At 52.4% G+C, this 138,850-nt stretch overlaps 7 protein-coding genes and 1 non-coding gene across 20 annotated transcripts in view; 2 read left to right on the top strand and 6 right to left on the bottom strand.

Annotated features, from left to right (window-relative positions):
- KRT15 (keratin 15) overlaps positions 1–4,343 on the bottom strand; it is a 4,511-nt gene extending 168 nt beyond the window's left edge. Inside the window, exons 1-9 of one of the 2 annotated variants that reach the window (XM_032498130.1) lie at positions 3,723–3,843; positions 2,959–3,231; positions 2,785–2,867; positions 2,548–2,704; positions 1,911–2,072; positions 1,700–1,825; positions 1,295–1,515; positions 717–742; positions 1–194 (exon numbers count right to left, since the gene is read on the bottom strand). The exon at positions 1–194 is cut by the window's left edge and continues 168 nt beyond it. In XM_032498130.1, coding sequence (XP_032354021.1) covers positions 100–194; positions 717–742; positions 1,295–1,515; positions 1,700–1,825; positions 1,911–2,072; positions 2,548–2,704; positions 2,785–2,867; positions 2,959–3,204 — 1,116 coding nt within the window. In that variant the 5' untranslated portion in view covers positions 3,205–3,231; positions 3,723–3,843 and the 3' untranslated portion in view covers positions 1–99. Of the gene's footprint in view, positions 195–716; positions 743–1,294; positions 1,516–1,699; positions 1,826–1,910; positions 2,073–2,547; positions 2,705–2,784; positions 2,868–2,958; positions 3,232–3,722 lie in introns of both variants that reach the window. The other variant, XM_006178694.3, reaches the window with a different exon arrangement.
- Positions 4,344–9,721: 5,378 nt separating this feature from the next.
- On the bottom strand, positions 9,722–13,424 carry KRT19 (keratin 19). Its single transcript, XM_032498149.1, has 6 exons — positions 12,913–13,424; positions 11,323–11,405; positions 10,932–11,088; positions 10,466–10,627; positions 10,239–10,364; positions 9,722–10,107 (listed from the first exon to the last, which is right to left on the bottom strand). Exons 1-6 carry the CDS (start codon positions 13,330–13,332, stop codon positions 9,853–9,855), a joined length of 1,203 nt encoding a protein of 400 aa, XP_032354040.1. The 5' UTR covers positions 13,333–13,424; the 3' UTR covers positions 9,722–9,852.
- A 26,897-nt stretch (positions 13,425–40,321) lies between these two features.
- On the bottom strand, positions 40,322–46,242 carry KRT9 (keratin 9). Its single transcript, XM_032498112.1, has 8 exons — positions 45,733–46,242; positions 44,199–44,281; positions 43,922–44,078; positions 43,494–43,655; positions 42,638–42,763; positions 42,289–42,512; positions 41,661–41,935; positions 40,322–40,569 (listed from the first exon to the last, which is right to left on the bottom strand). Exons 1-8 carry the CDS (start codon positions 46,240–46,242, stop codon positions 40,550–40,552), a joined length of 1,557 nt encoding a protein of 518 aa, XP_032354003.1. The 3' UTR covers positions 40,322–40,549.
- A 7,827-nt stretch (positions 46,243–54,069) lies between these two features.
- On the bottom strand, positions 54,070–58,627 carry LOC102516515 (keratin, type I cytoskeletal 14). Its single transcript, XM_006178700.2, has 8 exons — positions 57,932–58,627; positions 56,598–56,680; positions 55,866–56,022; positions 55,542–55,703; positions 55,333–55,458; positions 55,019–55,239; positions 54,879–54,925; positions 54,070–54,336 (listed from the first exon to the last, which is right to left on the bottom strand). The coding sequence occupies exons 1-8, from the start codon at positions 58,451–58,453 to the stop codon at positions 54,239–54,241; spliced, it is 1,416 nt and encodes a 471-aa protein (XP_006178762.1). The 5' UTR covers positions 58,454–58,627; the 3' UTR covers positions 54,070–54,238.
- Positions 58,628–74,034: 15,407 nt separating this feature from the next.
- On the top strand, positions 74,035–74,106 carry TRNAA-AGC. Its single transcript has one exon. It is a non-coding gene; the product is annotated as a tRNA-Ala (tRNA).
- Positions 74,107–76,075: 1,969 nt separating this feature from the next.
- Positions 76,076–89,920, bottom strand: KRT17 (keratin 17). 3 transcript variants are annotated; one of them, XM_032498115.1, is made up of 8 exons: positions 89,390–89,920; positions 88,198–88,280; positions 87,649–87,805; positions 86,875–87,036; positions 86,135–86,260; positions 85,821–86,041; positions 76,441–76,473; positions 76,076–76,334 (listed from the first exon to the last, which is right to left on the bottom strand). In XM_032498115.1, exons 1-8 carry the CDS (start codon positions 89,828–89,830, stop codon positions 76,085–76,087), a joined length of 1,473 nt encoding a protein of 490 aa, XP_032354006.1. In that variant the 5' UTR covers positions 89,831–89,920; the 3' UTR covers positions 76,076–76,084. The 3 variants fall into 3 exon arrangements, with proteins under 3 accessions (XP_032354006.1, XP_032354007.1, XP_014409631.1); XM_014554145.2 differs by lacking the exons at positions 76,076–76,334; positions 76,441–76,473 and adding exons at positions 84,649–84,879; positions 85,707–85,729 and having other exon boundaries at positions 89,390–89,919; XM_032498116.1 differs by lacking the exons at positions 76,076–76,334; positions 76,441–76,473 and adding an exon at positions 84,643–84,879.
- Positions 89,921–91,772: 1,852 nt separating this feature from the next.
- LOC102518732 (keratin, type I cytoskeletal 42) lies at positions 91,773–109,034 on the bottom strand. Of its 10 annotated transcripts, XM_032498133.1 has the most exons (11): positions 108,628–109,034; positions 107,955–108,043; positions 99,492–99,612; positions 98,446–98,723; positions 95,965–96,047; positions 95,683–95,839; positions 94,372–94,533; positions 93,678–93,803; positions 93,248–93,468; positions 92,200–92,249; positions 91,773–92,076 (listed from the first exon to the last, which is right to left on the bottom strand). In XM_032498133.1, exons 3-11 carry the CDS (start codon positions 99,532–99,534, stop codon positions 91,979–91,981), a joined length of 1,218 nt encoding a protein of 405 aa, XP_032354024.1. In that variant the 5' UTR covers positions 99,535–99,612; positions 107,955–108,043; positions 108,628–109,034; the 3' UTR covers positions 91,773–91,978. The 10 variants fall into 10 exon arrangements, 9 of the variants coding, with proteins under 9 accessions (XP_032354024.1, XP_032354028.1, XP_032354025.1 ...); XM_032498137.1 differs by lacking the exon at positions 108,628–109,034 and having other exon boundaries at positions 107,959–108,021; XM_032498134.1 differs by lacking the exons at positions 107,955–108,043; positions 108,628–109,034 and adding an exon at positions 100,928–101,100.
- Positions 109,035–136,732: 27,698 nt separating this feature from the next.
- The window catches only part of EIF1 (eukaryotic translation initiation factor 1), a 2,648-nt gene continuing 530 nt past the window's right edge, over positions 136,733–138,850 (top strand). The window contains exons 1-4 of the mRNA XM_006178698.3: positions 136,733–136,922; positions 137,640–137,803; positions 137,949–138,050; positions 138,506–138,850. The exon at positions 138,506–138,850 is cut by the window's right edge and continues 530 nt beyond it. Of these exons, the coding sequence (XP_006178760.1) occupies positions 136,892–136,922; positions 137,640–137,803; positions 137,949–138,050; positions 138,506–138,550 (342 nt within the window). The 5' untranslated portion in view covers positions 136,733–136,891 and the 3' untranslated portion in view covers positions 138,551–138,850. The remainder of the gene's footprint in view (positions 136,923–137,639; positions 137,804–137,948; positions 138,051–138,505) is intronic.

A 138,850-nucleotide genomic window follows, 5' to 3' on the forward strand; every position in this document is an offset into this window, starting at 1 on the left:
CTCTGGGTCTAGAGTTTGCTCTTCTGGCCCCTCTGGCCAGCTGTCCACTGAGCATGGGGAGGGTTGGGGTGGCGGGGGCGTCTCTCTTGCACTGGGTATTTAGATTTCTCTCTTTCGAGAAGAAACCACCTTTCCGTCCACTGACTCTTCAACATTGATGCGGACTTTGCCGCCGCTGCCACCACCCAGGGAGGCTGTAGAAAGAGGGGTGAGCTTTAGAGTGGGAGACCCTCCCTGTCCTCCCTCCCACAGGACCAGGACCTTGGCTGAGCTCTGAAAGAATTGGATAGCACCCCTGAGAATGGCCATTGGCCAATCCTAGAGCTGCCAGGAGGACTGGAATTACTCAGAAAGAGGTGGGTGGTGGCAGTGGCAGGTATGCCCTGCAGTGAGCGAGAATGTCAGGGTTTTTAAGCTGCACATAAACAGGAAGTAATCATGGGCATCTTACCATAAATACATGAAAGTGAGGGCTGGGGGGAGCTATGCCCTGGACCTAGCCTTCTCAGCCTGGAAGGTTCTCAATAAATCTTCAGTCTCAACCCTACCTGGGGCTGGTAGAGGGTCCCACTGGGTAAGAAGTATCAACTGGAATGGGCATGTCCCCACCCTACTAGGATACTTGGCCTTGTTCTCCTTCCTTTCCATTCCATGGGGAATCATGGCTTAAACAGCTTCCCTCCCCTCGCAACTCAGGAAGAGTTAAGCTTTCTTACCTTCTCTGGTGCCAATACCAGCCATCCTGAAAGAGGGGAGCAGATGTAAGCAAAGGACAGAAGCTCAGGTCTCCCTAAGGGAGACCTCGGTAGACAGCTAAGCAGTCCCCCCGAGCCCCCACCCCACCCTCCTCCCCACATCTGACTTCTCTAAAGGCTGGGACGTCCTGAGAGCCCTCCAGACCTGCCACCTCTAAGCAGAGAGATTCTGACCTATGATAAAACCCCATCTATTTAATGCTGAAAGTGGAACCAGCATTAAATCCGAGACCACTAGCCCAAATGTGTCATTTACAGAAGGCACACAGGTCCAAAGAGGTGACACAACCTGCCCAAGGTAACCACCCAAAACCACAGCACAGCGTACAGAACCCATTACTCCTTGCTCTCTTCTCTTTTCACTGTACACATCGTTGTGCCCTTAGGATGATGCTCCACCCCGACCACAACCATCCCCTACCTCATCCCCCCTCTACACCCCTGCCCCTTCTTGGGTGCAGACATCGAGGCCTGACTCCCTAAGGCTCTGCCCCCTCCGACAGCCCAGGGTCCTGCAGGTACCTTCCCACGGGACCTACTTGGCATCCTGGCCCTCCAGGAGGCTGCGGTAGGTGGCGATCTCCTGCTCCAGCCGCGTCTTGACGTCCAGCAGCATCTTGTACTCCTGGTTCTGGCACTCCATCTCACTGCGGAGCTCGCTCAGCTGGGCCTCCAGGCCACTGATGAGGCCCTGGATCTGCTGCAGCTGCGTGGCGTAGCGGCACTCTGTCTCTGCCAGCGAGCTCTCCAGCCCGGCTTTCTGATGGATCAACAGACCAACAGACACCACAACAGGCTAGGCGGGAAGCCACTGAGGGCCTCTGGAGAGAGGGGCTGAATGAAGTGCAGGGAACCCCCACCCCAGAGGGAGCTGGGAAACTCCAAGGCTTAAGCAGCCATGGAGGGTGGGAGAGGCTGGAGGGGTGGGGCAGGGCGAGTCACACCATGCTGAGCTGGGACTGCAGCTCAATCTCCAGTCCCTGCATCGTGCGTCTCAGGTCTGTGATCTCTGTCTTGCTGGTCTGGATCATCTCTGTGTTGGAGGCCACCTCCTTATTCAGCTCCTCTGTCTGTAAGTAGCACACAAGAGCAGTGAGCTCCATGGATCCCCCAGGAGTTCAGGGAGCTGGGATGGGGCAGGCAGGTCAGGCCCACCTTGCTGAAGAACCAGGCTTCTGCATCCCGGCGGTTCTTCTCCGCCATGGCCTCGTACTGCTCCCTCATCTCCGCCAGCATCCGGGTCAGGTCCACACCCGGTGCGGCGTCCATCTCCACGTTGACCTGGCCGGCCAGCTGGCTGCTGTACTCCTTCATCTCCTGCAGGGTGGGTGGGCTCCATTCAGAGACAGAGGGCAGAAGAGAGAGCCGAGTCTGGGGTCTCCCATGTCAATCCCGGCTCCATCCCTAACTCATCCCCAGAACTTGGCTCTGCCCTGCACCCATCCTCCGCCTCTGTTTCCCACTGCACATGAAGAAGTTTGATCACATGGGCCCCTCAGCTCTGAGGGTCTCCCCTGCCCTCTAAATCCTACCAAGGGAGGACCTCAAGGCAGTAGGGTCCTTGTGTGAACTCATGAAGCAAATTAGGACAGTAGTTCCCACTGTCCACCCGGCCTGGCTACAGATCAGAGAAGAAAAGGGGTCTGGGTCACCAGAGGATGGTGCCCCTTCCTCTCCATTCTGACCACTGTTTTGCTGGGAGAGGGGCATATCTGAACCACTAAGCCCTTCAGCCAATAATGAGAAGGCCCCATTCTGCTTCCCAGCCCCCGACCCCCAGCCCCGCTCTCACCTCCTCATGGTTCTTCTTCAGGTAGACCAACTCCTCATTCAGGCCCTCGATCTGCATCTCCAGGTCGGTCTTGGCCAGGGTCAGCTCGTCCAGCACCCTGCGCAGGCCGTTGATGTCAGCCTCCACGCCCTGGCGCAGGGCCAGCTCGTTCTCAAACCTGGGAAGAAAGAGGGAACCCAAGTGAGGAAGGGTGAGGGGTCTGGGTCACTTGAACTGGGGGAGGGACGGGGGACGTACTTGAGTCTGAAGTCGTCGGCCGCCAGCCTGGCGTTGTCAATCTCCAGGATGACCCGGGAGTTGTCGATGGTGGCTGCCAGGATCTGCAGAAGATGGGGAGCTGGTGTCTAGAGGACCCCTCCTCTTCCCTGCTGCTCTCCCCACCCTGCACCCCAGGTCGGACCCCTCACTGACCATCTCCCCTCTGATACCAGCAATGGAAGCCTGTAGGGTCCAGGGCCAAAGTCCACCTTCACCTTGAGTGCTCACTACTCCATCTGCCCCCACACCTCTTCCTTGTCTCCAGAGCATGAAAGACCAAGGATCCCAGGTTGCCACTGTGGGGTGGGCTGGGTGCCCATCTCCAGGGCACTCCGCTAGCCTGCCCTGTGGACAGCTCATGGTCACTGGCCTCCGGCACACCTTGACACAGCCATACATCTACAGAACATCCCAGTCAACAGGAACCTGAGGAAGGCATTTTGTAGCTGAGGAAACCCGTCCAGGTGAGTGAAAGGTGAGTGAGTGGGTGGCAGAGCCCACAACCAGATCCAGGTCTCCTAAGTCCCGGCAGTGCTTTTGCCACCAAAGTCACCCAAAAGGTGAGGCAGGCGGTCCTGGCTTTCAGGACTCCCAGAGCTCCACTCCCAGTCTTGCAAAAGAAGCAAAGGAATGCTCCAGTCAAAGTCCTGCAGGGCATGCACTCTGCCCCCACCTCAGCCCACGCTGGTCCCCACCAGATTCCCAGGATACCCAGCACTGCCAGATTGAGCGGATGTGTGCTGCCAGCGTCCGCACCTGGAATGCAATCCCCGAACTCCAAGTTTGCAGAGGTCACACACCGACAGTCACTGCCTGGGCAGGAAAGGATTTCTTCCAGACAGCCGGAACACTGCTGGTAGAGATGTGTGCAGGGCACCAGCCACCTGCTCCCCTCTCCCTGACCCCCAAGGACTCACCTTGTCCCGGAGCTCTTCTATGGTCTTGAAGTAAGGGCTGTAGTCACGCTCCGGGCTGGTGGGGCTCTGCTTCTGGTACCAGTCGCGGATCTTCACCTCCAGGTCAGCGTTGGCCTCCTCCAGGGCACGCACCTTGTCCAGGTAGGAGGCCAGGCGGTCATTGAGGTTCTGCATGGTGATCTTCTCATTGCCGGAGAGGAGGCCACCATCGCCACCACCGAAGTCACCAAAGCCACCACCAAAACCCCCACCAAAGCCACCTCCAAAGCCACCTCCAAGGCCACCTCCAAAGCCTCCACCCAAACCACTACCAGCCCCTCCACCCAAGCTGCCCCCGTAGCCCCCTCCTGACCCCGAGGAGACAAACCTAGCAGAAGAAGCTGTGATGCTACGGCTTCCACCTCCCCCATAGTGGCTCCCGCCGCCAAAGCCACCTCCCCCAGCCAGGAGGGAACCCCCTCGGGTAGAGCCACCCCCAAGGCTGGAGAAAGAAGTCTGCAGAAATGTGGTGCTCATGGCCAGGCAGCAGCCCCAAGCTCTCAGCAGTGCAAGAGAAGCTGGTGGGAGGCACGGGCAGGGCTGAGACCCAGGCACTGTGCCTGTCACCCCCCAGCAACCAGCTCCTTATATACCCCTCTGCGGGTGTTGTGGGACCGCGTCTCCTCCCCCAAAAGGGAAGCCAACTCCTTCTGCGTTCCCGGCAAACACAGCTGCCTGCACACCTCGATGTGGCCAGTGTGGGGGTTTTCTTTTCTTTCTTTCTTTCTTTTTTTTTTTTTTTCCCCCTTGATGCAACAAAGGAGATGATTCAGAATGTATGGTGTTTTGCCCCCGGGGCCATGGTTTTAACACCTGAATTACAGGTTCATCTCTGCACTCCAGGAGAGCACGGAGCGGAGTGAACTCCCATCACATCTCCCAGGCCTGTGAGAGGCTCCAGCCAACTCCGCCCATTGCCAGGCTTCTCTGCTGCCCCCTCTGAGCCGGGAACCCTCACCCCAGAACGGCTGACGCCTTGCTCTCAGTTTGAGAATCCACTTTTCACCAGTGCCCTGTGCTGTCCCTCAGAGCCTGGGCATGAGCCCGCGGGGCTCTGGGGATTGGTGGGCAGAGGCATGTGGAGGAATGCAAGCCCACGGGGACAGGCTGAGGACAGGAGAGGGATCTTGAGTCAAGTTGCAGCTGAGGTGACCAGAGGTGCCAGCATCTGTCACTTCCTTGATGCTGCAAATGGACATTTTTCCTCCACCCCCTCCCCCTCTCCCCCACCTGCAGCCCCCCTCCTGCTTCTCCAGTGCCCCCCAGCCCCCAGCCCCACTGCACTGGAAGTCTCACAAAAGCCAGCAGGCTCAGGGCTGACATGGGGCTGATAGATCATCCTACCACCTGCCAACTACATGTCACCGAACCTTCGCCTTGCTGCAGGGACGAGTTGGGGCAAACCTCTGCAGATAAGACGGGAACAAGTTCCAGAAAGCCCCTGCCTTCTCCAGGGAGAGGCATGTTGCTGCACAGCGGGACCAGATTAACCCCATTTGTCCTGCCAAGAGCCGCCGCAGGGCTGAGGAGGGACCCGACCCAGAGGGCTGCACGTGCTTGAGCACTTTGAGGAGGGAGGGGAGAAGGAGGCCCGGCAGGCAGACTGGAAGTCACCTCGGAGATTTTTGAAGGCCAAGGCACCACTTCACAGAGCAGGATGCTGAGGCCGGAGAGGGGAGTCCAACACTCAGGAGAGCGTGTTCCTCTGCCACCAGCTCAGGGGCCCGCTTTCCTGGGATACCTGATACCTGTGGGAGTACCCCTGGAGCCAGGCCTGGCCCTAAGTCTGCAGCTCCAGGGTTGAGAGAGAGCCAGGGGTGGGGAAGTGAGCAAGACTAGACTGGAGAGTCAGGAGGGGGGGTTCCTGGCCCAGGCCTTACAGCACCATGAAGTGGACAGAGCCCTGGAGCCCCTTGGGTCTGGGTTCAAGGCTGGTTCTATCAGTTGCCACTTGTAAAAACCTTCGGCATGGTACCTTTCAAGTCTCAGTTTCCTTGGAGCAACTGGAAACTTTCAACTCCCACTTCCAGGGAAGGACCGAGGCCCAAAAGTGCCCATCCTGCCTCCTCTTGGCTCCCCGTCTTATGAAGGGCCAGAGAGCGTGGTGCACATCTAGTACCTGGGACTTCCAAGGACCCTCAGCAGGAGGAACTTTTGTTCTTGAGCATCAGATATACCCCATGAGTGAGCATCGTACCCTTCCATATCCTACCACACCCAGCACCTCTTGGGCAATGCAGATCTTTGTTATTATTGCTCTAATAGGAGTAATTTCTTACTTCCACTGCATACTTCACGGTTTACAAGATATTTTTGCTTCCACGCCTCCAATCCTCACATCTCAGAAGATGATCCCTGCCCCTATTTCAGAAGGAATTGGGGCTCAGAGAGGGAAAGCGATTTGTATAAGGTGGCACAGCTAGTAAGAAGGCTTCGCCAGGACTCAGTGGATCCCCTGACCCCCACTCAAACAAGGAATAAGAAAGAAGGCTCACCCCCACAGACCCCAGACTCCTGCACCTGAGTTAAGATGTCAGAAGCGGGGTGCAGTCCTGGGGCGTAGGGGCAGACTTCTCACCCAGCATCACCGTCAGCCGGGCCTCTCAGTGCTGAACCCAGACAGTGCGGTATTGTCTCATGGGTGGGAGGATATTGTCTTTTCCTCTGAAAGAAAAATAATCAAACTCAGATCAGCCATAGCTCATTAAAGCCTCTGCAGACATTACGGCCCCAAGCAATTACCATGAACAATTACGTACCGTCAGCCCTGGGTGAGGGAGGGCTGGAGCCCCGCCAACCTCTCTCTGCACCCTGACTCCCCTCCAGCAGCCCCTCAAGATAGCTTTCCCTACACTCTCAGGACCAGGCCAGGCGGCAGCTGGCCCAGTCTTGAATCCCTGGTTTCGGTCCAAACAGCTCCTATGAGCTCAAGGTCTGTGTGCCTGGGGCCTACGCATTAGGGCCAGGAGGGGACAGCTGGATGAGGGCAAAGATCAAGCTCCATTTGGCCCTAGTCCAGACTGTGGCCCCAGGCCCTGCCCTAGGCAGCCCACCCAGGATGCCAATTTCTGTCCTTCGCCCACTGCAGACAGAGGCTATCCACAGAGCCGGCCTCCTGTCCTGGGGATGGGACGATGCAGCCCAGCAGAAGGAGCCTGGGCTGGACTCCACCTCTGGGTGTGACTCAACGTCTCCGACCCAGGTTCCCAACTTAATATTGGGCCATTTTCCCATTTATATGAAGTACTGAGCAGAGTCAAAGTCATAAAGATGGAAAGTGTAATGGCAGTTGCCAGAGTTGGGGAGGGAGAGTGGGGAGTTATCGTTTACTAGGGATAAAGGTTCATCTTTACAAGATGGAAAGAGTTATGAGGATGGAGGGTGGTGATGGTTGCACAACAGTGTGGGTATATTTAATGCCACATAACTGTACACTTAGAAATGGTTAAGATGGTAAATTTTATGTTGTGTATTTTACCACAATAAAAAAAAAGAAAGAAAGAAAAACCCCACTGACCCCAGTAACAACGACCCCAGCTACAGGGCCACAGTGAGCATTTGATGGCCCATGGGGAGTGGAGGTCTCCATAAATGTTAGAGTCCACCCTCACCTCCTCTGCTCCCCAGGGAGATGCAGGGGGCAGAGAGAATATACACCCTGGGGCCTGGAGAATTCCTCGTTTCTCATTTATTAGTTATGTGGCTTTGGATAATCAAGCCTCCTCTCTCTGAGCCTCAGTCTACCAATCAGGAAAACGGGAATAACTCCAGCCCAGGCTGACTCACATGGATGGAGCAAGAAGATGGGCCGGAAATGCTTGCAAACTGAAGTGGTCATGAGAACCAGCCTGGAAAACCTCACTCCTCAAATCCCCTCCCCCTTCGTCTCTCTCCCTCTCCTCTATCCCAGCTGCTGTGTCAACACACTATCCCTAGTTTCAGCTCCCAGACTGAGACAGAAGTGTCCCCACCCTCCACACACACACATACACACGCACAAAGGCAGGCTTTATTCCTGACACCCAAACCTGCGACCCAGCCACCAGCCCCACCTGTGTGGGCCCAGACCCCACCCCACAGCCACATTCCAGGGGCCTCTGGAGCATAGGGGAGGGTTTCAGCTGTGACAACAACAGAGGCTTTCATGAACAGGGAACAAATACCTCTGGGCAGTCCCAGCCTGGAGGTGCAGCATGGCCTCTGGCCCCTAGCTCCAAGGCCTCCTAAGTTAAGAGGGAAAGAGGGAACGTGGGTGTTGATGGATAGCTGGGGGAGTGGCGGAAGGGCTCCCGGCCCAGGGCTGCAGCAGGGGTAGAGGAAGAGCTGGGCTCTTTGGTCACCAGCCTGTGATTTGGAGCAAGTGAATGACCCTCGCCAAGGCCCATGGGAAAATGGCAGAAAGGGCACCTGCTTCAGGATGAAGGGTCTCAGGCCTCCTTGGCCCAGTGCTGCACAGCCTGTGCCCCTAGAGAAGACCTTCTAGGAGGGTGGGGTAGCGCTTCTCCACTGACCCCTCCCTCACAGGGCCGGCCTCCTGTCACAGATAGATGCTCGGGCCCTGCGCAGTCCACTCAGCCTGAACCTCTCAGCTGGAGTAAGTGGGACTTCTTATTTACCTTTACTTGGCCTCCGTTTTTGGCAGCTGAGCCATAAACCACAGGGGCAGGACCGTACCCACCCAAGGGCAGAGCTGAACCAGGATACTGGGACTTGGTGTTCCTTTGTGGACCCAGGACCAGCCCCAGGCAAGCCAGGTTGGGGGTCATTGTGGGAGGTCTGGGTCACGGCTGGGTCCTATTCCAGGCTCTGGGCCCAGGTATGGGCTGGTGGGCGTAAGGGGCTGACACGGGGCTGCCCAGGGATGGATGGAGGTGTCCATGCACGCACACGCACACACGCCAACGGGCACACCACACCCTCCCCAGCCAACCTCTGAGCAGATGCCTGCCCCCGTTACCCAGGCTCTGACCCCAAAGCCCCAGTTTCTCCTTCAGTTAGGTGGAGAAATGTGTCAGGAGGAATTGCCTCAGGGGTTCCTCTGAACTTGCTTTGTCCCAGAACAAGACTAGACTGTACTGAGGAACTGGTACGAGTCGTGTCATCCTAGGAGACAGGGGGGCAGGGTTGGCATTGTAGGTTAAGAATTAAGAAATGGGTGGAGGGATAAATTGGGAGTTCGAGATTTGCAGATACTAACTACTATATATAAAATAGATGAACAATAAGGTCCTACTGTAGAGCACAGGGAACTATATTCAGTATCTTGTAATAGCCTATAATGAAAAAGAACATGAAAAGGAAAATATATCTATATATGTATAACTCAATCGTTATGCTGTACACCAGAAATTAACACAACATTGTAAACCAACTATCCTTCAATTTAAAAATAATAATAAATAAATAAATAAATAAGAAAGTGCCAACAAGCAGAAAAAAAAAAATCAGTAAATGTAGATTCTGGTCTTAGCTCTGCCAGGTAGTCACTGTGAGGCGTTGGGCAAGCTACTTAACCTCTCTGAGCCTGTTTTCCTGCTCTGTAAGATGTCACTCATACTATATTACATGGTACATAGTAGGTGCTCAGCAAACATTAATTACACCTACACAAACACACACCAACCCTTGTAGGGAAGTACCATAGTCAGAAAACTAAATCTGGAAGCAAAAACCAGTTTCAAATCCTACCTTTGCTAGGTGTTAGAACAGTTACCTGTACCACCAACCACCTTGCCCCTCTGGGCCTGAGTTTACCCCTCTGTAAAGTGGGAGCAATGCTTAGTTCACAAGTTTGTTTTAAGGAACAGGTAAGATGAATGAAGACGGAATAACCGTAAGAGTTGGAGTTTGTGTGCGACCCCCTCTTCCCTTTCCTGGGACAGGGTGGATGGACTCTGTTTCAAACAAAGCCAAACAGTGCCAAGGCCCGGCCCATGGGCTGAAATAACAAACCCAGCAACCTTCTTCCCTTAGGCCATAAAGTTTTATTGGCAGCTCAGGGGGAGAGCCAGGGAAGGGTCCCTCCCCTCTTACGCCCCTACCCAGGGGAATCCCTCTGCAGGAGGGCAGGAAGCCGAGGGGGCCACTGGACTCAGAGGACCTTGGGCAGGGACAGGTCATTGTAGTAGGCGTCCTGGCCCTCCAGCAGGTTTCGGTAGGTGGCGATCTCCTGCTCCAGGTGGGACTTGATGTCCATGAGCTGCTGGTACTCCTGGTTCTGCCGCTCGGTGTCGGCTCGCACGTCGCTCAGCTGGGCTTCGAGGCCGCTGATCAGTGCCTGGATCTGTGCCAGCTGGGCTCCAAAGCGAGCCTCCGTTTCTGCCAGGGTGCCTTCCAGGGCGGCTTTCTGAGGGCAGGGAGAGGGAAGGAGTCTCAGCCGTGCCTGGTGCTGAGAGAGGGCATGGGCACAGCCACCACCCAGACTGCCCAAGGCTGCGAGGACACGAGGGTGCTTCCCACAGGGCAGAGGGCACAGACCATGCTGAGCTGAGACTGCAGCTCGATCTCCAGACCCTGGAGGGTGCGTCGCAGGTCGGTGACCTCCGTCTTGCTGATCTGCAGCTGCTCTGTGTGGCCAGCGACCTCCTTGTTCAGCTCCTCAGTCTGCAGTGAGGGGAGGCAGAGGGAATAAGCCAGGGAATATTAAGCCCTCTCTCCTTGCCTGCCACCTCCCCACAGGGCACCTGCCTCCTTCCCCTCCGTACCTGGCTGGTGAACCAGGCCTCAGCATCCTTCCGGTTCTTCTCAGCCATGACCTCATATTGGCTTCTCATGTCACTCAGGATCTTGGCTAGGTCGACGGCCGGAGCGGAATCCACCTCCACGCTGACCTGGCCACCCACCTGGCCCCTCAGGACACTGATTTCCTGGAAAGAGACAGCAGAGGTGGGCATGTCAGGGCCCAGAGCCTGCTGGGCCTGGGCCAGGTCACTCCCCCATCCCCCAGGCCATTGGGGGCTGGTTTCCAGATGCAGACCTAGGAGTGCTGACTGGGGGAGAGACAAGGTCACCACCATCCCCTGCTAGAACCCTTGAGAGCCATGCTACACACCTAGGGCCATGTTGAGGATGCAGCAAAAGTGGCCAGAGTCAGAGGATACAGAATAAAAAATTGTCTTCAGTCCTGAGAAGCTGGACTGGGATGGACAGGAGGTCCAGCTTGAAACCCACCTCCTCATGGTTCTTCTTCAGGTAGGCCAGCTCTTCCTTCAGGCCTTCAATCTGCATCTCCAGGTCGGTCCTGGCCAGGGTCAGCTCGTCCAGTACCCTGCGCAGGCCGTTGATGTCGGCCTCCACGCTCATGCGCAGGGCCTGCTCTGTCTCGAATCTTTCAGAGGGAATATTTGCAGTCAGGTCAGCATTTCCTCTGTACCTCTGAAGACATCCACACCTCTCCAGGGTTCAGGAGTCCGTGGAGGGCTGTGCTTCAGACTAGCTGGGGTGAGTGAGGGCAGAGTCCATCCCCCCCCACTGCCCTGAGCCCCAAAAAGGCTTGAGATTGCCCCCCTCCATTGCTCTGGCTTCTGCAGCCGCCACCCCACCCCAAGTCAGAGATGCTCACTTGGTTCGGAAGTCGTCTGCAGCCAAACGAGCATTGTCGATCTGCAGGACTATCTTGGAGTTCTCAATGGTGGCACCAAGAATCTGGAAGGCAGAAAGCAGGAGGTTGGCACCAGTTCAGCCTCCTGGCCCTACCCACCTACTTTCCCCTAAGAGAGAGAGGAGTATTACACATGACCCCACTCCCTAGAGACCAAAGCCCCAGCCAATCCAGGCTGCCCATCAGCCTGCTCTCTGGAAGGCCTTGGAATCAGTCCAGGCCCAGGAGCTGGAGAAGGAGAAACCACTGCCAGGGAGGCTGAGCCAGGAGGTAGGAGGTAGGCGGAAGGGCAGGGAGGTAAGCCTGGGGGTAAAGTTGGGAAACCTGCACCCAGGGAAACTCTAAATGGTCTTAGGGAGGCAGCCTCTAGTGATCTGCAGACCAGATGCAGGGAAGCACGGGGGTTACCCCGTTGTCTTTTGTTCGTACCCCCTACTCAAGTCACATTTTGCCTTTAGGGAAAGGAATTCCTTTTGTTGAGCATCTATTACATGCCGGCACTCTGCACCTCATCTTTCAGGTAAAATATATTTTCTAGTGCAGGTCGAAATCTTCAAAGTGTGAAAGCATTATCCTAGTTTACATCTCTAGCTCTCCCTCATCGATGGATCTGGTCTAAGCCCCAGCACCCAGCACCATGCCAGGCACAGGCAGGGCGTGGGGCTATGTTGGGGGGCGGCTGTGCGTTTGGAGACTCAATATGTGAGGCTGTTAAATGGCCCACTGGCTTCTGAAACATTTCTTCTGGACTGAGTTCAAAGCTCTGAGTTCTTCCCTGTGGGTGGAGACCAAGCCCCGACCCTCCGGGCCCCTGAGTGCCCCCCAGCAAGAGCCTGCAGCTTGGATGTGGGGTCCCCACTTACACAGAACTACTAATGCCCGTGGTCCTCTCCCTAGAGGTCTTTCTCAAGCTCGGCATGTCCCTCCCTTACTCCGTCCAGGGACCACAGCATATGTCCCTCCATAACCAGGGGCCATAACTGCCTCTCCCTTTCTTCCTACAGCTCCTCTAAGTCCCATATGGCCCCCTGCGCAGGGGAGGGGCTTCAGCCTGAGCGTGATGGAAACCAGATCTGTCCTGCCAGAGAAAAGGAAAGCAGAGGGCCCCACACCGGGGCAGCAGAGGGCAGGTCTGGGCCGGGATGGACCAGATTCCTCCCTGGCCAAACTCTTGCATTTCCCTGTTGCGACAGCAGCTCAGGTCTAGACCTCAGGGGAGCCCATCTCCTCCCACTCCTTCTGACCCCTCTTCCCCGACCCGCGCGCGCGCCTTCTTCTTCCTGCCCTCTAGCTCCCCACACTAACCCGTCCCCGTTCCCCGCCCCCATCCCGCCCCCGGGCTTCCCCTTCCTGTCCCCATTGTCCAGCGCCTCCTCACCTGCCCGAATCCCTGTGCCCCACCCTGTGGGCCCTCCCACGTCCTACCGGGCTCGCTCCCGCCCCAGCCGGGAGGTGGCTCGGGCGCCCGCCGCCCCCACCTTGGGCCTCGCCCGGCCCGCGGGGCTGGATATTCGCGGCAGGTGCACTTTCCGCGGCCAGGCCACCGCCCACCTTGTCACGAAGGTCCTCGATGGTCTTGAAGTAGTGGCTGTAGTCGCGGGCGGGCCCGGGCCCCTGCTTCTGGTACCAGTCGCGGATCTTCACCTCCAGGTCGCCGTTGGCCATCTCCAGGGCGCGCACCTTGTCCAGGTAGGAGGCCAGGCGGTCGTTAAGGTTCTGCATGGTCACCTTCTCGTTGCCGGCCAGCAGCCCGTCGGAGCCGGCCAGGGCGCCCGCATAGCCCGCGCCGTAGCCCCCGGAGGAGGACGAGGACACGAAGCGGGCGGAGGACACCGACACGCCGCGGCCGCCCGAGCCCCCATGGATGCTGGGAGCTCGGAAAGCGCCTCCCGCCCCGAAGCGCACGGAGCCACCGCCCAGACCCCCGAAGGACGAGGTGGCCGACGACTGGCGATAGCTGTAGGAAGTCATGGCGAAGCAGGACGTGGACGACACTGGCCGGAGTTGCTGCGGTCGGCAGGAGGAGTGGCGAGGCCCTCACCTGGTGCCTTTTATGCCCTGGGCGGGCGGGAGAGGGGGAGGGGGATGGTGTCAGGCGGATATCAGAGCGCCAGGAATTTGCAGACTCCTGAGTGCAAATACAGGCACTCTCCCCATTGGTCAGGTCCTGGTTCTGCTTCCAACTCTCCCCTCCCAGAGGCCAGAGGCTCCTACCCTCCAGAGAGCTGCCCCACCCAAGCCCACTCCGAGCCCCAACCACACTCCGCGGCACACTCATTCCGATCTTGATCCTCACCCCCACTACACGTATGTTTAGACAATGCTCCCTGAAATTCACAAGCTGGTCTGTCTCCATTAAGATCACCCAGAGTTTGAGACACCCCCCCAGTACAGTCTCTCTGAGAGTATACTCCTACCTGTTCGTCCTCCCCCAGTGATCACTCACTCAGAGTCCCTCCCCATCATATTCTGAGCCCTTTCTTTGTGATCAAAATTAACCCCCCAAGATACATTCCCCTGATTCCTACACCCCACTCAGAATTACAGTCTCTCAGAACCTGTCCCTTGGAGATCACCCATACCCTGACTTCCCCAAAGTCCCCCAGATGACGAGCTCTGAGCTGCGACCTCCCAGGCCTCCTGAGACAAAGCTGCCCCACCCTGCTGTGGCCAAAGGTGACAGTAGGCCCCTGGGAACAGCTGTTGGGAGGGGTCCTGCAGTTGGGCTGTAAAAGGCACCTTCAGGCCCCAAGCTCAAGCCTGACCTCCACCTGGGGGCTGACCCCTACACAAGGATTCTCATCACCCATTCCCTGCACCAGGGCAACCCTAAACGCTGCAACCCCCAAAACATGCATTCAACCCAGACTAAGTGACATGCTTTAACTGAGTCATTATGAGGATCTGAGTAACTCACTCGCCCTGGGGACTTTTACCACCTGCACTCAGAGACCAAATGGAATCCCTCCCTCCTTGTGGCATCTCGAAGGAGGGTGTCAGAGGCTGAATCCTCCTGTGCCTAATAGTCCAGTCCCAGCATGGGGATGAATGAATGGATTTCTGGGGTGGGCGTCCACGTGCAACGTTTTGATAATAGAGGAAGGAGCCCCTCCTCTCCACACACAGCACCCCCAGCCCACTCTTCATCCAGCTCAACAATTCCACCCACGTTTTTGGTTGCCTTGGAGACTCCTGCCCCCGCCAGACACTGCAGGGCCCCGGCAGCATCCTTACCCCAGTTCCTGTCCCCAAAGACCTCACTCCTCAGAATTGCCCCCATGGTTCCTTCCTTACATCAGAGCATGGTGTCCTTACATCAGAGCAGCCACCCAGTCTCAGGACAGAAGCCCTATGCCTTTTGACAGCATGTTAGGGAGATAAGCCGGTTACTCTCAGTTTTCCCCATGAAATCTCAGCCCTCCCCTCTGCATATGACCCCCTGGGTCACCGGTGGCTAAATGAAGGCTTGTCCTCAGCCTTTGAAACCAGTCCCCAATAAACTGTCTTCTAGCTACCTATTTAACCAGGAACAGGGGCAGGAAACCCCACCTACACAGCCCTAAGCCACCAGGAACAGCCTGAGCCACTAGGAAGGCCAGTGTGAGGCTGTTTAAACCAGTGAAATCAGACCTGCAAGTGGGTTCTGGGACTCTCAGGGGGAGGAAGACTCCAGGCCCAGAAAGCAGGGTGTGGCTGGCCCTTCTCAAAGGTTGTAGCCACCAGGGCTGGTCTGACATGAGTCACTATTTGGCCCTGAGGAGGAGGCCTGCTCCTGGTGGGGGAAGGGGGAGATTGGCCAGATAGTTGCTACACACCCCAAGCCCCAGCTGGAAATCTCTGATTTCCTGGCCTGATAGGAGGGTTTTGGGAAGGGACTTTGTATTAGGAAATAAAGAATAGGACCAACAGTTCTCCCCCTAAAGATTAAGGGATTGTGAGCTCCCTGAACTTCAGAGGAGCCTAGCGTCCCAGCCTCTACCCTAGAGCCTAATCATAAAAACAGTTGACTGCAGAGGAGTACAGTTTACAAAGCCTTTTCAGACCTCACTGGATCCTCATAGCAGCCCAGTGGAAATGGTATTCTTATCCCCATTTTACAGATGAGGAAACTGAGGCTTTGAGAGAGACAGTGACTTGCTGGAGGTTCACAGCCAAAAGGGTCAGATTCTGGCTCCCAGCCTCTTAACTCTCAGCCACGAGGGCCTGGGTTCCTGAGTGCGACAGAGGCCATGATCTCTTTTCCAAGAACGTCCCAGCTCCGAAACAACTCCTTCGGGTCTCTTTCCCACAAATCCTAGGCTAACTCCAAAGGCAGTCAGCCCCAGGCTGAAGTGCTGGCTGGGGTCTAGAGGATCTCCTGCTCCCACTCGCTGGCCAAGACAGCGTCTAGCGCCTTCCACCATGAGCTGTGTGGCTTTTAAACATTCTCTGGCACATCAAGAACTCAAGAGAACAGTTTGTAAAAGGCTGCCCTCCCCAGAGATGGAGCTGAGACACAAGCCACTGTTCCCATTCACTAAACAGACTGTCTGCAAGCAACATCCTTGATCGGCTTCTAATTGGTAAGGGCAGAACCTGAAGGAAGGAGCTGCCTTCCTAAGCCCTGGTCTCCAGGATGGGGGCCTGCGGTCTGCAGGGGAGGGGCACACAGGCTCAGGAGTGATGAGAAGGGAATGTTTGAGCACGAAGGGATTCCAGAGAGGAAACGGCTTGTTTCTGCAGAGCCCAGGACCGGGAAAGGGGGTCCATTGTCAGCTAGGATCAGAAACACTGCTGTCCCCACTTCCTTTTGGAGATGCACAATGCGCCGTACCAAAGGCTCCAAAAACCTCAGTCCTTCATTTATAAAACAGGGATGATGATGATGACGATAGTAATAATAACAACCTAGTTCATGGAATTGTTTCAATGGTTAGATAAATGCTAATTAGACAGATAGTAATATACTATTTAATGATAATATTACAGGGGAAGGATATAGCTCAGTGGTAGAGTGTGTACTTAGCATGCATGGGGTCCTGGACTCAATTCCCAGTACTTCCATTAAATCAATCAATCAATCAATCAATCAATCTAATTACTTCTCCCTCCAAAAAATTTTTTTAAAACAATAATATTACATAATAATACTTATTATTATATCATTATATAATGTACTGTATTATCATTATATATCTATTATATCATTAGGTATTATTACTTAACTTTGCTTAATCAGCATTTCCCAAATATACTGGACCATGGAATCTTTTGTCAGGTAAGGCCTATTAACAATCCATATATCACAGGAAAATCCGATCCAGTCCAAGGAAGCTCAAGGAGTTAAGTGACTCATCTGAAATCACATGGCTAACTTGTGCCCAGGTTCTGAGGCCAACCATTCTCTCTGTACCTCCCCCTGGACGTACCCTAGAAGCTTCTTACACTAGAGCAAGTGCAGATTGCAGTTCCCAGAGAGGAGAGATTAAAGGTGGGAGAGTTCTCATCATCCCTGCAGAAATGAAATAGTGGTTGGGGACTACTGGAAACAAGTGAGAGACCTAGTACTTGGGAAGAACAAAATGATATAATGATGATGACAATCATGGTGACAATAATAGTGATGGATGACGAAGATGATAATGGTGACAGCCAGCATCTACTATATCAGCCACTATGTTAAACACCTTGTATACATTATCAACTAATCCTGTGACTTAAAGTATTATCATCCCCATATTACAGATGAAAAAAACTGAGGCTCAAAAAGGTTATTAACTTGACCAATGTCACACAAGGAAGTAGTGGACCCAGGATTCAAGCCCAGATTTTTAACTCTCTAAAGCTACAGTCCCAACTACTAACTCTGTTCCTCTAATGGGTTGAGAGTCAAGGTGACTTCTTCCACTGGCCTGGAAAAAAGATCGAGTTGGGAAAGTCATAGTATCACCTGCCAAGGTCCTAATTTGTTCTCTGTGCTTGGATGCACAGTTATTTATCTGGTCAGTTAGTGGGTCATACAGGCAAGACTCAGAGTTCAGCCTCAAAAATGGACTCATGTACACAAACAGAGCAGAAGTCACAAGCTGGAGGAGAGACAGGTAAAAGGGTGCAAGACTTCATGATCTTGCTTTTTGCATAAATTGGTAACCCTGTATGACCCAAGAATCCCGCTCCTGGGCATAAATCCAGAAGGAACCCTACTTCAGGATGACACCTGCACCCCAATGTTCATAAGCAGCACTATTTACAATAGCCAAGACATGGAGACAGTCTAAATGTCCATCAATGGATGACTGGATAAAGAAGATGTGGTACATTTATACAATGGGATACTACTCAGCCATAAAAACCTGACAACATAACACCATTTGCAGCAACATGGATGCTCTAAGTGAAGTAAGCCAGAAAGAGAAAGAAAAATACCACATGAGATCGCTCATATGTGGAATCTAAAAAAAAAAACACAAAACAAAGCATAAATACAGAACAGAAATAGATTCATAGACATAGAATACAAACTTGTGGTTACCAAGGGGGCAGAGGGTGGGAAGGGATAGACTGGGATTTCAAAATTGTAGAATAGATAAACAAGATTATAACTGTATAGCACAGGGAAATATATACAAGATCCTATGGTAGCTCATGGAGAAAAAAATTTGACAATGAATATATATATGTTCATGTATAACTGAAAAATTGTGCTCAACACTGGAATTTGATACAACATTGTAAAGTAATTATAAATCAATAAAAAAAGTTAAAAAAATAAAAAATTTAAAAATAAAAAAATAATAAATTGATAACCCTTACCTAAACACCATCTCCTTCCTAGGGCCATCAGGGTCATCAGCACGGGATGTTCGGGTACTTTGTCAGCCACTCCTCCATTCAGCAAACATGTATCAAGTCCTACCCTCTATTTGCCAGACAAGATGCAAGAAGTAAACACAAGCTTCTCCTGCCTCTGAAAGGCTAACAGTCTGACCAGGGATTATACAGACATTTATTTTGATGAAATGTCATAGATTGAATACCCACATTAATCTTTGCTCCTTCCTAAAACCCTATTAAGCAGAAAGTTAAGGAATATTTTAAAAGAATAAAAGAAAAGACAGCAGAAGATCAGAAATGTCCACAAAAATTTCAAAACTCAAAATGGTGACTAAAAGCAGACAAGAAGCTGAGACCTAGGGCTTGGGAGCAGAAGGAGGAGGCAGAGGAGGTGAGGGCCGGAAGTCCACAGAAGCAAACAGATTCTCAGCACAACACCCAGAAGTTCGGGGATTAGGGCACCAGGGACCCTGAAAGGAGAAGTAGAAGATGGAACTATGAGCAGGGCAGGCTGGAAGTTTCTATAAACATCACCAGGTTCTCCTCCCAGATCTCCAGCCCAACCGAGGGCACCAGGAGAAGATGGGAGATTCACTCTTCCCCGTTAGACTGGCAAAATTACAAAGTTTGATAATGTCAAGTGTTAGGGAAGCTGAGAAAAAAAACTCCCTCAAACACATGAGTGGAGGGCAGTTTATAGCAACCACTTTGCAGGGCGATTTGGCAGAGTCTTCCATTAAAAAAATCCACACCCCCTGCAAGCCCCAGTTCCACTCTTCCGTATTGACCCAAAGAACCCTTTGTTCATCTATTCAGGGAGGCATAAAAGATACTCTCTGAGGCATTGTTTGCAATAAAGGAAAGATAGAAACAACCACAAGTAGCTAGCGGGACAGTTGAGTCAACTATGTAACATTCACATTATGCGAGAAGCAATTAACAGAATGAGTAATGTCAATTGTTTAGTGACTTGAAAAACACTAAGAACCAGTTGTTGGGTAAAATAAAAGTGGTGGGAGAACAATACATATGACGTGATAAATTAATGCCAGCCATATGCTTAAAAATGACTTATTCCCACAGGGACATATGAATATACATGTAAACACATAAATAAGGAAGGAAACACACCAGACTGACAACAAGGAATTCCTTGGAGAAAAGCTGTTGGAAGGATAGTAGTCAGGGGAACCCAAGCTCCGTCTCTGCTATTCTCATTCTTATGAGAATGTATTTATGCAAACTATGGTTACCAAAGGGGAAAGGGGTGGGAGATGAGGGATAAATTAGGAGTTTTAGATTAACATATATTAACACTACTGTATATAAAATAGATAAACAACAAGGTCCTACTGTAGAGCACAATATCTTGATATTCAATATTCAATATCTTGTAATAACCTATAATGGAAAATAATCTGAAAAAGAATATATGTATATATGTATAGTTTTAACTGAATCACTTTGCTGTACACCTGAAACTAACACAGCATTGTAAATCAACTATACTTCACTTTTAAAAACTCTAAAAATTTTTAAAAGAATGTATTTATGTGTTACTAGTTAATTAAGAATTATTCATTGCTAATTAAAAATAATGTTTTAGAAAACACTAGATGATGGACATTTAGAATTGGCCATATTTAATGTAGTAAATCCCTCTTCCCCTCCCTCAGCACACGCCCCAGACCTCTTTGCCCCCACTCATACTCACTGACACTCTAGTCTCGAATTAGAAAAGGAGTGGCAGATGTGCGGAGAAGAGAGGCCCCCACTAAAGGTTTCTAGGCTCCTGTCCCCACTCCTGGGTCCTTTACTCTGATTTTCCCTCTTTATGAAGCAAGAGGGTGAGAAGGGAAGAGAAGGTGGCCAAACTTTCAAGAGGGACTTTCAAAGGGAAGAATCTGGGTTCAAGAGGGCTCCTTCAGTTTGGATGACTTGGACCTGGAGGGGGAGGCCTTGCCAGCTTGGGCTCCCCAAGGATCAGAAACTTTAGGAACATCCGGTGTCACCCTCTGGCAGGGACCTGGGCATTCGCACGACAGGCAGCCAGGGCCTCCCCAGGTAGTGCACGTGGACCAGAGTGGCTAGAGCTGGAGTGACCCCGCCTGAGCCTGCAACCAGCAGCCACCTTGAGAGCACGTGGGAGGCATTTAGGGGGAGGCTTTCTGAGACAGCTGGGGGTGTTCTAGGGGTGCTGGAGCAAGTAGCCACTATGTGTGCAACCATTCTAGAACTATTGAGCCAGTAGGCATATGAGGCTCAAATAAATCAGTGTAATTCTATAATCAGGTGTGTAGGAGCAGGTGGGGGCAGAGGAAAGGAGCATCATTTCTGCCTGGGGGCATGTTTCACATCTCTCCATCCTTGAGCAAGAGGCTGAAAGACCTATTGGTGTTTATCAGGCAGGAGGTCCTGGAAGAGTGGGATCTCTGGGGCCAACCCGGGGACCATTGGTCTTTCAGTTTGGTTGGAGGCATGGAGGGGAGGGGTCAGGGAGGAGGTCAACAGGGGGCTGTAAGCTCAGAGAAGGAGTTGAAGACAGTGGAAAGTCATGTGATGTGGGCAAATTCATATTTTAGAAATTGCCGTGGGTTCCATGTGTTGATTGCGTTGGCAGGATGAGCGAGGCACAGCCAGCGGGAGGGCGACCAGGTTAGGGTTGTTGAAATAATTCCTGTTAGCGATTAAAAGGGCCTGAACTTCATCCTAGTAGCGATGATGGAGAATGAAGGATGGAGACAAGAAACGACTGGCCACACCATGAGCAGCTCAAGACCTTGCTCAGGTCAGGTGGGTGATGACGTCACAGGGACTGGAGGCCAGCAGCAGGAGCTCCCCCCAGCCCATATCCGGCCCCCTCTGTCATTCATCCCTTTCACTTCCCACAAATGGGAACCCAGGGAAAGTGGGACAGGGCAGGTGGGGTCATGATGGCCCCTGGCGTTCCTCTAGGAGTCCCCAAGGGAGGAAAAACCAGCCTGACCGGAACTAGAGCCAAGGGTGGGGGAGGGGAGGGAGTGCTGGGTCCTAGGGAACTGCCCCTGGTCTGGGCCAGTGGGGGAGGGAGAGGGTCAGCTTCCCCCCAGGTGCCACATTCCACACCCTGGGAGAGGGGAGTGACCTCTCCCTGCCCCGCCCCTCCCACGGAGCTGAGTTTACATGACCAGGCTCAGGCTCCTCTCCAAACAGGGAGGGGGCCGTCACTTAGCCAGGGGTTCCTCTCTTTGCCTCTCTGCCTTGACCTTGGGCTACTTCAGCCCCATTTGGAGTCCAGCGCCAAACCACAGCCAGTACCACCTGGGCTGGAGCATGGGAAGGACCAGACTGAGAACAGAGAGAAAGAACATTGTCCTATGCCCACCCTGATTTCCTTGAGACCAGCGCGGTCCCCTGGGTGATATTCTGCTCCCTTCCCTGCTAACTTCCCTCCCACCAGGGATGGTAGAAAGACGCTAGGATTTGGGATTCTTTCCAGTTTCAAAACTCATCTGATCCTGTGAGTCCTTGGGCAAACTCTGCAGAGCCCTTGCAGACCTCCCCACAGCAAGTTTCCCGTCTGGGAACTGAAATTGTCTTCCTGAAAATCAGGTGTGACTCCTGAACACCAGCTATCTCGGCATTTTCACTGCTGAAGACCTACTGCGCACCAGAGGCTGATAGGTGGCCAGGAGGGCCACGTCCCTGCCCTCCCGGAGGGGAGCAGACCCTTCCTCATGCTTGGAACATCCTCCCTCCTCACCTGCCTTCTCCCTTTATCTGGATGCCAGTAACTCTGGTTCCTTTCAGTGCTCAGCTTTGGGCATCACCCCCTCCAGGAGGTCTGCCTGATCCACTCAGGCTGGGCCAGTTTTTCCTCCCGCCATCCCCACCCCCCCGGACTCGCCCCATTATATTCCCCAGCTCTATCTCCCCAGCTGGGCTTGGAGCTGCACTAAGCACCTAGCTCCAGGTTGATGTCAGCACTAGTAAATGCTTAATGATTATTTGCTGGAAAAGACAAAGAAAAGAAGGAAGTCTCTCTTTTTCTAATTCAACCAACAATTGTGGACCACCTGTGCCAGTCACCTTCTGGACTTTGGGCTTCTAGAACAAAACGGGTAAACACTCCCTGCCCTCCTGAGCTTTCGTTCTGGGTGGGGCAGATCCAGTGATTCTAGGAGCTGAGGGGCCCATGGGGAGGAGCACAGCAGGAGAAGGGGAAGAGTGATGGGGGAAAGGCCAAGGAAAGAGGTGGTGTGTGGACAGAGAGCTGAGTGAGGCCAAGGAGCTTCCAGATCCCAGGGGGAGGGCTCAGCAGAGGCAGACTCCCCAAGGAAGAATGGGGTCAGGGTGTCCTAGGAACCCCAGCAGCCCCAGGAGCTGAGAAGAGTGTGCCAGGGGCAGGCGTGCAGGAGGGGAGGCCCAGAGGAGGCCAGAGCACACGGGTCTGCAGTCTTACTAGAGAGCTGGGCTTTATTCTGACAGTAAGAGGGCTTTGATCAGAGAAGCCTTGGGATCCCTCTGGCTGCTCTCCAGATCACAGACCAGGAGCAAAGGAAGAAGCAGAGGCTCTTACAAAGTCCAGGCAAGAGAAGCTGGGGGCTGGGGCTCAGGAGATATGACAGGGGGGTGAGAAGTGGCCTGATGTGGGGCGTATCCTGCAGGCAGAGCCAAACAGGTCGAGCTGATGGGTTCCTGGGAGCACGAGGGAAAGAGAGGAATCTAGGATGATTCCAAGCTTGGGGCCTGAGCCTGGGATCTGCCCTGCAGCCAGAGGACTGGTCTGGAGCCAAGGCTGATCCAATCTCCCTCCAGAAGGACAGTGGTCACCCCAGATCTGCTCGGGAAGAAGTCCTGGCTGAATTAGCTTCTAATTAGGCTCTACTCACCAAGCGCTCACAGTGCCCGTGTCTGCCAGCACTGATGCCCATTGAGGGCTTGGGGGGAAACCAAGACTGTGTCCACGCAGGCCCCGCCCCACGTTGCCCACCGTCAGGGCCAAGAGTAGGGAGGTGACTTTCCACCAGAACCTGTATTTTCCAAAATTTCAACAGAGCAGCAAGGAAGGTGTGTCACTTCTATAATCCGGGACAAAGGATGTTTATACATTTTCAATTCTGACTTCCCTCAGGCTCCACTGGCCTCAAGCTGGCAAGTTGGGCCCAGGAGACTGGGGGAGGGGTGGTCAAGTTAGCTGAGTTCCTGGAAAAATTTCTTCCCCAGGGAGGAAGGTAGGTGGAGGGGTTTGTGGCCGGCAGGGGGGTACATTCTTGAGAGCAGCTGGAATTCAGAGCAGCTCTGAAGACTGAATGCTGAACCCTGACCCCTCCTGGCCCCTCCTGGCTCCTCCTGGCTCTTCCAGTACCCTCCTGGCTCCAGCCAGCTGCAGGATAAACACTTATTAAGCAGAAACTGCAAAGAATCCTGTGGCAAGGTGGGCTGCAAGAAGCTGGGAACGCCAGGGGTGCCCCTGTGTCTGGGGTCTGATGAGGGAGATGCCCTTTGCCCAGAGAAAGAACAGGCCCCACCCTCTGCCAGGGGCCTGGTATCCAAGGGGCATTTTGATCAATGAACAGTCAATTGGGAGGGAAAACACACCCCACTCCAGACACACACACACACACACACACACACACACCATTAACAGAGGGCAAAATCTCATTGGCTCCCTTGGGCACCTCACTGCCATTCTGGGCAGGACCTAGGGGACGCCAGCCCCAACCCTCACCAGGGTGCCCCAAGCACCAGCCTGAGGCCTCCCAGCCATGCCAGCACCTAGGAAGGGTGGGAAATCAGCCCTGGAGCCACAGAGCCAGGAAGCCCTCTGGCCCCACCTCCCTCCCCCAACCCCCCCCGGCCCCTCCAGTGGAATGTGCTAGGGATTGGAAGGGGGAGGGCACTCCGTGGTCTTCGGACCTTATCTGGGATTAGGGCCGGGGCCTGTGGAGACCAGAACACACACCAAAGACATCAGTCCTAGCTCAGTAAACACAGAGATAGCCTCCCAGCACACAGAAACCAAACAAACACCTTCAGGCAGAGAGATCTGTATCTGGGGTTTAAGGAGGAAGGGTTTGAGCTCAGGGAGGCGGGGGAGGGGAAGGGAACCCGGAACTTGGCATTCCTACCAGGCCCATTTTACCTTGTCCTTATCCTCATCTTGATCACTAAGAAATAGATGAAACCTCTGCTACAAGCCTAGCGAGATGAATCAGGTTCTGAAACTCCGGCACCACTGGGATGGGGGTGCAGAAAGCTCCTCCCCCCAGGGTGTCCCAAGTCTGACTTAAGGAGCCCTCAGCAGAGGTGTCAGCGGAGCAAACCAGCTGCTGACCACACACCCTCACACACACACTTACACACTCACATACTCACACATTCACACACACTCCTTCACCTCTGTTCTTCCTGGTTTCACATCCCCAGCTTCCTGTAAGATTTTTGCTTGAGCAGAGGGTTTCCCTCTTCTAAAGCTGAATATCTGGCGCTTTTGCCCAACCCCGTCAGTCTGTGGATGGGGAGACTGAGACCAGAGTGGACTTAGCCTGCCTGAGGTCACACAGGTGGTTGGTTTCCTGCTAAACTGAGACCAGCAGGCAGGTGCCCTGGATCCAGGCTGTCTGCCCCTGGGGGGAAGAGCTGAGCTCCCGGAAGACAAAGGGGTAAACAGTGCAGGCTCCTGACAAGAACAGGTGGCCGGCCAGGGGCAGAGGAGGGATGCAGATGCGGTCCGGACTGAAGGCTGCTGGAGGTCAGGGAAAGAGAGCAGCCTGGGATTAGCAGGGAGGGCCTCCTGGAGGAGGAGGTTTGAGCAGAGCCCAGGGTGAGCTGCAGTAAGTGGTGAGCCGAGTGAGGACACCCGGGTGGCAGATGGCTAAAAAGTTCCAGAAAGGATCCTCTAAGGGTTAAGCCCAAATGTATGAGTCCTTACTACATGCCTGACTCCGTTCAAGGGTGTGTGTGACTGGTTTAAATCATCAAAGCTCCCCTATGCTGAAGCTAGGTTGCAAAGAGCTATGGCCCCATTTTTCCAACAAAGAAACTGAGGGTGACTTGCTTAAGTTTAGAGTTTGGGGAAGTGACAGAGCCAAGATTTGAACCCAGGAGGCCTGGCCCTGTGCCTCGTGGTCTCACCTCTGTGCCAAAGGAGAATCGAGAGGCTGCAGTGCTGGCTAGACTCAGACAAGGAAGGCCACTGCAGGCCAGGCTGTGGATGTGACTTTTCATTTTTCCTGAAGAAAACAACAACAATGGTTTTTGAGCCAGGAGATGACACAAGAAAATGTCAGATGAATCAGACAGCCAGGAGCAGGGTGCCCTGAAGCCGGGAACACAGGGCTGTCATCCCAGGTGGGTGTCCCAGCGCGTCCTTCATTCCTTCCCTCTGCCGCCCCCATAATCCTAGCCTTATCCTTCAAGTCCAAACAATGGCAGTACCACCCTCAGAGCTGATCTCCAGTCCCTCTCCCCAGCACCAGGCTCATCCATCTCAAGCCAGCTTTGATCAAGTCACTCTGCTCACAAACCTTCCGCTGCAGCCTGTTCCCAAATCAAAGCGGCGTGTGGTCCTTGGACCCCCTGGGAAGCATCACCTGGGATATACCACATCTTCTTTATCCAGTCATCTGTTGATGGACACTTAGGTTGCTTCCATGACTTGGCTATTGTTATAGTGCTGCTATGAACACTGGGGTACGTGTATTTTTTCAATATACGCCCGGGAGTGGGACTGCTGGATCCCATGGTAACTCTATTTTTAGTTTTTTAAGGAACCTCCATACGGTTTTCCATAGTGGCTGCACCAATTTACATTCCTACCAACAGTGTAAGAGGGTTCCCTTTTCTCCACATCCTCTCCAGTGCTTATTATTTGTAGACTTTTTGATAATGGCCATTCTGACCAGAGTGAGGTGATACCTCACTGTAGTTTTGATTTGTACTTCTCTAATAATTAGTGATGTGATCTTTTCACGTACCTGTTGGCCATTGTATGTTTTCTTTGGAGAAATGTCTATTTAGGTCTTCTGCCCATTTTTTGATTGGTTTGTTTTGGGTTTTTGTATTTTGTTTTTGATATGGAGTTGTATGAACTGTTTGTATATTTTGGAAATTAAGCTCTTGTCAGTCACATCGTTTGCAAATATTTTCTCTCAGTCCGTGGGTTGTCTTTTCATTTTGTTTACAGTTTCCTTTGTTGTGCAAAAGCTTATGTGTTTGATTAGGTCCGAGTTGTTTATTTTTGCTTTTATCTCTGTTGCCTTGGGAGATTGATCTAAGAAAACATTGCCACGATTTGTTTCAGAGAATGTTTTGCCTATGTTCTCTTCTGGAAGTTTTATGGTACCATGTCTTACATTTAGGTCTTTAAACCATTTTGAATTTATTTTTGCATATGATGTGAGGGAGTGTTCTAACTTCATTATTTATACTGAGGCTGTCCAGCTTTCCCGACACTGCTTGATAAAGAGACTGTCTTTTCTCCATTGTATGTTCTTGCCTCCTTTGTCAAAGATTAATTGACCATAAGTGGGTAGGTGAAAGTTCACTACTAAAGCATCCTTGAAAAGACAGACCAGAACAAAAGCTGTCAGTGCCTCTGGTTGCAAGATGAACAGAAAGACAAGAGAGCCATGGAAAACTTTCTCCCAACACTCATGGAAATATCAACATTCCTCTGGCCATGGAGGTTATAATCAGATCTTGCGAGTGAAAGTTCCCGGGAATCTGAGGGATAATTACAGAGGAGATAAAACAAGTAGGCAAATAACTAGAGCCGAAGGTGGAAAGTGATAAGCAGGAAGCCTTTCACTACAGAACTTGTGCGAACAACGAACAACGAAGGGGAAATTTTTGCAACCCATATTGTGGAGCTACGGCCAATAGCCTTAAGACATTTAACAAGTTCCTCCGAATGACCAAATAAGAGACCAACAACCCAGGAGGGGAAAAAAAAAGCAAAGAATATGAACAAATAGTTTCCTGAAAGGATATACGCATTGCGGCTAGACATATGAAAATGTTCAACTTCGCTCGTAATAAGAGAAATGCGAATTTAGACTACGATGATTTCTCATTGTGTACGTGTCAGGTCGGTGAAGGTGAAAAGGGTTGGTAACTATCAGTTGGGAATAAGGAGAACAAGACATTGCTGGTAGTGGTAAAAATCAGTATAAACCCTATGAACAGTGATTTCCAACTTCCGTCAAAATTTTAATTTGGAAACTGTACAAATAACTCCAGAATAGAGGTGAGGCCGTGTAGTGCGGCACTGAGGGTTAATGAGTGGCTGTGTAGCAGGACAGTGACAAGCCTAGCCTTTGAGATGAGTCACGCCCCGGTGTAATAACTACTCATTAGCCTGGCCCAGATATTTAGTCTCCCCGAGCTTCAATTTCCTCCACTATAAAATGTGACCTTGGGTTTGATTCACAGATCCACTATTTATTTCAAAGCCATGTCACCCAAGGCGAGGTATTTAACCTCCCAGAACCTCAGTTTCCTCATCTCAGAAATGGGGCTAATAGCCCCCACCTCAGAGGGTTTGTGCGAGATAAATAAAAATCATATGTAAGAAACACTGCCCGGCACACGGAGAGCCTTCAACAGGCAGCCAGGATCGGCGCCTCAATAAAGCAGCGGAATGAATGCTAAACAGCTATGCTAACCTGCACCCACAGGGCTTGCCCCACCCCCACCATCCCTGTGGGGCAACGTTTGCCAACTCAACTCAGAGGCCAACTGCCTTTATTTGGAACTGGAGCAGGTGCTGGCCCTTCAGCTTTTCCAGGCCTGTTTCGCAGAACCACACCTTCCTGCAACCACACACCAGGTGCTGGCAAGCACGGCTTCTATCTCACGCCCCTGCCTCTGCTCGGCTGTCCCCTCCCCCTGCAGTATCCTCAGCCTCAGCCATCACAGGTCTAACCCTGCCCCTTCTCCAGTGCTCACTGTGACAGGCAGATAATGACCCTCCAAAGATGTGCGAGGCCTAATGCCCAGGACCTGTGAATATGCATCTCACATGGCAAAAAGGGACTTTGTGGATGTGATTAAGTGAAGGATCCTGAGATGAAGAAATTATCCTGGATTATCTAAATGGGCTCCAAGTAATCATAAGGGTCCTTATAAGAGGGAAGCAAAATGATTCAAGTCCAAGAGACAAGATGTAACCATGGAAACAGAGGTTGGAGCAATGCACTTTAAAGGCAGAAGGGGCCACAAGCCAAGGAACATAGGTGTCTTCTAAAAGCTGGAAAAGGCAGGGAGACAGATTCTCCCCTAAAACCTCCAGAAGGAACACAATTCTGCTGACACTTTGATTTTAGCCCATAAGACCCACTTCAGACTTCTGACCTCTAGAACTGTAAGATACTAAGTCTGTGTTGTTTTAAGCCGCTAAGTTCAAGGTAATTTTTTCACCAGCAATAGGAAACCAGCACATCACTTCTTTTTTTTTGGGCGGGGGGTTCAGGAGATAATTAGGTTCATTTATTTATTTAATGGAGGCACTGGAGGTTGAACCTAGGACCTCACGCATGCTAAGCACGTGTTCTAGCACTGAGCTATACTTTCTCCCCACCACTTCTTCCTTCAGTCTCTGTGACCCCTGGCACCCTCCCCACCCCAAATCCTTCCTTCCTCTGAGCCCATCTGGTGCTTTATCTGACCCTCTTCTGGGGCTATCCTCTGTCCCCCTGGTGAGAGTTAGTTGACTCTTATCTCCTCTTCTAGTTGGTGAGCTCCTTGAGGGCAGGAGTTGGTTATTTATTTTTGTGTCTCCATCACCCTGATAACTCTTCTGCTTCCTTCCAGATCTATTCTCCACCCTTCCCTGCCCTGCTTATGCCCAGAAGGCTGATCTCTGGCTGCCCAGTTGGAGCAGCCAGTGGGAGGCAGCTGCAGGAGATGGGCGGAGGGAAGAAGGAAGTGAGCGTGTACTCCCCCAACAGGACAGCTGTGGTCACTCTCCTCTCAGAATTGAGCACAGTCAGAGATGCAGAAAGAAGGTGGCCGGGCGGCAAGTCCCCATACGACCTCCAGGAGGGCGCTGTGGAGGGCAGTCCTCTGGGACCTCAGCCCCCCCCCCCCCAGCTCCCATCACACTGCGCCCTCCTCCGTTGTCCCTTCAGCTTCCGTGCTTCCTCCTGGGTGCTACCCCAACCCTGCTCCTATTCAGACTTTCAAAAATAGTTCTTTCTCTAGAGTCCATTCAGCTGACCCCGAGAGTCACGTATCCTGCGGGCACCCTGACCCATGCAGATGTGGCTCAGGTCCGAATGGAAAGTCAGCTGCAGAGGGCCTGGTACACGTGGGGACATTGCCTCGGTCTGTCTGTCTTAGATGGTGACCCCACCAGGGCTGGGAGAGGCCCACGGAGCATTCTCCTCCACCCACTCCCAGCCATGCGGGCAGGAAGAAAGGCCTTATTAGCAAGTGGAGAGAGCAGGAGGGAGTGGGCAGCAGGGGAGGAAACCCTCACTCCCATCGGGTTCTCCGGACCCCACTCTCCACACAGGCCCACACACTGAGCGGTCCCAATCCACACGTCTCCTTTGGCTCCGCCCCTTTCCTGGGGCGCCGGGGCTGGACAGTAGCCAGGAGCTGGCGGTGTGGGGCTGGCGCGGTGACACGCCCTCGCTGCCTTTTTCCGCAGAGCTGCCTCCATGCCGGGTATCTGGTGCCTGGTGCCGCCAGGCCTGGCCGGCCCCCGCACTCCTTCCCCTTCACTCTGCCGTGTCTGGGCTGCTAAGTAACTCACCCTCACATCCCTCACACCCTGCCCTGCCTCTGACCCCACCAGCCCTGGCCCCCTCTCAGCTCATCTGTGCACTCGCTCCAACGGCCTGAGCAGTGCCGCCCCACGCTCTGCACCCCACAGTCCAGGGAAGCTCTCCCCTCCCTCAGGGAAGCACAGCAGGGCTCTGATGGCGCAGCCAGGACCCAGCAGTCCTTGTATTTCCTAGATCAGGCGCCCAGACATAATCCATTAGGTCCGTTTCTTACAACAACCTTCCAAAGGAGATCATTACCACCCATTTCACAGATGATACTGAGGTACAGAGAGGTATGTGACTTGCTGACGGCCACAGGGGCAGGCGGCAGTGGAGCTGACTCCAAAGCGCCTCCCTCCTCCCACCAAAGCACCCTTCCTATTTACCCTGAGCCAAGCGCGGGGGAAGTCACAAGTTATGCAGGAAAGGGCGCTGGATATAGAGTCCAAAGTGCCGGATCCAGTCCAGGCTCTGACTTTCAGCATCTGGCTGGTCTGGGCAATCTGTTAGCCCCTCTGTTTCCCAGTCTATGTGCCAGGGACAATGATCCTGCCTGCCCACCTCCCGCGGCTATTTAGAGGTTCAGAGAGAAGAGGGGATTGCAAGGCGGATCAGAGCCTGGCATCCGAGCTACCGAAGAAAGCGGTGTTGTCCACTCTGGAGCCAGCTACTGCTTCGGACAGGCTGCCGGCCCCGGGGACTGACTTTACAAGCTCACCCCACCGCCCGCAGCTCCCTCTGCCCTCAGCAGGCTGAGCTGGCTCCGCGGGTGCAGCCGGCGCCCAGGACTAGGCCAACTCGGCGCCACAGCGCCCCCTGGAGGCCGTACGGGGACTCGCCGCCCTGCTACCTGAATGGCCCCTCTTTCTGCATTTCTGACGGTGCTCAACTCTGAGATGAAAGATCTGAAAGGTCAGGAGGGCATTATCTGGGCACGGGTTGGCTCTAGACTCCAGGCTACTCTCCAGCCTCCCTAGGGAGAGCAAACTGGCGTTGAGCTGAGACTGGTACAAGAGAAAGAGGCCCGGAAGTGCTGAAAATCCAAAGACCCAGACTGTAGCTGTGTGACCCTGGGCATGTGTCTTTCTCTCTCTGAAACTGGCAGTGGAGCAACAAAGGAGTGGAGGAAGCCGCCTAAGGAAAGGTATCTCTCCTCCGCACTCTAAAATTGTCTGACCCTCGGCTGCCTCAGGTGCAAAACAGCCACAAGGGGCCGCTGCAACCACGGCTGTGAAGGAAGCCGGAGCTGACGGAAACGGCCCGCCCCCTACCTGCCCCCACCACACCTCGCCCCCGCGGGCGGTCAGCCCAGCCTCCTCCTCCCAGTACACCCCTGCTGGAATCATAATGGTACCCAAATGTTCAAACCTTCCGGGAATAAGCCAGTCCCCTGAATTCACAGTTCTCTTAGGGTAGAGTTTAGTGGGACCCTTAGGAGATCAAGCTAAAGAAAGCTGGGCAAACTAGGAGCATACATCCAATGAGACCTAGAATCATCCCTTGCAAGGGGCTGAGACAAGTTGCCGCAAGGAAATCCCACCAGCCATGGAATCCCATGCACGTGGGCTCAAATCTGGGAGGGTAGGGAGTCCCCAGCCAGCTATTGGTCCCTAAACAAGTCACTGAACTTCTCTGAACTTTGGTTTTCTCCCAGAACCATCTCATAGGAGGAGACACACTGGGGAGAGGAGTCAATGTTTTCACTGGGGGGCCCTCCACCAAGCTCCCCCTGCCCCCCTGCTGCCCTGCACAGTGGGCACAGGCAGGGGGCTCAGAGCAGCCTTAGAGCAGCCCCCGAGATTGCTCTAGAAATTGACATTAGAAGGTTCCACCGCCTGAACACAGGACCCTCTGGTGGGTTCCCTCTTCCCTACAGCATGGGGAGTAATGAGTGCGCACAGGGAGATGTTGAAGCCGTGACACAACCCAGCCCTGGTGTTTGCTCAGAGAAAGGGGGTGCTGGGAGTTTGGTAGGTGATGCTCCCCAATCCCAGAGCAGCTTCCGACCAGGTTGGAGACCACTTGTCTTCTTGCCAGACTCATTCTCTACTAGGAGGATTTTATCTGGAAAAAAGATGGTGGGCAGTTCCTGGCCAATGGGCCTCATCCCCAAACACAGGGCTAGAAAAAGGTGAATGCAGAGAGGTCATGGGCTTACCTCGGACTCCTGGGATACAGTTCAGCTTCTCCCCTTCATGGAGCAAGCCCCCACTTGTCCCACCCACACCACTCCCTCGCCCCAGCCCCAGAAAACATGTTTCAGTTCCTCCACTGGGCCACACTCAGTGTCACCTCCAGGCCTTGACAGATGCAGTTCCCCCTGCCCAGAATGTTCGCCTCCCCCCAACACACACATGCAGGCACTCACCACACCCCCATCAACTTTCACCGGGATAAATCCAACCCATCCTTCAGGCCTTGGCCCAGCACGTGCTCCATGAAACGTTCCCTGACTCCCAAGACTGAGCTAGGACTCCTGCTGTGTGGCCCAAAGCCCCCAGACTGCCCCCAGAGCGGAGCTCGGCACCCTGTGTCACTCTGTTGTCACTCATTGTGTCTCCTGGAGGGCTCTGCTGGGCAGATCCTGTGTCCGCCTAGGTCACTGTTGCAGTCCCAGCAACCGGCAGCATACCTGGCACAAAGCAGGCCTCCGACGAGTGCTTGCTGAATGGAGGGGGCAATGACCTGGTAAAGGCAGACTGGGGCTCTGCTGGGGGCGCCGCAGTGAGCGGGGGGCTCAGTGGAGCCCACTTCCTCCCCACCCCTACCCCACCTTTGGATCTCAGACTCTAGTCTTTCTTATGGGTTTGGAGTTTTCTTGATTCACTTTCCTGACGTTTCCCTCTCTCTTGATGAAAGTTCTGACAACATGTCTCGGTTGTGCTGAGGGGAACAGATGAGAGACATCGCAGCTGGCTGGGTCTGGCCTGAGTTAAGGTGTGAACAGCAAGTCCCAGGGGCTGAGAGTGTTGGTGGCAGCAAAGATGGACCCAGAGCCGCTGGGGGAGAGATTCCCCAAAGCTCAGAGGGATCAAAGCCATCTGAAGATGTATGAGAATCAGAACAAGATAGGGTTGGGGCAGAGGGGTCCTTAAGGACCATCTGGTCCAAAGCCCTCATCCTTCCTTCCTCGCCCACTCAGTCCTTCCTTCAACAAGCTCAGACAGGTGCCTTCAGAGGGGGGAAACTGAGGCCAGCCATCGCAGCCCTTGCTCTTAGTTATTTGTACAATATCTCAAAATAACTATTCTTTTCTCTTCAGAAGCCCATCTCTGACCTAGAAATTGTTAGCAGCCACCTAGGCAGTGCTAGGAGGGCAGGATCTGGAGCCAGGCCGACTTGGTAGGCATGCCTTGTGCAACAGTACTTCCCTCTCTGAGCCTCAGTTTCGTTTGTAAGTGGAAGCAATAATATTTACTTCTCGCAGCTGTTGTGAGAAATAACGAGATGATACGGAACAACCTTGTCCCAGACCTGTCCTAGGAAGCCTCCCCGGCTGCCATGCTTTCCCAGCCCCCTGTCCCCTCCCATCACCAACTGCACTCACCACATCATTCAGCAATGACCAATCGGTTTATCTGCTTCCAGCCCTAGAGTGAGCTTCCTGGGGAAACAGAACTCATGTGTTTGGTTCACAATTTCATTTATTTCCAACCCCCAACACAGAAAAGTCACCCACAAATATTTGTCGAATGAATGAACGGATGAATTGTTGATCCGAAGAAGGGATTAAAAGAGATGAAAGAGGGAAGGATATAGCTCAGATACAGAGTGTGTGCCTAGCATGCAAGAGGTCCTGGGTTCAATCCCCAGTACCTCAGTTAAAAAACAGATAAGTGAACCTAATTATCTCCCCCCCCCCAAAATTAAATAAAATAGATGGAGACTCCAACTAGAGATTTTCATAAAGAGGCTCACATATCACCACCACCACCACCACCTACCTTTCCTCACTAGATTTTATCCTCACACTTTTCTGTTTCTCCTGGGTTTTATTTGTGAGTGATGGTGGTGGTTGATTCTGTTGAACTTTATTTTTGGTTTCCTGAGAATCTGCTCAGATAGTCCCAGTGATTCTCCATCTAGTAAGGGAACTGATTTTGTGCCTGTTTGGACCTGAGATAGAGAGAGAGCATCAGGGCACTGAGGCCGAGGGGGCCAGCAGCAGCCTGGACACGTAGGAGAGACTCGAAGGGGAGGGAAGCTCAGGGAGAGCAAAGCGCTTGGGGTTTATGAGTGTTGGAACAATAGATTTGGAGCCGAAAGGATTCTCAGAGACCATCCAGCTGTCACTCTTATTCCTCCACTTTCCACCCTGTTTCCCACTCCTCCCTTTGGCCAGCACAGAGCCAGGGCCTTCGGCGGGGGTGGGAGGGGACACCGAGGTCCCAGGGAAGAATCCACACGTATAAAGTCACCCATCTTCTTCCCAGCTCTTTGTACAGTCTTCACTGGGAAACAGACCTCATGTGTTCGGTTCACAACTTTATTTATTTCCAACCCCCAACACAGGGCACTTTTGACAAGCCTCTGCCTATGGGAGTTGTTTGTCCCTGAATTCAGTGGGTGAAAGGGTAATATACTGAAATTCCTAAGATCTGGACTGTCTAGAGTGTTAGAGGACTGGGAACATTCCATGATTATACTGAGAAGATCTCTTCTTTCTTGCACTTACAAGGCCGAAGTAGCTAATAGTTCATCTTAAAGTTGAGTTCTCCAAGTTGCCAAATGTCAGCATCGATTGAAATCACAACCTTGCCAAATGTCATATAAAATTTAGACCATTGATCAGAAAAGAAGGGCACTCACAGAATTGGAACAGAAATATATGAGAGGATTTAATTGACCTGTAGTACCCCAAACTCCAAATGCTCCTCATGTTCCCCTACCATCCTTTATTGTCTCTAAAATTATAAATAAGTTAGATCTCCAAGGGAGGAGGTCCATTGTAAAGCCAAAGCTGAGAGATGAGGGCTTATTCACCAGGAGAATTTCAAGATGTCACTGATCTATATCAGCAGAAATGTGAATACTGGCTTTGGGGATGGTTTCCAATTTTTGATCAGACTGAGTTAATCAATATGGAGGCACTCACCAGAGATTTGCAGTTCAGCTGCCAGTTTGAGTTATTTAGGACTGAGTCTAAACATTTGCTCAGTCAGTGGACAGAAACGGAACTCAAAAGTGGCTTATACAAAATAAAGCTGAGTTTCCAGAAAATCCTTGTTGAAAAGAAGGAAGGAATAATAATAAAGGAAGAGGAATAAAGAGAAAGAAACGCAACCAGCTAGGAAAACAGGAATGTTGGAGTGGGCTTATCATTTAGAACCCATGCAACCATTCCCCATCTATGAAAGCCCAGAAGACACTATCCAGACTCTGGCAGTTAAGAAATACTTAGGCAGCAGGGTGAGTGTAGCTCACGGCTAGAGTGCATGCTTAGCACGCATGAGGTTCTGGGTTCAGTCCCCAGGACCTCCATTAGAAAAATAAAATAAATAAAAACAAATACCTAGACAAGAGGGAACACAGCATCTTTGGAAAACATGGTAGCCCTTGTTCTGTGAGGTTGTGGGCAGGAGATGCTACAGTTGAATTGGGCTCCCTGATTTTAACAGAGATGGGGTCAATGTGGCAGAGGGCAAGCAGGGACGCGTCCGTTGCTGGAGGGCTGGAATAGTAATCAGGATGATAAAATCTGTAAGGCTCCGTATGATAATCAGCTTATCATGGGTCCCTAAGACCAAACTACATGGGCAGACCACCAAGATCCTACTTCAATGAGCATTCAGATCTGGAGATTGTCATTCTAAGTGAAGTAAGCCAGAAAGAGAAAGATAAATACCATGTGATATCGCTTATATGTGGAATCTTTAAAAAAGGACACGAATGAACTTACTACAACACAGAAGCAGACTCACAAACATAGAAGATAAACGTGGTTACCAGTGGGCCAAAGGAGTGGGAAGGGGTAAATCGAGAGTTTGAAGTCTGCACTTCGTGGGGAGTGATGGAAATGTTAGGTGTCTTGATTGTGGCGGTGGTTTCATAGGTATTTACATCCATCAAAATTCATCAAATTGTACATCTGAAATATGTGTAGTCTACTGTACAGGAATTATACCACAATGAAGGTGTTTTAAAATAAAAATAAAAGCATTGGACTCTAAATCAATCAATCACAGAAACATAAAGAAACAGAAAGGAATTTAATACAGAGCATTGGCTGTTTGTGAAATCATTAGAAGGCTGGAGAAGCAGACTCTAGATTGAGACTCTAGAAATGGCTCCCTGATTAAGACCATAGAGCCAGCTCCCAAAGGAACTCCTGGTCTGCCACAATAAGAAACCTTGGGAATCAGGAAGCCATTACCAGATCAGGTGGCCCCAGGCATATAGTACCTGGTAGATCTATGCCAACAAAAAACACTCCCTCCCTCCAGATCTCTTTCCACTCAACTCATGTCCCACAAAAGTGCACTGATTGGAAAAACTTTTATTACATCTAGATCCACAGCTGTAAGGGAGTCTGGAAAAAGTAGGTTGAAGATTATCTGCCTCTAGATAACAGGAAAGCTCACTGGGAAGATGTGGGAACTGATATGAGCAAGTCAGTCAGTCGTATCTGCTGTAGTTTTCTACCCTATCCCCCAAAAAGAAAAGTTTAGATCAGGAAGAAGCCTGTCTTAAGCCCCATGATAGAGAATGGCAGGATCTTATCCAGTTCTAAGACTAGGATCAGCTCTTAGACCCAGAGCACTTTGAATAAAGGGAAATCCAGGTACCCTTGAGGAAGGACTTTGCAATAACATCACAGGAATGCACTGTGCGTCTACCTCCCAACCTCCCCCCGTAGGAACCTGGCGGCATTTACAAGAGTAGCTGTGTACTGAGGGGAAGGAAATACCCCAACCTGCAGGGATTATTGGACACTGGCTCCAAACTAACTCTAATCTCTGAAAATGCAGAACAACACTGTAGTTCACCAGTTAGACTGAAAGCTTATGTGAGGGTGGTGATAGCTGTCATTTTGATCACTATTCTTTTCCAGGCAAATCCGAAAACCACATTCTCCAATTTCCTTTGCTGCTAAGATAAGCTATGTGATTTAGATTCTACCAATCCGATGTACCACATGAGACTTAGGAGGGAGGGAGGTGAGGAAGTAGGTTCCATTTGGGGCACCTACCTGCTGGCATGGATAGCAGAGGCAGCATGGTTCTGAAGCCCAAGCTGTGGAGGTTGTTATTCAACAGGGCACGTCCTGACTTGGAAATTTCCCAGTGTTGGCAGAGGCAATGGCTCCCTTGGCAGACCCATTCTGCTATGTCATTTGGGGAGATGTCAGAAATTAAGCCTAGATTCTGTTTCTCCAACTCTCCTAATGATTCTTTGAGTTATCTAGAGCACTTATGAATCCCTTGTTAAAACAGCCAGAGTAGTTTCTGTTGATTGCAGCTGAGAATCTGACCATTTCAAAGGATCAGATGCCAATGGAGTTTTGACCTAAGTCTGGATTATGGTGTAAGAAGAGTCAGTAACACTACATCTCTAAGAGATCGATAGAGACTAGTGCCACATAAAAATTGGATAAATTCAGGGTTGATCACTCTGGTCACCTCCCCCATTAACTTGTCATTTTCCCTGTGTAGAATATAAACAGACATTAGGGAATGATAATTTTATAATTTATCATGTATCTATTCCAGTAGAAATCACTGATTCAGATCAGGTCTACTTACTAGAACAGATCACAACAGTCCTTATCACCTGATATGGGAAACTCTTTTTTTCCTCTATTCCAATAAGCAAAGGATACCAGGATACATTTGCATTGACCTGCAGAGATAGCAATACATCTTTTCCAGGAAGTGCAGAGAATCAGACCTAGTGGGTAGATAAACAGAAGCATTCTCCAAATCACACTGAAGGATTGCTCCAGGAAGACACCACTGCTGTCACTGCTGGCCACAGACACTGCAGCTCAAACTATTGATGTTGGGCGCTGCACATCCCTGCAGAACCACCATTACTGTTGCCTCAGTAAACTACATGTCTCAGCCCCTGTCCTGTTTCTACCATATTAGATTCCACTCGGCACTTCCTTCACCTCCAAAGTCTTGTGTGGGAGCACCTGATTGGCAGAGCCACACCACATGTCCTAGCTGCAACGGAAGTTGGGAAAAGCACATTTCTGGCTTCTCCCTTGGGGAGTCTCAGGCTCAAGATGGAGAATTCCCCCAAATAGAGATAGAGAGAAGGTATAGAGTGGTAGGAGAGAAAGACGGTGTAAGCAGGGAAGAGAATCAGAGAAGATCTTGACCAGTTGCATATTAAGGATGAAGCACTAGAGAAAATACCACAAACTCTCGATGCTCAGGCATCTCACTAGAGCCATCTTGGACCCAGAGACACCATCCAGCTTCCAACTACGATCTTAGGTTTTCCTGAGTATCTACATTACTTTAATGTCCTAGGTTTACTCTAATGTAAACCCTCCCCCAATGGCTTGACCAATCTGTAGCAAACTGTGTCTTCCAAAGATCAGTATATCCCATTCCACATGCTGCCCTTCTACGTGACATGGGCACTCTGCCATCTTTGGGGTCTGTATTTGTTTTCTATTTCTGCTTAGCAAATTACTGCGAATGTAGCAGCTTAAAATAGGACCCATTTATGAAATCACAATTCTGCAAGTGTGACTGGGTTCTCCATAAAGGATATCATAAGGTGTTGGCCAAGCTGAGCTCCCAGCTGGAGACTCTGGGGAAGAATCTACTTCCAGACTTTTTCTTGTTTTTGGAAACACTCAGTTCTTTGCAGATGGAGGACTGAGGTCCCCTTTTCCTTGGAGGCTCTCAGTTCCTAGAGGCCACCCACATTCCTTGCCACATGCCTCCTTCCATTTTCCAGCCAGCAATGGAATATTGAAATCTCATGCTTCAAATTTCTGACTTCCTCTTCTACAACAAACCAGAGAAAACTCTCTGCTTTTAAAGAGTTTATGTGATTATGTCAGGCCCACTGGATAATCTTCCTCAATAGAGACTTTAATTACTTCCCTCAAATCCCTTCACAACAGCATCTGTTTGAACTGTTTGACTGAATAACCAGATCATCTTAAAGAGTTCTGCCTCCTTGCAAGATCTATACTCCCTTCCCTTGAATCTAGACAAGACAGTGAGTGCAGCAGACGTGACACTGTGTGACTTCCAAGTCTAGGTAATAAAGCAAAACAGCTTCTTCCTGGTTCTTTCTTGCTTAGGACATATGTCTTGGGAGCCCCGAGTCAGCATGTAAGAAGTCTGGCTACCCGGAGGCTGTCCTGCTGGACAGCACAGGAAGAGTCTGCACACAAAGATGCTGAGAAGCTCCTGCAGGGCCAGCCAGCCCCAGGATTGAGTCTTTCCAGCCCAGGTGCTGAACATGTGAGTGAGCAAGACTTCAGATGACTCCAGCCCCCAGCCTATGAGCTGTAATGACCCCAAGTGCAGCAGAAGTGAGTTATTCCCACCAAGCCTCTGAGCTTTGGGGCAGTTCAGGATGCAGCAGTAGTATCTGGAACATAGGCTGAGGGCGTTGTCTTGTGGAAGACATCCCTAGTCAAGCCCAATCAGAGTCCTTGGAGGACTGTAGCGGCTGCTGTCTTGTGGAAGGTTCCTTATTTTGTCTTGGAGCATTTTTTTTCTGCACTTGTGCCTGTATTTTTCACCATCTGTGAAATCTTCCAAAGCAAAACCCATGTCATTTTTGTCTTGTTTCCCTCAGTAGTGAACACGTGACCTGCTAAGAGACTGAGGCAGATTGTTTGCAACACAGGGCCTCTGTGATTGCCCTCCCTCAATCCATGTCCTTGCCATGGGATTTTGCATCTCCTCCTATCAAGAGAAGGAGTCTGTTTATCCTGCTCTTGAATCTGGCTGAAGTGGTGACTTGCTTTGGCCAAAATCATGCAGCCAAAGTGACTGCTCTGAGCCCAAGCCTTAGAAGGCCTTGCATTATCTTGGAAACTTTGCCTAAGCCAGCTGGTTGGAGGATTAGAGTCATGTGGTTCTTTCAACCCCGTCACCCCCAACCAGCATGCAGCCAAGCCCCAGAGGTAGAGCTACCTAGCTGACTCGGACTGTACCACAGATGCTTAAAGGAAAACAGAAATGCCCAGTCTAAACTGCCAACTGCAAACCCATGAGCTCAATAAATGGTTGTGATTTTAAGCCACGAAATTGTGGATTGCTTTGCTCCAAGCAAAAGTTAACTGATAGAAAAGCTAACCAACACTTTTAAAGTGGATTCAATTGATTCTCCTTTCACCTCCTTTCTGCCCCTTCTTAATCCCAAAGAACAAATGGGTCCAAGTCCAAGTTCGATTTGCAATAGGAAAGCTTTATTGGGAATTTGAGATCAGACAGGAAGTGGGGTCACCCCGAGACCAGAGGAAGAGAGATCTCCCCAACCCCCAGAGGAGGGGGCCAATGGGCAGCCAGAGGCTCAACTGTCCAGTCAGCCCCATCCCAAATGGGCCCCAGGGCTCATCGCCACAGTGCAGTGGGTAGGCTTCATCCAGGGTCTGCCCGTTTGGGGGATGCTCAGCTGGGTTAGGGCCACGGAGGTTTACAGGGCTTCTAGTATGTTATCTGGTAGCCTGTAGAGAGATAGAAGGGAGGTGAGAGTGAGAAGAGAGGACTTAGAGCAGGAGACAGAGAGACTGGGACTTGGAGAAAAATGGGCTAAGAGAACAAGGAGATTGATGCTCAAAGAGCTGAAGAATCTTGAGATGGAAGGATCCTGGGATCCTAGTGGCCCCTACCCAATTCCTGAAGCTCTCTTGCAGCAGCTGGCGGATGTTCTCACATTTCGGAGGCTGGAGCCCTCATGAGGCAGACCCCTCCTCCATTCAACATTTTTTTTTTTTTAAGTAAATGCCTTGGATATTGAGGTAACCTCTGCCTGAAGATGACGCATAAAACCACATCAGACACTCTAGAGAAGGATGGCTCCCAGGCACCCTAAGGCTTTTCTGAGCCAAACATTCCTAGTCATGTTACCCAGACTTTTGCTACAATCTCATATTAAGTTTTTATTTTACAAGGTTCAACATGCACAAGGGGAAACTGTCTCTGACTAAGAGACCACTTCAGCTGTGCGGCTCTTTCTTGCATTCAGATTATTATCTTTAACATATGCTCCTTTTGGCAGTTTCATCATATAACTGACTTATACAAGCCAGTCATTGACTACACCCCTGAACCTCTTTTCTACCTGAACCATGGCTGACCCAGGAGTCCCCATCGTCATGATGATTCAAAGCACTGGGTCTGGAACACCCCCAGGGCTGAGCTCTCATTTATGAGTTTTGTGACCTTGAGAAAGTTACTTAAATTCTCTGACCCTCATTTTCCTTTTCTCTAAGATGGAATAATAACAACACCCACCTCATAGGGTGTGGTGGGAAATATATAAGGTGATACACAATTTCTAACCCATCTCCTATGCTACTGAGACTTGGGCCATGTGTAAATTTGGTCCTAGCCTCACCTAAGGCTCTGTCAAAAATAGTGATAAATTCAGAAACAAGGGCAAGTCTATGGCACCTCGCTAAGATGGACCCTAAAATCTAGCTCTGTTTAGAATATGTATTCCCCAGAGAGGCACAAAGATATTCAAAAAGGGCAGTACCTTGGCAGGTATCACCTGTGCCTCCCCCACCCCTCACAACCTAGAGTTGTCCCTTACCTTGTGTCTCACAGCCACCAGATTTTGAGGAAGAGGACTGAGACTGGGATGGCCTTCCACTTCCTCCTCCAGATCCACTTCCTTCTTCACAGCTGCCACTACTTCCTCCTCCAGATCCACTTCCTCCTCCATAGCTGCCTCCACTTCCCCCTCCAGAGCTACTTCCTCCACAATAGCTGCCTCCACTTGCTCTTCCATAAGTGCCTCCACTTCCACCCTGAGATCCACTTCTTCTGCCACCTCCAAAGCTGATTTGTCCTGTTCCATGAGATTCACTGAGAAGAAAACACAGATATGAAATGAGTAACCTCACATATATATACAAGAATGAACCCGGACAGAAGACCCAAATGTAATGTGAGTCCTCCTAAGTCTTTCTTCCTGCAAAGCAGAGGACAGAGGCTGGGCGGATACCACAGCTGGAAGGGGAGAGCCTTTCTCTCCCGAGAGCAGAGAGCTGTCCCTTCTCTCATTGTTACCATCCTCCTTTCCCAAAGCCCAAATGCCCTGAGGTTCCCCCCATGGGAGGAAGAAATCCTCAATCCATCAGACCCTTGTGTACAGGAGCTTTCCCAGCTGCCTCTGTGCAGAAGAACAGAAGGGTTCCACAGAGTCCTGGGGCACCTACAGGTCCTCCTGGCCGCCCTCGAGGAGGCTGCAGTAGGTCTTAATTTCCTTCTCCAGCCGCATCTTGGTGCTGAGCAGAAGGCTGTACTCCTGATTCTGGCACTCAGTCTCTGCCCGGATCTCAGCAAGCTGGACCTCCAGCATACTGATCTGCTCCTGGACCTGCTGCAGCAGGAGACTGTAGCGTTTCTCTGTATCTTCCAAGGACTGCTCCAGGGCTGATTTCTAGGGAGCAGAAAGAGGCTCTGAGAGGGATGCTACCTCATAACTGCTCCCCTTCCTGCCCCCGGGGATTGTGCCCAGCCTCCTGTGTCCCACCCTGGCAGAGGGTCCAGAGAAGGAACACCAACCATGCTGAGCTGAGCCTGCAGCTCTATCTCCAACTCCTGGACGCTGTGCCGAAGCTTGGTCACCTCCTTGTTGTTGGACTCCACCTCCTGGCCATAACACATCACCTCCTGCTCGATCTGGCTCATCTGCAAACACCAAAGCTCAGTGAGGACCAGGCTAGGCTAGAGGCAGTAATGGGGAAGGCTCTTCCCCACTCATCAGCACCTTCACCTCCAGAGCCAAGATGGGGCCAAAGCCAAGGACAAGTTGTCCTGAGCTCTGGGTCCCTCCAGCCAGGCAGGATTGTCCAGTTCTCTTAACTTAACATTCCCTTTCAGCAAGGCTTCAAGAGTCTTCACACTTTATCTCTAAACTCCCTTTTAATGTTATTTCAAACTGGCCCCCCAAATACACACACACACACACACACACACACACACACACACACACACACACTACAGATCATGCCTACATGTGCCAGCCTCTACACTAGATGATGGAGACCCAAGAGGAAGGGAGTCGCCAAAGAGCTCAGTGTAGTGTGAGGGGCTCACCGGGTACCACTACTAGGGTCCCATAGCACACAGTCTTATGTAAGATGTTTATGCTCTGCCTTTGTTCACACACGCAATAAACTGTGAGAGTTTCTCGAGGGCAACAATCTTGTGTGGCTCATCTCTGAGACATCAGCACTTCACATGAAACACAGCACTGAGAAGCTGCTCAATAATTATGTTCGTGGGCAGTGAATGAATTGGAAGAAGGATGACTGAGACACCCAGCTGGACTGAGAGATGGAGGGGTGGGTGGAGGAACAAATGGAAGGATGCGTGGATGGAGGGATAGAGGGTTGACTCTGAGTCCTCCACTGCTCACCTGACTCTCATATTGCTGCTCGATGTCCCTTCGGTTCTTAGCACTGAGCTGCTCATACTCTTCGCGCATGTCGTTGAGGATCTTAGTGAGATCTCTGCCAGGAGCAGCATTCATCTCCACACTGACATCCCCAGTGCTCTGCCCAGACAGCTGGCTCATCTCCTGCCAGGGAAGAAGGGGATGTGGTCAGGGAGACTCTCTATCACTTTTCAGTCCTCTCCCTCTGCTCACCCCAGGGTGCAAAGACTGGATGGGTCACAGGTGTGAAGTCAAAACCCAACCACCACCATAGGATGGGAATGTCCTCCTCAAGAGTAAGGGAGAGTGTGTCTCCCCGGCAGTGGTCCAGAGCTCCCCTCCACCCGAAGTCATCCCTGCACTTCTGTTCCTCCCTCTCCCCCACTAGCAGTAAGTAGCCAGAATCCCACCTCCTCGTGATTCTTTCTGAGGGCTATCAGCTCCTCCTGCAGAGACTCATACTGCATCTCCAGGTCAGACTTCTGCATGGTTAGATCATCCAGCATCTTTCTCAGGCCATTGAGGTCAGCATCCACTGCTTGTCTCAGGTTCTGCTCCATCTCAAACCTGCAGACCAGCCAGGGGTAGAACATAAGCAAGAGGGCACAAGCCCCCACAGGGATCTCCAGAGCACTAGCAGGTGGAGGAAGGATTGATGGCAGCAATGGGAGTGGGAACAGGACTCACTTCATCCTGAAGTCATCCAGGGTCATGCGACTGTTGTCAATCTCCAGGAGAGTCTTGTTGTTGCCCACCGTGAGGCACACAATCTAAAAAAGAGGAGATGGCATAGGACCCATGCACCCCTGCTGTGGCCCACTTCTGGGAGGGCAAGAGGCCAAGAAAAGCCGTAGGAGGTGACGATCCCATCCAGGAAGATGCCCAAGAGGTTGGAGGAGCTTCCTACCACTGTTATATGGCACAGACCCCTCACCCCTCACAGCCTCCAACAAGGATGTTCAGTGTGGCTTATATTCATTCATTCAACAAATACTTGAAGATCTACTACAAAGGACACTATGGGGTTTAGAGATCAATGAAATAACTGCTCCTCAAGGAGCCCACAGTCAACTACAAAGTCCAAAATATCCTAGAAGAGTTCAAGGAAAGAAGAGTTGACTTGTGGCTATGGGAGATCAAGAAGGACTTCAGGGAGGAGGTGGTAATTGAATTGGTCCCTGAAGGATGGCTAAGATTAGACATGAATAAATAGATGGAAGAGGTTTGGGGTAGAAACAAGATACCCAGAGGCTGTTCATCAGAAGGTGTAGAAGCAAGGGGGACAGGTGGAAACAGTGAATGAGCTAGACTCTGAGCTCTTCAAGGACAGAGACCAAGTCTGGGACATCACTCTGTCTGCCCAGAGCAACACTGAGGATACTCGCTCATTCAGTTGAATGGATAGAGGACGTGTGGATGGATGGATGGGTGAATGGTTGTGATGGGTAGATAGATGATTTCTATCCATGCCCAGAGTTCTAGATCCTCTCCATCACTTGAACATCCAGCATGTAAATCTGGGTCCAAGAAAACTGGAAGAATCAAGACAGGTCCTTATAGGAGCCCAGGAGAAGTAGGAAGGGAGAGATAGGATTTCTAGTTTTCCAAACTGGAAAGCTCTGAACTCGTAAGAGATGAGAGGAGAGACAGGCAGATGCTCCCCTCTCCTGAGCCATATGACCTACCTGTTTGGGGTGGCAGCACCCTTTTTTTTTCACGTAATTACAGAAATTTTAAACCATCAGAACCTGAGAGCTAGTCTGCCTATCCTCCGTATTAAATGGATAGGAGAGTGGGGAGGGTAGAGCTCAGTGGTAGAGTGCACACTTAGCACACACAAGGTCCTGGGTTTAAACTTAATTACTTCCCCCCAAAGATTTTTTCAAACAAACAATAAAAAGTTTTTTAATGGATAGGAGAATAGGTCCAGAGAGGATGCTGGGCTTCCCAACATCACACAGTGAATTGGTGGCAGACCCAGGATGGGGGAAGCCCCATTGCTGTGCTCCCTCCACACTGGCTCTGCTTTCCCCACCGAGGCCAGGCCAAGAGTTGTTTCTGATAAAAGTTTAAGTTTCAAAAAGACGAACAGTCTGGCTACTGCTTGAGCTTAGAACCCAGCATCTTGCCTTTGGGGAAGACAAAGGGCAGGAGTGAGTGTGGGAGTGTGTGCGCATGCGTGTGAGAGACAGACAGACAGATCTGTGTTTCCCCGGCCTACCTGCTTCTTGAGATCCTCGATAGTGTCATAGTAGCGAGAGTAATCCTTTTGGACGGTCCTGGGCCTCTGCCTGTCATACCACTCCCGGATCTTATTCTCCAGGTCGCTGTTGGCCTTCTCTAGTCTCTGCACATTTTCCATGTAGGAGGCCAGCCGGCTATTGAGTTCCTGCATGGTGGCCTTCTCATTCGCAGGCAGAATGCCACCATCTCCAACACCACCACCAAAGCCACCTCCAAAGCCCCCAAAGCCTCCGCCAAAGCTACCACCAAAACTACCACCACTAACGCCACCCGCAGATCCTTGGCCAAAGCTGGAGACAAAACTGCCGCCACCTCCCCTCCCACAGGCCCCGGAGCTCCCCCCACCATAGCTGCTGGTAGAGCTGAACCGGCCCCCTCCTCCCCCAGCCCCCGAGGAGCTGAAGCGGCTGACAGACGACCTAAAGCTTCCACCGCGACCCCCGCCGCTCCAGCCGCCGCAGGGCAATGAGAACTGTCTGCAACTCATGGCAATATCCTCTGTTCGTGGGTGGGAGCAGTTGTAGGAGTGCTGCCGGCTCCAGAGTGCAGGATGTGGAGCTGAACCCGAGGATGTCTACTTATACCCCCAGCTGATGGTGGCACGCCTGGGTGTGCCCTCTGTCTGCCCCGGTCTCCCTGAGACAGACTCAAAGGAGGTCTGAGATACGGGAGGTGGCTGGGCTTCTCCAAGCTGCCCCAGGCTCAGCGTCCTTTGGTGACAGCCTGGAGGCAGCCAGCCTCTCTCCATTGTGTGAAGTAATTTAATGATATTTGGCTGTCAAGAGCACCATAAATCAGCTCTGCTGCCAAAGGGGTGGCCTAGATCCTGGAGTTTGGTGTCCACTGCCCTGACAGTAGATCTGAGATTTAGCCCCTCTGAGACAGAAACTCCCAGGAGCAGAGTCACCTCCTCCTTTGAGGATCATTACTGTCTGCACCCCTCTCCACTCCGACTTGGGGCCCACTGTGGGTGAGCTGGGACTGGAGTACCAAGGAGTTACGATAGAGGTTGGGGGAGCTGCCTGGGTGGGTAGGGAGACTGGCCCCTGGACTCACAGAGCCCAATCTGATGGTGAGCCCAGTCCTTGCTCTCAGAGTCTCCAGTCTGATGGAAAAGATGAGTGGCATGGGAGAAAGATTGAGACACTAACAAAGCAACACACTCCCAGCATTCTGAAACAGCAAGCAGAGTTCGCATGAAGGAGAAGGATTCTGGACAGAGTAGACTGAATAAATGAAGTAACGCTAGTGTTAGCTGACCTTCAGGCAGAAAGGCAAGTGGCTCGACTGTCTTAGTTCCTCAGCAGAGCCCAGCAGTGGGTATGGCGTTGACTTTTTCCAGGGGCCTAGCCCATGCGGAGCCCTGGGAAGGATGCTGAGATGTGTGACTTATCCTGCCCTCCTGAAATTAACAATCCCCTGTCCCTGGCAGAAAGTCCGAGCATATTCTGGTGAGCCAGGCCGCAGGAGCTGTCCAGCACTGCCAACTCCTCTTCGTATTGGAGGATTGACAGATCTGGGGAGCAGGGCTGAACATGGGGAAGAGTAGGCATTTATCAAGGGGCCCCTCCAGGTAGGGCTGACACGCACTGTCTTTATGGCCCCTGACGTCTCTTCCCAAAGGGGCTTCTCATGAGGAAACTGAGTCCAAGGCCCCAGGAGTGGGGAGGGTGGGGCTGGGAGGCAGCTCCTTCTCTCTCCAGCCCAACGCTCCCCCAATCCCCTGGGGAGGGCCAGATGGTGTGAGCAGAGTCAGCCTCAAGAGGAAGCAGCAGGCACTGGAGCAGATGTGCAGGGATGGCCAGATCGGGGAGGAAGGCCTAGGCCCTCTTAGCTCATAAAGAAGGGAAGGGAGCTGGCTGTGACCAAGTTTCCCTCCATGCGGGGCAGAGAATCAGCCAGGTAAGTTCAAAATTCAGGGGAGAACCAGGTTTGACAGCCAACCCAGAGCACATAAACTGTTAAGTCCTCATCTCACGGGTCCCAAGAGGTGGACGAGGGGAGGGGTCCCCACAGGATGTCAGCCTTTTCGGGCAACTGCAGTGGAATTCTGAGGATTGGGGTCTGCTGCTCTGAGCTGAATGAGTTAGGACAATCCTGGAAGATGGGAAGTCAAAGAGATGGCTGAAGGCAGTGACTGATGGGCTTGGGACCAGGGCTGGAAATGGGCCGTGTTTCATGAGAGCCAGCTGATCGGGGTGCCCAGCGGGGAGCTTCTGGTCAGCCAGGCAGGTCTCAGATGCCCTGATACAGACAGGCCTTGGTGCTTAGGCTCCCCAGCCATGAATGCATCGGCAGGGAATGTACATGCAGTGTCCCAGAGGTGCCACTTTGCTGGCTGTCCCCTCTCCTGCTCCCCCCCATTCTGCCCAACCTCTCCTCCATCCAGCTCGGGCACCCAGGTCTATCCACCCAGGGCACCTCCTAAAAGTCATTGTTGACCACCCCAGCCTCTCTTCTTACCTGTAGCTCTTTTTTCAGCACTTGGCATCTCCTACCTGGAATGACCAGTTATCTCCCTTCATCCCATTCGTGTTGGGATCTTACTTGAACCAGACACAGTTGGGCGTAGGGACAAGTGGCACAGGGGTAGAGGAGCTCATACTGTCAACGTAGGGCGGGGTGTGGGGGGCACCGAGACGCAGTGTGGAAAGTGTAACAGAGCAAAGTGCAAAGCCAGAGGGAGAGACCCAGGCAGGCTTCTCAGAGAAGGGGCGCATGGATGGTCTCCAAAGAGGAGTAGGAGCTTTTCTGGGTAGAAAAGACAGAGAGGAACACTTCAACTGGAGGGAGCTGCAAACGTGAGCACTCTCCTGGGTTGTGTGGGGGCGTGGTATGATTTAGTTAGGGGGTCCGGGGAATGGCATGAGATAGGGCTGGAGTGAAAAAGCAAGATGGACCTTCAATGCCAGGATGGTGGATCCTAACTTTGGGGTGAAGGAAAGTCAGTGATGCTTAGACATGGGTTGGAAAGTCCACTCCACTTCTTGTGCAGAGGAGTCAGAAGGATGGAGAGAGGCAGGGAGAACAGTGAAGGTGGGGAGTCTGGCTGGGCAGGGTGGTGGCAGGCGCCGAAGATATGAGTAAAGAATCAGTGCTGACAGAATGTGCAGGCGCCTGGGCCCTGCTTAGGTGCCTAATGGAGGGGCGGACCCACGCGCCACGCCTGCCCTCCCGCCCCCAGCAGCCAGCTACCTGATGACTCAGGGCCCTCCCTCAGCCCCACCTGGGCTCAATGACAGACAGCAAGTCGGGGGGAGCAGCTGAGAGGTGGGAGGCCAGCTGTGGGGCTCCCGTGGCCAGTGGAAGGCTGGCCCTGTCCCCTAAGTCCCCATCTCCCTGCCTTTGGGGACACCTTGCAGGTGGAACTCCGTGGTTCCTTCCCCATTCCTTTGTATGCCCGAGTCCTTGCAGCCCCTTCTCTCCCACCGCTCAGCGCTCCAAGGGCACGGCCGCACGCGGATGCTGGCACTGTGGTGTGGGCTGCGGCCTCGCCATGGGGCTGCAGAGGCAGCTGACGCTCCCCGGGTCTCAGGCACCAGGGCTTCCTGAGCTGCAGCGTGCGCTGTTCCTCACTCACGCTCCGGAGTTTTCCCATGGTGGGTGTTGGAGGTGGACTCACAGGGAAGCTCCTGAGCCCCAAGAGGATAGGAGAGCGAGCTGCGTCACACACCCTAGAAGAAGAAATCACTTGCTCTGGCCAGGGTTCTGTCAGCCTCCCTCATCTCTGACCCCACCTTGCCCAACCTGGTTCCCTGGGCCAGACAGCTCAGGAAAAGGGACAGGATGGCCCCCAGGTGGGTCTGGAGTAACCCACCAACCCCCTCAGCAAGACCAAGGGGCATGGGCAAGGGAGGGTGGGATGGGGCGGGTCTCATAGGTCTCCCCTGAGTCTGGACACCCCAGCCTTGTGTCTGTGATGACACAACTAGCAGAGGACCGGGGCGCTGGCTTTGGAGCCAGACAAGTCTGAGTCTAAAACCAGGTTCCTCTACTTTCTTGGGTAAAGTTCTTCCCCTCTCCAAATCTCAATTTCCTCACTGTAAGTTTGGATTCATCCTTTACTGAGCACCTACCATGCGCCAGGCATTGTCCTAAGTCCTCGAGATGAGGTGATGGACAAGTCAGACAGAGCCCCTACCTTCTTGGGCTACTATGGGATAAAACAGACCCTCAAGAATAAATGTGTAATTCAAAACTGGCCTGAGTGCTGTCAGTGGGAAAATGGGGAGCACATAATGAAGGCTGTTGCCAGGTTGGAGAGATCAGGGTTGGGGGGGTCTCCCTGAGAAAGAGACACCTGAGTGAAGGGTGAATACAAATGAGCCAGAAGAGAATCCTGTGGGGGAGGGGGCTGGGGCAGAGCATGTGCAAATGTCCTGAGGTGGGAAGGAGCTCCGTGACTGCAAGGGCAGAAGGCCAACTTGGCCATAGGGCAGTGAGCTGTCAAGAAAATGATTTGGGTGGTGAAAAATAGTTCTGACCTCACCAGGTTGCTGTGAGGCTTGAAAGAGATAATATTGTAAAGCTGGGGGTGTGAGTCTGGCACACAGAGGGACATTTTCCTGACTGTCAGTGGCATTGTGTCTGTCCCTGACTTCCCCTTGGACTGTGTGGACAAATTCAGTTCACAGCCCTCTGGATAGTAAGTCCATCCCTCTTGTCTGCTGAGCCTGCATTCAGATCGAGGACCTGTGCTACATGAGGCTGGGGAGGAGGGCACACCAAGATTGGAGGACCATGGTTTCTTCCATTAAGGACCCTCCTGGCCTCCAGGTAAGATTCCCCTTGCTTTGCCTGCCCGTAGTATTTAATCTTCAGTGTCATTTTATGAGGTAGGTACTAATTTTATAATCGTTTTACAACTGAGCAAATTGAGGCTCAGAGAGGGTAAGTATCTTGGCCACAGTCACAGAGCTAAACGAGAAGGAGGTGGAGCAGGTTTGTCCTGCAGTGAGTAGGAGCTAAGATGGGCACAAGTCCTGGGGCTCCCTCTCCCCGCCCCCAGCCTCTTCACTTGGTCTCTCTCCTTGTGCAGTCTGGCTCAATTCATCCTTAATTTTCCCCACACCTAGAAGAGTAAGCTTCAATAAATACATGTGAATGAATGGATGAATGAATGAATGAGCCTCACTGCCTATTCCTAGCCCAGTACCTTCACTAGCTTATCTTTCTCCTACTCTGTTTCTGTCTTTTTCTCTGTCTCTGTTTCTCTCTCTCTCTATCTCTCTCTCTGTCAGGACATCGGGACCACCAGGCTCCTGGGCTTCAGACCCCCTTGGGGTTGCCCCCTGTGGTACCAGCTGATGCCTGCTTCCTCTGATCCCAACCAGGACTAGTTGGCTACATTATCCAAACCAGACCGTCTGCGGCCATGGGGCAGAGCCGCTTCACCTGATCAGGTAACCATAGGGAGATATGCCCCTTGTTGCCTGGAAAGGTCCCTGAACACATTTGAGGTCTTTTCACAATAAAAAATAAAAGAGCCCCCCAGACTAAAGGGGACTCGGAATTTCAAAATGGACCCTATCCCATAAAACAAAAACCTTGGAGTCAGCTAGGAAAAATTTGTGCTGGTCCTGTTGGGCTTTTAGCTTCATCCTGAGGGACTCCAGAACAGAAATGAAGCACAAGCCTGACCAGGAACCGGGGCTGGGCTCAGCCATTTTTCCGTCTGTAGGACCTGAAGCAGGTCCCTGTACCCTGAAGAGGAGGAGGTGGGAGGAGCCGGCTGCATAGCCCTTTCTACGCTGCCCTTCTCTGTGCTGAGGGCAGGAGAAGATCACTCCTTCCTAATTGCTCTGGGGAAAGTGGAGCCAGAGGGGCCACATGGCCACCCCCAGGACCCTGAGAGGTGGCTCCTGCTGCCCCCACTAGACCATGTTATGGAGTCATTTTCTTGTTTTCCTGTCATTTAGACCTTGGTGGCAGCAGGGGAGGCGGTCTTGTCTTTGTCACTGTGAATGACTCAGATCTTTAGTTGGGGACCTGTAGCACCAGGCCCTAGAGACAAGAGCACTGGTCAGCAGCTGGACCCAAAGTGTTGGCTCCACTCTTCTCAGTGGAGTATGATGGTGGTGGTGGGACACCGGAGAGGTGGGACTCCATGGGGGACCCTGGGACAGCTGCCCTGTCTGCCTTCCCTCTAGGGCCCAGCACACAGGGTTAGACCACCTCATAGCACACTGCTTGAATTCCTTGCCTCCCACTTTTGAGCTTGCTCTCAGCCAGGTGGCCCCCAGGTGCACCTTTACCATCAAGCAAGCCCGCTGTCCCTGGGTTCCCTCCAAACAGCAATGGCAGTCACTCGAGAGGAGAGGAGACTGACCCAGCACACCCAGGTCTAAGAAATCTCACGTTTCTATGTTCCTCTAAAGCAGATCCTCTTTGGGAGTAGAAACTCTAATCTGGCACCTCCTCCAAGGCAGAGTGATGTCTGGGGATTCTTACGCAGTCTTGAGTATTCCAGACCTCAGTCCTCATCAGTGACTGTGGATACGTTTTGCTCTCTGCCCTCCTGAATGTGGACCACTCCCCAGATTCCATGCCACTTGAGTTCATTGCCCAGCTGGGAACATTGGTCCCCAGGGTCCAGCACCCCTACAAGAATCACACAGTCCCTCCCCTCCAGGGTCCTACCACTTTTCGGGCCACAAAACCATCCCTCCCACTCTCCTTCAAACTTCCCTCCTCCCTGAACTGTCCCCTCCTACCTCTAAAACTGTCATTCATCTCCATAATGGTCCACCCTCCCCCAAAGATCACCCTAGATCAACCTTTCTTAGAGTGAAAACTCAGGTAAAATGACATCTCAGAGTTCTAGATCTCTCCTCCCTGAGGTGAAGATGAGGTCAAAAGAAACCAATGTTACTTCATTCCTTTTCCTAATAACTCATGCTCTTACGCTTCCATTTATAGAGCAGATTATGTGCCAACCACGATGATAAAACTCATTCTTGCATGAGATCATTTAATCTTCCGTGGCCTTATGCAGTGAGGGTTTTCTTTCTCCATTTTGCGAAAGAGGACCTTGCCCAAACTCTTCCGGGTTATTCAGTGTAGGAGCCGCGACTCCAAATCAGGATGTCTGATTCCAAAGCCCAGTCTTTTAGCCCCCTTTCCTTCAAAGAGTAACTCTTCTTTAATCCTAGTCCCACCCTTGACTCCCCCTCAAAGCTTCATTCATGCAGCCAAATGAATGAGCTGCTGAAATTGACATAGTGACTAGTCAACTCCTTCCTAGCTCGGGGCAGTGAGCCCTACCTACCTCTGGAATCTCCACTACTCACTCAGGCGAGATCCTCCCCTTCCTCCTCCTTTTCCAGCCCCCACCCCCCAAAAAAGGAAAGGACACTCCCCACCAGAGGAAGCTCCTACAAACCTGGGTCTTGATGTGCATTCACTCACTGGGTTCCCATATCAACTCCAAGAAGCAAGAGTTCACCATGCTTACTGGACAAGTGGGGAAACTGAGACTCTCCAAGGTCACAGAGCTAATTCAGAGCAGAGCCAGGGTTGGAAACCAGTCAGTCTGTTCCTAAAGCCTCCAAAAACGCCCTCATTATGGACAAGAGTCACCATGTATAAGAGGTAGCTCACACAGCATCACTGATAGCCGTGCCCTGAGACTGCAGCGTGCCAGGCACTGTGCTAGAGTTCTGACATGTGAATCCTCCAGCAAATCCTCACAACAAGTTCCCAGGGTAGGTACTGTTGTTGTACCCAACTTACAGATGTGGAAACTGAGGTTTGGAGATGCCAATCAACTTGCTCTATGTCAACTAAGAGCAGGGCAGGATTCAGACCCAGCTCTGGAGACAAGAGCAGGTGGGATGGAGGGAGACAAAACTCTCAGTAAAACATAAGAGTTCATGGACCTCCATTGATAAGCTTTAGGAAACTCAAGAACCTCATGAATTATATGCAAATGTGTGGGAAGACATCTGTAGCTTTCAATATATTCTCAGAGGAATACCTGAAGACAAACATGTAAGAATCCTTAACCTAGCACAGTGCCTGGCATACAAAAGGCACTCAGTAATATCTGATGAATGAAGGAATAAATAAGTAAATGGATGAGTGACTGAATGAACAAACATTCCTCCATGCCCCCAGGAGACACCACAAATGACCTGGTACACACATCTATCTTCTGAGATGATGAAAGCAATCCTGGGACCTGAGCCCAATCCGCCCCCATGTCCTTTCTCCCAGCCCCAGAGGCCATAGCCAGATGCTCTGAGAGCTCCAAGGAGATGCTTCCCCCGCTTTCTCCCCACCTCCACTCCTGACAATGACCAGGCAGATGCAGGAGTTGTGCAACTCAGATAATGAAGCTTTATTGATTGCTGGGAGGGGCAAGGGTGAAACAGGGCTCAGGTGTGAAGTGCTTGGGTGCAGGGAGATGGGAGAGGGGATCCCCCAGTGAAATCTGTGTCCACATGGTGGGAGTGCTTCCTAGGCCTCAGCAGTGCAGAGCAGCCTTAGTTCTTGGTGCGAAGGACCTGCTCGTGGGAGGACACCACCTTGCCATCGTGCACGTCCACGACTTTGGTGCGAATCTGGCGACTGGAGGAGGTCACTGGGGAAGAGGGGAGAGAGGGTGTTACCAGCGAAAGACAAACAATGAAAAAACCAGGAGTGAGGAGGCCAAGGAGCTGCAGGGACTTAAATGAACTGTCTCCCTGCTGCCCTCTCCCCTGATTACCACTTCACCCACTGACCTTGCCCCAGCATTGCAACCATCAGCACATTTCTTTCAGACTTGGGCTCCGTAAGGTCAGGGGCAGAGTCTGAGTTCCCAGACTGAAGATTTCTAATAACTCAGAGTTTGGTTCAGTCCAGATCTGCCCAGATGGACTGGTCTTGGTGGGAAGACCCATGTGGGGCTCTGTCCACGGTGCTGACTGCCAAAACTAAGGGGTCCACCACAAACATTGGGCCACCAGCTCCTAGCCCTAAGGAGGGGTTAGAAAATGGCTTCTTCTTCCCAAAGAGGTGCATAAGGGATACTGGGTGAGGAAACCCTAGCTCTACCCTTCCAGAGCCCCCATCCAACATCCTAGACCTGCTGGGAGACAGGGGTGGTCCTGAGTCCAGGCTTGATAAGGAGGAAAGTCTTACCATCTCTGGATGACTGAGAGCCAGAGGAGAACTGGGAGGAAGAGAGGCTGTGAAGATAGAAAAGGGCAAGATCATTAGACACACGGAGGGGCAGTGACTAACAGTGGGGGCAGCTCTGGAAGGGGGCCCTGGGCACTCACTGGGCATCCTCGCCCTCCAGTAGGCGGCGGTAGGTGGCGATCTCCTGCTCCAGCCTGGTCTTCACGTCCAGGAGGATCTTGTATTCCTGGTTCTGCTGCTCCATCTCGCAGCGCAGCTGGGCCAGCTGCTCCTCCACGCTGCTGATCAGCTCCTGGATCTGGGCCAACTGCATGCAGTAGCGGCCTTTGGTCTCCTCCAGGCTGTTTTCCAGGGATGCTTTCTGTGAGGGAAGGAACAAAGATTGGGGGTGAGTGAAGGTGGTCATCCCTCCCCCAGGGCCCTGGGCTTACTGCAGGCCTGATAGCGCCCCTACCATGCTGAGCTGGGACTGCAGCTCGATCTCCAGGTTCTGCACGGTGCGCCGGAGCTCGGAGATCTCGGTCTTGCCGCTCTGCACCAGCTCGCTGTTGGTGGCCACTTCGCGGTTCAGTTCCTCCGTCTGCAGAATAAAAAACATCGTTCGCACTGGAAGCTCCCAGGAGGCAAGCACCCCAGGTCCCTTCCCCTCTGAATGCCACTCACCCTGCTGAAGAACCAGTCCTCGGCGTCCTTGCGGTTCTTCTCCGCGATCTTCTCGTACTGGTCGCGCATCTCGTTCAGGATGCGGCTCAGGTCTATGCCAGGGGCAGCGTCCATCTCCACATTGACGTCTCCACCCACCTGGCCTCTCAGGGCGTTCATTTCCTGCACATCCAAGGAACAATCCACAGTCAGGGACCTACTATGGCATCCAGTCAAGGGTCCCTAGTCAGAGGTGTTCCTGGCCTGAACATTGCCCTCCAACATCTCAGTTCCATCTCTTCCTTCCCAGCTAACCCTCTAAGCTGGCTTCCATTTAGCTCTCACCTCCTCGTGGTTCTTCCTCAGGTAGGCCAGCTCCTCCTTCAGGCTCTCGATCTGCATCTCCAGGTCGGCTCTGGCCAGGGTCAGCTCGTCCAGCACCCTGCGCAGGCCATTGATGTCGGCCTCCACGCTCATGCGCAGGTTCAGCTCCGTCTCGTACCTGGAATGACCCGGGGGAAAGGAATGAGAGGCCCATCCTGGCCACACTTAAGGCTCTGTTCTCTCCCCTCCACAGCTTCTGCCCACACCTGACACCCTGTGGGTGGCTTAGGGACCCAATCTTGAAAGTGGCACAGATGGACACAATGCCCATTATTGCTCAGATCTGAACATTCCAGGGCAGGAGGAGGGTGGTGCAGGGAATAAGATAGTTCATCATGCTATAGAATTCACGAAGGGGAGATGCTCCTGGCTTCAGCCAACCAGTAGCACACAAGGCCCCCAAATATGACTCTTTCCTACACTTCAGGGGCAGGTGGAAAAGTGGGGAGTGTCTCTCCCTAAAGTAGTGGCTCCCTAATTTGGCTGTGGTTCAGAATCACCCAGGTAGCCTGTTAAAAATAACTGAATCAGAATCCTAAGGGTGGGGCCCAAGAGTCATGTATTTTTATAAGCACCCCCAAGGGGTTTTCACACAGCCATCCCAGGCCTCGCCAGCTCTGTTTAGGGAACACTGCTCCAAAAATGCCCCACCCAGGGGAGACTGGTTGTTCTGGGCCACCACTGCAAACTCACTTGGTGCGGAAGTCATCAGCAGCCAGGCGGGCATTGTCAATCTGCAGCACAATATTAGCATTGTCCACGGTGGCCGTGAGGATCTGCAGGTGGAAAGGGCACAGGTCATTGGTCAAATGGACAGCGCCAGCCAGACTTGACTGCAGACCTGCATCAGGCCTTTGCTTTCATGCTTTTTCCTGACCCCCCTACTCCCCACAAGCCTTTACCACAGTGGCCTAAAGGATACCCCCAGTGGTCCAGCTTGGACCCAGGATGTGGCTGACCCGTGGTCAGCAGAGTAGATGGAAAGAGCACTGGTCTTAGAGTAAAAAGCCCTTGAGTTCTGGTCCTGGCTCAACCACCGACTTGCAAAACCTGAGACATGTCTTAGGGCCTCAAGTTTTCCGCCCACAGAGGAGGGGTGACCAAGCTCTCCAGGCCTCCTTCCCAATCTGATTTCTCCTCTCTCTGCACAAGCCAGCCCTGCCAGTCCTCTGAAGGCACAGACAGACACTCCTTTTCAAGTCCACAGAGCACGGGACCTCAAGTGGGGCTTTCCCAAACATTGAGATCCAGCTGGCACAGGGGACTAGAAAAGAAATAGAAGAGGGGAAAAAAAGTAGATTGAGCCCTGGATTGGCTACAGTTCCTTCCGCTATCATCTAATTTCTCTAATCCATGCAAAGCATCAGTCAGATAATCAAGGGAAGCAGGATCAGCCAGGGAGGGACCCTGGTGTGACCTGGGAGCAGGAGCAGGGAGCAGGGGGCTGGAGGCAGATGACACAAGCCCCCTCCTGTGCAGGGCAGGCAAGGTGGGCCACCACTGATTGTCTCTGTGGGTTTTCCACGCCCTCCTGGCCGTGGGGAGGGGCCGCCCGTGCCAGGGCTCATGGGCGGCAGCCGCCACAGCCCAGACTAATGAGCTAATGAGCGGTTTGGCTGTCTAGCCTGGTCCCGTTACAGCCTCGCTCCTCCCCTGTGCTGGAGAACAGGTAGCTGTCTCCTGTCCTGGCAGGTGAGGCACAAGTGTTCTAGCCCTGGTCCTGCCATTCATTTGCTGTGTGACCTTGGGCAGACAGCCCAAAGTCTCAACTTCTTCCTCTGTAAGGGTAGGAATCCCTGGTCTCTCATGGTCTGAGGATCAGGGGCCCAGAGAGGCATGAGCAAGATGCGGGAAGGGAGGCCTTCTTCTCATGGATCAGCTCCACTGGGGGCATTCAGAGCTAGAAGAAGGGGTCCGGGGCTGGAGGCTGTCCTGTCTGGGAATCTGAAGTTGCCGGTGGTGTGAGGCACCTGTTGCTCCTGAGTGAGGTGGCAGGAATGGCACCTCCCGCTGCCTGGCCCACCCACCTTGTTTCTCAGGTCCTCGATGGTCTTGAAGTAGGGGCTGTAGTCCTTGGTCTCAGCAGGACGCTGCCTCTGGTACCAGTCGCGGATCTTCACCTCCAGGTCGGCGTTGGCCTCCTCCAGGGCGCGCACCTTGTCCAGGTAGGAGGCCAGGCGGTCGTTGAGGTTCTGCATGGTCACCTTCTCACTGCCCACCAGGAGCCCATCACCACCACCAAAGCCACCACCGAAGCCACCACCGAAGCCACCACCAAGGCCACCACCAAGGCCAGCACCGTATCCTCCACCAAAGCCGCCACCCAGGGCCCCGCCAAAGCTGCTGCTGCTGCTGAAGCCACCACCGTAGCCACCTCCCAGCCCACAAGCCCCTCCGGAGGAGTAGCGAGAGGTGGTGACAGACAGACCCCCATAGGCACTGGGGGCCCGGCAGGAGCCTCCAGCCAGGACAGAGGATATGCGGCTGGAGCCACCGCCGATGCCCTTCATGGAGCCGGAGGAGGTGAACTGGCGGCTGCAGGTGGTCATGATGCCGAGGAGAGAGGTGAGTGAGCGAGCGAGCAAGTCGAAGAGAGAAGGGAAAGGTGCTCAGGTTGAGTTCGAAAAGGATGCAGGGCTTCTTTATACTCCTGGGTAGGGGCGGGCCTGGCATTTTCCATTCCCCTTGGCTTTCGTCATCCAGGTGCCAGTGCCAACTCCCAGCCAGATCCCTCCTCTTCGCCGCCTCATCACGTCTGTCATATTTTACTGGAAACTCATTGTTCAGAGTGTTTGGGATTTCTTGTCCCGCCAAGTGTGATTCACAGGAGGAGGTGTGGGCCTGCAGGCTACACTTTCCCTTCAGGGCCCAGCAGCGTGGCTCTCCAGAGCCCACATGCTGGGCTCAGCCAGGTGGCAGGAGTAGGGCCTCTGTGCACCACAAACCTAGCGACCTGTTAGTTCCCCATTAACTAGGTGGGCCTCTGACATTCACCTAGGAGAAGCCCACCACTCCAGGTGGCACCTGGCTGGAGGACACCAGCATGGCCAGATCACCCCTCAGCATTACCAACTATGAGACCCTCCCAAGTCTGACCTGCTGGGCCACACTAGGGGTCCTGTCACATCCCTGAAGCATTCTCAACTAGGATTCAGGTGGCTCAGGTTTACACCTTGACACCCCTAGTAAAGGGAAATCCAGGTGGCTCCCCCTAGCCCAGGGCACAGACCCTAAGCTCCTCCACACACCTGTGGATGGGCCCATGGCATTGGCTGCTCAGTCGGGCCAAGGGCAGATGGTATTACAGGAGACATTTGGAAAGAGCATGGAGTCAGATTGGGTGCTGGCTCTACCATTTACCCCTGAGTGACCCAGAATCTGACACTTCTCTGGGTCTCAGCTTGCTCATCTGTAAAGTGGGAGTAAATACCACCCACCCTGCCTACTGCAGAGTCAGCTCTGTGTGTCAGCTGAGTGTGGCATGAAGTCTGGGTAGCACTGGTGTAGCCCAGGCTGGGCCCCAAAGAGGGTGGAATAGAACCCCTGGAACAAGACTGAAAGGGGCCTTTTTGCTTCCAGCCCCAGATGTCTTCTCAGGCCCCCAGGGCAGCCCCAGTGGGAGGGTCTGGCTCAGGTAACTTTGTTTGAGATGCTTATGCTTGTGGAGCTGACCCAAAGGATGTTTGCATTTGGGGGGTGTTGGGGGCAGTGCAGGGACCTGAGAATGGATTCAAGGGTCCCTGACGGTTGAGGCCCCAAGGATCAGGGGACATTTCCAGGTGTCCATCTGGCTGCTTTGGAGGTTTGTGTATTGGGACCTCAGCTATCCCACGTCTCCCAGACAACCTCCCAAGGCACCCCCTCTGGCTTCACCCCACCCTCCCACCACCCCTCAGCTGCACAGACCCCGGCAGGCATGTCGAGAGGAATGTGGTCGTGTCTGGGGCTGCCTGACACGTCCCATCTCCCAAGACAGGCCCCAACAGCCCCCGCTGGAGGCTCCAACACTCCTCCTAAGATCAACTGCTCCCAGAAGGGAAGGGGAGCCTCCCTCTCCCCCCACCCCAACTGCCACCAAAGCAGAAGTCAGGGAGCCGCCCTCCCCACCCACCCGCCACCACCGCCACGAGGGCCTAGTAGCCCAGAAGACAATGCTGAGGCAGACACTTGAGGCTGAGGGCTTCCCAAATCTGCCCGGCTGAGGACGCTCAAGGATGTGAGTAAGCGAGGGCCCCGCCCCACCCTGCCCCAACCAACTCTGACAGACACTCCTAATCTTCTTCCAGAGGTTGGTCCCCCACCTCAGCCCAGCCCTGCAATTTCCCCAGTGAGAGGCAGCAGGGATTTTGGCTGAAGGAAAAAACGCTTTTGTTAGGAGACATGTTGCTGTCAGCTGTTGGGTGGAGAGGTGAGGGGGGGTGCTCTCCAGAGAAAAATGCAACATCCCAAGGGACTCAGGGACCGCAAGAGCCCGACGCCCGCTTCCTCTGTGCCGCCCGCCACCCCGGCTCTCTCCCCGGCAGGGAACCACAGATAGAATCCCTGGAGCACGGGACACAGGGAAAGCTCTTCTTCCCTCTCACCTGAGTCAGTGGGACCCAAAAGAGGCTCCCTCCCTGCCCCTCCTCCAGCCGCCGCAGGAAGGGGGACTGGGGATAAAGGAGGAGCCTGCGGTGGTGCCTCTTGTGGTTGGTGAATCTCCCTGTACCAGCCTGGTGGGGGGAAACCAATGCCAATGCAAACAGGTGACGTGGCAGGGCCAGGCAGCCCCACACAGAGCCCGCGTTGTGTGCTGATGCCCGGCTGAGCACAGGGGATGGGATCCTAAGGTAGGAGGGGACCTCAGGACAGCCCAGCCTGGGGACAGAGGCAGAGCCCAGTTGCATAGAAGGGACCGTCTCTGCCCTTTGGAAGGCCCCAGCCTGAGAGGGAAGAGAGGATACACATCAAAACGACTGAAGATATGAACAGACATAAGAGAAGTACAATCAGTGTGTATTAGTTTCCTGGGATGGTGGTAACAAGTTATCAGAAACTTGATGGTTAAAAACAACAGAAAGTTGGATGGGATGGGTATAGCTCATGGATAGAAGGCATGCTTAGCATGCATGAGGTCTTGGGTTCAACCCCCATTACTTCCATTAAAAACAAACAAACAAACAAAACAGAAAGTCTTCTCTCAGAGTTCCTGAGGCCAGAAGTCTAAAGTTCAGGTGCCAGCAGCACACGTGAAGGTGCTGGAGGAGAACCTCTCCTTGCCTCTCCCAGCTTGGCAGCTCCTTGTGTGCCTTGGTTTGTGGCAACAAAACTCCAGTCTCTCTGTCTTCACCTGACCATCATCTTTGTGTGTCTCTGTCTATTATACAGATGCTCACTGGATTTAGTGCCCAACCCAATCCAGTATGATCGCCGTTGGATCCTTCCCATCATGACATCTGCAAAGACCCTATTTCCAAATAAAGTCACTTTCTGAGGTTCCGGGTGGACATGAATTTGCGATGGACACTATTCAACCCACTACTCCATAGAACAGACCCATAACAACCCACGTTGCCGAAGCAGTGGTGAAAATTTATTGAAGAGATTGTTGTGATAAGATGTGGGCAGGGCAAATCTGGAAGACTTCTGGGAGTCGCTTTTAGCTCAACATATAAGGGTGCCAGAGGGCTGGGGGTATAGCCCAGTGGTACAGCGTGTGCTTAGCATGCATGAGGTACTGGGTTTAATCCCCATTACCTCCACTAACAAAAAAATTTTAATTTTTTTAAAAAGGGCAGCTAGGAAGCACAGGATTCTCAGGTCTCCAATCCATTCCTCCCATCACCCCGTTTCCTTCACAAAAGACAGCTGCTCTGGGAAAGAGCTCTCTCTCTCTCTCTTTGTTTTTTAACATTTTATTTTGAAATAATTTTAGCCTTTCAGAAAAAGTTGCAAAAATTGTACGGAGTTTATGTGTAGCCTTCAACTCAGCTTCCCCTAATATGAACATATCACAGAAACATTGTACAATGATCAAAACCAATAAATTAACATTGACCCAATACTGGTAATTAACTATAGACTTGACTTGAAATTTCATCTGTTTTTCCACTAATGAGCCTTTTCTGTTGCAGGATCCAATCCAGGATTCTACCCCACTAGTTATCATGCCTTCTGCAGTCAGTGACAGCCGCTCAGTCTTCCCTTGTTTTTTAAGACCTTGACCCTTTTGAAGAGCACTGGTCAGTTATTTTCTAAAATATCCCTCAGTTTGAGTTTTTCTGAGATTTTCTCAGCATCAGATTGAGGCTATGCACTTTGGCAGGACAACCACAGAAGTGTCCTTGTACCTGCCTCCATGCATCATCTCAGGCATCTCACGTGCACTGATGTGTCTCAGGGCCGGTGACTTTGACCTTGTTCATTGGCTAAGGTGGGGTTTGCTAGATTTCTCCACCATAATGTTACTGTTTTTCTCGCCAAAACTAATAAATACTTTGAGGAACATACTTGGAGACTAGTGCAACTTATCCTGTGTGTCCTTAAACTTTCACCTACAGTTTTCATATCCATCAATGAAAAGGAAGTACTGTTGATGCCCACTGGCTTAAGAGCCTCATTTACTCAGACTTCTTGAGGGATGCTGGCTTTTAGGAGAGACTTGGCAGGGCAGGGAGGTGGAGGGGAAGGTCCAGGCTCGAGAAAGAACTCTTTCTCCCTCTCTTGTCCAGCCCCAAAGCCAGACTGGGCCTCCTCAAACCCTCTCTATATCCTAAGGTGTTCCCATGCCTCTCCCCTTGAAGGGATGCCAAGTGTTCCTCTAGATGTCTAGAGTCTTTTCCTAGGCCCCTACCATCCTTGGGAGAAAGGAGTGGACAGTCAGGGACCTCCCCATGCCACAGGTAGGAAGTCTGAGGTCTAGAGAGGCTCACAGTCAAGTGACCAGTTGGCGCCCTCCTTATGATTCTCAGACTGCCCCACCCTCACCCCCAGGGTCTGCCCAGGGCTGGGCTTCTCTCCTTCTGGAAGAGTCCTGTGTCCCCTGCCCCCCTTTCCCTGTCTCTCTACACCCTCCCCCACCAGCCCCTTCACTTTTCCCATCCTTCTCCTCACCAGTCTCGGCCACCTGTGCACGGCAAGGTAAAGTCTCCCAGAGCCAAGGGCTGTCAATTCTAGGAATAGAAGCTGACACTTGAAGTGACCTGGACCTCAGCCTCTGTCACCAGAAAGGCAGGGCCAACACAGGGCCAGGGAGAGGGCTGGCAGGTAAGATGGCAGGCTCAGGAGGCAATTGGGAGCCTGGAGCACCTGGGTCCCCTTTCCCCTAGAAAGCTCTGCCACCCGCTGGTTTCCCAAGCCAGGCTGCCCGCCTGGGCCAAGCATCCTGGAAGAACCCAGGCTGACACAACAGATGGGCGGCGCCAAGTGTTTCAGTGTCCATGGGCCCGTCTGAGCCTGCCCACTGCTAAAGCCAATAGAACTGAGACTGACCATCCCACATTAGAGATGCAGAAGATTCAGAGGTTAAGGACACTCCCAAGAGTCCACATCAAGGCAGCTGCTCAGCCAGGATTTAATCCCAGCTCCACCTGGGCTTCAAGCCTCACTTTTCAAAGACAGGTCCCCTCCTGAAAGTCCCCAAAAGTCAGAGCCAGAAAGGTCCTCAGGGGTCACTAGACCAGCCTCTTAACTTTACAGATGGGGAAACTGAAGCCCAGGGAGGGGAAGGGTCATGTCCAATGTCCCACAGCAGAACATGCTTTGAAAGTGCCAAATGTTTAATTGTCACCCAGAACCTGAGCTAGGCAGGGTGAGAATGTGTGGGCCGAAAAGCACTGTGCCTGCAGCCCAGAATCACACTCGGATTGTTAAGAATATGAACAACAGCAAGGATTCATTAACCCTCTGTGAGTTCCCTGTTCAGGAAAAACAAGGCTTAAGTTCTCCAGTCAATTATCCTTGATGCCCAGAGCAAACTGATCTCCACTCCAACAGCCTGGTTGCCTCACTGACCCCCTACATCCCCACCCATCTTTCAGTCTCTGCCTGAATTTCCACTTCTGTCTTCTCTTTCTGTGCAAATCCCTCACTCTTTAAGGCCGAGCCTTAGTTCAATAGACAGATTTGATATATGATTTCTGCAGACTGTGTGGCATAACGCAGATGCTCAGTGAAAGAAAGAAGAGGAGAGAGGGACAAGGAAGGGAGGAAGAGAGGAAAGGGAAGATGGTAAGGAAATGTGGAAGTATGGATGAATGGATGAATGGGCAGTTGAGTCAGCAGATGGATAGATGGAATGAAGAATAATGGATGCATAAATAGAAGAATGGATGGTGATGGATGGTGGGTGGGTGGGTAGGTGGGTGGGGCAGGGTTGAGGGGAGGATAGATGGAACACAGAGAAAGGGACGTCATCCCACCCATCCCAGGGTGGGCAAGCATCTTAGAGGAGTTCTTAATTTAGCTGAACCTCGAAGATAAGTAGATGGTAAGTAAGCTAAGGAAGTGAGGAAAGACATCCCGTTGGCTCAAGGAAGCACCCAAGCAAAGACATAGAGGCATGAGACAGGTCTGATAGAGAATGCAAGCACTCAAGCATTGTTGGAGAGCACAGCTGAAGGCTGGATCTGCCTGACGGAACTGAGAGCAGAGACCGGGTGAAAGACGCTGTCCGCTCAGACTTTATCCTGACCACTCCGGGGGCACTGAAGGGTTCTAAGCAGGAGAGTGACACTGTCAGGAGTGTTCACCAGGGCCACTCCAGCATCCGTGTGGAACACACTTTGGGAGAGGGGGCAGCAAAGGAAAAACCAGGAAAGAAGATATCACTTGCCACCATCCAGGTAAGAGATGGTGTTGACGCAAACCTCACCTCTCCCAGGAAGTCCCACCTCATCGCTTCTGATCACCTGGCTTCCCCCTTCTCAGCCCTCCCACTGCTTCTATTATCTGGGCAGCTCCCACTCCCGTGATAGCACACAACAGTGCCTTAGGAGGCCCCAAAGGGTCTCTCACATAGTTGATGTTCAGCGTGTTAATTTGCTTTTGACACTCTGGTCTGACAGGGGAGGCACAGCCCTTGTCCTTGGGGACATCCGGTCCGATAGGGGAGGGCAGATGAGCCTAGAGCTTTCTCTGCTTCACAGGCAGAGGGGAGCCCAGAATCAAGGAGCCACCAGGTGGGGTGGGTAGCACATGGTAGACTTCTTGGAAACACTTGACTCAGGTTTGAAAGAAGGAAGGTCCCTGGACTGGGTGGAGTGGGGAGAGGGCATTCCCAGGCTGGGGTGTGCCTGCGGGAACTCCAGCACCAGCCGTGAGTAGTAAAGAAAAAATCAGCTCCTGGGAATCACAAGAGCTGTGTCAGGAACCTTGAGCAACAGGCCAGCAAGACCCAGGGGAAGGACAACAGGGGCAAGGGGTCCCCGGACAGTTCCAGCTTCGAGGGCAGAAAGGTCCACAGTCAGACGTTGGGGACCAGGTTCAGCGCCAGGCAGTCCACCTCTCCCCCAGGCTGAGACACCGAGGGGTCTCCGGGTCAGTAAACAGGAGTTCCAGTCTGGGCACCCCTCTCCGCCGCCACTGACCAGCCACATGACCTTGGACAAGGCACCGCAGCCCTCTGAGCCTACGTCCTATCCAATGGGCATAATAATAGTTCCTACCTCGCAGGGTTATTGCGAGGAGTAGATAATTCTTGTCAAGTAGCCAGCGTGGTGGTTTGGCACAGAGTAAAGGTTTGGCTAAAAACTTCCCTTAAATTAAGCCCTAGAGTTTAATCAGTGGCAAGCAGGGACTGAACACAAATTAAAAATGGGTATCAAAAGTCAAGCAAAGGTAGAGACAAAGAACAAAGAGTCCAGGCAAGCTGGGGCCTTGGAGTGACAGGAGAAGGGATGTCTCGGGACAGCTGCTGAGGCCAGCGAGCCGCGGTGATGAGCTGGTGAGTCTGCGAGGGCCTGGCTGGGGTGGAGTCCCTGGGAACCAGCAGGCCCAGAAGCCCTGCTGGGGAAGAGTCAGCAGGACAGTTTGGGTGTGAGGGGAGAAGGCATGGGACCTGCCGGTGGGGCCCACATTCTGAGGCTGGAGGCCAAGCCCCGCCTCCCCCTAGCCTGGGAATGATGGGGAGGCGGAAGCAGCAGCTCAGAGGTCCCAGTGAGGTCCTAAGGCCAGGGAGGTCCCACTGGTCACTCAGCATCACCCGAGGCCTCATCTCCTCCCAGCCTCGGCTGTCGGTGCAGTGGAGGCAACATCTGTCTGCACACACACGCACACACACACGCACGCACACACCCCATTTCTATGTCACTCACTTCCAAAAGAGGGGACTGGGCAGCCTATGGGAAGACCCATATGTATAGCACAGCAAAGAAGCCATAAACAAAATGACAAGACTATCCATGGACTGGGAGAAAATATTTGCAAATGATGTGATCAACAAGGGTTTAATTTCCAAAATATACAGACAGCTCACACAGCTCAATATAAAAAAAAAAAAAATCAAAAAATGGCCTGAAGACCTAATAAACTTTCTCCAGGGAAGACATACAGATGGCCAATAGGCACATGAAAAGATGCTCGACATTGCTAATTATTAGAGAAACGCAAATCAAAACTACAATGAAGTATCTATCACCTCACACTGGTCAGAATGGTCATCATCAAAACGTCTAGAAATAATAAATGCTGGAGAGGGTGTGGAGAAAAGGGAACCCTCCTACACTGTTGATGGGAATGTAAATTGATGCAGTCACTATGGAAAACAGTATGAAGCTTTCTTAAAAATTTTTAAAATAGAGTTACCATATGACCCAGCAATCCCACTCCTGGGCACATATCCAGAAAAGACAAAAACTCTAATTTGAAAACATACATGCACTCCAGTGTTCATAGCAGCACTATTCACAATAGCCAACCTAAGTGTCCATGGACAGATGAATGGATATAGAAGAAGGCGTGTGTATATACATACAACAGAATATTACTCAGCCATAAAAAAGAATAAAAGAATGAAATACTACCATTTGCAGCAACATGAATGGACCTAAAGATTATCACACTAAGTGAAGTATATCAGACAAAGACAAATATCGTATGATATCACTTATATGTGGAATCTAAAAAAATGATACAAAGAAATTCATTTACAAAACAGAAATAGACTCTCAGACACAGAAAAAAAAAAAAAAACTTATGGTTACCAAAGGGGAAAGGCAGGGAGGGATAAATTAAGAATTTGGGATTAACAGGTACATACTACAATATATAAAATAGATAAACAACAAGGACCTACTATATAGCACAGGGAACTATATTCAATATCTTGTAATAACATATAATTGAAAAGAATCTGGAAAAGTATTATATATATATAAAACTGAATTACTTTGCTATACACCTAAAACATTTTGAATCAACTATACTTCAATTAAAAAGCTTAAAAAAATAAAAAAAGAAATATTGCCATTTGCAGCAACATGGATGGACCTAGAGATTATCATATTAAGTGAAATAAGTCAGACAGAGAAAGACAAATATTATATGATATTATTTATATGTGGAATCTAAAAACATGACACAAATGAACTTATTTACAAAACAGAAACAGACTCATAGACATAGAAAACGAATCTATGGTTACCAAAGGGGGATAAATTAGGAGTATGTGATTACAAGATACATACCACTGCATATAAAATAGATAAAACAATAAGGATTTACTATATAGCACAGGGAACAATATTCAATTTCTTATAATAACCTATAATGGAAAACAATCTGGAAAAATATATATATATATATATATATATATACACACACACATACATACAATATATATATATAACTGAATCACTTTGCTGTACACCTGAATCTAATACAATATTGTAAATCAACTATAGTTTAATTTTAAAAAAGAAAAAAATCCATAACTTAAAACTTACCTCTTGAAAAAAAGAAATATATAACAAAACTAAAAATATACAGCAAGGGTCAAAGAAAAATAAATCAAGAATTAGATAATAGAGTACACTGCTGAACATGCTTTGGTTGCAAAAGACAGAAATCCAACTTGAATTAGTTTCAAAAAGAGGCAATTCATTGACTCATCATCCTCTTTCTCTCTCTCTCTAACATACACACACATACACACACAAGGCTGAACCCATGGCTGAAGGCAGTCCTAAATTCATCCTTCAGCATCTTGGCTAGATAGGATCAGCTCAAATTTGAAAAAATCCAAGGAAGACCATTGTCATGGCCTGATGTAGCCAGTAGCCAGAATCCTGTATGACTAATCCAGCAGGCGTACTTGCCCCACTGCCCAATCCCCTGACCAAGGAGTAAAGATCTGGTATCAGAAGAAATGAGGGGCATAGATTTGGCCCCAACCTTTATGATCTAAGCATCCACCCCAATGTGTGTCTGCTGCAAAAGTGAGGTGGTGGGAACCACAGGGAAGAGGCTGCTACACCTGACATCTAGCCCTGGACTTCCTGGCAGCCAAGACCAAAGGGGAAACATGATGAAATACAGAACTCTCACTAACTATGAATGAGGCACATCTGACTGTCAAGAGAGAGAAACTCTTCTAAGGTCACAGGTCTGAGAAGAATCTGTCTTCATAGAATCCAAAGGACACTAAGCTTTCATTTACTGAGCCCTGTTCTCATTTAATCTTAACCGCCTTGGGGAAGGTGCTATTCCATGTCCATGTTAGTCCATGTTATAGACTTAGAGAGGTAAAGGCAAGGAAGTTCCCCTGGGCCTCAGTCCCCAAGCACTAAGCCCTTCCCAGCTGCCACTGAATGTGCCAGTGTCCCAAAGGGGCCAAAATGTTCCATAAAGCTAGGCCCCTACCCCTGGCAGTATCATGGCCTACCCCCTGCTACCACTGAGCTCTGGCCACTTGTAGGCACTTACTGGCCAGACTTATCAGCACCAGACTTCTGCCTGAGGACTTTCTCTGGCCTCCAGTGCACCAGAAGGCCAGAGTGCTAGGGGGTTAACGCCACTCCCCCTGCCTGAGAGCACCCTCAGCCTGTTGGGACAGGAGGACAAATACCCCAGCTCCCTCATCCTTCGAGAAAATGCTCGGGTGCACATTCTTCGCTGTCCCGTGGTGAAGATTAAGCTTGTGGGATTAAGCTCCAGTTGTCCATGGTGTTCATTTGCTTGATAAAACACCCCTTATTAGCTTATTTCCCTTCCCTGTCTCACTTCCTACTTCCTAATGATGTTTCATGAGACATCTCCCAAAATACTTTTGCACTTGAAATTTTTGTCTAAGGATCTACTTCTAAAACCCAAACTGAGGCACCTGGGTTTTCGAGTTTTAACTATATAAGCCAGTGGTATGTGGGTAAATGTTTAACCACCAGATATCTGGGGGAAGGGAACTATATATATAATATACAAATAATATATAATATATAATCTACTAATATATAATTATATAATTTTATAATATAGTTCTCTGTATGTATTATATAATACATAATGTTACAAATTACATATAATAAATATATAATATATAATGTATGACAATTACTATATATTATATATATTATATAGTTGTATATTATATATTTTAGTGTATTATAGTAATTACATATTATCTTAATTATTAATATATTCATATATATAATACATCATATGTTATAAATATATAATAGGTATATAATAATATATTGCATGTAATATATAAATAATACATATATTTTTATAATTATAAATTTCAAAATGTATAATTATTATACATATAAATTATAGATTTATAATTACATTTATAAATTTTATAAATATATAATGTATAAATTTTACTAATATAAGGTATGGTAGCACTCAGATTACAAATAATAAGTACTCTTTAGGAGGGGGGAGGGTACAGCTCAGTGGTAGAGTGCCTGCTTAGCATGCACAAGGTCCTGGGTTCAATCCCCAGGACCTCCATATAAATAAATAAATAAACAAACAAACAAACCTAATTGCCTCCCCTCTCCAAAAAAAGCACTCTTTAACTGTAGTTCCATATAGTCAACAATTCCCACAGGATGTGTCCAGCAATTTTACCAAACTCTTGCAATCTCTGGTTGCAGCTGATAAATGAGTGTTGTTCTGACATGAACACTGGTTGAAATTTGTGTTTATGTCAGGAGATAAAACAAAAGTGAAACAACAAAGACTTAGGCTCTAACTTCTGTCATTCATCAAAGATGTGAGTCAGATAGCAGATTCCAAATACTGAAAGGATATTTTCCTATATTTTTTGCTATTCACAAAGCAATAGCTACATATATGACACACTTTTAAGATTAATCTGCATTATGTTTAACATTTTTTCTTGAAATATTAAGGTCTAGACTTTCTAAAGGCTTGAAAATAAAACGCAACAAATCAAGCCCCAATTTGTAGCACTGGCCATTTCCGTGGCATAAATACCCCACCACCCTACGACAGGAGCAGGGGAGGGGAGAAGGGGAAGCATCACCGGCGGCCAGACTGCCAAGGGAGCACTTGGCCACCGTGGGCACTGCCTGCCCTACGCACACCAGAGGCACCTCTAAAATAAGGACAAAGAGCACCATTCCCTGCGTAGGTGTCTCCTTTAAGGCCAGGGCCACTCTTGATTGATCCCTGAAGCCCCTACCCTGCACCCACCCTAAGCCCAGCACACCTGGTCCAGAGCAGCCTCCAACTGGATGTGGGCTGAGTTCACTTGGCTCCTGTGGAAACTTCGCCTTCTCTGCGGACCTGATCAAGTCTATTTGCAAATGATGCGACTGACAAGGGCTTATTTCCAGAATATAAAAACAACTCATATGACTTAATAACAAAAAACAAACAACCCAATCCAAAAATGGGCAGATGACCTAAACAAGCAATTCTCCAATGAAGACATACAAATGGCCAATAGGCACATGAAAAAATGCTCAATATCACTAATTATCAGAGAAATGCAAGTCAAAACTACAATGAGGTATCACCTCATAGCAGTCAGAATGGCCATCATTCAAAAGTCCACAAACGGTAAACGCTGGAGAGGCTTGTGGAGAAAAGGGAACCCTCCTATACTGCTCAGGGGAATGTAATTTGATGCAGCCACTATCGAATACAGTATTGAGATTCCTTTAAAAACTAAAAATAGACTTACTATATGATCCAGCATATATCCGGAGGGGACTCTAATTTGAAAAGATACGTGCACCCCAATGTTCATAGCAGCACTATTTATTATAGCCAATACATGGAAATAACCTAATGTCCACTGACGAATGACTGGATAAAGAAGTTGTGGTATGTTTATACAATGGAACACTACTATAAAAAAAAGAATAAAATAATGCCTTTTGCAGGAACATGGATGGAACTGGGGATTGTCTTCTAAGTGAAGTAAGCCAGAAAGAGATAGAAAAATAACATATGACTCATGCATATGTGGAATCTAAAACACACACACACATATGAACTTGTTTACAAAACAGAAACAGACTCACAGACATAGAAAACAAACTTGTGGTTATTGGAGCGGGGAAAGGGTGGGAAGGGATAAATTGGGAGTTGGAGATTTGTAAATAGTAACTACTATATATAAAATAGATAAGTCAACAAGGCCTTCCTGTACGGCACAGGGAACTCTATTCAGTATCTTGTAGTAACATATAATGAAAAAGAATATGAAAAGGAATATGTGTATGTACATGTATGACTGAAACATTATGCTGTACACCAGAAACTGACAGAACATTGTAAACTGCCTGTATTTCAATTAAAAATAATTTTGATTTTTTTAATATTTTTTTAAAAACAACAACAGGCAGTAGCAGTTGGGAAAGCAAACAGAAGAACTGGCTTATCTCAGATACCAGGAGTAACACTGCACTTTTAATAGCTCTCAGAAACAATGGGCCCAAAGAAAGCAAAACCTTACAAGCTTACCACTAATCCACTGACATCAGCAGATACGCTTTATGGGGTGTCATTAATTCTCAGTCTGGCCATTGTTTTAGGACTTTATGCAATTATTTAAAACAATATTTCACAAACTTTGACACAAACTCAAGCATAAAGAATCTGAGGGTGTGTTCAACATAGGCAAGTTATGAGGAACATTCAAAAACACTTCACCTCCTCATCTCAGGGGCCAGGATCTTGGCAAGAGGGAAAGGCCAGCCAAGAGCAAAACGCAGTCTGGTTTGGGACTTGAATCCTAGCTTGAGAAATCCAGGCATTTTCAAGTGGAAAAGCTGCTTCCTTTAGTGAAGAGGAAACTCACATTTCTGCTTCAGTATTGTCCTTCTTGAACAGGAGCTTATGATAAATATAACAAAACAGAAATAGATTCACAGATGCAGAGAACAAACTGGTAGTTACCAGAGGGGAAAGGGGTGAGGGGAGGGGCAAGACAGGGGTAGGGAACTAGAAGATACAAAGTTTATGTATAAAATAAATAGGCTGCATACAAAGTAGATAAACAACAATCTCCTACTGTATAGCACAGGGAAATATATTCAATATCTTGTAGTAACCTATATTGAAAAAGAATATGAAAAGGAATGTGTGTATGTATATGTATGCCTGAAACATTATGCTGTGCACCAGAAAGTGACACAACATTGTAAACTGACTATATTTCAACTAAAAAAAAATTTGAAATACAAATAAATTAATTTTTTAAAGAATATATTTATATGTATAACTGAATCACTATACTGTATACCAGAAACTAATACAACATTGTAAGTCAACTATACTTCAATATGAAAATGGGGGAAAAAAATAAAGTAAAATAATACTATTCTAAAAATAAATTAAAAAATAAAAATATAATAAATAGGCTATAAGGATATATTGCACAGCACAGAGAATATAGCCAATATTTTATAATAACTTTAAATGGAGTATAATCTATAAGAAATAATCACTATGTTGTATACCTGAAACTAATGTTGAAAATCAACTATACCTCAATAAAATAAAAATAAAAAATTAAAGGGGCTCGTGTTTTGTTTACACCGAATACAGCAATGAACAGGAGAAATGTAGGTCCTGCTCTCAGGGAGTTTTACTAACTAGCTGGGAGATCCTAAGAAAGTTTTTTTCCCCCTTCATTAGTTGGGATCTCAGTTTCCCCATGTGTCAGATGGAGACCTTTCTCACCGAGCTTCCTAAGTTTCCACTGATGGGGTGGTATTCATTCCAAAGACACAGGCACAGATAGCATTGTTAAAATCACACCACACACCCAGGTAGAAGGTGTTCTGCACACTCTGTTCTGACATCTCATTACAGAACAACTCATGAGCATGTACTCTAGCTCAGGAGTTTTTAATAACCCAGACCAGGACTCTCTCTCTCTCTGTGTAACAGTCTTTCCATAACCTCACCTTTAAAAGTGACTCGTAAACCAATTCACAAAAGAGATTTTTAAAAGATAATACCCAAAGTTGGTGAGCATGTGCCTATGTCAAAACAATAGGCACTCAGGGCAGGTGGGTATAGCTTGGCGGTATAGCACGTGCTTAGCACACACGAGGTCCTGGGTTCAATCCCCAGTACATATATTTGGAAAAAAAAGAAAAGGCACTCCCATTCCCTGCCAGAAAATATGTAAATTGGTATAATTTTTCTTTGAATCAATTTGGCAGTACCAATAGAGAGCCTTGGTACATTCATTATCTTCTCACCTAGTAATTATACTTCTGGGAATCTAGCCTAAAGAAATACTGAGAAATATTTACTCAGAAAGATGTTCATCACTGCATTATTTTAAATGGCAACCCAAATAAACAATGGAAACAGCATTAAAATTGTATAACACTTTTAATAACACAGGAAAGTGCTTCTCTTATATTAAAAACTGAATGCAAAATGATCCAGGCTTTCATTGTGATTGTAGTTACATTTATATATGTGTGTGTATATATACGTGTATGAAAGAAACTCACCAAAATGCTACCAGTGAATAGCATGAGTTCCTACATTGAAAGACTTTGCTAAGTGCCTATTCCAACAGATGAAGACACAGCCACATCGAGGCAGACCAGGTGATATTTCAGCCACTGGAAAGAAAGGGAAGACTCTAAAATCTTCTAGGGGAAGGGATAGGAATGGGATAGTATGAAGGTTCTAGAATCAAAATAGCATTGAAGGGGAGGGTATAGCTCAGTGGTAGAGCGCATGCTTAGCATGCATGAGGTCCTGGGTTCAATCCCCAGTACCTCCATTAAAATAAACAAACATAATTACCTCCCCGCTCCCAAAAAGAAGTTTAAAAAAAACTGGATTCAATAAAGTAGACTCTTTTTTTAAAAAAAAAAAAATGTCATTAGGCTTTTCAACTGCAATACTGGAAGCCAGGAAACAGTAAAGAAACAATACTTCCAAGACACTGAGGAAAAATTATTCCCAACCTAGAATTCTATACCCAGCCAAACTGTCAGTAAGATGCTAACAATATTTTCAGAAATGAAAGTTTTCCCAAAATGTAACCCCTATGAATCTTTTTTCAGGAAACTTCTAGAGGATGTGCTTCAGTCAAATGAAGCGAGGGGAGGGGGGAAAAAGGAAGACGTAGGATATAGGAAACAACACAGAAAGATGCCCAAGATCATGGTGAAGGGAGATGCCTGGGGTGACCGCTGGCCCAGAGCACCCAGAGCAGGCTGAAGCAGGAGGACAGAGGGCTCCTGGAGGGACAGCTTCAAGAAGATGAAACTGATGGACTAGGCAGTGTTGAACACATGAAGAGGAGACATGTACTTCTGACAATGAATTAGTGGCAGGTACAAAGAAAACTTAAGAAAATTGAAAAACATATACAGTGAAGAAACTTGATATAGTATAAAACCTGATTTGACTGTGAATAATATGTACATAGTCAGAGTTATGTAAACATTAAACATTTATCTAATGAAAAATCTGAATATATAGAGAGGGGAGGAAAAAGCAGAGGGTCAGCACTGTATGAGGGAGTTAAATCCCCTTCCTTCAAGGCAGGAAGTCGAGTGATTAAAAAACAAAACTGAAAAAATATCAAGGAATGGTAATATAACTTGTTATTTAGAAACAAGGAGGCAAAAGCAAGAGCTGAGATTTTAAAATGGGAGGTTGCATTGGAGGCATGTGACACCTGAGGACATCGCCTGCAGATGGCTCTTTTTCATAAAAAGCCTAATTACGTTATACATATATAACTTTGGCTTTTTTAATTAAAAATGTTAAATGTGGAAGGCGTCCACAACAAGTGAGAAGTGTGGTGTACCTCAATAGCCAGGTAGGGTGGGCTCATGGGGTGGGAGGAAGGTGGGGGGAGACACCACAGAGGGTGAAGACAGGAGGGCCAGCATCCCAGGGGAGAGGGAGCATCACAGGTGGTTGAATATCCTCATCGTGATCTGGACCACATTATCGTTAGGTCACTAGGTAGAAATAGGGGTGGAGAGATGGACAGCAAAGGACCCCGATTAGTGTGCCCAGTTCAAGGGAGAGAGGAAGTGGGTCTGATGGTGGCGGTGGTTATGGGGATGAAGAGGAGAGTGTGGGTGACAGATGTTTCTAGGGGACTCGTTGGCACTCAATTCACTGGCTGAGGGGAGTGAGGAAGTGGAGGGAGTTGATAGGAGTGATGAGAGGAAGCAGGTTGGAAGGAGACAGATGCCCTTCTAAACATGGACACCATCCCCAAGGCAGAAGGCTCTCCCTTCCACCATCCGACACAAAAATCATCCCATGCAAAGGTGAGGACCCAAGCAGTAGAGTCAAGAGCTTAAGCTTTGGAGTCTTCGGGTTAAAACAGCTAAAAAGATAGAGCCGTATAAAAGAAAGGCACGGACTTTGTAGCCAGACAGACCTGGGTGTGAACTTACTGGCATGATGGTGCCACTTACTGTCGGTGCCACTTGAGGCAACAAAATGGACCTGACCACACCCACCTCACAGTGTTGCCAGAAGAGTCGGAGGAAAGAATGGCTGTAAAACGCCTCTCACAGCGACTGTCAACACTAGTGAGCTCCCTCCCATCCTGCGTCCCGACTCCCAGTCCCACGACAGCATGGAGGTCTTCTGGGAAGACCCTTCCAAGCTCTTCCAAGCTTTGCTCTTCCCTGCATCCCCCAGGCTGTGAGGTCCCCGAAGTTTCCCGGGAGGCACCTTCAACTCCCCTCCCATCAGTTCAGGAACAGAGACCACACAGGTTTGTTGCATCAACCAGTCAGCTTTATTAGCCTGCCCCCAGCGGAGAGGGAGGGAAGACGGCTGGGAGCCACGGTGGGAGAGCAGGGGCCTGATGCAGGCCTTCGGGAGGTGAGGCCAGCAGTCGGGGAGGGCAGGAGGCTCTGGGAGAAGCTGCTCAGGGCTTGGAGCTCTGGACCTGGCAGAAGCTGGGCAAGTCCTGCTCCTTCAGGATGGGCCGGGTCTGGCGGCCAGAGGAGGATGGCAAGGAGGAGGAGAAGACTGTGGGAGAGATGGGAGGCAGGGAGAAGGGATCTGGGGGCTTAGCAGGCCCCACCCAGTGTGAGGGGGGAGGGCTGGGGGTTCTAGAGACCCTCAGGAGCTTTACCTTCCCGGTAAGGATGTAGGCTGGGAGGAGAGGCTATGTTGGAGAAAAGGCAGAGCACTGAGATGTGCTGGGAGCGGCAGGGGGGTCGCTGATGGGTCTGTGGGGCAGGGGAGCATGGGGCACTCAGGGGGCGTCCTCGCCCTCCAGCAGGCGGCAGTAGGTGGCCATCTCCTGCTCCAGCAGGGTCTTCACATCCAGCAGGATCTTGTATTCCTGGTTCTGCTGCTCCATCTCGCAGCGCAGCTGGGCCAGCTGCTCCTGATCAGCTCCTGGATCTGGGCCAGCTGCAGATAGTAGCGGTTTTTGGTCTCCTCCAGGGATGCTTTCTATGAACGGCAGAGAGAGAAGAGTCAACCAAGGTGGTCACTGCTGTCCCCCCGTCCAGGTCTCTGCACACATTTCCTGAGAGGTGAATGGATTTGGACCTGAGCTGGGCTACTGATGGGCAAGACAATGTGGAGAAAAGTTATCCCACCATTTGTTCTGAACCTTAATTTCTCCATCCATTTAATGGGTACAATGATCCCTCCAACTCACTCCTGGGAAAAGAGAGGTGGAACTGTAGTGGGGCAGTATTCCATTCCTGGTGACTTGGGGGCTGGGCTTGGGCTGTCCTTCACATCATGCAGAGCTGGGACTGCAGTCCGCTCTCCAGGCCCTGGAGAGCCTTCCGGAGCTCGTTCACTTCATTCAGGCTCTCCGCTGCAACTCACTGTTAGAGGCCACTTCTTTGTTCAGCCCCTCCGCTGAGATAGGAAAGAACAGAAGGTGTGAGGTGCTCCGGAGGCACCCTGACTGGGAAGTCCCGCAGGAGGGCTGAGGCCCCGAGTCCCACCTTGCACAGGAAGCAGGCCTCAGCCTCTCTGCGGTTCTTCTCCGCCATCTTCTTGTACTGGTCGCACATCTCATTCAGGATGCGCTTGGGTCCAGGCCGGGGGCGGTGTCCACCTCCACGCTGACACCCCCCGGGTCTGGCTCCATGCGGCAAGCATCTCCTAGGAAGGGATGGGTGGTCAGCCGGGCCCCACGTGTGCCTGCAACCCTCCTGGACCAGCCTCCCACTGCCAGCAACCCTACCTCCTCGTGGCTCTTCCCCAGGTAGGCCAGCTCCTCCTTCAGGCCCTCAGTCTGCATCTCCAGGTCGGCTCTGGCCAGGGTCAGCTCGTCCAGCACCCTGCGCAGGCCGTTGATGTCGGCCTCCATGCACTGGCCCAGGGCCAACTCGTGCTCAACCTGGTAAGACAAAGGTCAGGGCTTCAGGGTCCAGCGTGAGGCATCTGAGACTCAAGACAGCCCTCCTGGATGGACAACCCCACTGCTCAGCCCCTGCCCTCTGCTCTCTGCCTTCCCCTCACCACAGGGCTGCTCACTTGGCCCTGAAGTCACTGGCTGCCTGTCGGGCACGACAGTGGCCACAACGATCTGCAGAGGGGCTGAAGGAAGGAGGCCTGGTTAGCAAAGGCCCTGCTGCTCAGGGTGAATAGCAAAGACGGGAGATAGGAACCTCCCCAATCTTGGGGGTCATCTGGCTGGTAGGTCAGAACTTCCACTCCCCCAAACAGCCTGGGATGCCTTCTCCACCCAGCTCGGCATGTGTAATGGATGCACCCCACGTCTCCACCACCCCATCCTGGGCCCAAGGCTGAGAGAAGCTGAGTGCAAAGAATGCTCGCAGGGAATAAGAGATTCAGGGTACCAGGCCCGCTCAGATGCCTTGATGCTGAAAAGGGACCTTCCGCCATCAATTCTGAGTGGCCCAGGGCCACTCCCCAAAGGCGGACCTCAGGCTCCCTGTAAAATGGAGATGCCAGCAAGCAGTTTGCTAAGGGCCACTGCAGCCACAGCCTCTATCAACACTCCACCACCAGAGCCACCCACCTGGCCCACCCACCTTGTCCCTCGAGTCCTCAATAGTCTTGAAGTAGGGGCTGTATTCACAGGTGGGCTGGGCCCCTGATCCTGGTACCAGTCTCGGATCTTCACCTCCAGGTCAGCATTGGCCTCCTCCAGGGCGATCACCTTGTCCAGGCAGGAGGCCAGGCAGTCGTGGAGGTTCTGCATGGTCACCTTCTCACTGCCCACCAGGAGCCCATCACCACCACCAAAGTTACCACCCAAGCCAACACCATATCCTCCACCAAAGCCGCCACCCAGGGCCCCAGCAAAGCCGCTACTGCTACTGCTGCTGCTGAAGCCACCGCCAGAGCCACCCCCAGCCCACAGGTTCCCCTGGAAGAGTAGCAGGAGGTGTGACAGACAGGCCCCCATAGGCACTGGGGGCCTGGCAGGAGCCTCCGGCCAGGACAGAGGACATGCGGCTGGAGCCACCACCAATGCCACGGGAGCCCTTCATGGAGCCGGAGGAGGTGAACTGGTGACTGCAGGTGGTCATGGTGCCAAGGAGAGAGGTGAGTGAGCAAGCAAGTAAGCAACTGGCAGAGAGAAAAGAAAGGTGCTCAGGGAGGCTGGAAGGATGAGGAGGCTGCCTCAAACCTCAGGAACCCATCTACGCAAGTGAGGAAGGTGGGGCCCTCCCAGTGGCTGACTCCAGCCCCTGCTCCAGATTTCATCACTCCAGTTCCCATCCAACTCCCCACTCCGGACTATTCGGCCCAAGGTCAACTCAATTCACTATGTGCTGCTCCGAGTTCCCACCCAGCTTTGGGGGATGTGAAGCTGAGAGAGAAAACACCAGCTCAAGTGGGTGGTGACTCAGGCTAGGAGAAACGAATTTGGCTCCCATTACTGGAGCCTGAGGGACAAGCAGGGCCCTGGCACAGGTGGCTTTGTGGTGACTGGGTCCCCAGGCAGTGAGTCAGCCCATGGAAGGACTCCCACGGTGACAGCCTCGGATGAAAGGGCCTTGGCGATGCTGTCCAGAGGCTGTCTCGGGGTGCAGCTGCAGGGATCATGCATGGCTGGCTGTGGCCAGGAGAGCTGCATTCATGGCCCCGCTCTGCTTTGCTCACTGTGTGACCTGAGGCCCCTCACCTGCCTCCTCTGGGCCTCTGCCTTCAGGAAAGTGATAAGGCTGGACTGGGTGATCTTTGAGTCCTTTCTAGTTCTAGACATTCTATGACTCTCTTTCCTCTATTAGATTCAATCCCAGTTTCAGAGGCAGCTTTTGAACCCCTAGGATCTCCAGAAGTCTTATAGACCATGAAACCAGCAGGAAGCAGCTTGGATCCCTTCTCTGCCCCTTACAAGCTACATGGCATAGGCAATCCTTTAGCCTGTGAGCCTCTGGGCCTCAGTTTTCTCATCTGTAAAAGGGGAGGACACATCACCAGCCACAAAGGAACATACATAAAAGACCCTGCTAACCCCTCCTCAGTGGCCAGCCCTGCCCCACCGCCTCCCCATCCTTAATTTCCAGCCCAGCTGCCCATCTCGTCCACCTCTATGCTCTGGTACCCCCCTCTCACACCCCTGCCCTCTCCTCTGCTCCCTGACATTCCCACCCTTTGAGCAGCCCACCCCCTAGTGCTTTGCTCCATCCACCTAATCATGGGCACCCACCTATACTGTGCTGAGAGGGGGTCACCCTCCTGGTGCTGGTGCCATGTGTGACTGCTGACCCTGCCACAGGCCCCCGAGCATCCACATTATATCCAGAGCTCAGATCCCAACACTTTTCTCTTGAGTGTCCACAGATGCCAGGCTGGACTTGGCAGCTTTATTCATTCCGTCGAGGAGATGGTCCACTGTCACACTCGGGTATTGTATGGAGTACACTACACAGGCCACACGGTTCTATGAGGGGCCTTATTCCTGCCACCAGTTCACAGATGAGAGAGATGAAGGATACGTGAGCTTCCCAAGGCCCCAGTCAATGGGGAGCTGGGGCTTGAACCTCTGTCTGTCTGCTTGCCCAGCCCAAGCCCAGTACACCATCCTGAACTACTCTCTCTATGCGCCTCCAAAATTTCCTCCGTGCCAGCAAGGCGCACCTGCCCCGAGGTTGCCATGAGCCAGAATCACCAGGCCTGGTCAGCACAGAACACAGACTCCCACCCACTCCTCCAGGCAGTGGGCTCCTTCCTCTACCCAGGCCTCTCTCCTCTCTCCTAGGCCCAGCTGCATCCCAGGTATGAGGTCATCTCATACCTGAATGGGCTGAAAATATTATTGACCGATGCCATGCCTCCACTCGCAGTGATTTTCAAACCTGACTGATCACCAGAATCCCTATACAGATTCCCGGGCCCTGCTCTGACCCTGCACCGCATCAGCATCTCCCAGGACAAGCCTGACTGTGGGGACGTTTTACAAGCTCCCAGGGGATTCTGGGGACCAGCCAGGCTGGGGAGCAAGAGGTGGCTGGGGGAGGGAGGGTGGGAGAAGGAGACCACAGGGAGGCTGAGTGGAGAAAGGAGGCTGTGCAAAGCTCCCAGCCCCTGCAGGCAGCCACAGCCACAGGCTTCAGGATGGAATGAAGAAGGAGAGGAGCCAGGACAAGCCGGGACAGAGCCAGCTGGAGTCAAGCAAGTCGTTCTGCCCCTCTGAGCCTCAGTTTCCTTCTCTGGGAAATGGGAGTAGCAGCACTACATCACAGGCATGTCAGAGGTGAAATAAATAAAGCATCTGGCACAGACTGGCAGCTATCACTGCATTTATCCATAGGTATTTACAAAGTACCTACTGTGTGCCACACACTGTGTGGACACTCACATGCGAAAAGCAAGACAGAAAGGCCCTCAGGACAGACTGTCTGGAGGAGCTAGAGGCAATACCAAGTGTTCAGGCCACAGTGGGGTGCCAGGGGGCCTGCAGGGAGCAGGCAAGGCAGGCTCTGACCCCGAGACTGTTCCCAGGATCTGGGGGAATGGGTGAGCGCCAGACCCGCCTTTGGTGGTCCCCCCACCACCATGTTTGATGCCTACTTCCAAGGCAGAGGCTCTCACAGCCCCTCACGATGGTCTGCACAACCAAGGGGCCCTTGGGGGAGCCTGTGTGGCTGGATCAAGCTGGGTTATAGCCTGGGTTCTGTGCCTGGAGGCAGAACTGTCCTGGCTCTGGTCCCTCTGTTCCTCACAGCCCCCCACAGCCTGGGCAGCACAGAAGAATACACTGTATAAGGGCTGAGGGCTTACTGCCAGTCCCACCATGGTGCCGGGATCACCACCCCTAGACTGGGGTCCCTTGGGGTCCCTCAGGTCTCCCCTTTCCCCAAGCCCACTGCAGACCCAGGCACAGAGCGACACAGTGGTAGTGCCATGTCATTTCCCTGAAGAAAGGGCTGCCAGGTCACCCTTCCAGGGTGTGGGCGTGGTGGAGGAAGAGTCACAGAGACTGGCTACCACCAGCCTGGGCCTGAGCCTGGGAATCAGGTGTGTGTGCCCATCATGTGAGAGTGGGTGAGGCGGCGCCGAGGGAAGTTACAGACCGGTTCACTGAAACATTTCGTGCAGTGAGTGGGTGGGTGTGGATGAATGGTGAATCCCTCCAGAGAGCCCCACCACGGAGTCCCCCAACCAGCCACAGCCTCACATCCCCAGCAGCCTGGGTCAGATTGGAGGGCCTGAACAAAGCCACCAAAATTCCCCCGTACCATCCCCAAGGGGATCGCAGTTTCCCGCCCCAAGTCACTCCGCCCTGTGGACCCCATCCACCCAAGCCTGGGCTGAGAGCTCCTGGCAAGGGCAGGGCTGTCCCTCTCTGGGCCCAGAACTATCCCCTGCAGACCCCCAACCCCTACGCCGCAGCCACTGCGTCTAGTGACGTAGTTCCCGGCACACCAGGCTGCTCCGCCTCACTCTGTGTGCAGGGGCTTCTCCCCCTGCCGAGGGGAGAAGTCCGGGCTGTCTCGGGCCAATCCCACATTCGGATCCGTCCTCGCTCACCCCATCAGTAAGAGTGGACCCCAGAGTCTGTAGAGTCTGAGGGAAGCGAAGGCCCTGCCTAAGCGCCTGGGGCTGGGCAGGGGGTGGAGCTTTCGGCTCCTCTTCCCAGCACAGCCATCTCCCCTCAAGTGGTGCCTGGCTCCACCCCTTAAATGCCAGGCTCCAGACAAGCGCTGAGTCACTGCTCCCTGGAGCCTCAGTGTCCACATCCACACAATGGGGCGCCTCTTCCCAGACCCTCCCTGCTTCCTAGGACTGTTGTTCAGATAAATGAGATCACCCCTCAGAGGAGCCATTCTCAGCCCAGGGCTGGTTCTTCTTGTTGTAGCCTGATGTCTGGTGGGTTCAATGCCTCCGTCCCGCCCTCCACCCCTAAGCTGATGATTGTCCAGTCAGCTGAGAGATGCCAGTCTCTGATGGAGTGGAGCCCACACTCCCAGCCTGCTTTGAGTCCTGCCATTGCACCTGCAGGCACAGGCCCCTGGACTCCAGCCCATAGTCCCTGCCAAGGAAAGGAACTCACTGTCCTCTCCGGGCTAGAAAGGCTATTAGCTGGGGCTCATCCCGCCCCTCCTTTACTACAGCTGCTGAGATCCCGAGAGGGCCTGTGACCTGCCTGAAGTCCTCACACCCCGCAGTCCACTTCCTAGATAGTGCTCATGCCGCAGCCCCACCTGCACCTCCCTGTCCTCTGCTGGTCCCAAGCCCCCACTGCTCCTGCCTGCTCCCTGCCCCGGCACCCACAACCCAGGCTCCAGGCACCCAGACAGAGCAGGTGTTTGGAGGGCCCTGGTGTGATTCTGCAGCAGAGAGTCTGGACCTGTCAAAAAGCCAGGACAGACTGTACCAATATTTTGATAACCTATATTATAAGTTCTGTGATGTCTTTGTGTGTGTGATGTCTTTTTTCTTGCATCTCTTTTCTGCCTTGATACAGACAACCTGTTAAAAAAATCTATGTTGTTTGCATTTGAATAACTTGAATTTACTTTAGTCTTACTTTGATTTAACACAAAGAAGCACTAATAGTATTGCCTGTTTTAGAAGCCTGAAGTCAGTAACATGAAACCCAATCTCAAGAATTTGAAACAAATTCCCTTGTGTGGAAGGACTGTAAACTCAAGTTTGGCCAAAGCGTTATTAGAGCACAGTGTATTAACTAAATTCTGTTTTTCAAAAAATTGAATTGTAATAAAGATTTTTGATGTGCTATTTCACTTTTCAGTAGCCAATAAATTTGTGTAGAGGATCTTACTAAAATTTGAGAAATAGTTAAGTATGTCTTTTAAAAAAGGTGGGGGCATCCTTCCTCTCATTCACCCCTTCCACCCACCCCCACTTCTTGAAGAAAACCAGGAAATCAGGCCCACCCGGCCCAACTGTTACCAGATTTACTCAAAGGAAGACTTCCTGGAGTCTGTCTGGGCTGGCGTCTGGGCTGGCTCCCCTGCTGGCTCAGCGCCTGCCCCCAGGGGGAGGGGGGCTGGGCTGGAGGGTTCAGGAAAGATTAGAGCGGAACTGCCCCTCCCCACTTCCCCAGGAGGTAGTTTCCCACCCTCCCCGACCTCCAAGCTGCTGAAACCAAGAGAGACAAACTGCCAGGGTGGGTGGTGCTGCTCCCTGGGCCCATCCTGAGCGGACCATCTAAGGAAACATCTCTGGGACACGCCCCACCCTCTCTCCCACACCTTCTTCGGAAGCACAGGTATCAGCTCATATTTCTAGGGTTGAGGCAGTGGGAGTCCCAGACCCACAGACCCTCTTCTGGGGCTTTTCTGAGACTCACACAGGAACCTGGGCCCTCATCACCCAGCCTGCCTCCCCAGCTTTCCTTCCCTCGTGCCCCTACCCCAAGGAGAATCCTGATTCCTGTCCTGCCCCAACCCCTTCCAACCCCGCCCTTCTTGGAGGAGTTCCAGGTACATAGGACTGCGAGGGGCAACTGATCAGATGCTTCATCCCTTGGGACCTCTGGCTCCCACACCTGAGATCTTCTCATCCATTTATGGATAAGAAAATGAGGCTCACCGAGGGGAAGGAATAGCCCAAAGTCATGGACCTAATTATAGGGCAAGAAGAGGCCACCTAAGACCTCCTCCTGGCACGCCATGCTCACCCTGGGTCTGACATTGCCTGGACCACCCTCCCTGGTTTCACTGGCCCTTGGGAGATACAAAGCAACACCCACCTCCGAAGCTCAACCCAGACCTAGTCTTCACCCTGGTCTAAGATGACCCCTGACCTCCAAGTCAACAACCATAGGTGTCCAAGGACTCCTCCCCCTGCCCCCAAATGTCCCCTCCATTCCCCCATTCCTCACTAGGGCCCACCCCAATGGCCACAACCAGGAGGCATTCCATGACTGAGTCAACAAGCTTTATTGATCAGGGAGGGGGATGGGAAAGGGACTGAAGCCAGAAGCTGAGGCCGGGGGTACTGGAGGCTGCAGGGCTGATGGGGGCCCCACCCCCGGCAGGGGTCGGCCAGGCTGGCCAGGGTCCTCAGTGGGTGGTCTGGTGGACCTGCTCGCGGGAAGAGATGACCCTGCCGTCCTGGACCTCTTCCACAATGGTGCGCACCTGGCGGGTGGTCACGGCTGCAAGAGACAGACATTCGGGGGTGGGTGGGGGCCAAAAGACCCTGGTTCCACCCCCAGCTCCCTGAGCGGAGCCAGCTGTCTCCCCGACAGCCGTTGTATGTCCATGCCTCTGCTGGCCCCTCAACATCACATCCACACACGTGTCCCCCCTAAACTTGCCACTCCCTGCCTTCCATCCTGTCCCTCCCAGGTGTCCCTGGGTGAGTCTTGCCTCCCAAATAGATGGTTTGATTCTGACCCACATGTCCTTCTGCAAGAGGAAGTCTGTGCAGACTGGATGCTACCTGAAATGGGCCTATTTCCATTTCTCTGCAGTCTCCAGGGCATGGACTATGCTTCCTTCAGACTGGGGTCTCCAAGGCAAGAACTTTGTCTGCATCACCCCCATCAGACTAGATGCCCCGGGGCTGGGATCTTATCTTCCCCATGGGACTGGGATCTGGAGGGCAAGGACGAAGCACCTTTCTGCCATCAGACAAGAGACCCCAAGCAAGAGACTGCCTTTGCTCACTTGTAGGGTCTCAAGAGCAAAGATCATGAGACCCGGGTCCCTACTTGCCCATTAGATGAGTCTCCAGAGCTAGGACCACGTGTCCTGCCACAAACTAGGATCTCCAAGGTCAGGGCCATTTCCCTGCCCCACCCAATCAGACCAGACAGTATCTCCCTCCTCTGATTAGGACTCAGAGCCCTAACGGGACCCTTCTTCCACCACTGCTAAGCATCAGCCATCATTTTCTGGAGCTCCTGGGCCCCTCCCCCAGCAACATGCAGATGGGTTACCCGCCCCGTGCTACCCCATTCTCTGCTACCAAGATCCTTACGTTCTCTGGACTTGAACTGCAGGCTGGGGGAAAAAAAGAGAGAGAGATTAGATGTGAGTCTGAGCCTCACCCCTGCCCCAGTTCCCCCAGCCCTGTCCCCGGGCCGCCACTCACTGGGCATCCTCGCCCTCCAGTAGGCGGCGGTAGGTGGCGATCTCCTGCTCCAGCCTGGTCTTCACGTCCAACAGGATCCTGTATTCCTGGTTCTGCTGCTCCATCTCACAGCGCAGCTGGGCCAGCTGCTCCTCCACGCTGCTGATCAGCCCCTGGATCTGGGACAGCTGCACGCAGTAGCGGTTCTCTGTCTCTGCCAGGCTACCCTCCAGGGATGATTTCTGCAGGACAGAGGGAGGAGCAGGGGTCAGTGAGGGTGGTCTTCCCCTCCCTCCAGGGCCCTGGGCACCCCCCAGGCTTGGCAGCACTCCTACCATGCTGAGCTGGGACTGCAGCTCAATCTCTAGGGCCTGCAGTGTGCGCCGGAGCTCGGAGATCTCGGTCTTGCCGCTCTGCACCAGTTCGCTGTTGGTGGCCACTTCGCGGTTCAGCTCCTCCGTCTGCAGACAGGACACAGGACAGGGCAGCGTGAGCCTGGCTTCCCTACTCCAAGTCAGATGACCCCCATGGCCTCTGTATGCTCAACCCAGGGCCACTCTGTGCCCAGACAGTCACCTGGGCTCTCCCAGTCCCCACAGCCTGCTTCACCATGGCCACTTTCCTGACCTCCCCTGGGCCTCTCAGGCCTCCTCCCAAACCTGACACTGGGAGTAGTGCTTTCTCATCAGCTTCCCACAAACCCAAACCCAGAAACCTTTGAAATGATGTAAGTTTCATCTTTAATCCCTGCAAGGGGAAGGCACAAGAATAGGAAACTTGAGGACCACACAAGACAGTAAGCCAGGCCCCCAGTGCTGGTCCTTGACTTCTTGAGGGAGAGCTGGACCCTCTGGCTTTATTCCTGAGGGGGGTTCTCTACACACCCACCCCCGCCCCCCACATCCCAGCTTCAGCCAAGCTCCAGGCCTGGGGATGCAATGGGAAACCCTGATCCCTGGGGTCCACACGGCTCACTGAGAATAAGACACCCACGATGCCAGTCTCTAGGATCACCTCGGGGACCCAGGCCATGCACCAAGCCCCAAGAGAGCCTCTGGCCTGTGGCAGCCCCCACCTTGCTGAAGAACCAGTCCTCGGCGTCCTTGCGGTTCTTCTCCGCGATCTTCTCGTACTGGTCGCGCATCTCGTTCAGGATGCGGCTTAGGTCCACACCGGGGGCGGCGTCCATCTCCACATTGATCTCGCCACCCACCTGGCCTCGCAAGGCGTTCATCTCCTGTGGAGGAGGGGATGGTGGGTGTGGGCATCTCCCCTGATCTCTCACTCCCAACCTTTCCCACACAAGTTCTCCGGACCCCTCACACAGACGCCTTTGTTCTGCCTGTCTTCTACCCTCTGACCCTCCCAATGACTTTTGTCACCTGCTCTGGGAGGGCTTTGCCTCCACCATCAGACTAGGAATTCCCTGAAGACAGATTCTGTGTCTCCCCAGTTAGGCTGAGGGCTCTCCAAAGATGAAATCTAAATCTTAGGCCTAAGCCCCCAAAACATCCCTTCCAATTTCCAAACTTCAGCATAGGGTCCAGATTCAAGGGTTTGAGCTGGGACAAGAAAGCGACCTCCTCACTTATCCCCTGTCTTGGTGAGGGAAGCCAGGATGGGCAGAAGAGGCCTCAGTGGGCCCCTGAGAGGCTCCCCAGACTCAGGGAAGCAAGGTGGTGTATGGAGGAGGCTGCCCTGCATGGACATCAGGGCTCTGCTGACAGGGCAGCCCTGTAGGTGACCAGCCTGGATACCTGCACTCTTCCCACAGTCTCAGCCTTGGCACAGCCCCAGGGTCCTGCCACCCACTCCACAGCCTCTTTGACCTAAGCCCCAGCCGCCTCACCTCCTCGTGGTTCTTCCTCAGGTAGGCCAGCTCCTCCTTGAGGTTCTCGATCTGCATCTCCAGGTCAGCTCTGGCCAGGGTCAGCTCGTCCAGCACCCTGCGCAGGCCGTTGATGTCGGCCTCCACGCTCATGCGCAGGGCCTGCTCTGTCTCGAACCTGCAAGGGGAACCAGAGACTTCCATCAAGCTGCTTGAACTGACGGGTCCAGGTCCCTGGCCAGCACCCTGACTTTGCCAGGGCTTCTGAGGAATGACAAGGGGGAGAAGTGGAGGCAAGTCCTAACCATGGGGCCCTGGGGCCACTCAGGACCAGGCCCCACCCCGACCCGGTTTCCTTACTTCTCTCCTCTCTGCCTCCTGCCTCCCCTTCCTTCTCTCCCATCACCTGACTAAACCCAGTGACCTTTGGATTTGGCTACATTTGCTTCATCCTGGACTGGGAGATGGACTCCCCCACCCCCAGCTCCTGACCTTTCCACCAAGACCTGAGGAGTCCTGGGGTAAAGAGGGGTGCCCCAGTGCTTCCCCAGCCCCCTGGCCCAGGCTCACTTGGTGCGGAAGTCATCAGCAGCCAGACGGGCATTGTCAATCTGCAGCAGGATGTTGGCATTGTCCACAGTGGCTGTGAGAATCTGCAGAGATAGGAGAGTCATCAGGGCTCTGGATGGGGTGAACTCAGCCCAGATCAGGGTTCTGAGACAGGTCTTCCTGCCTTGGGGCCAGGATGTGGCTGCCTTCTTCAGGAAGGCTCCCTTCCCACCCAACCTCTGCCCTTGACAGCACTGCAGTTGGTGACAGAGGCAGGCTCGCAGGAATCTGATGGCTGAAACTTGCCCACCTCCCCAGGACCTGCTGCCCCTAACACCGACCCCCTCTTTCCAGGCTCTGCCTTAGACCAAAGCAGGCAGCTGCTGGGAGTGGCAGCCTGGGAATGCCAGAGAGCCAGAAAAAAAAGGGAAAATGCCCAAGGGCAGAGGCTGTCCTCAAATCCCGGAAAGAATCTCACAAAGAGGAGGGCTATAGGAAAACCCCTCTTTTTACAGTTGGAGACATAGTGTCTCTGAGAGGCTCCCCCAAAAGAGAAGGCAAAAGGAACCCTCACCAAAGAGTAGTTCCAAATCGGACGTCATGACCTTTGTAAGCCCTGACCCCGGGCTCCAGCAGGCAGCCCCACCCCCATCCCAGGTTTGCTGCTGAGTCCCAGTTTGAGGGGGCAGCAGGAGGAATAGGGAAGCCAGAAAAATCCCCAAATAAGGCACACAAGTGGCCTCCTCCTGAGGCCCCGCCCTCTCTCCTGCCGCCTCCTCCCAGCAGGTGCCAGCAGGAGCTCACTCAGAGCCCTCACCCCACTCTAGCCCTAAATCTCCCTCCTGCTTCAAGGAGAGAGGTGCCAGGGTATCTGGCAGCCCCTTAAGCCCATCCCTCCCCATGCTTCCTCTCATCTTGTCCTGCAGCCACACAAGGTAGCAAGAGGCTCCGTGATGTGATGGGGAAACTGAGGCTCAAAGGAGACTCACAAAGTCTGCTTGTCCCTAGCCCAGGTTGCTGCCCCAAAAAGGAGACCATTGGCCACACAGTGGCCCCAAGGTGGGTTCCCAGAGGCCAAGTTGGAGCCAAACTGTCCTGGGCCCCCTGAGACACTGTGGCAGCCCCCAGGCTGGACTCCAGGCCCTGGTCAAGGGCAGGAGATCGGGGAGGAAGAGCTGTGCCCCCCCCAGGCCCCTCCCACCACAGCCCCTACCTTGTTCTTCAGGTCCTCAATGGTCTGGTAGTAGGGGCTGTAATCTCGAGCAGGCCCCGGGGCCTGCCTCTGGTACCAGTCGCGGATCTTCACCTCCAGGTCAGCGTTGGCCTCCTCCAGGGCACGCACCTTGTCCAGGTAGGAGGCCAGGCGGTCGTTGAGGTTCTGCATGGTGGCCTTCTCACCTCCCACCAGCAGCCCCTCGACACCTCCAAAGCCACTGCCATAGCCACCACCCAAGCCACCACCAGAGCCAAAGCTGTAGCAGCTAGAATAGCTGCTGCCCCCGAGGGCGCTGCCCAGGCCACCGGCAGACCCCAGTCTGCAGGAGCCGGCGCCCAGGCTGCCAGCCAGCCGGCAGGAGGTGCGGGACGAGCCGCCCCCCAGGCCAGAGGAGCCCTTGATGGAGCTGGAGGAGAACTGGCGGATGGTGGTGGTCATGGTGGCGGCAGCGGGTGGCAGGCAGACACAGAGAGAGCAGGCTCAAGAGGAGAGAGGCCCAAGGTGTGTGTTGCTGCCGGGGCTCGCCTGCTTCCTTTATAGCCCCAACAAGTGGGCGTAGGGATTACAACAGGCTGGCTGCTCTGTTTCCATTCCCCTGGCCTTTCATCACCGCTGGCCGCCTGCCAGCTCCCAGGTGGCTGTGGGCCCCCTCCCCTCCCACCTTCGGGGCTTTGCCTCATTTCTCTGAACCCCGGTGCTGGGCTTCTGCGTGTGTGTGTGCCTGTCTCTGATCTCAAGGCCGTCACCTGTGATTCAGGCGGGCCCTCCAGCTACGCTTTCCCATGACCTAATACGGAGAAGATGAGTAGCAGGACGTCACCGTCCCCAGGCCCTCCCAGGGAGCTGCTACCTCAGCCACACCCGCCTGGACCCTGTGTCTGGTGGGCAGATGGGTTGGGGAACCAGGCAGCCCTCAGCCTGAAATTGTTGCACATGGTCCTGGCTCTGGGCTGGATGCAGGGGAGACAGCGAGGACCAAGAGCTCATCTTGCCTGGGAAACCAGACCCAAACCCACCAGGCTTGCTACACTGTAACTTGGTCACAGTAGCTCAGATTACCGCCTCACTTACAGATAAGGAAACTGTGGCTTGGAGAGGGGTAGAGTCTCACTGCACCATCTAACTCAGAACGGGGCTAGCAGGGTTCCATCCTTCATCGTACCTTGCCACAGCACCCATACGCCTCCCCTGGGGGCCTCTGAGCCCCTGACCCCCCTTCCGCAGAGCCTAGACTCTAGGGAAGCACTGCAGGGGTTGTGGTTCCATCTGGCCAGTGTTCTGATGCTGTCCCCATCCCTGAGCCCCCTGGCGACCCAGAGACCTTGCCTAATCTTTCCCCATCTCCCTCTCACAGGTGGGGAGTCCTGGGCTAGAGGGGGCAAAGGGGAGCTTAGCTGCAGGCTGGGGAAGTGGCAGGCTGGGAGGGGGCACCATGTAAAGGGAACAGGAAGAACTATGAGGGGCAGACCCCTTCCACCTTCCTTCCCAAGAGGCCTAGTGGGAGGGGCTGATGCCTTCAGGTCTCAGCCAGCTGGAAATCTAAAGGACACGGCCCAAATAGAGGGTCTTCTTGAGACTCCTCCCCTCCCTGAGCCAGTCCCCTCCCCTACAGCCTCCCCCAGAGGCCCCACCCCAGTCCCCTGACGGGGCCCCTCAGGATGGGCCAGGTGCCTGCCTCACAGCCTAGCCTCGCCCTGCCCTGCCCACCACCCCCAGCCCGGCCCTCGGTCCCAGGGTCCCGGCAGGCCCGCTGGGCGGAATGTGATCGTGTCTCAGACTGCCAATGGTTTCCATTTCCCAGACAGGCCCAGACAGCCCCCGCCAGCAGCTGAGAGAGATTCCCCAATAGCTTGGCAGCTGCCAAGTCACCAAAGCAAACAGGACGCCCCCCCCACGCTCACATGCAGAGTGGCCACCCTACCCTACGCACACCCCCAAGCGGGACAGAGCCAGTCTGGTTTCCTGGGCTGGCTGTGCCACTGCCACCTCTCTCACCCTTCAGTACCCTGGACCACTCATTCAGAGAGCCCCCTGCCCAGCCCTTCTCCCTCTGATCTTGACCCTGAACTCGCCCTAGGCTGAAGCAGGGAGTTCTCTGTAACAGGTGTGGCTTTCCAGAAAGTCTATCGGGCCCTCCCAGGGACAAGCCACAGGTAATGGGGACCCAGGGGCTGATTCTCAGAAACTTTCCCAACCTGATGGGCTGTCCCATCCCTCTGCCCACAAACCTCCTTTGAGCCCCAGGCCTGGACAGAGTGGGCAGAACAGGACGGCAGGTGACAAGCAGCCCCAAACACTCAACAAACTCTCCGTGTCCCCTCATCCCTCAGCCCACATCACTCAAGCCAATGACCAGACAAAATCACAGGAGGCACTGAACTTCATGCAAAGCTTTAATTGCAGTCACTGGGGCCAAACCAGGAGGTCCCCTCGGTGAGGGGCAGTGGGAAGCAGACACAGAAAGGCAACAGCTCTTAGGCAGTGGCCCAGATGGGCATGTGGGGGCTGGCTGTAGCGTGCTGGGAGCTGGAGGCGACGGCTGCCCCTTGACCCTCAAGGCTGGGCTGTCACAGGTGGAAAGGGGCCTCAGTGGGTGGAGCGGTGGACCTGCTCACGGGAGGAGACCATCTTGCCATCCTGGACCTCCTCCACGATGGTACGCACCTGACGAGTGGTTATCGTGGCTGCGGGCAGAGGAGGAGGGAGGCACAGGGAGCCTCAGGCTGGAGGCCCTCTCTAAGCCTCCCACACAGGAGGGTCCTCAGCCTCTCCCCACCGGCCCTGGGCAGGACAGGGTAGGCTCTTACCTTCCCGGGTGGGCTGTGAGACCAAGGACGAGGAGTACTGGGTGGCCAGGCTGCAGGAAGAGGGGGACCTGTCAGCTCAGGGGTGCCAGTTGGGAGTCCAGCCCCTTGGGAGGAGGAGCAGCTGGGGAGGCTGGGGTGAGGGGAGAGAGGTCCCAGCAAACTGGAGAGAAATCACAGCTGGGAGTACACAGAAAAGAATGGGGGCCACAGGGTCAAAGGGCACAGGCCCAGGGGGCAAAACGAAGGAAAGGGGCTACCCTAACAGAAGGCCTAGAGGCACGTTGCGGCCAGCCAGGGATTTACAAGGAGAAGCTGAGCAAGTGGATTTTCATACCCTGAAGGGCCCAACGAGTAGACTTAATTAAAGAAGGAGAGACTGTGGTTAAACTACAGATGGACTTAGCCATTGTCAAGAAGCAAAAAAGATGGACTGTGTGACTAAGCTTGGAGGCTCCAGGACATTTTCAGCCCATTTACACTAGCCTAATCACCCTCCCAGCTCCGAACCAGATTGCCACCCATCCCAGTCAACCACACAGTCACTGGAACCAGAAACCTAGAGTCATTATTACCCACTCCTTCGTGTGCTTACTCAGCGTTTACTGAGCCCTGCCTGCGAGCCACGCTCGCCCGCGCTTTCAGGCATCCAGCCCTGCTGTTTTTAGCTATCACACATCCTCTTTGTGCACCACTTCCCCTTCCCTGCCCTCTGCCCCACCTTTTAGCAGGACCTCTCTGGCCTGACTCCCTGCTCCTGTCTCCTGACAGGTCTCCCTGACCTCCACCCTGCCCCCTTGGATGCATTTCTCCCTCTGTGGCCACAGTGAATGTTCTGAGATACCTTAATGATCGCACCCATCTCTGCACAAAATCCCCTCCCCACCCCCGTGCCACCCCAGTGCCTACACCATCTAGTCGAGCCCAGCCAATGTTCTCAGCTTCATCTCCTGCAAACCTCCACCTCTCCTCCTGGCCATGGTTGGTGCCGACCCTCCCTGGGTGAAGCCACCCCAGCCAATCGCGCACCTGCCAGGTGCCCCCGACTCACTGGGCATCCTCGCCCTCCAGCAGGCGGCGGTAGGTGGCGATCTCTTGCTCCAGCCGTGTCTTCACATCCAGCAGCACCTGGTACTCATGGTTCTGCCGCTCCATGTCACAGCGGAGCTCACACAGCTGCTGCTCAATGCTGCTTATAAGCCCCTGCAGCTGGACCAGCTGGGCCCCATAGCGTGCCTCGGTCTCCGCCAGGCTGCCCTCGAGCGATGCTTTCTGTGGGCCAAGGTGCAGGTGGTGGGTGAGACGGAGCTGGGACCCTTCCCTACAGTGGAGCCCCCAGAAGGGTGAGGGCGGTGGGGCGGTAAGTGGGGCAAAGTGTGAAGTGGCAGGCAAGGAGTCTCTGGTCATCCAAATTGGGGTGCACAAGGTGGGGCCCAGCCTGGGGTGACAGGTCCAGGGCAGGGAGGGGACAGAGGCCCTACCATGCTGAGCTGGGACTGCAACTCAATCTCCAGGTTCTGCACAGAGCGGCGCAGCTCTGTGATCTCCGTCCGGCTGCTCTGCAGGGCCTCGGTGTTGGTGGCCACCTCGCGGTTCAGCTCCTCTGTCTGGAAGGCAAGGTGGGCCCCAGGGGCTTGAGGACACTGGCCAAGGTGGGACAGGGTGGGACCTCTCAGACTTGACCCTCCCTGCTCTCTGTGGGGCCCCAAGCCCACTGCACACAGACACCCTCTGTGCCCAGACTGCAGAATTCACTTGCTCTGCCGTATGTGCTTCATTACTGGGCTGCGGACAGGACTCAAGTGCAGGCCCTGGGTTCTACTCTTTGTGTGCCTGTCACTGCCCGGGGAACTGCAGCTGCTCAGTTTGTGCTTACTGAGGGCATGAGTCTGCACCTGAACACACAGATACTACGAATGCCCAGGCTGGGAGACGCCCTATAGGGTCAGGAGATCTGGACCCGCTCCCCAGGCCACAGTGAAGGGCTGTGTGTGCGTGTGAGGCCTCTCTGAGCCTCACAATCTCCCCCTAAACGTGAGGGGTTGGTCCAACTGGTTTCCAAAGGTCCTTCCAGCTGGAAATCCACAATCTGTGGATCTGTAATTTTCCAGCCCGTGCTCAGCACACAGCACATGCACACACACGTGTGCACACCTGCTTGCGCCGGCCACCCACCTTGCTGAAGAACCAGTCCTCGGCGTCCTTGCGGTTCTTCTCCGCGATCTTCTCGTACTGGTCGCGCATCTCGTTCAGGATGCGGCTCAGGTCCACACCGGGGGCGGCGTCCATCTCTACGTTGACGTCCCCGCCCACCTGGCCTCGCAGGGCATTCATTTCCTGGGCAGAGAGGGGAGCAGGAGCTCACTCAGGGCCATCCCGGGGAGAGTCCCTGGGGCTGCCTTCTCTGCCTCAGGGAGATGGGTGCAGAGGACAGACAGACACACAGACAGGCCAATGGCTCCAAACCCTGAAGAAAGAGGCAGATGTCTTCATGTCTCAAACGTGCAGGGCTGTGGATATCGACAATCCCCCTGACACACATTTGGGGGGTGGACTTCGCCCAATCCCGGTGTGCGCTGGGGCAGGAGAGATGGCAACAGCCCAATACTATGGGGGATGAGCCAGGACAACCTCACTCACCACCCAGATTTGCCTTGCCCCCCACTGCCAACCATGCAGCATGTACTCAGGGAAGGCAGCCTCCTGTCAGTATTGAGGCAGTCAGATCTCTTTAGGAAACGTGAATCTGTGGGGGGCAGGGGGTGCAATCCCTACAACCAGCCTCAAAGCCAAGTGGAGACACTTCCTGGACTCCTGCTACTTGGAGATTAGGCTCCCTCAAGTCAGGCCAGCCCAGAGGTCAAACGGGAAGGAAGCCATGAGGCTCATGAATCTCCCTGCAGGGTCTTGGAACCCCATCCTTGGGTTGAGCCTTGGGGTCCCTGGGAGGTGGGAGAAGTGGCAGAGTGGTGGAGTCAGAGATGGTGCAGATATGGCTCAGGCAGAGCTGAGGGAAGACACCTGTGCAGCCTTGGATAAATCCCTTAACCTCTCTGAGCCTCAGTTTCTTCACTGGTAAAGGGAGGAACTTACTTCTTTCTCCCAGCGATGCTACCAGTATCAGCTGAGATAATTGCTGTGAATCACTTTTAATGTGCTAGGGCAGATGTTCGCTGTTGTTATGACTATCACTATTATAATTAATTATAATAATTAGCATGCGTGTTCTTAGACTGATTCACCCATTAGATAGTTAACTGCCACCACACGGTAGTCCTTGCCTCTAGGGACAAAGGAAGTATCTTTGGGAGGAGAAGGCCTTCCAGGTCTCAACCAGGGCCCTCTGAGGGTCTCCCAGGGTCAGGCTAGGAGCCCGCCAGAGATGGAAACTGAATGGAGAGCATGGCCCTGGTCCAGGAAGATTTGGGGGCCCCAACTCTGCTTGTTCCCAAGTGGGTTTCTCCTGCACTTCCGAGCTGGCCTCACCTCCTCGTGGTTCTTCCTCAGGTAGGCCAGCTCCTCCTTCAGGCTCTCGATCTGCATCTCCAGGTCAGCTCTGGCCAGGGTCAGCTCGTCCAGCACCCTGCGCAGGCCGTTGATGTCGGCCTCCACATTCATGCGCAGGTTCAGCTCCGTCTCATACCTGGGAGCCAGGGAGGCAAAGAAGCACAAGCCATGGGGTACCCCTCGTACACACAGGGGCCTCTGTGGGAAACAGATCCAAACCCACCACCAGCCCCCTGAGCCACCCCAGAGGCCCAGACTCACTTGGTGCGGAAGTCATCAGCCGCCAGGCGGGCGTTATCAATCTGCAGCACCAAGTTGGCATTGTCGATGGTGGCTGCCAGGATCTGTGGGACATGGTGGGCTTGGTGAGCAAGCACCTCGGCAGCCCTGGGAAGGCCTTGCAACACCCCTCTTGCAGCCCTTTGAAGAGTGGGCCAGAGTGAGGGAGACGAGGGTCCCTGTGGTGTCCTCCTCTGAGCACCCTGCTATGGGGCTCACGAGTGGTGGGGCATGATACCCATGATGCCAGAAGAGAGACTCACGTGCACCCCTCTCCCACCAAGCTGCCTGGACCTCACTCCATCTTCCCCAACTAAATTCACCTCTAAGCTCAGGGCCACCTCCTCCAGGAAGCCCTCTTTGATTCCCTGTCTTAGCCCATCTCTCTTACACAGTACTTCACCCAATTGCAATTTTTAACATGGCTGTTTTGTGTGGGGTTTTTTTCCTCCTCCACTGAACTCTGAGCTCCAGAGGAACAAGGCCATGCCTGTCTCATTCTCCTTGGAATCCCTGGCTCTGGGCTCAGTGCCTGGCCCAGAGTCACCCCCCAGGAAACATGAGTTTAATTAATTAATTAATAAAGTTATGCCGGCCCCACCTCAAACCTAAGGCAAAATTTTCTTTCCCCACAGAGTCCTCTAGGATGTTTAAATGACAACAGGGAAGGGAGGGGCTCTAGAAGGAGCAGAGGGTTGGTTATAACTGCTGCTGTCACTGTTGTTGTGAGAAATACCCAAGAGAAGCCCCAATCAAGGGCCATGGGGGTGGGAGGAGGGAGAGGCCCCTCCACTCTGCCCAGAAGAAGCAGAGAAGAGGTCTTGGTCAAGGTGGCAGATGAGCTGGGTAGAATTTGGAAGTTTTGAAGGCCGAGGGCTGAAGTTTAGGGGATGTAAGAGGGGGCAGCCCCGGCAGGCAAAAGCAGCCCCAAAAAAACTCATCTGGCTCCTCAGAGCCGGTTCAAGGCCCTAAGTCCTGAGAAGCAGCCCTGGGTCAGGCTCCCTTTACAGACTGAAACTCAAAGTGTGGAAGAGACCCCAAGAGCTGTGGATAAAAGGCAAGCACCATCCATCCAGGAGGACTGCCTGGAGGAGGCGCGGCAGGTAGAGGGGCAAACCCAGAGGTGGTTACCCACCCCAGGGCCTCAGTGGGCATGTCTGCAGCCTGCACACCCACCCCTTACCAACCTCCCTGCTCAGGAGGCTGGTTGGGCCCAGTGAGGGGCGGTGGTGAAAACTCCTGTGGGGCAGTGACTCGGAGGCCTAGGGTGCCCTGCCCTGGGGATTGGCAGTGAGAAGCTGGCTCACCCCAAAGCTTAGGAACACTGACTCACCAGGGCTCCCCTGGGTTCCCCGCTGTCCAGACCAAGCCTAGTATCTGATCTGGCACTCCCAATAGCTCCACTTCCAGGGGGCAATTGCAGGAGTTCCCTTCCTGGTGGAGGGCCCAGGCAAGAGCTGGCAAAGCCCCTTGCAGGGCAGCAGCAGGATCTGGTTCTGCACCAGGACACTGAGTGGGCTGATGCCGGCCCAGCCAGCCCCCAGCCCCACTTTCCCCAAGCCTGGCTCCAGCCCCTCTTTGACCTCTCACCTGCCTCTGGAGGCTGCAGCCCTGTAGGACCCTCCAGGGGCAAGATTTGGACAAAAGACCCAGGTGCACATTTACAGAATGCCAAGGTCATGTTCATAGAGGTTATGAATGTATGTGTAAGTATGTGTTTGTTCTTCATCAGACTGAGCTAGAGAAATTTCTCCACTTGGGAGCTTCCAGTCTAAGTGGGAAGACATAGCTCCTTTCCTCAGGGACACCCCCCGACCAACAATCTGCAAGAAGAGTCAGCCCCTGCCCTTAGGGACCCACTGAGTGACCATCATGGAGGGAGTGAGAAGGACCCACAATGAAAGCAGCTGTGAGAACACGCCAGCCTCAGAGAAATCAGTACAATGAACAGAGCACAGACTGAACCTCAAAGTGTGGAAGGGACCCCAAGATCTGAGGATAAAAGGCATCCATCCAGGAGGACAGCCTGGAGGAGGTGAGGCAGGCAGAGGGCCAAACCCAGAGGAGAATGGGACAGTGAGAAGGAGACATTCATCCTCATCTCTCAGCAGCCACACCGTCTCTTTCCCACCTCTGTGCCGTTGCCCATGCTGATCTCTATACCTGGAATGCCACCTGCTGCCCCCAAGGTTCTGAACCCTGCCCACTCCTCCATAGCTCAGCCCAAATACCCTCCCAGAGAAAGGGAGAACTCCGAACAACCTCCCTGCACAGGATGTCCTCCAGGCCTGGATCCACTGACTAGCACAAGGCTGGGTTTCAGAGCAAGTGAGAGCATGAGTGAAGGAAGGAAGGAAGGAAGGATGGAGACCTAGGGTGGAGGAGAAATGTTCACAAAGGTCCAAAGTAGGGCGGGTATGAGTCAGAAGCAGGCACTAAGGACAGAGGGCAGGGAGCGCCCACCTTGCTTCGAAGGTCCTCAATGGTCTTAAAGTAGGAGCTGTAGTCACGGGCAGGCCCGGGGCCCTGCTTCTTGTACCAGTCCCGGATCTTCACCTCCAGGTCAGCGTTGGCCTCCTCCAGGGCGCGCACCTTCTCCAAGTAGGAGGCCAGGCGATCATTGAGATTCCGCATGGTCTCCTTCTCGCTGCCCCCCAGCAGGGCTTCCGCCACGCCAAAGCTGGAGCCGAAGCCCCCACCCAGGCTGCAGGTGTAGCCCCCGGTGTAGCCACCCCACAAGCCTGCAGAGAAGCGGGACGAGGACATTGACATGTTGCTGCCAGCTCCCAGGAGGCTGGGGGCTGGGCAGGCACCCCCAACACGGAAGGAAGATATCCGCAAGAAACCCCCGCCAGGCACACACAGGCCCTTGACAGAGCCAGAGGAGGAGAACTGGCGGATGCTGGTGGTGGTGGCAGCCATGGTGTCCGAAACTCAGGAGTAAGGCCTGGTCTGAACAGAGACCCCAGGCAGCCCTTTATAGCCAGGCTAAAGAGGGGCTGGGCCCCGGGCCATTGAAGTCAGAGCCAAAACTCCAGCTATGTAATTTGCTTCTGTACCAGCACCCAGGGCCTGGGGCTCAGGCTGGACACACCAAGTGCATCCCCTGGGCCCCCTCCATGCCAAAGCCTGGCCTGGGCAGATGGCCTCTTAGCTGTCCATTGTCTGTTAGAAACAAAGGTGGTGTTGGAGCCACAGCCCCGGGGTAGGGTGATCCTCCATCCTCAACCGCAATTAGGCGGCTGAGCTCATTCTTGGGGGGAGTCCGGAGAACCCAGCCCTGAGAGCCAGAAAGGGCCTGGAACAAGGCTCCACAGGCCTGGAGCCTGAGGCGGCTCTGGCCCCCCACCCAGCATTCCTGAGGCCCTGGGAGAAGGTGGAGAGATTCAGGGCGACACCCACCCCCAGGTACAGCATGGTCCTGCGGGAGCCCCAGCTCTCTTGGTATTATTAAGAGTCTGTGGGAGGAGACACAGCCCCTGGCCCAGGGATGCCCTATCTGAGCTGACCTGAGGGCACTTTGGATCCAAGCCTCTCAGGCAGTTGCCTCATTTGTAAAATGGGGGTAATTCCTGCCTCCCGCAGTCTTCGAGGGAATCCGGAGAGATAGTGACATCAGTCAAGCCGGGGCTGAGGGAGAGGAGGAAACAGATGGTTAGGGTGACTGGTCCTGCTCATCCCCCGCAGGAACCGAGGAAAGACACTCCCAAGGGGCCCGGAGGAGGTGCAGGGAGCAGGAGAAGCAGGATCTGGGCAGCGGTGGGTACCCCTCTGTCTGCGCTGCGCCTTGGGGAAGGGCCGCCCCTGCGAGGGAGCCATGCAATCCCACATCCGGGCGGCTGGCAGCTGCCCACACCCAACAAGGAGATTACAAACCTAATCTCCACGGTGCTAATGATTTAGGCGCTGCCAGGACCCTGGCGTCTGCACAGGGCCCGTCTGAATGGGGCGCTTCCTGGGACAATGAGGCCCGCGGGGACTGGCAGGGGACTGGCAGGGGAGGGCGAGCCTGGCTTGGGGCGGAGGCCCGTGGGTGGCCCGGGCCCTGAGCCCACACACAGGGATAAGGAGGGAGTCAGGGCTCCATGAGGATCAGAGCTGTTGCGCTGAGACCAGACTGCTGGGAGGACTTCCTGCCTAGAAAGTGGGTGGCCTCGCACGCAAAGGTGTCTCCTGGCTTAGAGAACGAGGACTGTGCGAGCTACAAAGAGAGAGGGGACAAACCTCATACCCTGCCCCCACCCTGCCTGTGAAGTCTGGGGGTTCCCAGGGTTCCTGGGCCGGGGCAGGGAGTTGGGGGTGGTGGTTGGGGGTCCAGGTCAAGGCTAGTAAGCAAGGTCAGGACACCAGGGCTCTTCCCTGAGGAATTCCTGCTCCTCCCAGGCAGTCCTGGGGGAGGGAACCAACATAACTGGGGGTCCTTTGAGTGGGTCAGAGGCAGGCCCCACACCCACCACTCACCCTCACAAGGAATGACCTTCCCCCTTGGAGCCACCCTCCAAGGAACTCTTCCCCTGCTCCCCTCCCCAACCCTGCCAAGAAGCTGACTGACCTCCTCCAGGCAGGCCTCACTCAGCAAAGAGAAGGGATGGCCTGCCTTCCAACACTGAATCTGGAACAGAGCCAGGGGAGGGAGCCAGGCCACAGGGCACCACCCACCTTCTGCCTCTCCCTAGAGCCCCCCGCCCCAGCCCTCACCCTACCTCCAAAGCCCCCAGGCCTTAGTTATGAGGTTCAGTTTGAAAGGGCAGAGCATTTATTCTCCATTCAATCACCAGAGCCTCACCACCCCATCACTACCACATCCCCCTGACATCAGGCTGTGTGCCATGGCCTGGGCCTCAGTGTCCCCACACCAGTCCCTCCCAGGCCCTTTCCCTCTGGACTTTTGAGACCCTACCACCTGTGGGGCCCCATCGGGCACCTCTGCTCATAGGGGCCTCACTTGCTGAAGGACAGGCCGAGCTCAGCCCCTCTCCCCAAGTAAAACTGCAGAGTGAGATCCCACGGAGGCCTTGCTGGCCCTCTGGAGGGTGTGGCCATTCCAGAGAGACCTAAAAAGACCCGGACATGCCTTCTACACAGCAAAGAGAGAGCTTGCCAGATCTCCCAAACAACGCTGTGAGGAAACCAAGGCACAGGGTTCCGAAGTGGCAAGCAGGCGGGTGGGTGGGGCAGCCCAGCCCAGCCCAGCCCAGCCCGAGCGGGCAGAGCCAGGCCTGAAGCCAGGGCCCCAGCAGAGCCCAGTCTCCCTGCCAGGGGAGGAAGGCCTGGCAGGAGCCAGCCAGAGGGCCGTGCTGAGGTCCTCTGGGCCTTGACTCCTCCTGCCTGGGCCTGTCCTCCACCCCCATCAAGGAAAGGCCTTCGGCAGCCAGAGGGGCAGTGCCAGGCCCACAGCCCCCACAGTTGTCAGCAATTGGCCCACAAGGAGAAGAGGAAAAGGAGGAGGCACTCCAGCCCCAGAGGCTGCTGGGAGTTCAGCACAATAAGGGAGGGGACAGGAAGAGTAAGCCCCTGGGAGACAGGTGGGACAGCTCCCAGCCTCACCCAGCATCCTCACACCTGCCCCAGGCTTGACCAACCCGCACAGGCCCTGGGTCTCCTCTCCAGAGGTTGCTGAACCACCAGCGTGCTCTCCAGCTGAGAACAGCAGGCCCTGCCTCAGACTTGAGCAGGACAGGGTGCTGGGAGAGGGTTCCCGGGACTGTACCCACCCTACAATGTTGATGGAAGAGTGACCTGGGGGCCACTGTATACAGTTGATGTTCAAAAGATGCACATTGATGTTGACAAAGGTCTTGCCACATCGGACCAGCTGACCTAGGCTCCTACAGGCCCCCAAAGCATTAACTGTCACCCCCGGGGCAATGCCCACCCCTCGCCGCCACCCAGAACCCAGGGCACAGCATGTACGCAGCAGGTGCTCTGTAAGTGCCTGTTGAGTTGTTAGGAACAGGGAGCCTGGGCCATGACCAGAATGGAGACAGGACCTAGGAAGGGGATACATGGTCTCCTAACCTCCTCCCAAAGGAAAAGGGTCCATACCAGGTGAGGTCGGGGAAGTGAGAGGCCCAGGATCTGGGGAAGTGCTCCCAGCTGGGATCTTGGCTTAGCTGATGAGAAGAGGATCCCAGATCCTTCAGGGGTCCCAAAGACCTTGACTCCACCCCTAGATCCATGCCGCTAGGGCCTGTCATCTCCTTTCCTCCCAGACACTGAGCCTCTCTCACCCACAAGCATTGTGCCCTGGACAGAATACGCAGGGCCACCAAGGAGCTCCCAGAAGCATGCCCACCCCTGGCCAGGCGCCCCCTCAGAAGCGCACCCTCACCCAGCCACACCTGCCATCAGGTGGAATCTTCTCCTCCCTCTATTCTGTTTCCTCAGCCTCTATCCTGAGGCCCCAGGGCCGCCCTGCCCAGCTCTACCCACTAATGCTTTGTGTCTGGCTCCAAAGAAGGCCCTGCCCTCCGCCTACCTGGGGGCTGTGGGAGATGCAGAACATTCCTGGGGCCCCCAGGAACCTCCTCCTAATTAGGACAGTCAGAGGAAGGGGGGGTCTGCCAGTACCCCCTGCACAACAGGGGTCCCCAGGTGCTCCCCTTCCCAGGGACAAGCAGACTCAGCCACCTCCCTCTAACTGGTTTCCAGGAAACATCCGCCCCAGGGTTGAGCCGAGACGGGATTCAGCCACCCGAGGACACCCTGCCTTTCCCAGCAGAGCCACATCAGCTGGCCAGTGCCTCTCCCCAAGAAGGGCCCAGAGGCCCCAGTGCCCCAGATGGGACCCAGGGCAGGAGGAGAGGGCCAGGGAGGGAGGAAGGGCCCAGGAGGGCCCAGAACCAGCAGGAAAGAGTGGGGAGGAGGTCTGGAAGGGGAACCCAGGCCTGAGGGAGGCACATGTGGGAACCCTAGCTGCTTCCCGAAGGCTGGAAGACTCCAGCTTGACAGGACCAACTTCTTCCCTCTGCCCCTTCCTTCCTCCCATTCCTTCCTCCTTTCTTCTCCCTTCTTCCTTGGCCTGAGGAAGATATGGGGGAGGATGGGAGGGCAGCCACTCAGGTGTCCCGCAGACTGGCTGAGGGGGCCCTGAGGGCCTGGCGGAGCCAAGGCAGAAATCCCGAAGGGACCCCAGGCTCCTTCCCACATTCCAGACCCCAGCCTCCCAGGCCCCGAGTCGTGCCTCACCTGCCCATTCTGCTCTGTGCCCTCATGGCCTTTGAAGCCAGTTGCTCCCCATTAATTCACCCTCCTTGGTACCTACTTTTCAGTGCTCCTGAGTGATTTCCTTCTAGGGGCAAATGTGGCCCAGGCTTCCTGAGAGAGAGGCTTTGTCTCTCCTCTCAGGGTGGACACTTCGTAGGATAAAAGTTATATCTCCCCACTCGGACTGGAAGCTCGCTGGGAGTGGGGGCTGTGTCTCCCCTGTGTGAGCCCAGGGATGCCCTGAGAGTGGCCTGTCTCCTTCTTTCACCTAACACAGCCGGCAGGAAGGGGGTCTCTTGGCTCCCACCACAATATGACCCACATGCCTGACCAGCAAGAGGGAGGGGAGGCAGGGAGCAGGGAGGGGGGCAGAGAAAAGGCCAGGGCAGGAAAGACTAGGAGGAAGAAACCAGGGGAGACAGGACCAGAGGAGAAGGATAGTGGGCAGGCAGAGGGGCCTTCAATCCCAGTGTTCTGACCTCAGGAAGTGCCGCTGGGAAGGGAGACCGTCCATCCTTTCTAAGGGCAAAACCAGATAACAGGGCGGGAGCTCACCTGTGCAGAGGCCTGGGCTCCCTGGAGCACTCCACCCACCCCAGGCCCCCCATCAGCTCCTCCCCATTAGAACCTGCCTCATCCCTGAAGCCCCAGCCCGTCAGGTTCCTGGCACCCTTGTCCCTGCCTCTGCCTCCGAATCCAGGCCCTGGGGCTTGTTACTTAGCATTTCAGGTGTGATACACTTTCCCCAGCAAGGTTTTGGTGGGGAGGGGGACCACAGCCCCTCATTTTCCCAACCCCCAGGGTCAGGCACGTTCTCCACGATCACAACTCTGCACCTCACAAAAAAAGAGCTCTCCGAAGCCCAAGTCCAAGAGCCCAGGTCCACGTGGACTCTTCCTTGGACAAGTCACAACCCTCTCTCAGCCTCATCTGCAAAGCAAGGCCACTCGGCTTCTGTGACAATGTCTCCGTGAGGCTTAAACGAGGTAGCTTGTCATGGCAGCTGGCATCAGACTTTGTGCACACTAGGGATTCGGGGAAGAGCCGATGGCTCCAAAGCTGGCTGGGTGAAGGCCCCTCGGGGTGAGACATAACCTCCCATCCCGGTACTGAGCAGATTCCAGTCCCACAACTTGTGAATATGTAGCTAATATGGCAAAAGGGACTTTGCAGGTGGGATGAAGGTAAGGAATCTGCAATGGAGAGACTATCCTGGACGTCTGGTTGAGCCCAATATAATCACAGGGGTCCTTATAAGAAGGAGACAGGAGGGTTGGAATCAGAAAAGGAGATGTAACAACAGAAGCAGAGGTCAGAGTTTGCATACAAGGGATGTAAGCAAACTATAGGCACAGGAAAAGACAAAGGACCATGCTCCCCTAGGGCCTCCGGAAGGGGCACAGCCTTGCTGACACCTTGATTTTAGTTTCGTAAGATGCGTTTCAGACCTCAGATTTCCAGAATCGTATGATAAGTGTGTGTTGCTTCAAGACCCTAAAGTTGTCATTTGTTCCAACAGCAACAGGAAACTGATACCCTCCCCTTGCCCATTCTAGCACCCAGGAGTGCTAGCCACTCTCGTGTTAGAATTATTTGGAGACAGATCTGCTCCCCTTCTAGAATTATAATCCTTTACTGCCAAAAGATGGCTTTCTGGTCATCTCTGGACCCACTGAAAGGTCTGACTCAGTGCTTTGTGCACTGTAAATGCGCAGTCGATGCTGGCTGAGTGGATACAGGCAGTGAGAGCCCAACGCTGGGCTTCGTTCAGAACCCACTCATCGCACTCATGGTGTGGCTGTCCCTGGGCTGGGTGCTGAGAATTCGGCACTGAGTCAGCCAAGCCCCACCCTTAATGAGCGCAGGCCAGTGAGTGAGAGACTGACGACGCACAGACCAGCCCAGCACCGTGTTGTTGTGTGGTGATGAAGGTATGTATGCACAAGCACCTGGCAGGAGCGGGAGGGAGCGACTCATTCAGACCAGGCTGCTGAGGACAGTTTCGCAGGGAGGGACAACAAAGCTGGGTTTCGAAGTTAGGGCAGGGCTTTGCCAGGCAGCAAAGGTGAGAAGGAGGTGAGAAGTCATCCAGGCACAGGTGGGGGCACGCCCAGCGTGTTTGGGGACCATCAGGGAACTTGCAGCTAGATCACTATTTCAGGGGGAGCACGAGGAGTACTGAGGAAAGCAGAACTCGAAGGAAACACATTTATTTGTCTACTATTAGTTGAGCACCTACTATGTGCTGGACACTACCCAAGGCCCTGGGGATACGGTGATGAACACAAAAGACAACACTTTGCTTTCGTGGAGCAGACATTCTAGCAGGAAAGATGTGCAGTAATCAAACCAGGAAGTGAGATGTTCTCCATGGAAACATGAAATGGGATATGGGTGCTTCAGGGGACCAGGACAGGAAGGCTGCCCCTAGGTGACATTTAAGGAGGAAACTGAATTAAGAAAGAAGCCAGCTGGGTGCAAGGAAGGGCATTCTGGGCCCAGGTAATGGTAGTGCAAAGGCCCTGGGGTTGGACCAAGACACTCCTTTTCAAGGAGCTGGAAGAAGGGCCACTGTGGCTGGAGTGAGGTAAGCAAAGGAGAGAATGGGGTTATATAAGGTCAGAAGAGGGCAGGGCAACCCCACAGAGTAGTAGTTCTCATCCCGATGAATGGAGAGGGACCCAGGTAGTGCTAATGACAGCCAGGGCTGAGACCCATGCTCCAGAGCCTGGTAGACCAGGGCAAGGCATATACATCGTTGTCCAGCTTTTTTGTTTGTTTGTGGGCTTCCCAGAGCCCTTAACAAGCTAATGGACATTGTGACTCTCCAAGGAGAAGATGAAGTGCTAAGCATTTCCCAAACTAAGCCACCCATGGAGCCACTTCCAGGAGGATCCTGTGGAGCTAGGGTTCCTTGGAACCCATTTTGGGAATCTATGGGCCAATTCATAGGGCATGTTAAGGGGAGAAATGGCTAGAATGAAGGTTGGAGAGACCGCCATGAAAGGTGTGCTGAAGAGTTCAGACTTTATCCTGCAGCAGTACAGTCATGCTATGCTGTTTTAATTTGTTCTTAATTTGTCTATTTGTAGAGATTTTAATTATACAAAAGAGATATTGTCAATGTCTTCAATGCCTCAATTTCCCAGTTAATAACATCTCTCAGAGAGCCACCCCACCTCACTCCCTTTAATCCATTGTGACCATGAGCTATAATTCATTTACTCCAGTCCCTACCAACCACCTTTCTGCCATCTCCAGATTTTTCTGCGTTTACAAATAATGGTGTAATAAGCCTCCCCAAACAACACTAATGAACTCATCTACAAAACAGAAACAGACTCTCAGGTATAGTAAACAATTTTATAGTTACCGGGGGGTCGGGGGAAGCGGGGGAAAGGGATAAATTTGGAAGTTTGAGATTTGCAAAGTTTAACCACTATGTATAAAAATAGATTTAAAAAAAACAAATTTCTTCTGTATAGCACAGGGAACTATATTCAGTATCTTGTAATAATTTTTAATGAAAAATTATATAAAAATGAATATATGTGTATGCACATGCATGACTAAGACATTATGCTGTAATCAGAAATTGACACATTGTAATTGATTAATCAATCTAAACAAACAAACCAACCAACCTCCCTGAACATACAGCCTGGTGAATTTTACAAATATATCCTTAGGGGAAATTTTAGCCATGGGATTACGGTGAAAGAGTAAATCCATTTTTTGCTTTGATAGCTCTTGCCAAATGTTCTTTCAAAGTGAAATGAAATTATGTCTCTGCTTTGAAATACTCTAATCTCTCCCACAAAAGATGGTGGAGGGGAGAGAGAAGGAATAGGGATGGCAGCATGTTGACAATTATTGAAACTGAGTGATGGGCAGATGGGAGCTGGTTTTCCCATTCTCCCTACTTTTGGGTGTATTTGAAATTGCCCACAGTTGAATAAAAAAAGTCACAGGCGGGCCCTGCTTCCTGTACCAGTCACGGACCTTTACCTCCAATCTTCCAGAAAAGTTCTACAAATTTTCATTCCCACCAACCATGGATGAGACTAACTTTCCCCCACGTTCACCAACACCGGGTCCCATCAAGCTGCTCTTCTCCAGTCTTTGTCTTTTTGACAATTGAAAAATTCCTCTTTGTTGTTTCAGTCTCCCTTTCTTTAATCATGAGTGAAACTGAGCTGCTTTCCCTAAATATTTTGGTCCCTTCTTGGTTTTTTTTTTGAACCAGTTGTTCCTACTTCTTCACCTTTTATTTCTGTGGGGTCTTGTCCTTCCTGACTGTGTGAGCTTTTTTTGGTAAACGTGGCCTTTCCCACATGGCCTTTCCCACATGGGTTGCAAATGTGTCTTCACTGTGTTGGTCACTGGACTTCTAATTTTGTTTATCGTGTTTTTTTTCCCCAAACAGACGATTTCCCTTAGGTCACATTCGCTGATTTTTTCTTTCATGCTTCTGGGCAACAGGTAGTTGGAAGAAGGGCTCATTTTGGTGGCGAAGTGAAAACTGGAAGGGGGCCAAGGGTCAGCCCCGGGGCTGATGGGGTGGCCTGAGAGAGAGATGATGAGGGCGAGGATGGGACACAATGGCTAACAGGGAGGTGGGCCTGAGTGGGGGAGGCAGCAGGATGACTCTGCATTTTCCGGGTTGAGCAGGTGGGCGGGTAATGATGCCACTGACTGGGTGGGAGAAGCCAGAGAGAAAAGCAGGCTTCATAGGAAGATTACAATTCCACTCAGTGTGTTCATACCTACTTCCTGTCTCCTCCGCTAGACTCAGGCAGAGACCCCGCCTCCTTCTCTCTGTCCCCAGGGTCCGACAGAGCACATGGAGCTTGATCTGCAGAAATGAATGAATACATGAATGACCTGAGTTCCAGGTGCCTCTGCCTGGATGGAGGCATCAGGGGGTGGAAGGAGGCATTCACAACAGAAGGGATTTTCTCCTCCACAATCACCCACTGCCACCACCAAGGAACTGATGGACTTGCCACCTTCTCTGAGCCAGCCGGACCTGGCTGTATCCGCCAACCGGCTTGTCACTGTTTGTGGCAGAAGACAGATGGTTGCATTTGATTCTGAGAACTCCAGAATCCATGGGCTTGGTGGATGTGGCCGCTGGGGAAGCCAGCTGGGGACCAGGCCAGGAAGTCCTCCCCCTAGAGGCCAGCGAGGGAAGCAGGGAGCCAGTGAGATGACCAGGGAGACTAGAGGCAGAGCCCTGGGACTAGCACCCTGGGGAACGTTCTAGAAAAGCTGGCTGGCTGCAAGGAGGACTTCCAGGGCAGGTTAAGAGGGCCAGTCACGTTCCTAGGGGTGATTTTCAAGGTCACCACCTGGAGACGGTAGGTTCAAACACTGACCAGACAGCATCTAACCATGGAGCAGGGGAAAGGGAGAAAGAGGACACTGTGGCGCTCCCACCTCACGTGGTCGTCTCTCCTCACTCTGCTCGGTAGCCCCTAAGGGAGAAGCCAGAATGCTCCTACCCGGACTGCAAGCCCCGGAGCTTTCCAAGAATAATCTGATTCCGGTTGAACCTCGGGCTCTGCGTGCGGACTGGAGCCTCAAATCTGTAGCGAGCGCGCCCTCTGCTGGCCGATGTGGGTTGCGCTCCTCTGCCCGTAGTCCCGGGAGGTGCCACCTACGGCTGCCAGGGTTTAGGAGGGGCGGGCAGGGGACTGAAAATACCTTCCACCTGCGCTTCACCAGCCTCTCCAGGGGTCTACCTCCTCCTCACCATCTTCAGTTCCTCTCCTAGGCCCGTGACCCCCCCTAGCACCAGCGGCCCAGGATAGGTCATTGTGTCCATTCTAGGCCAATGGACTCGAAATTCTTTGTTGAAGCTGGCCTGTCCATTGTATTATGCTTCTCCTTTCCCCGTTCTCCATCTCAAAAGACAAAACAAAACAAAACAATACCCTGCCTGCCTCTGACACAAAGCCCGCCCCCCGGCCCCCTTTAGGCCGTTCTATTAAACGGCTCATGTCAAAGTCAAACTTCCTACTTGACTCCTCCAGCCCTGAGTGTGAGAGTCCCTGGGGCAGGAAGCTGTCCCTTCCATGGGGACCACCACTTTCCTGCCTCCAGCTCCCTGGGGACAGCAGCTACCGTTGGCTGGCTCCTGCTGGAGCGCCCCACATAGAGTGCGGCACCCGTTCCGTTCACAATAGATGAACCGGATCTACGTGCAGTTTTGTGAGTGCCTGGTGTGCGCATCTGTGTCCAGGCGTGCCCTGAGCTTGCGTGCACAGCCAGTGCGTGCACCTCTGCGGGGTCTGCAGGGTGGCCTGGCCGGGGCTCCTACCCAGGCGGCGGCGGCGCGGAGCTGGAGGTAATTGGCGTCCCGCGCCCCCAGGGGGCAGCACTGAGCCGCTCCGGCCCCGCCACCAACTTGACCCGGAGAAGAGGCCTGTGTCTCGCCGGCTGCGGAGCCCAAGAGACCCGGTGAGAAGTGCTTCAGCTCTGCAAACACAGCAAGGAAATAACCGAAAATCCACACTGCAGGTGGAGGTGATATGGGACGGGGTGCTGTCAATGTTTCTAAAATCGGGTGGTGGGTTCATAGGTGTTTGTCTTAATCCTTAAATCCTACCCTATTTCGTAGATATTATTTTGACTCTATTTGGCAGTACTTTTTTCCTTTTTAATAAAGATTGGCCTCTGAGCTGTCTCTAGAACAGGGAAGGACCACTCGCCCCTCTGACTTAACTCTCCCGGGGGCAAAACTGAGCCCCGCAGCTCCCAGGGTCCCCCGTCTCCTGGGAGGGTTCCCTGGGGTTGACCTCCGCCCTGGGGGAGGGGAGGGCCAGGCTCCTCCCGCCGCCCGGGGTCCCCTGGACAAGCCGCATCTTTACACACAGCTCAGACTCACACGCCGACACAAATATTCACACGCACATAGTCACACGCTCACTGACCCCTACAGCCTGACATAGGCACACACACATTTACACACTCACACACGTTCACGCTGTCCCACTCACCCAACTTCACACCACAGGCTCACACACTCACACTCATCCGTAGACACAGACCAGAGCCTCACCCTCACACACTTAGGCACAGCTTTCCCACAGTCACACTCACACACACACCCCTAGACTTACACATTCATCACGGTGCGCACTCACAGACCCACACACACTCACACACGGTACAGACACATCCACAGACCCCCACACTCACATCTACAGTCGGCTCACACACATTCACACAGACGCGCACGTCACACACCCTCACACCCACAAGCCCATGCACACTCGTATTCACACTCACGCATGTGTACAGACCAGCACAGCCTCACCACTGATTCACACACTCACAGACTCACACACTATTGCACACCCACAGGCACACTTGTGCACACATTCATATTTGGGCACACTCACACAATCTCTCACTGTCATACTTTACACACCCACTCGCACAAAGCAGCCATTGCCACTCCCACTAGCCGGTCAACCTTGAATCCTCACTGCAGGGGGGGGGGGGTGCGGAGCAGGAGTTGGGGGAGGAGGAGCTTGCAACCACCTTGATCTCAAGAGATTTCTGGAATCTTCCCAGGAGGCCCCAGTCCCAAGCCTGAGGGATGTTTCTTCTCAGAGCAGAGGAAGCAGAAGCGGGGCCAAGATCACGTGACAGCCTTGGCCGGCCCGCAGGCCTCAGAGGACAGCCCCAAGCTTCCCACACCATGAGCCAGTTCAGGCTCTCACCCCGTGACCAGGGTCTGGGGACTAGAGAGGGGACACACATGACAGCAGGCCCTGATCTTGGGGAGCTCTGTCTCCAGGGGACACAGCGGACATCACAGGCTGGCTGAGCAGGTGGGGCTGTGGAAGCACCTAAGAGGGGCCCCCAATGCAGCCCAAGAGGCAGTACAGCTGGGGAAGGGTTCTGACCTGTACACCCAGGGCCACAGGTAGACACTGGCCTTCCTAGTGGGTAACTGGCACCTGCAAAGGCCCGGAGGCACCAGGGCCTGGCACCCTCAGGGAATAGTGAGACCCAGATGGGGCGAGTTGGCTGGGAAGGTAGAGATGGGATCCAGCCCCGCAGAGGCTGGCAGGGGCCCACAGCAGAAGGGCTTGTATGTCCTGCTAAGGAGTGTGGCCTCCTTCTTGAAGGCCACAAGGTACCCTGATCAATCGTGCAGGACAAGTGAGGACAGAGCCGCTCTGAAGAGGCAGACAATGTCCAGAAGCTCCAGGAGTGGTAGGTGCCCTTAGTCTCCATTCCAGGAGGAGAGCTGGCCCAGGAACCCCATCCACAAGAGTTCAGGGAACCACCCACAAGAGAGCCATGCGTTTCTCTAACTCATCAGAACACGTCCCCCACGAGTAACAGAGGGTCTGTCTGTGAAAAGGGCCAGAAACAAATGTACAAACTAAGAACCCAGGAATCTCCAGGAAAAGTTACCAGCTTCTCCCAAACAGTCTGGCCTTAGCAAAGTGGGTAGTGGGGGAGCACGGGAGGGACCAGAAGCCGGGAGGCCAGCAGAGCAGAGCTGGGGACCGCATAAGGAGGGCACGGAGTCCTGGCTCCCCAGCTAGAGGACCTACATTCCTGCCTGAGGGAGGGTGGGGCTGCTCCAGCCCACACGTTCCAGCTGCCACCACACCCTTCCAGCCTGTTCTCACCTGTTCCCACGATTTCCCAGGCTGCCCTGGGCCCAGTTCTCAGGGCCAACTCCCAGAATCCTTCAGGATTCAGAATCTAACTAGAGAGATGCTGGTCTGAATGTCCAGAGGTCCACCTCCACTGGACAACTGCCTTCCCACAGCACACACATATGTGCGTGCGTGCATGTGCGTGCGCGCACACACAAACACACTGAACCATCCTTAGCCTCAGGACACCAGGACACAGAGTGGGGCTTTTAGGGGCTGAAGCACTTCCTTCCAAGCCAACAGTACCACCACCCAGGACAAAGTGCTACCCTCTTGGGACAGAGGTGGAGGGAAGGCAGCTGAAGTCTCTAGGAACAGGGGCACCCAGAACGCCAGCCCTAAGGCTCAGCCAAAGGATGCCAGGGAGGGGGGACCTGACGGGTGCTCGGTGATGGGCTAGCTGGAGCGAGGGTTCTGCTTACCTGCTTCCCCGTCCCCTGGCCTAGGCCCCCGGACTACCTGGAGCTCAGCCCACTGCCCCTCCAGGTGCACGGCTGACATCTCAGCTCAAGCCCTGTCTTCGTCCCACAGCTCTGGTGTCACCTTTCTTGACCTTCCAGGCAGGACAGAATTCCCACACCCACCCTGGGCCCAGGGCCAGAGCCTGTCTGTTCCCACCGAGGCCTGGGAAGTGGTTTCTGCAGCCCAAGCTATCCTGGGCCTGCCCAGGAAATAGCCCAGCTCTGCCTGCTGCAGGGGCAGGACGGAGGGGACCGGCCCAGGCCCCCAGGATGAGCTCAGAACTGCTGGGGCCGCAGAACTGTGACTTGGGGAGGCAAGGGGCATACAGCAGCCGTTCGCTGGAGTGATTGAAATGCTTGCTTTACCAGAGACCCTCAGAGGAAGCAGGGGAACCAGTGGATGAGGTCCCCAAATCCCAAACTTGAGGTTACCTCCCCCTCCCCACCCCCAGCCAGGAGCCTGGCCTGACCTGCAGATGCTGACGGGGAAGCTGCAGAGCTTGGGTGGAGGGGGCCCGGGTGAGCAAGGGACAGGGTCCCAGCGCAGCCCATCTAGGTCTCCGTCTCAAGGTCACAGTCCACTCACCAGGAGCCCAGGGGCCTTGGCAGAGTAGGGCGCTCTGTCCTCCTTTCACAGGAGAGGAAACTGAGGCCCAGAGAGAGGAGGCAGATTGTGGGCAGCATCTCACAAGCGAGTGGTGGGGACTGACCTTGACCTACCCCCCCGCAGATCCCTCCCAGCCACAACGCCAACGCAGAGCGCCTGCCAGGGGTGTGGAGCCCCCCTGGGCACAGGGCTGCACTCAGTGCCTCTGCCCCAGCACCCCACCGGGCACCCAGAGCTCCCAGCTGGTGAGGACAGAGGCCTCCCTGTGAGACTGGAGGCAACACACGGCATGTGCCAGCTGCTGCTTCCTGGCCTTTGAGGGGCCCTCGCCAGCCCCCGGCTCTCAGAACATGCTTCAGTCTTCCACCAGCATTTGCTGAGCTATGACCAAGACCAAGGCCCAAACCACCGATCATTGTAAGCCTCAGCCTCCAGCTTTCCAGGTGCAGAGGTAGAAGGGGGGCACGAAGGAGGGGTGAGCAGTGGGCACCCCCACTGCCCAGGCCATGGCAGGAGCTGGGGCTTCAGCAAGCTGCCCCCACCACCCCACCCCAGCCTGTGCCCCACCCAGCAGGGACTTGCAAGGCAAGCAGTTCTCATGCCCTGTTCTAGGCGGCTGCCAGACGCCTTCCTTACAAGGCCTTGGCCCTGAGCTGGCTCCGGGGCAGGTGGGGGCCTGGGCGGGGCACAGAACACCTGGCTTGGCCAAGCCCAGACGCACCCTGCTTGGGAGGAATGTGGACACCGCCCGGGCTGGCCCTGGGAAAGCTGCCACCCCCCTGGCTCCCTGACTCAGCCTGGGTGGGCCAGCGGCCAGAAAGATGCAGCCTCAGCAGGATGGAGTCTCTTGGGCCCCACCCAGGGGATTGAAGCGGTGGGGTACTGGGGGACAGGGCCTGAGAGAGGGGCTGAGAGCCAGGATGGCACCCATGGGGCCTCAGGACTTGAGGGACAGCAGGGATGCTGTCGGACTTGCCCATCCCTGCACTGCTCAGGGTCTGCCCACACCAGATTCCTGCAAACGTCAGGAGCGCTGGGTGCTCTAAACACAGTGGTCGGGCCCGTGGGACCTGAGCCTCTAGCATGGGCATCTCGCAGCTCTGAGCCTCAGTTTCCTCATCCATAAAGTGGGGCCAGTGATGGTTCCTCCCTATGGAGCCGGGCCGGGTGGGAGTCACTTCTGCTTAACCTGCAAGCATTTGACAAGCAGTGGCAAACAAATCACAGCTTTGACCGGACCTGGTAACTTGGGGAAGGATCTACCAGCTCTGGGAAGGGGTCCCCACTCAGGGAGGAGAAGCAGAAAGACCCTCAGGGCCATCACCCCCTAAGTCACAAAAGTATTTGCCAGGGAGGCCTGGTGAGCCCCGTCCGTGCTCCAGAGCTGAGTGATCTCATCTGTCTTCTGTCTTTGTCACCCAATATGGATGCTCCCAAGTCCCATGGCAGGGGCTGGGTCTCCCCTCTGACTGGGAACTCTCAAGGGCTGGGGCCATGTTTCTCCCTGACGGGGGGCTCCCCAGGGACTGAGACCCCATCTGCCTTTATCTCTCCATAATCCCGAGCCCTGGGCCAGAGAAACCAGAAGGAAGCCAGTGAAGGCCAGAAAAACTGTCCTTTCCCCTCCCGCGTGCCACCCCTGCTTTCCCAGGCCCTGATCCCCTCTGCGCACCCCCCAGCCAGCCCCTAGACATGGTGCTGGAGCTGCCTCAGTGACCCCTGCCCCAGCCTGGGGACTGGTGACCTTTCCATCCCTCCCCTGCCCGGAAGGAGGCTCTGCTGTCCCCAGCCAGGACAGAAGGGCTCTCTCACCTCCTGCCTCCCCTGAACCCTTCCCACAGCCCAGCTGGCCCAGGAGGGCTTTCCTCCTCGGACCCACACTTCTCCCCTGTGATCCAGGCATAGTCCCTCTCACCTGGCCTGTCTCCTAAGACTACAGGGCTGGGAGCAGAGTCTGGGGTTGGGGCCACTCCATCCAGTGTTGCTGGGACAACAGCCCTGGCTCCCCTGAGCTTGAGAAGGGAGGGAAGGGTCTCTGGGCCTAGGGGCCCTGCTGCACATTGCCCCCCACCCACCCACCTCCCCCTCCATCCCTAGCCCCGCTTTTCCCAGGCCAGCACAAAGGCCCAAGTTGGGGTGCGGCCTTGGCAGGACAAACAGTCTCTATTGTTGGGTGTTGTGCCCTGGTTACCAAGGAGGGAGGCTGGGGGCTGGCTCCCTGCCATGTTTGGGCCCCGGGCTGAACGCGTGGGTGGGGAGGGAAGGCAGAGGATTTGGGGTGTGGAGCTTACTTCCCGCTCCCAGGGCCTGCGGGCAGGGAGGGCCCGCTGGGACTCGCAGCACCCTGGGCCGATTCAGACTTGCTTCCACCCTCCCTTTCTGCTGGTTCAGGGACATGCCGGGCCAGGGGAAGCCAGCTCGGGGCAGGGCGGGCTCCCCTGCTGCTCAGATGGGGGCGGAGGCCCCAGCACAGCAGGCACTGCAATGCCCCGACCCTCAGGACTGACTTTGTACCATCCAGGACTCAGGCCACCTGGGAGAGGGTCCCAGGACTCCAGGTCAAGTCACCACCCCTCTTTGGACCTCAGTTTCCCCATCCGTATAGTGTCAGGAGCCAGCCTGGGTGGTCCCCGAGAAACTGCCCTAGTTCTGTTCCCCGCCATGAGCTGGGCCATCTTGAGCCAAGAGTGGGAGGAGCGGGGCTGGGGGTAGGGGATCGTGGCCAGCTGGGGGTCCCCAGCTGTGAGGATTCCTTCTACATCACCGCCAGCCACTGCCTGGCCCGGGGCTGGCACCCACGAGTGCAAACTGATGGCTGAGGGCAGGAGCCCAGGGCTGTGGCCAGGAACGGTGTTAGAGGGAAGGGGCCTCCCTGCCTGCTGGCCTGAAGGTGGGGGCTCCTCTTCTTCCCTCTCCCAGCAATGGCCAACAACAGCCAGAAGAATCCCAGCCTGACCTCCAGTGACTCCTCACCAGCTCTCTGTCTCCTCAGCCCCCTGCCTCTCAGACAAAAGCCAGCCTTCCATCATTAGAACACGGGTTGAATACTGACTGTGTGCCTGGCTCTGCGCTGGAGGCTGGGGAGGAAGCACTGAGGCCCCATCAGCTGATGCAGGAGACACTAGCAGCAGCTGGTACAGATAGGGCAGGGCAGGCTCGGGCCGGGGGCGGCGGGCTGAGGCTAGGGAAGGAGAGGAACGGGCTTGAGGATGTGGACAGGCAGCAGTGCCAGGAAGAACATGATGAGAGTGGCATTTGGGGGTGGGGGGTGGAGGTGACGCCAAGAGACCAGCAGGCAAGTGGGGAGCTGTTCTCCAAGGGCCTTGTGACCAGGCTGAGACAGTGGGAATAGGGGTCATTGCAGGGGGAGGGGAAGGACCTAGCCCCAGGAGGGAGGGACCCATCTCCCCACAAGCAGACACCGTCTCTGGGCCCTGACCGAGGTTCTGGAAACCCCCTGGAAATCCAGGGACCTGGGTTTCTGCTTTGGATAAACACATGAGCTAATGCCCATCCAATCCAGACCTGCTCTCCAAAGCTTTAAGTTGGCAAAACAGAGAGAAAAGAGGCTTGTTCATGCAAGTGCGCCAGCCGCTGGGTCACTGGGCCTCTGGTGGGGTGAAGGCAGGGTGTGCACCGGGCTGACCTGGCTGGAGACAGAGGGTCCTGGGCAGAGTTGGTAGAGGGGAAGGGCGGGCAGTGACTACACACAAATGCCCACAGGGCTAGGCCGCTAGTGTAGACAGCACTGGGTTGGTGGCGGGTGCTGAGCCCAGGGAATGGAGGCCCCCAGAAGCAGCTGCCCCAGTTTGCTGCCAGCTCACATGGGGATCCCAGAGAAGCCAGACCTCCTCCTGCTCACTCAGGAAGCTGGAACTCCAGATTGATGGAGAGGCCTCCCAATCTTTTAAACATAGAAACTGATTCCAAAATAACACCATGGGCAGGCTAAACAGATCATGGACATGAGAGCGCCTCGGAGCTCCAGGGGCCTGAGGGACAATCAAACCCAATGGCCCCCTCAAGGAAGAAGTCCAGTGAGGCCCAGAGGGGAAACAGGCCTGCAGATGGGATTAAGTCGGGCCAAAACCTGGGCCCCTGACTCTCCCATGCTCGCCCTGGCACCTCCACCCACCTCTCAGGGGAACCCTGGGAAAAGCAGCGCAGACCTCCCCCCATCACGTGCCACCACCATGCAGACCCCCACCCGGCTGAGGGTGAAGGGCTACATGACCCCTCACCCACCATCCCCCACAGCAGGCCTTTCTTTGTGCTCCCTACTTCCCGGTCCCAAGGTCTCCCCTGCTCGTCTGACCCCCACAGCCACCAGAATTGTTCTCCCACTCTACAGAAAAGGGAAACCGAGGCCGGAGAGGCCAGGCCACTGCCCAGAGTTCCTCTCAGACAAGTTCCAGACAGTAAGGAGGGGATCTGTGCCTGCCACCAGGTCCATGGGGAAGCCCTGACTTGCAGGGCCAGGAGAGCCAGGGTGAGTCAGCCACAGGCCCGGCAGGTTCAGAGCAGCCCGAGCACAGGGCCAAGTCCACAGAGGCCAGGCCTGGAGTCTGAGGTGGAGGCTCAGCAGGAGCCCAGGCGCCCTTAGGGTTGGGGGTAGACACACAAGGCAGGAGGAGGTGCTGACCCCGGCTAGAGGGAGCAGCAGGGAGAGGCCAGGATGTCGGCAGTCCCCCACATCCACGCCCACCAAGGATCCCCGAGAACCACTTCTCTCTCTTCTAGCACTTTCTGCTGTCCCATCCCTAAGCCCAACTCTAACCCCGAGCCGCAGCCAGCTGTTTCCGTGCTGGCCTTCTTGAGGGGCAGTAGTAAGAAGAAACACCCCGCTATGGTGTCCGGTGCCCCAGGGCCTCAGGGGCCACCCCAGGGATGTTGAGGAGTCACAGTCATGCTGAGATGTCCAGCACCTGCTCGGGGCCGGGTCCCAGGCCGGGAGACACGGGTGAACGGGACGTGCACCTGCCCTCAGGGAGTCACAGCCATGGGGGGAGGAGGACAAGGGAAAACTAAAATCCCACGGAGCAGCCGGGACCTTCTCAGCTGCGAAGGGCAGGCACTGGGGAGAGACGCGCCCCAGTGGTGGAATGTGCGTACATAGGGCTCTTCTCCCTGTTCAAGCCGGTCTTTTTTCAACTTTGTACGTGTACACAGGAGAATGCACGGACAATCCCTGTGCAGCTCGGGGAATTTTCACAAAGCGAAACCAGCACCTGTATAATCAGCACCCAGATCACAAAGCAATTTGAGGCTTCCCAGAGCCCCCTACCCCATGCCCCCTTCCAGGTACTAACCCCCTGCCGCCCCAAGGGTAACCATCACGTCTAACAGACTCACAAGACCTGCTTTTGTGCTTTATATAACTGGATTCACATAATACAGCTCTTTTTATGTCTTCTTGCTCCACATTACGTCTGCATGGTTCTCTCTCTGCTGTAGAGAACACTGTTGTGTGAACAGACATGTGTAGGATTGTGACAGGGACACGGGGAAGGGCACTCTGGGCGGGGGACTTCGGAGGTGAAGGCAGGAAGGGGAGAAAACAGACCAGCCCCCAGCCTTACTCCCACAGCAAGTGTCCAGAGCTTGGAGGACCTCACAGGCGCCCCTCCTGTCAGAGCTTAATTCCAGACATGCTCCCAGGATGGGCATCAGCCAGGAGCCAGGCCTGAGTCTGCAGCCCAAGGCCTCCTCAACAACCCTGCCCTCTGTCCATCTACCTTCCCAGAATCCAGCCTGTTCCACCCCATGAAATTTGCAAGAGGAGGAAAGGCACGAGAGAGTCATGCTAATTATATGCAACTGATATGCAAATGAACTGGGGTCCATATGTCAACTTGGGCCATTGTGAGCAGAGAACCAGACCTCCAAGTGGATAGACCACTCCCTGCCACTGACTCAGTCCTCCCGCTAGCTCCTGGGATACACAGCCCCCACCCCCAAACCTTCACCCTGACGCTCAGGCCTCCTACTCTCCCTTTCACTCACTAATTCAACTTTGAGTCACAGAGGACTGCAGGATGAGGAGGCCATAAGGTGGGTACAGCTCCTGCCTTCCAGGAGCTAACAGTCTACCTGGGAAGGGGACACAAACACAGCCACCACTCCCCAGTAAGAGCCGCAGGTGGCCTAAAGAATGGATGAGGTAGTCAGACAAGAGGAAGGGTGCAAGTGCAAAGGCCCAGCTGTGAGTATGCCCAGTGAGTTGCTGAAAGGATGTCTGAGAGGCAGGAATGCAGAGGGTGACCAGAAGAGGGGGTGTCCGGTGCCCCAGAGCCTCAGGGGCCACCCCAGGGATGTTGAGGAGTCACGGTCGAAGCTGGAGGGAGGAGCCTGAGCCAGGCAGAGCCTCTAATACTGGTTGCCAGTGAACAGGCAGCCCCTGCAAGGTCTGGGAAGAGGCAGGGCACTGCCCATCCTCGGGACTCACCTATTCCATGACTGGGAAGCTCTGACTGCTGGAAAGTTCTTCCTTCTGGGATAAATCAGCCACCTGTAAAATTCCCCGGCCCACAGGCTCCTGTCCTGCCTCAGGGCATTCACAGGTGGAGTGGCCTCCCTGCCTCCAGGACAGCCTCTCACCCCTTTCACAGCACCATTGGCTCTTACCTTGGGCAGGTGGGAGGGTGCTTTGGAACCAGGCTCCAGGTGCAAACCCCAGCTCATTCCCTTAATGGCTGTGTGGCCTTGGACCCTTTACCTAACCTCTCTGAACCTCGATTCTCTCCTCTGTGAAGAGGCATAACCCTGTTCACCTCAGAGTGGGTGCGCTTGAGAGGGATGGTGGTGGGAAACACTCAACCCCTCCTTGGTGCTCTGGGCTGACCTGTCAGTGAGCTGTGGGTGGAGGTCATCAGGGCACTCTCCTTGTTTGCCACTTCACTCCCAGTGCCTTGACTGACACCTGGTGAGTGTTCAATAGTATTAGCGGAATGAATGAATGAATGATCACTGTGCTGATTACAGGCAAACTCAGAACTGCCACTCGGGACATAAGCCAACACAGTTACAAATGGTCACAATACCCACGGCTCCCCAGTTTAGCCAGGGCTACCCTCGTCCCCATCTCATCCCGAGTGAATGTGCAGAAGCGCACAGCTTAGGAAGACGAATCCACTTGGTTAAGAAGCTCGAGGAAACCAGAGACTGAGCCCTTCGTGCTCGCGGCGCCCTCTTCTGGGCAGACACGCCGCCGCCGCCTCCAGCCAGCGCGCGGCGGGAGGATTTCAGAGGGTACAAGCAGTCCCTACCCCCGCCCCGCCTCGGCCTCTCCGCTAACCTGGCGAACTCCGCCAGGAAGAAAGGCTCAATATGGGGGTGGTCCTGCCTCTTCCCTACACAACCCCTCCCCCAGAGAAGCCTCTGGCGTCCCCTACCCTCCACAAACATCTGTGTCTTTCCTTTCCCCTCTATCCTGCTCCTTACGCAAACGCATTTCAGACATCCCTAAATCCCCACCATCCCGCCCCGCTCTCTCAGCTGGCCTCAAGTTAGAATCATCAAATGCTCTGGGCCACACAGAATCCTAGAAAGGGAGATATTTGTGGTGAACGTCAGACCGTTAGTTCAACCATCATTTCGCCTTGGGGAAAATTGGGGCAGGGAGACTGGAAGAGTACAGAAATAGGAGTCTTTGTGGGCATTTGCCGCGAGCTGGACTCTGCGATCGGCCCTTTCCCAGTACACAGACACTTGCCCAAGGCCACAGCGCAGAACCAGCACCCAAACCTGCCACTCTCTGCCCAGTGTTCCCTCCATCCATCCTACCAGGGTCTCCCTTGGAAAGGGACCTTAAGAGGGGGCGGTACGAGAAACAAGCACACACCAATTTAGGCCGCCAGCTAGTGCCCTCACCACAGATCTAACGCCCCCAACCCTAGAGAGAGAACTCTCCTCCACACACCTCGAGGGGAGCGGGGTATGTTTTCGGGCTTTGGATGCTGGGAACGTGGGAGGAACAGGCGGTGCGAGGCGGGGGGCGGGGAGGGAGGCGGGCCTCACCCTTGCTGAAGCCTGGTCTGTGCTCCCATCTTGTGGCCACAGCAGGAACTGTGCCTGTTTCGCCGCTCTGCGTTCGTCCTGAAGTTCGAAGTCACTCTTGGGTTGAGCCAAACTGAGCTCTGTTCTCCCGCTCCCAGGGACACAGAAAGGAACAAGACACAGCCCGTTCCCTTACAGTTCATTTACAGCTTACGGTCTGGCCGGGTGGCCTCCGAGTGACATGGTCCAAAACTCAACTCTGCGCCAGATACCCACCAAAATAGATCTGCAAAAGGTTCCAAAAGAGGGAGGGAGGGAGGCATCAGGGAAGCGATGTTGAAGCTGGGTCTTAAAAGGCAGGTAGGATTCGCGGCAAGCAAAGATGAAAGAAAGCGCTCCCGATGGAGGGACCTGAGCAACGGCATGGAGGCAGGAAAACATCGGTTCCAAGGAATCCAATTTGTCCCAAGCCTAGGTCAGATGTTAAGGAGTTGAGAGAAAGATCATCTGGGAGCTAGTGGGCAGAGCTCAGTTTGTACTTAAATCCTTATGCAATGGGGAGCTAGCAAAGGTCTTTCAGCAAGGGCACAGCTTGGGCAAGGGGGTCTCTTCAGGGGAAAAAAAAAAAGCATGATAGCTGCAGACGAGGGGAGGGAGCAGGGCAAACAGAAGAGTCAGGGCAACTGAGAAGGCACCAGGGAAAGAAAAAGATGAAGGAGGGCAGGCATAGCTCAGCAGTAGAGCGATTGCTTAATATGCTCAAGGTCCTAGGTTCTATCCTTGGTACTGATGTTAAAGCAATTTTTTAATTTTAAAAAAATCACTCATACGTGGAACCAAAAAAAAAAAGAAAAGACACAAATGAACTACTTTACAAAACAGAAACAGACTCACAGACATAGAAAACAAACGTATGGTTACCAGTGGGAAAAGGCAAAGGAATAAATTGGAAGTTTGGGATTTGCAGATACTAGCTACTACTATATATAAAATAGATAAACAACAAGGCCCTCCTGTATAGCACAGGGAACTATATTCAATATTGTGTAGTAACTTATAACGAAAAAGAACATGAAAATGAATATATATATGTATATGTATGGCTGAAACATTATGCTATACACCAGAAATTGACACAACATTGTAAACTGACTATACTTCAATTTTAAAAAAAATTTTTACAAAAAAGAGAGAAATAGAGGAAGGATTAATGCTGATGGCAGTACTACTGAGAGAGCTGACGGGCGGACCAGCAAGAGAGATCTGTGCTCCCATCTTGTGGCCACAGCAGGAAGTGTGCCTGTTCCGCCGCTCTGCGGCTTCAGCTTGAGTGGCTGTCACACAACGAGAAATAGTAAATTAAGAAAAGTGGAAGCAGTAGCAATTGCTCGCACAATTGTACTGTCATACTATGCAGTACAGACTGCATAGTAAATAGAGCACTACATGCTAATAATACATGCCTTTGAAGAGTATTTTATTTGAGCCCTTACTATGTGCCAGGCCCTGTGCCTGATGGTTTGGGATACAACAGTAAATGGTGGTTGATTCCAGTGGGGGAGACAGACATTAACAGCCCTGATAAATAAGTAAGTTACATGTAAATTACATGGTTTCCTAGAAGGTGCTATGGGAAAAAGGAGCAGTAACACAGGGAAGGGAGGATGGGGTGGGGGGGCTGCAATTTAAAACAGGGGTTTCAGGAAAGGCCTCAGTTACAAAGGAGACATTAAGAAAAACCTGGGGAGGAAGAGTAATAGGGTGGCCTAAAATGGGCTACTTTGGCATATGGATAATTTTGAGCTGCGGGCACTTGAAAAACAGTAAATGTGGGGAGAGGCTTTTTCTGAACTTCCTTTACCTGCATAAAGACACATCCTCCAAAAGGAACTCACTGTCCTAAATCTCCCCCGCAGGAGGGAGTTTCATCAGCCAGGGAAAATTGACTCTTGTCACAGGAGAGAAGTCGACACCACATCCAGACAAGCTTTGTCACAACTGTCATTCCTCCCCACTAGTCTTCCAAGGGCCCACTCATTGTTACAGCAACCTGAATCCCATCTAAAGAGCAAGCAACACTCGGAGAGTTGGAGAACTCAGTTTTATTATGCCAGCGGGCCCAAAGGAGTTAACACTCCAAGCTCTGGACCTGGTCTGTAGGTTTACACAGGCTTTTATAGGGTTTTAGGTTTTGATTAAGTTTGAGTCGTATATAAATGAGGTATTAGAAATGGACCGATCAGGAGTGAGCTTTTGGGAACCAATGGAATTTTAGGGTTAAGTTTCATTTTCCTAGAAGCAAGCCGTTTTACAGAAGCTCAAAAGCGAGAAGGCAGTGGCCCTGCCTGGCAGGACTTGCTGGTCCCTTTGTGGGTATTGCCTCTTCATCATCTTTCCTAGAAATCATTTATTCTCTCCCCTAAGAGACCTATATCCCTTCTTTCCCATTTTTTTTAGAATAGTGTTTATGTAATAGTAGAGAACAAATCTGACTCTATATTGGATCTTTTTCTTTAATTTTAACCACAGTGCCCTGTTTTCAGGCTTAGTCTTGCTAGCTCTGCACTCTCGTAAAGATAACAAAGTTGCAGAATAGAGAATAACCTTTGTTTTGTTGGAGGTTTTGCAGGAGCACCATGACCTGGCCCTAGAGGACAGCTGCAGGAACAAAGAATTCCCTACACCAAGAAGTTTGCAAGCAACCACACCCCGTCCCCTCGTTTTTTGTTTTTTGGATTTTTTTGTATAAAAGGAGCCTGTATTCTGACTGGAGCAGGATGGTTCTCCAAGACATTAGTCTGCCATCCTCTCGGTCTGCCGGCTTTACGAGTAAAGTCGCTATTCCTTGCCCCAACACCTTGTCTCCCGATTTACTGACTCATGTGGCGAGCAGAACGAGTTTGGACTCGGTAACATTTAAGCCTGAATTCTAAGCCAACTTGGAGTTACTCAGTTTTTCCTGAGTACTGCCATGTATGCATGGGGTATACATTTTAATAAACGTGCTGGTGTTTTTTTTTTTTAATTTTAAGGGGAGGTAATTAGCTTCATTTATTTATTTTAATGATTATTTTTAATGGAGGTAGAGGAGGACCCAAGATCTCATACATGCTAAGCATGCACTCTGTCACTGAGCTATACCTTCCCCACTAAACTTGCTTATTTTTCTCTTGATAATCTGTCTTGTATGACAAGCATCTCAGCTAAGAAGTTTGAAGAGTGGAGGGGAAGTTATGTTTTTCCCCTGCGAAATTTTGGGAATGAAAGCCATGTGCGTATCTAGGAAAAAGCTTCCAGATCTCAAAGTGGGAGCATTTCTGGCATGTTCTAGGCCCAGCAAGGGAACTGGTGTGGCCGGAGTGAGAAATGAACAGTCAAGTAATTGAGATGAGCTGAGAGAGGCAACAGGGATTGACCACAAAAGGCTTGGTGGAACATGTGAAGACCAGCTTTTACTTCTGAGCAGAAGAGGGTCATGATGTGATTTCCATTTTAAGGAGCTTCCTCGGGTTGCTGTGTGGGGACCAGACACCGAGGAGCTGGGGTGAAAGTTTGTGGGGGTAGCTATGCAGTAATCCAGGCCAGAGATGATGGTGGCTCGGTCTTGGGTGGGAGCCAGGGAGTGGTGAGCAGCTGTCAGACTCTGATATGTTGTGCAAAGAGAGCCAGAGCTGCCTAACCAATTGGACATGAGGTGGAAGGGAAAAGTCAGGATGCTGTCTCCATGGAGATGCAGCTGTCAGGAGCCAAGATGGGGTGACTATGGATGGGGGCAGTTGGGATGGGAAGGGGAGATTAGGAGCTTAGTAGAGGGTGTGCTAAATCTAGGATGTTTATTAAACATCACAGGGGTATATCGAGTGAGTTAACTTCTTTGACCCACTTTGTAACTGCGTGTGTCTGTGTCTGTGTGTGTTTTATTGTGGGTACAGGTACATAACATGAAATTTACCATTTTAACCATCTTTAAGTATATAGTTCAGCAGTAATTTTCACACTGTTGTACAACTATCATCCATCATTACCATCATCACCATCCATCTCCAGAAACTTTTCATCATCCCAAACTGAAACACTGTACCCACTCAACAAGAACTCCCCGTTCTCCCCTTCCCCAGCCCCTGGCACTCACCATTCTATTTCTATAAATTTGACTGTTCTGTATCCTGCATATAAGTGAAGTTATCCAGTATTTGTCCTTTTGTGACTGGCTTATCTCACTTGGCATAATGTCCTCAAAGTTCATCCATGTTGTAACCTGTGTCAGAATTTCATTCCTTTTTAAGGCTGAGTACTATTCCATTGTATGAATAATCCACATTTTGCTTATCCATTCATCCATCGATGAACATGTGGGTTGTTTCTTTTTAACTTTTTGGCTTCTGTGAATGATGCTGCTATGAAGGTGAGTGTACAAATATCTGTTCTTGTCACTCATCGCTTTCAATTCTTTTGGGTCTATAACTAGAAGTGGAATTGTGGCTGATAAAATGATTCTATGTTTAGTTTTTTGAGGTATTGCTATGCTGTTTCCCAACCCTGTGTGTTTTTTCCCCTACTTTTACACCCGAGGGACTGAGAATCAGACAGGTGAAGGGACTTGCAGAAGGCAGCAGAGCCCTGAGCCAAGGACTGGCCCCAGAGATGCTTCTGCTTCACTTGAACACTGTGATTCTGACAACCCTGATAGAGACAGACCTGGAAATAGAAATTCATGGGAACTGAATTGAACCAAGGTGCAAATTTAGGAGACATCTTCCTAGAGCTGGTCAGGAACGAGGTCGCCAGTTTGCCGCAGAAGACAGGAATGCAGGACCAAAGAAAAGCAGGAAGCAGGAGTGTGGGACCTGGCAGGAGTCCAGAGAAGGAAGGGGAGCCAGCAGAGAAGGCAAAGGGAGAGCTGCCTGTCCATACTGTCAGTGAGTCCCAGGCCAGGCTTTCCAACCACAGCTTACTAGGAGCTGTGTGACATTGGGCTGGTTACTTACCCTTTCTGAGCCTAGGTCTCTCCATGTATAAAATGGTAATAATAAAAGTCCTTGCCTCATTGGGTTGATGAGACAACTAAATGTGATGAACTAGGGTTTGTAAAGCCCTTAACAGAGATGAGAGAGCACCACAGAGCCCAGAGAGAGAAGAGTTTGATAAGTCACTGGAAGAGATGGGTGAGGACCTCCCTCACGTGGGCTGCTGGAGGGAACGTGAACCAATTTCTCTCTGGAGGGCAGTTTGGCAAACACCTTAAAGATACGCTTATCAATTGACCCAGAAAATCTACTTAGAGGAATTTATCCTCAGAAATACTAAAAGATGTGCAAGTTGAATTATCCATGAAGATGTTTATCCAGTGCTGTTGATGAGAACAGAGGATTGGACTTGATTCAGATGTCCAATAAAAGGGGACTGGTTACATTTTTGATGCTACATGTAGACAAAAATTATGTACCCATTAAAAATGTGGTTGTGGAATTCTGTTTATCAGCACAGAAAGAGGCTCAGAATATATATTTGTCACTCTTTTATTACAGAAATGTTTAAACATGCACCAAAGTAGAAAAAAATGATATAATAGACCCCCATACTCACATCACCCAAAGTCAACAATGACCAATTCATGAAACATCTTTATCTGTATCCCCACCCACCTCTTCTTTTCTCCAACATACTATTTTCAAACAAATCCCAAGGATCATAGCATTTCATCCATAGATATTTCATTATGTAGCTGGCAGATAAGAACTCTTTTTCTTTAACATGACCACATACAATTATCACACCTGAAATAATTAATAATAATTCCTTAATAAAGGAAAACAGTTTCTCTACTTACAACACTTCTGACACCAAATGTGTGGATTTTCCACACCAAGCAATTCTGACACTAACTACCCAGAGTTAGTACAGTCCCCACAGATTAAAGTTTCTCTCAGTCCCACAAGACTGCACCCCCTTCAGACATCAGTCACAAGCGGTGTGTCCTAAGGTCCCCAAAGTTCTGTCCAACTTGGCTGTGAATTATGTTCCCACAGCCCCCTCCTAGGGTTCAATAATTTGCTGTGACGGCTTAGAGAACTCAGGGAAACACTTTACTTGCTATTACCAGTTAATTATAAAGGATATTATAAACTACAAAGATGAACAGGCAAATGAAGAGGAATACAGAGCAAGATCTGTAAGGGTCCTGAGCTCAGGATCTTCTAACCCCTCAGGAACGAGTGCACCACCTTCCTGGCACATAGATGTATTCACCAACCAGAACCCTGTTGTTTAAAGTTTTTATGGAGGTTCCATTATGATTGGCCCCAGGTGACTAACTCAATTTCCAGCCTCTCCCCCATCCCCAGAGGAAGCTGGAGAAAAGACTGGACGGTCCAACTCTTCAATCACGTGATTGGTTCCTCTGGCAACCAGCCTCCATCCGGAAGTTATCTAGGGGCCGAAGCCACAAGTCATCACATTACCAACATTACCATACAAAAAGACACTCATCACTCCAGAGATTCTAAGCGTCAGAGTAGTTCTTGTGTCAGGAACCAGGGACGAAGACCAAATATTCTAATAAAAGATGCTCCTAGCATCCCCATCATTCAGGAAATCACAACGGTTTTAGGAGCTCTGTGCCAGGACCTGGGGGCAGAGACCAAATATATATTTATTTTATCACAATACCACACAACGTAATCAACTATCTGGTCAGTGTTTAAATCTCTCTCTTATAAATGACAATTTTTTCTTTTCAATTTGAGATCGACATAAAATCCACGTAAAGCAATTGGTTGTATAGATCTTAAGTCTTTCAAAATATAGGTACCTTCTCCCTGTCTTTTCTTTTCCCCTCCCAATTCATTTGTTGTAGAAAAGATGATGTGTCCCGTAGAGTTTCCAGTTGGGACTTTGCAGATTGCATTCCCGTGGTGTAGTTTCACATGTTCCACTGTCCTCTGTATTGCCTGAAACTTGCCAGTTAGACCTAAAATCTTAATCAGATTTAAGGTTGTCTCCTCCTCCTTCTCAGGAGGGGCAATTCATAGGTGGTGGAGGAGAAATTTCATAGGCGGTGGTGGAGAAATACATTGTTTCTCTTTGGGGGACTTTAGCAGCAGTTGAGGACTACTGCCCAGATCCATTCATTCATTAGGGGTTGCAAAATGGCAATATTCTCATTGTATCATCCCTTCTTCATTGATTACCTGGAATACTTCTATAAAGAGAAGCATGTCCCTCCCCCTCATCTATAATTTGTTTCCCCTAAGGCACAGTTCTTACAGGAGAGGCAAGCTTTCAAAGAAATGAGATGATTCCTTAGCATCCTCCAAAAGTGACTGATAAGGGTTTTCTTTCATCCTTGTCAACTTGTGAATTTCAATATGTTTAAAATAAAGATATTTGATATGTTTCAATCTATTGCATGTATTATCCTTATAATTAGGTAAAATGTGTACATGGTTCCAAAATCAAATCTCCAAAACAGGATAAAGTCAAAGAAATCCAGCTTCTATCCCCATCCCCTCTACCCTCTATTTCCTTTCCCCTTACATGTAACCTTTTTTAAGACCAAAACACACATGTATCCCTCTTTTTATGTAACAGTAGCTTACTTCACTATCTATTATGTGACAAAAAGCAAGTCACAAAACTGTTTGTAAAGTCTGATCCCAAGCAAAATGCATGTGTTTAAACATATAATAATAGGGAGGGGGGACATGTTGATGTCTTTAATTGCACCTGCTCTTTGGGGTCCTACAACCTGGTACAAACTGTTTTGTCAAGTGGAGATAAGTCTTGTCTGTACACCTGTGAGGGATCACTATCTTACTAAGGATTCAGCAGGAGCAGAGGACGGGGCAGGTGGAATACCACACACAAGGTTTCCTTCCCCAAGGCCCCGAAAATCTGAGATACACCAGCTCTCCCAGCCCCTCCCTTTCCACCTGTTCCCACCAACTGCACTCAACCTCTAGCCTTGCCGGCTGCACCTACCACTCCCTGGCGCCTCCCCTGGGGTCTAATCCTCCTCCCAGCATCTTAGCTCTACCAGGCTCCCCAGCCTGACACCTAAGGCCCCTCAGGACACTGGAGCTGCTCTCCCTAGAAGGTGAGCTGGAGGTTGTGCATAAACCAATGGGTTTTTTTCCTGATACATACAGGAAAGTACACTGAGGCTCACTGAGATTAGACAAGTCGCCTGAGGACACAGAGCAGACAAGAAGCAGGACCACATCTCAAAATGTCCCTTGACTCAAAACCCGAACCTTGTCTGCAGGACATCCTGTAGGGACTATGATTACCCTGAGTTTGAGCTGCGAGGAAGGGAGCACTCAGATCCTTGGGAGCGTCTGGGAAGGAAGGAAGGAATACACCTGCGCATACATGCTCTCACTCCCTCAGATACACATACACACGCACACTGACGCTCACACGCGGTGGCATGCACGTTCAGTCTCGCCCCCATGTATTCACACACGTGCACACACACGTGCCTCTTATGCCCACAAGGTCTGCTCATCTCTGAACCACAGCTGGACCCTGTCAATCCCCGCTCTCATCCCCTCAGGGGCAGGCAGGTGCTCAGCACAGTGCTGGTCGTGGTGAGGGGTTCAGCCATTGTTTGTTAAAAGAAAAGAATTAAAGATCCAAAAACAATGTTTTTTAAATCCTAGTCTATGTGCTGTCATAGCTGCCCTGCCCACAGCAGCCCAGGCCACCCAGACTCACTCTTCAAACCTCTGAGAATGGGGGTGCACTCCCAGGAAATGACTAACCCCCTTACAAGGGCAGAATCACCCCAGAGACTTCTCCTGGAAACCTGGCCCCTCCAGGCAGCCGAGCTGCCCAGCAGGAAGAGGGCCACCCTCACCACCCCTACCAGTGTCCTTGTCTAAGCCCAGGTGCCTTATGTACAGAAGGGCCAATGCCACCTGCTTTGTCAGGATCCCACGGGACAGGAGTGGGAAATACTCAGCACAGCACCTAATGGGTAGGGGACGCTCAGTAACTGTTAGTTTCACAAAACGAGAAACGCATTGCCCAAAAGTGAACCTTAACGTGGACTATGGACTTTGGATGATTGTGATGTGTCAATGCAGGTTCATTGATTGTAACAAAGGTACCACTCTGGCGGGAGTGTTGACAGTGGAGGAGGCAGCAGTGCCTGCCTGGGGGCAAGAGGTACACGGGAACTCTCTGTACCTTCTAGATTTTGCTGTAAACCTGAAACTGCTCTAAAAATTATACTCTATTTTTTTAACTATTTCCCAGAATTCCTCTCAAGAAGAGTCTTACGTAGGGGTAGAAAGGACAGCAAGTAAGCTGTCTGGGGCAAAGGATGAGGCCAGTGCCCCCAGCACCCTGGGGCACAGTCAGGTGACAATATTTGGTTCCTGGCTGGTGGGGGTGTCAGCTTGGGCTGGGTAAGAGAAACAAGAAGAGAAAACTTCACCTTCTCAGTGGTAAAACTCTCATCCCCACCCAGGAAAAGCCCCAGTTCAGGTGGGTGAAGATAAGCCACTTGGGGAAGAAACAATCACATGGCTCTTTACGCATGACCATCCCTGAGCTGGTCATGGGAGCTGGGAGCAATTGGTAAGCCCACCAGAGAGGCTGGAGGAGGGAGTAGGAGACCAGGAAATAAGGGTGATGTTGGTGAGGAGATGGCTGGGGGCACCAGCCAAGTGTCTGAGTGTGGATTTGCCCCGTGCTGTGCCAACGAACCCTCTCTTCAGTCTGGAATCATCCAGAGTAGTGCTTTCCAGTATAAAGGTTGACCGTGTCACTTTAAATTTCCCAGTAGCCACATTTTTTCAAAAGTAAAAAGAAGCAGGTATAACTAATTTTAATGTTCTTTTTTATTTAACCCAATATAGCCAAAATATTATTATTTTGATGAGTAATCATATATGGAGAAAGACAAACATCATATGATACCCCTTATATGTGGAATCTAAAAAAAATATTATACAAATCTTATCTACAAACCAAAAATAGACTCACAGACATAGAAAACAAACTCTGGTTACCAAAGAGGGAAGGAGAGGAGAGGGATAAATTAGGAGTTTGGGATTAACAGGTACACACTACTGTATATAAAAGAGATAAACAACAAGGACCTACTGTATAGCACAAGGAACTATATTCAATTTCTTGTAATAACATATAAAAGGGAAGAATCAGAAATGTGTATATATATGGATATATATTTAACTGAATAACTCTTGCTGTACACCTGAAACTAACATCGTAAATTGACTACATTCAATAAAAAATAAGAATAAAAAAAAGTTATTGAAATATTTTACAATTTGTTTTCATGCTAAGTTTTTAAAATTCTATTAACTCCTTTTTTTGTTGTTGTTTTGTTTTGTTTGGGGGGGAGGTAATTAGGTTTATTTATTTATTTTAGTGGAGTTACTAGGAAACGAACTCAGGACCTAGCACATGCTAAGCACACACTCTACCACTGAGCTATACCCTCCCCCCAACTTTAAAAAAAATACAAACTAAATTAAATTAAATTAAAAATAAACCCGAGGAGGTGTGGTCTCAGTACAAGGCAGACTGCCCTACCCAAACACGCCCTGGAGCTTCTCCCCGAGAAGGGCGAGGTCTGAACTGATCTCCACACAACGCATCTGATGCTCTTTATGCCATCTGGAAAGTCCACCCCGTGCGCTCCCCACCCCCAGCCTAAGGGACCCTCACTCTCGTGCTCCGTCAGAATGCAGGGCCCTCTGTGCACCTGTGCCTGGCACTTCTGTTCCGCCCAGGCCCCCAGCTCAATGGGGCAGCATCTGAACCCTGCCAGGCAACGAGCTCCCCGAGGGCAGGGGCCAGGCCGGGCCCTTCTCCGCTTCCCCCACCAGCCCAGGCTGCACTTTATCCTCCCCGCCCAGGGCAACGGAGTCCGCAGTTTAGCCTCTCAGGTGGGCCTGCCCAGGGGAGGGGAAGCAGGGGCTCTGGACTCTACCCCCTTCCTAAGCAAGACTGCCTCCCCCTCATCCCATCTATAGGGGCTCCTGCCAGACTCCCAAAGGAGGAGGAAGGAAAGGAGGGGAAGGAACAGCAAGTAGGTCGGGGAAGGTGGATGCGCTGCTGGAAAAGAAGTAAAGGGGAACTGAGCAGGAGTGGAGTCCCTGGCAAGGGGAGGAAAAGTGAGAAGAAGAAAGCCTGGAGGTGGCGGCAGGGAGGGAGTAAAGTACACCAGTCTTAAGGGTCCAGCTCCATGAATTTTTACCGCCATTTCCAGCACCCCATAGCACCCTATAAAGGTCCCTCATGTCCCTTTCCAGAACATACCCTGGGTGGGGATAGGCTGAAGAGTGACGTATCATGAGCAGAACCCCAGCTGAGGCCTAACACGCACATCTCGCAACCACCCCAGGCAATCTGGGTCAGAGCCACAGCAAAGCCCAGCTCTGCCTCCTTTTCCAAGTGGTAAGAATAGCAGACTTAATTCACTGGGAAGGAGAATGGGGGGACACCATTCCCATCCTGTACATTTGTAAGTGGTAGCTCTCAAATAAAGAATGCAAGAAATACCACATTTATTTGACTTTCTTTCAATCAAGTTAAATCCTGTACCAGGTTATCCCCACAGCTGCCCAAAAATCCGACCTTGGTTGTGACAGAGGCTCCAGGGATCCCCAGGATTCCCTCTAGGTTACAGGGTTTTCTGTAGCACCACAGCTACAGGGAGGCCCCTTGGACCTGATCATCCATCTGCCCTGGTTACCATGGAGATGCTTACTTCCCCTGAGAATGTGATCCTTTCCTGGTGGGAGATTCTGTTGCTTCCATGCCAAGTTCAGAGCCCTGGGGAACCTTAATCAAGGCTGAAGTTCCCCAGGTTTCCCACCCAGCCATGTCCTTACCACATCCAAAGACCACCTTAGAGAGGGGCCCACCTCTGTCCCATCTCCATTCTGACAGCGCTACTCCTGTCCCTTACTGCTCTCAGAGGTGCTCTCTCTCCCTTCTCCTCTGAGAATCTGGCATAATCTATTTTGTGATTTAACAGTGTTACGTTTTTATCCTGTCACACATACTCTTCTCTTTAAATCCCCTCAAATGCCTAAGTGAAAGGTATTATTACCCCTTTGTACAGATGAGAAGAAAGAGGCTGGGAGAGACTGAGTCACCCAGGTAGGAAGAGGTGAGGGTGATGCTCAGATTCAGGTACTCCGGAGCTGGTGCTCTGTGCCCTGCCCTGGCTGCCGGGGCCAGGACTCAGAACTAGGAGCACAGCTAATAAACAAGCCAGGATTATCGACAGGCACAGATGTCACTTTAAGACAGATTTGTCCTGGCTCCATCATTACTCCACAGGCTCCCCAGGCTGGGGCGACCTCCGCACTGGACAGTGGACTCTTGTAGACCCTTCTTGGAAATGTTCCCAACAGGAGCACAGAGCTATGGACTTTAGACTTGGCAAAGGCCTTGGAATTTACCTAGTCCTCCTCCTATAGGGGTAAAATAGAGGCCCTAAGAGGCGAACAGGATCACCTAGGAAGCTGGTGGTAACTAAGAACTGGGTATCCCACTTCCCCAGGAACCTGTCCCAAGCCTGGCCTCTGAACTGCAGCCTGCCCAGAGTAAAGCCTGTGTGTGTTTGTGGCCATAACTATTTACAGTGCACTGAGGTCAGGTCTGGCGCCAGACACCAGGTCCCTGGGAGAGGAGCTGGGGAGAGGAGGCCAGGTCCAGCAGCACCATTTGGAGCCCGGAGTTGGACCTCTGAAAAGGACTTTTTCTCAATGCTTGGCCCCAGGATTTTCTAAGAGGGTGGCAGAGGTTATAGCTTGGCCGTTCCTGGTAACTAAGCACCTATGTGTGTTCATTCCACAAGCACTGAGCATCCACTATGTGCCGGTACCTACTGCACGTATACAGTAGAGGAGACAGGCACGCATCCCGCTCTTTGAGCTCCCAGTCTAGGAGGGAGACAACTAAGGGAAGAGGCAGATCCAGATCATAGGCACACCATCCTTAGAAGGACCCTGTGCTGGATTCAATGCTCTGCTGTCACTGTCTTGAAATTGTTAACCGTTTTTGAACAAAACGGTTTTGTTCAAAATTGAACCGTTTTTGCGCTGTCATCTTGTACTGGGCCCAGCAATTGATGCAGCCAGTTCAAGGAACAGGCAAGCAAAATGCACTGTGATAAATGCCCAAAACAGAGGAAGTGGGGGCCCAAGAGAAGACTCCAAGCACAGTCTTCAGAAAAAGACAAAATCCCAGCTGAGTCCTAGAGGATGAATGGGAGATGCCAAACGGAGGAGGGGAGGGAAGGAGGTACCAAGCAAAGGGACAGCACGTACAAACCCTGAGAGGAGAAGGTCTGGGTGCTTTAGAGAACGCCATGGTGAACACAAGGAGTGGTGACACACCATGATGTGAAAGAGGGACAAGACCCAGAGGAGCCAAGATAACTCTGAAGAAGAATAAACTAACAAAGCATAAATACAGGACAGAAATAGACTCATAGACAGAGAATACAGACTTGTGGTTGCCAGGGGGGCGGGGGGTGGGAAGGGATAGACTGGGATTTCAAAACTGTAGAATAGATAAACAAGATTATACTGTATAGCACAGGGAAATATACACAAAACGTTATGGTAGCTCACAGAGAAAAAAATGTGACAATGAGTGTGTATATGTCCATGTATGACTGAAAAATTGTGCTGAACACTGGAATTTGACACAACATTGTAAAATGATTATAAATCAATAAAAAACGTTTTAAAAAAACCATATATCACTCACATGTGGAATCTTAAAGAAAAAGACAAAAATGAACTTATTTACAAAACAGAAATGACTCACAGACATAGAAAACAAACTTATGTTTACCAGGGTGGGGGACAGGGGGTGAGGAGGGATAAATTGGGAGTTCGAGATTTGCGGACACTACTATATATAAAATAAATAGATAAACAACAAGTTCCTACTGTATTGCACAGGGAACTATATTCAATATCTTATAGTAATCTATAATGAAAAAGAATATGAAAAGGAATATATGTATGTGTATGTACGACTGAAACATCATGCTGTACACCCGCAATTGATACATTTAAACTGACTATACTTTAACTAAAAAAAAAAAATTAATTAAAGGAAAAGATGAGCTGGACCATACTGCTATTTTTAAATTTCATATAACAAAATATGTGTGCACACAGCGAAGGCCACCTCTGACTCATTCACTCCCTCTCCCCAAACCCCTTTCAAACGGAGCCATATCTGTGAGTGTAGAGGTTCCCAGATGGAGGAAGATTGCATCCTTAGCTTCTCAGACTGGGATGGATGGAAGATTGGGACACTCATGACTTCTAGCCATGGTTCCTCCCTTCCTGTTATCCAGGAAGCCAAATTATTCATCAAAAGATTACTTAGTAAACATGGAATCAAAAAAACAATCATGTACACCCAGCTTTTCCTCCCTATGGGTTTTCCATCTAGTGGACTCTCACCTTGCCCACCAGAAGGCTCTTTCCCCACCTCTAAGCACCAGCTGGGATGTCACCTCCTCAGAGGCCTTCTGAAGCCTGTCACTCTCTCATGTCATCTTATTTACTTCTTCCTTGGCACCCCAATCACAATATGTCATTTTACTTGTTTATTGTCTCTGTCTTTCACTAGACTCCACGAGGCCAATAAACCCTGACCATCAAGGGACATAAACTGGCAGTCCTTGGGGCCAACACACATTTTTTTGTTTGGCTTGCACTGTGTTTTTCAAAAAGTTAAATTTATCAGCAATATTTAAAGACCAAGAGATTCTACATAACCTCTGGAAGGTCAGGTTTCCTTGAAAAAGATGGGCACAATGGGCTGGAGGTGCTGCAGCCTCTGGTTCTCACCTCGGGCCCCTACCACACCCCATGACATCACATTTGGCTGTCTGCACTCCTTTATCTTACCTGCCTGGCCCCGGAGGCCTTTGGAGTTTAAACCCACGCTACATACCCCTGCAACTAAGGGCATTTCAATTAATAAACCGAAAGTGCAAGAAAGGTCGACTGTGTTAAAGGAAATATTTCAACCACACTCTGGGAAGGCTCTACCTACCCCACACAATTCGTATGACACAAAGGACCCCCTTCTGGTCCGTGGATTCTTCTTGGACCTCAGAACCAGCGTTCCTCTCCCCTGAACTCGAGCTAATGATCCAGGCAGGCTTTCCTTAGATTATCTAAATGATAATATTTTAAAGTAGATCAATCCATTTTTAGATTAGATTCCTCTAAGTGATAAGGTAATCTAAATGATTAAGTTAAGGTTATGGCTATGCTATTGTACGTTGATTTTATTTAAAAGTGCTGCCCTAAATCTATAAAGAAAATAATCTGTAAAGTAGGGAGTGAGTGGGTAGTTGGGTGGGTATGAGACAGGGGGAATTTGTCTTGTTTGGGAGGCTCAGTATTTAAATCCCCTCTAAAAGTGCCAATCTGCCCAGGAAAACCCTCTTTCCTGCAACAGGATCAAGAACGCGCCAGAGAACATACTGCGCACGCGCGCCCAAAACCTCGGCCAGTTTTCCGCGCAGCCTAGACGCCTTCCTCCAGCACTGCGCAGGCGCCTAAGAGGACCAACTTTTCCCTCCCCCTTCCACCTCTCCTCTGGTCCATAGGACGCCCTCCCGCGGCGCACGGGTCCTGCGCAAGCGCTGTCCCGCATCCCGGCCCCCGGACCAATTGGAAAGCGGCGGCGCCCGGTCGCAGGGAGCACGACGCCGTGGGTGGGGCCGGGACGTGAGGGCAGCGCGCTGGCGTCACAGGGGCGGCTATATAAGTGAATACAGGCACCGCCCCTCCGCCCCAGTCACTGAGCCGCCGCCGAGGACTCAGCAGCCTCCCCCTTGAGCCCCCTCGCTTCCCGACGCTCCGTCCCCCCTGCCCGCCTTCTCCCGCCGCCGCCTTCCGCAGGCCGTTTCCACCGAGGAAAAGGAATCGTATCGTATGTCCGCTATCCAGAACCTCCACTCTTTCGGTAGGTCGCGGGAAGGTCCCAAGTGAATGAAGGCCCGGGTGGGGCGGTGGGGCTCTCTGGGCCCGCGTACAGGGCCTGGCAAGCTGCTAAGCGTGCCAGGTTTTCGTAAACTTTGGCAGGGGAAAGGTATCTGGGCTTACGGGCAGCGACGCCGCGGCCTGGGCCTTGTGGTTGGCCCCTGAGAGCGACCGGAAGGAGCGGGCGGGAGGTCAGCCCTTGGGCGGGCCCGGCGTTTCGGGTGGCGCATTTACTAATGGCCTCCAGGTTCCTTAGGGCCACACCCGCCCCACCCGCCACCCCTGCGTCACGTCCGTTACGTCAACGCCGTTGTCACGGAGCCTGGAGGGGGAGGCGGTGCCAGCCCTAAGTGACAAATGCGCTCGCCAATGGGGCGGGAAGCGTGGCCCCGCCTCGGAGCTCGAGTTCCGGCCGGTTGCATCAGCCGGGTGGGGCGCTGCGGGCCAGCCCTGGCTCCTCCGACACGTGATCGGCTTCCGAGGGCGGGCCTGGGACAGCAGGCCCAGGCTTTCTCCGGGGTTGGGGAAGCTGGCTGTCCCGGACTGACCTGTTCCAGGAGAGCCAACAAAGGACATACCAGATCTGACTCAAGCCCTAACGATTTCAGTATCAGTTTCTGCATAGGCAGAAGATCCAGTGGGAGGGTGACAGTGGCATCTGAGCACGGTAATTCTAAATGCGCTTGACCTTTTTTCTCAGACCCCTTTGCTGATGCAAGTAAGGGTGATGATCTGCTTCCTGCTGGCACTGAAGATTATATCCATATAAGAATTCAACAGAGAAACGGCAGGAAAACCCTTACCACTGTCCAAGGGATCGCTGATGATTACGATAAAAAGAAATTGGTGAAGGCGTTTAAGAAGGTAGGTTTTTAAGGAGATTTTAGGAAAATCGTATGACTTGTCTACACGGGGGCGCTGTATTACCTCCTGAAAGGGAAGATTACTTTGATTATTACTTTAAAGCTGTTGCTTGGCCTAATTTGTTTTGGTTGCAATGTCTTTGCAGAAATTTGCCTGCAATGGTACTGTAATTGAGCATCCGGAATATGGAGAAGTGATTCAGCTACAGGGTGACCAGCGCAAGAACATATGTCAGTTCCTCGTAGAGGTGAGTTCAGTTACTTCTTGATAGTACATTGGTGCCTCTGCCCTGGCTAACTAATCTCAGATCCTGCCTAGTTTGCTCAGTTTCTGCTGGGGACATAGAATTTTGTTTTGTAAGGCTAAGCCAGACAACAGTTGAGTTTTGAAGTTCATAGACAAAATGTGTTTTGAAAGACAAAAGGAATTTGCCTGTAGTTTACTGTTGGAATGGGACTGCTTTAACAATGCAGTTTTAAGTTGCTGGCAGACAGGTGCTAAAATAGGCTATCTGGTTAGCTGTTGCTAAGTGATAAGATCCTGTTACACCGTTGGTGGTTTGACTTAGTATCCTGAGTTGAGAGCATCTTGGCTCTGGGACTGCTCTTGCCTAGTGTAGAAGCAGGAAGACAGGATTGTTGTCGTCAGAAATGGAGCCTTTAACTCTATTCCGTCTTTAAAACTGCTGTTTTTTCTTTGCAGATTGGACTGGCTAAGGACGACCAGCTGAAGGTTCATGGATTTTAAGTGCTTTTGGCTCAATGAAGCTTAAGTGAGGATTTCCTTGCAATGAGTGGAATTTCCCTTCTGTCCCTTGTCACAAGCTTAAAAACCTCACAGCTTGTATCATGTAACCATTTGGGGTCTGCTTTTAACTTGGACTAGTGTAACTCCTTCATGCAATAAACTGAAAAGAGCCATGCTGTCTAGTCTTGAAGTCCCTCATTTAAACAGAGGTCAAGCAGTAGGCGCCTGGCAGTGTCCAGCCTGAAACAAACCAATAACGTGATGTTTCGGGCAAGTCCAGAGCCCCAAGATCACAGACGG

Source organism: Camelus ferus, chromosome 16 (assembly GCF_009834535.1).
Source record: "Camelus ferus isolate YT-003-E chromosome 16, BCGSAC_Cfer_1.0, whole genome shotgun sequence".
NCBI lineage: Eukaryota > Metazoa > Chordata > Mammalia > Artiodactyla > Camelidae > Camelus > Camelus ferus.

Coding starts and splice junctions, on each gene's coding strand:
- KRT19 (XM_032498149.1), bottom strand. CDS start 13,332: ATGACTTCCTACAGCTATCGCCAGTCGTCGGCCACCTCGTCCTTCGGG. Junction 11,406..12,912: donor TCGAGGACCTTCGTGACAAG/GTGGGCGGTGGC, acceptor TCTGCCTTCCAG/ATTCTTGGTGCCACCATTGA. Junction 10,365..10,465: donor AGGCCTGGTTCACCAGCCAG/GTACGGAGGGGA, acceptor CCCTCACTGCAG/ACTGAGGAGCTGAACAAGGA.
- KRT9 (XM_032498112.1), bottom strand. CDS start 46,242: ATGAGTTGCAGACAGTTCTCATTGCCCTGCGGCGGCTGGAGCGGCGGG. Junction 44,079..44,198: donor CTGGATGACTTCAGGATGAA/GTGAGTCCTGTT, acceptor GCTGGTCTGCAG/GTTTGAGATGGAGCAGAACC. Junction 42,764..43,493: donor AGCAGCAATATGAGAGTCAG/GTGAGCAGTGGA, acceptor TGGTGTTTGCAG/ATGAGCCAGATCGAGCAGGA.
- LOC102516515 (XM_006178700.2), bottom strand. CDS start 58,453: ATGACCACCTGCAGCCGCCAGTTCACCTCCTCCGGCTCCATGAAGGGC. Junction 56,023..56,597: donor GCTGATGACTTCCGCACCAA/GTGAGTTTGCAG, acceptor GGGTCATTCCAG/GTACGAGACGGAGCTGAACC. Junction 54,926..55,018: donor CTGGAGGGCGAGGATGCCCA/GTGAGTGCCCAG, acceptor CTATCTTCACAG/CCTCTCTTCCTCCCAGTTCT.
- LOC102518732 (XM_014554148.2), bottom strand. CDS start 98,904: ATGGCTGCCACCACCACCAGCATCCGCCAGTTCTCCTCCTCTGGCTCT. Junction 93,469..93,677: donor TGCAGTCCCAGCTCAGCATG/GTAGGGCCTCTG, acceptor CTTGGCCCACAG/AAAGCATCGCTCGAGGGCAG. Junction 92,077..92,199: donor CTCACAGCCCACCCGGGAAG/GTAAGAGCCTAC, acceptor CTCTGCCCGCAG/CCACGATAACCACTCGTCAG.
- KRT17 (XM_032498115.1), bottom strand. CDS start 89,830: ATGACCACCACCATCCGCCAGTTCTCCTCCAGCTCCATCAAGGGCTCC. Junction 87,037..87,648: donor TGAGGAAGAACCACGAGGAG/GTGAGGCGGCTG, acceptor CCTCCTCCACAG/GAGATGAACGCCTTGCGAGG. Junction 86,261..86,874: donor AGGACTGGTTCTTCAGCAAG/GTGGGGGCTGCC, acceptor TCCTGTCTGCAG/ACGGAGGAGCTGAACCGCGA.